Here is a 124,353-nt window from a genome sequence, read left to right as displayed (position 1 = left end):
CTTGACATTCAGGTCAAATGTAATGTTTAGGCAGGGCTTGACATTCAGGTCAAATGTTTTAAGGCAGGGCTTGAATGAAAGAAATACTTCAGGCAAATGTAATGTTTAGGCCTTGAGTCAACATCTGGCAGGCAAGTGAATGATGAGCATCAATTCAACAGCTAGTGATTTTATCTTTCATTTGGGCTGAGCAAGTAGCCTACAGGATTTATACAGACATTGGGAAGTTAAATTCAATGATTTTTCGGGCAGTTAATTGTAATTTTGAAGGACTTACATTTTATATTGAATTGTCATAGCCTATCGAAATAAATCCCCTCAAAACTAGTAAGCAAACCAGTATGCATAACAACTTAGAGAATAATGCGTGTTTTATTACGCCTTCCACGTGGCATTATGCAATGACATAAACATACTTTACATTCTAAAACCTGTCAGAATAAAGCAGACATTATCTGACTAATAGACTGTATGGAGATGCTCCCAACACAAACACACTAATGATGTCTGTGGCATGAAATGTTGAGGATTTATTGTATCATGTTTTAAAACAGTAAAAACCGGGTTCCCCTTGTAACGGAACGATGTGTATGGAAAACCAAGTTGAAGCCAACATTCCACTGGTTGTCTTGCTCATAATCACTGCACGTGGTTTTACCATAAAGATGGCAACAGACCTGCGCGGAAACAAATGAAAGCGGATAGATCTCTCATAAAAAATGATCAGAAATAAATTCAATCAAGGAATAATTAAATTGCAGTGCAACTTCTAAATCGGCTACCTTCAATGACTTATCTAGGACCAAATAGCCTCGAAGAGAGGTCTGATTATCAAGTTAGGCTATTCTATGATGACAATTGCGCAAAGGAACGTTTTATTGCAGGTTTGCATACCCATACTTGCCTTAGCATGTATTGGTATTTATCAGAACCTTGAAGATGTTCCCTGTCGCTGTCGGTCTTCAGTGAGCTGCTCCACACAACAATCTCAAGCTAGGCTTAATGTGTAGTTTATGGCGCGCGTGTGATAAATAATCAACATAACGAACTCACAGCTTCAGGAATTCTTTATTATATAGCCTAGATTTAATATAGCATTTTTACAATATTTATTTTCAGCAACTGGCCCTGAGGGTTTCCAAAACCTCCCCGGGCCAGCGGGCAGAATGTCAGGCCCTGGTTAAGGTGTTAAATGATAGGTCATTGAAGGTGTATGGATGCGGTTGAGGGTAGTATGCTGTGTTACATAGACTTTTCATGTTCATGTGGCCATTATGGAATTGGTGGAGGTGGTTCAGTTTGAGATAGATGGCCTTTGGTAATTATATCCAGACAGCATTCCACCAACAGATGACATGAATTACTTTTCAAAAATAGGTTTTCACATTAGACAAGAGTTTTAGACCAACAGCTTTGCTTACAAGCCACTATAGTCAGTTATGAGGTAGGGCTCCATCCAGTATCACTAGGTCTGTCAGAGACATTATCTAAGTAGAACTGCTTTCAAAATGGAGGACTAAACACGTGCAAGTCTTAGTAATTCTGGCATAATGATGTGCTTTAGCATTGAGATCCTTCAGACGTTTACATAGTGTTGCCAGAGTATAATATATGCCATTAAGCAGACAATTTTATCCAAATTGACTTAGTCATGCATCATGATGTATTTGTGGCTCCAGCAGGACTCAAACCCACGATCCTTGGAGTTGCAAGCACCATGCTCTACCAACTGAGTCACACAGCCAGGGTGTTATCTGATCCATAGTGGTACTACACATGGAGATAGGAGAGATCTAATTATCGATGGTGATGCTTCAGTATGCTACAGAGAAGTTGTAAAGACTGGAATGGAATTAATGGAACACATGGAAACCATGTTTGATTCCATACATTTCAATGAGCCCGTCCTCCTATAGCTCCTCCTACCAGCCTCCTCTGTTTCATACTGAAGCATGGTATGCTACGTAGTGTTAAATACTCCTCACAGCCTGCAACTATCATGGTCATTGTTACTCAGTCTAATCAATGACTATCAATCAGAAGTAGTGATACTTAGAATGTATGTGAGTGGAAATTCATAGATTTTCTAAAATTTATGCTATTAGTCCGTGTGCTCTTGAAGACCCCCCTCAGAGCGGCTTGTGCCTTTGACATGACATGCTGTCAAGATTAGTTTTATATGCTATATTCTGTACCTACACTCACTACAGTTTGCCATCACAATATCACCAAGTGTTTAAAAATGGTTCAGAACAGCATTATTGAAACCAAACAAACCCAGCATCCCTTTCCTCAAATAAATCTATACAAAACATATATGCTTACAAGTGTCTCCATTCTCGAGTTCAGGTTTTCCCCACCCATCTACACACAATACCCCATAATGACAAAGTGACAAGTTTTTCCAAATGTATTGAAAATGAAATACAGATACCTAATTTCTAGAAGTATTCACACTCCTGAGTCAATACATTGTAGAAGCACCTTCGGCGGCAATTACACCCTGATCGTCTTGATATGTATGTCTGTATCAGCTTTGGCTGAGCCACTCAAGGATGTTCACATTGTTGTTCTGAAGCCATTCCAGCATTGCTTTGGATGTTTGCTTGGGGTCATTGTCCTGTTGGAACATAAATCTTCTCCCCAGTCTGTTATTTAGACAGTAGAGACATTATCGTTTATCAACTGTAAACAAGGTTTGAAATGATCGTTTAGTCAAATATCTGTTTTGGCTTCTAGCGGTAAATTTGCAGTCTACAAATTATTTGTAATTATGTTCCGGTCCCCAGACCATCCACTCCAGAACATTTGTCCCTCGGCTGAATCTAGTTGATGATCCCTCTAGTGTCCCGTCTACATGCTCTACCTCTGTAAGGACAGATTTGTAATTATGTTCCGGCCCCCTGACCATCCACTCAGTCTGTGACTGAATCTAGTTGATGATCCCTCTAGTGTCCCGTCTACATGCTCTACCTCTGTAAGGACAGATTTGTAATTATGTTCGGGCCCCCTGACCATCCACTCAGTCTGTGACTGAATCTAGTTGATGATCCCTCTAGTGTGTCCCGTCTACATGCTCTACCTCTGTAAGGACAGATTTGTAATTATGTTCGGGCCCCCTGACCATCCACTCAGTCTGTGACTGAATCTAGTTGATGATCCCTCTAGTGTCCCGTCTACATGCTCTACCTCTGTAAGGACAGATTTGTAATTATGTTCGGGCCCCCTGACCATCCACTCAGTCTGTGACTGAATCTATTATGATCCCTTTGTGTCAACCCGAATCTACATGCTCTACCTCTAAGGACAATCTACAGGGCCTTCAGAAAGTATTCATACCTCTTGCCTTATTACACATTTTGTTGTTACAACCCGAATTCAAAATGTTAAAATATGAACAATCTCACCCTTCACGCCATAATGACAAAGTTAAAACATGTTTGCACATTTACTGACAATGAAATAGAGAAATCTACAATAATGTGTATGAGTATCAACCCGATGCTTTGACACTCCAAACTGACGTCCAGTGCATCCAATCTCTTTTGATCTTGAGATGGACTCCAAGTTGTAGTGACACCTGTGACCAATTCAATGGATTTAGAAAGAAACACACGTCTATATAAAGGTCCCACAGTTGACAGTGCAGAAACTATACCATAAAGTCCCAGGAACTGTCCGTAACTCTCAGAGGAACTGTGATGAGGCATATATCTGGGGAAGAGTAGAAAACAAGTGTTGAAAGTTTCCAAGAGCACAGTGGTCTCCATTATTGGGAAATGGAACTACCCAGACTCTGCCAGAGCTGTCCGCCAACCAAACAGGCAAGAAGGACCTTGGTCAGGGAAGGACCAAGAACCCAATGACCACTCAGAACTACAGAGTTGTCCTTGGCTGAGATGGGATAACCTGCCAGGACTAGTCTCTACAGCACTTCAATCTGGGCTTTATGGGAGAGTAGCAAGAAGGAAGCTACTCCTGAGAAAAAGGCACATGACAGCATACCAGGAGTTTTCAAAAAGGTACATTTTTAAAAACTATTTGGCCTGAATGCAAAGCTCTGTCTGGATAAAATCAGGCACAGCTCATCACCAGTCTAACACCATCCCCATTGTGAAGCATGGTGGTGGCAGCATCATGCTATGGGGATGCTTTTCAGCAGTAGGGGACTGGAAGACTGTTAAGGATGGAGGGAACAATGAATGGCGCCAAATACAGGCAAATCCTTTATCAGAACGCGAAACGACCTTAGACTGGAGCAAAGATTTACGTCCCAACAGGACAATGACCCCAAGCATAAAGCCAAAGCAACACTGGAATGGCTTCAGAACAATGTGAAAGTCTGAGTGATCCAACCAAAGTCCAAACTTGAATACCATTGAAAATCTGTGGGAAGACTTGAAGACTGTTGTTCACCGCTGCTCTCCATCTAACTTAACACAGCTTGAGAAAATCTGCAAGGAAGAATAGGAGAAAATCCCCAAATCTAGTTGTGCAAAGCTGATACAGACCTACCCAAGATGACTCAAAGCTGATACAGACCTACCTCAAAGCTGATACAGACCTACCCAAGACTCAAAGCTGATACAGACCTACCCAAGACGACTCAAAGCTGATACAGACCTAAGACGACTCAAAGCTGATACAGACCTAGACCTCAAAGCTGATACAGACCTGGCGACTCAAAGCTGATACAGACCTACCCAAGGCACTCAAAGCTGATACAGACCTACCCAAGACGACTCAAAGCTGATACAGACCTACCCAAGACGACTCAAAGCTGATACAGACCTACCCAAGGACTCAAAGCTGATACAGACCTACCCAAGGCGACTCAAAGCTGATACAGACCTACCCAAGTCAAAGCTGATATTCAAAGCTGATACAGATCTGAAGACGACTCAAAGCTGATACAGACCTACCCAAGACGACTCAAAGCTGAGACAGACCTAATTCTGCATTTCATGTAATACATTTGCTACCATTTCATACAATTATGGGGTATTATGTCGATGAGTGACAGAAAAAATATTGACTACATTTTGAATTCAGGCTGCAACACAAAATGGTTCTGAAAACTTTCTGAAGGTGAAGGCTCTATATAAGTTGCTCTTCAGGGGTTACTGGTGTCTTCTGGCAGCAGCATAAGGAGTTGTAAATCCTGGCAGAATACCTTTCAGCAGAGGGGCTCTGTGGCCTGCATATTTAACTGGTCTCTACCCTGGAGGGAAAAGTCTCTGGAGTCTGATCATGGTGATGCACCAAGATTGTTCTAATTAGAGTTCTCCTAAGTCATGTGCCCCAACTGGCACCCTATTCCCTACACTGTGCATTACTTTTGACTATGCAAACTAGTGCACTATATAGGGGATAGGGACATTTAACAGAGATTAGGCTGATGATTCATCTTAAAAGCAAGGCCACCAGGTAAACTACCAGCACACCGATCAGTGATCCACCTCTTGGATGAAGCTCTGAGGTAAATAGTTGACAAGATAAAGTTATGGTGCAACATGGGGGATCGACACTGTACAGTGTAATGGATTATTTTCTGTCAATTCCTTTAGCAACAAGTGATCGAAGTTGCATCTGACAGAACACAGACCCACTTGGGAGACAGGCGTGTCATCAATGCATCGCGAGCACAGAAAAGACTAGACTCGTTTATAAGACGTCATTTCCCACAACATTTTATTTAGGATATTACCATAGCTATATGTAACTGTTCACAACAGGTATCAACTACAGAATAATACATTGAATAATTCTGCCATTTCATATTTTCATTTAGCCAGTACATGGTTTGGTCCAGTAACATTCAGTGGATGGTTTTTCCTCTCTCGATGTCCTTGGATCGATAATGTTAAACATATAACACATGCACATGTCATTCAGCTGTTTACATCTGGGTAAGACAACGGTCAGACTGGCTGACATGAATAAAGTCATGTTCTTTTCTTGGAGACACCCATTCCTAATAAGGCTATACTTACAGCTCTGCACCAAGAGGTTCACTCTGCCGTCTCTAAATATAGAGCACCATATTTACATCTCTATTTACAGACATTTTGTTTCAAAAGAAAAAAAAAATACTCAAGATATCTTTCTCTGTTAGTTTTTAGTCCGAGGTGCCTTTAAATCGAAGGCTGTACAGGGTTGAAATATAAAACAAAAATATGTTGATTTACAGATAGCTGCAACATGTAGCTTATTGCCAATGCCCTTAAAATATATCCCCACATCTCCCTACAACCCCATTTCTTTCCTTCTTTACTAAGCCCAGTCCTTTAAAGCTTACAGACAGGAATCTCTCCTGAAAGGTGCATGTGCTCTACTGAACCACTAATCCTGAATGTAAAACCTTCACCCTGCAGTGTCCAGTAAGGTGTGGGTGTGTGTGACACACACTGCGATGTTAGTCCCCAACGAAAGACTCACGGGCCGCCCACTTCAACATAGAATAATTTTAAAAACAGCAGATCATTCAAAAATATAACTTTTTAAAACATATATACATACTCAACATATACCCTTTAAACCAGCCTGCCAGGCCAGTCAGATGACCAGCCTGCCAGACCAGTCAAAGATCAGCCTGCCAGACCAGTCAGAAGACCAGTCTGCCAGGCCAGTCAGAGACCAGTCTGCCAGACCAGTCAGAAGACCAGCCTGCCAGACCAGTCAGAAGACCAGCCTGCCAGACCAGTCAGAAGACCAGCCTGCCAGACCAGTCAGAAGACCAGTCTGCCAGACCAGTCAGAAGACCAGCCTGCCAGACCAGTCAAAGATCAGCCTGCCAGGACAGTCAGAAGACCAGCCTGCCAGACCAGTCAGAAGATCAGCCTGCCAGGCCAGTCAGAAGACCAGTCAGTTACAGTAACAGAAAGTGAAACAGTCTAACAAAGCAAAGACGTGTGTGGGTCCACTGGAATACAGAGACCCAGTGCAGTTTTCAATTCATGAGTACATTTTTCTTTTCAATTCTCATGCTCTTCTATTGATTTTAAAATGCCATTTCTAAGATGTTACGTCAACATGGCAGGAGGTCAACCAAGGCCATGACCAACATGTGAACGGGACCACATCAAATCTGTGTGGGTCTGCTTGCCTGCTACCTTGAGGCCCAGCACAGGAGAAAAGACACTACTCGTCTACCAGTGTCCTTTACATTCAGTTTGACACGTTGTCATGAACTTTGAATCATTTCAGGAGTTTGCCCAATTTGCAAATGAATAGCAGTAGTTATAATTACAGATGAATGACCCTTTCTGTTAGAATAGTGTCTAAAAGATTGCAGCTCCTACCTGTATTCACTATACAATAGTAAGTATAGTAGTATTTGACCCAAATAGGTTAATGTATTGTGCCTGAAGACGAGTGCATTGAGATTGGAATAAAGACGAAGCCTTATTTTCCAGGTTACTGGCTCTCAGTAACACCAAAGTAAACCCCATGTGTTGAAGTAGCACTTGTTAAACAGCGGTTTGGAAACTCATGTTGCCTTCAAAATCAATTCAGTGAGCTGTATAGCCATCTAAAATGCATCTTTAATTCCATACACTTAAAAAAATACGAACATAAAACAGATTGTCTGTGTGCAATATCAAAGTGAAATAACGTTTTAGACAGTAGGTCACTGTAAAATGAGGTTAATCAATGAATCAAATTAAAACATCTCTAGAGGTTACCAAGTTTCTGTCTCAGTTGGTCGTTGCCATGTGACTGCATGGCAGGAGCTTATATCAACATGAAGGTTACAGGTTACTTCCCTTCCTCCAGGACCATGTATGGTGACTGGTATCTCTGTCCTGTCCTCCTCTACCTCCCCCCAGCTGTATGGTAACTGGTATCTCTGTCCTGTCCTCCTCTACCTCCCCAGCTGTATGGTGACTGGTATCTCTGTCCTGTCCTCCTCTACCTCTCCCAGCTGTATGGTGACTGGTATCTCTGTCCTGTCCTCCTCTACCTCTCCCAGCTGTATGGTGACTGGTATCTCTGTCCTGTCCTCCTCTACCTCCCCCAGCTGTATGGTGACTGGTACTGTCCTTTATCCCAGCTCCTCTGTCCTGTCCTCCTACCTCTCCCAGCTGTATGGTGACTGGTATCTCTGTCCTGTCCTCCTCTACCTCTCCCCGCTGTATGGTGACTGGTATCTCTGTCCTGTCCTCCTCTACCTCTCCCAGCTGTATGGTGACTGGTATCTCTGTCCTGTCCTCCTCTACCTCTCCCAGCTGTATGGTGACTGGTATCTCTGTCCTGTCCTCCTACCTCTCCCAGCTGTATGGTGACTGGTATCTCTGTCATGTCCTCCTACCTCTCCCAGCTGTATGGTGACTGGTATCTCTGTCCTGTCCTCCTCTACCTCCCCCAGCTGTATGGTAACTGGTATCTCTGTCCTGTCCTCCTCTACCTCTCCCAGCTGTATGGTGACTGGTATCTCTGTCCTGTCCTCCTACCTCTCCCAGCTGTATGGTGACTGGTATCTCTGTCCTGTCCTCCTCTACCTCTCCCAGCTGTATGGTGACTGGTATCTCTGTCCTGTCCTCCTCTACCTCTCCCAGCTGTATGGTGACTGGTATCTCTGTCATGTCCTCCTCTACCTCTCCCAGCTGTATGGTGACTGGTATCTCTGTCCTGTCCTCCTCTACCTCTCCCAGCTGTATGGTGACTGGTATCTCTGTACTGTTCTCCTCTACCTCTCCCAGCTGTATGGTATCTCTGTCCTGTCCTCCTATCTCTCCCAGCTGTATGGTGACTGGTATCTCTGTCCTGTCCTCCTCTACCTCTCCCAGCTGTATGGTGACTGGTATCTCTGTCCTGTCCTCCTCTACCTCTCCCAGCTGTATGGTGACTGGTATCTCTGTCCTGTCCTCCTCTACCTCTCCCAGCTGTATGGTGACTGGTATCTCTGTCCTGTCCTCCTCTACCTCTCCCAGCTGTATGGTGACTGGTATCTCTGTCCTGTCCTCCTCTACCTCTCCCAGCTGTATGGTGACTGGTATCTCTGTCCTGTCCTCCTACCTCTCCCAGCTGTATGGTGACTGGTATCTCTGTCCTGTCCTGCTCTCCTACCTCTGTATGGTGACTGGTATCTCTGTCCTGTCCTGCTCTCTACCTCTCCCAGCTGTATGGTGACTGGTATCTCTGTCCTGTCCTCCTACCTAGCTGTATGGTGACTGGTATCTCTGTCCTGCCTGTCCTCCTCTACCTCTCCCAGCTGTATGGTGACTGGTATCTCTGTCCTGTCCTCCTCTACCTCTCCCAGCTGTATGGTGACTGGTATCTCTCTCCTGTCCTGCTCTGTCTCCCCGCTGTATGGTTCACTGGTATCTCTGTCCTGTCCTCCTCTACCTCTCCCAGCTGTATGGTGACTGGTATCTCTGTCCTGTCCTCCTCTACCTCCCCCAGCTGTATGGTAACTGGTATCTCTGTCCTGTCCTCCTCTACCTCTCCCAGCTGTATGGTGACTGGTATCTCTGTCCTGTCCTCCTCTACCTCTCCCAGCTGTATGGTGACTGGTATCTCTGTCCTGTCCTCCTCTACCTCTCCCAGCTGTATGGTGACTGGTATCTCTGTCCTGTCCTCCTCTACCTCTCCCAGCTGTATGGTGACTGGTATCTCTGTCCTGTCCTCCTCTACCTCTCCCAGCTGTATGGTGACTGGTATCTCTGTCCTGTCCTCCTCTACCTCTCCCAGCTGTATGGTGACTGGTATCTCTGTCCTGTCCTCCTCTACCTCTCCCAGCTGTATGGTGACTGGTATCTCTGTCCTGTCCTCCTCTACCTGCTGTATGGTGACTGGTATCTCTGTCCTGTCCTCCTCTACCTCTCCCAGCTGTATGGTGACTGGTATCTCTGTCCTGTCCTCCTACCTCTCCCAGCTGTATGGTGACTGGTATCTCTGTCCTGTCCTGTCCTCTCCCAGCTGTATGGTGACTGGTATCTCTGTCCTGTCCTCAGCTGTATGGTGACTGGTATCTCTGTCCTGTCCTGTCCTCCTCTACCTCTCCCAGCTGTATGGTGACTGGTATCTCTGTCCTGTCCTCCTCTACCTCTCCCAGCTGTATGGTGACTGGTATCTCTGTCCTGTCCTGTCCCTCTCCCAGCTGTATGGTGACTGGTATCTCTCTCCTGTCCTGCTCTACCTCTCCCAGCTGTATGGTGACTGGTATCTCTGTCCTGTACTGTCCTCCTCTACCTCTCTCAGCTGTATGGTGACTGGTATCTCTGTCCTGTCCTCCTCTACCTCTCCCAGCTGTATGGTGACTGGTATCTCTGTCCTGTCCTGTCCTCCTCTACCTCTCTCAGCTGTATGGTGACTGGTATCTCTGTCCTGTCCGTCCTCCTCTACCTCTCCCAGCTGTATGGTGACTGGTATCTCTGTCCTGTCCTCCTCTACCTCTCCCAGCTGTATGGTGACTGGTATCTCTGTCCTGTCCTGTCCTCCTCTACCTCTCTCAGCTGTATGGTGACTGGTATCTCTGTCCTGTCCGTCCTCCTCTACCTCTCCCAGCTGTATGGTGACTGGTATCTCTGTACTGCTCTCCTCTACCTCTCCCAGCTGTATGGTGACTGGTATCTCTGTCCTGTTCTCCTCTACCTCTCCCAGCTGTATGGTGACTGGTATCTCTGTCCTGTCCTCCTACCTCTCCCAGCTGTATGGTATCTCTGTCCTGTCCTCCTCTACCTCTCCCAGCTGTATGGTGACTGGTATCTCTGTACTGCTCTCCTCTACCTCTCCCAGCTGTATGGTGACTGGTATCTCTGTCCTGTTCTCCTCTACCTCTCCCAGCTGTATGGTGACTGGTATCTCTGTCCTGTCCTGTCCTCCTCTACCTCTCCCAGCTGTATGGTGACTGGTATCCCTGTCCTGTCCTCCTCTACCTCTCCCAGCTGTATGGTGACTGGTATCTCTGTCTGTCCTCCTCCTCCTGTATGGTGACTGGTATCTCTGTCCTGTCTCCCTCCCAGCTGTATGGTGACTGGTATCTCTGTCCTGTCCTCCTCTACCAGCTGTATGGTGACTGGTATCTCTGTCCTGTCCTCCTCTACCTCTCCCAGCTGTATGGTGACTGGTATCTCTGTCCTGTCATCCTCTACCTCTCCCAGCTGTATGGTGACTGGTATCTCTGTCATGTCCTCCTACCTCTCCCAGCTGTATGGTGACTGGTATCTCTGTCCTGTCCTCCTCTACCTTTCCCAGCTGTATGGTGACTGGTATCTCTGTCCTGTCCTTCTATCTCTCCCAGCTGTATGGTGACTGGTATCTCTGTCCTGTTCTCCTCTACCTCTCCCAGCTGTATGCTGTGACTGGTATCTCTGTCCTGTCCTCCTATCTCTCCCAGCTGTATGGTGACTGGTATCTCTGTCCTGTCCTCCTCTACCTCTCCCAGCTGTATGGTGACTGGTATCTCTGTCCTGTCCTCCTATCTCCCAGCTGTATGGTGATCTCTGTCCTGTCCTCCTCTATCTCTGTCCTGTCCTCCTCCTCTACCTCTCCCAGCTGTATGGTGACTGGTATCTCTGTCCTGCCTCCTCTACCTCTCCCAGCTGTATGGTGACTGGTATCTCTGTCCTGTCTCCTCTACCTCTCCCAGCTGTATGGTGACTGGTATCTCTGTCCTCCTAGCTGTATGGTATCTCTGTCCTGTCCTCCTCTACCTCTCCCAGCTGTATGGTATCTCTGTCCTGTCCTCCTCTACCTCTCCCAGCTGTATGGTGACTGGTATCTCTGTCCTGTCCTCCTCTACCTCTCCCAGCTGTCCTGTCCTGTCCTCCTCTACCTCTCCCCAGCTGTATGGTGACTGGTGTCTCTGTCCCCTCCTCTACCTCTCCCAGCTGTATGGTATCTCTGTCCTGTCCTCCTCTACCTCTGTATGGTGACTCCTGTCCTGTCCTCCTCTACCTCTCCCAGCTGTATGGTATCTCTGTCCTGTCCTCCTCTACCTCTCCCAGCTGTATGGTATCTCTGTCCTGTCCTCCTCTACCTCTCCCAGCTGTATGGTGACTGGTATCTCTGTCCTGTCCTCTGTACCTCTCCCAGCTGTATGGTATCTCTGTCCTGTTCTCCTCTACTCTCCCAGCTGTATGGCTGTATGGTATCTCTGTCCTGTCCTCCTGTCTCTCTCTGTCCTGTCCTCCTCCTCAGCTGTATGGTATCTCTGTCCTGTCCTCCTCTACCTCTCCCAGCTGTATGGTATCTCTGTCCTGTCCTCCTCTATCTCTCCCAGCTGTATGGTATCTCTGTCCTGTCCTCCTCTACCTCTCCCAGCTGTATGGTATCTCTGTCCTGTCCTCCTCTACCTCTCCCAGCTGTATGGTATCTCTGTCCTGTCCTCCTCTATCTCTGTCCTCTCTGTCCCTCCTCTACCTCTCCCAGCTGTATGGTATCTCTGTCCTGTCCTCCTCTATCTCTCCCAGCTGTATGGTATCTCTGTCCTGTCCTCCTCCCTCTCCCAGCTGTATGGTATCTCTGTCCTGTCCTCCTCTACCTCTCCCAGCTGTATGGTGACTGGTATCTGTCCTGTCCTCCTCTACCTCTCCCAGCTGTATGGTATCTCTGTCCTGTCCTCCTCTACCTCTCCCAGCTGTATGGTATCTCTGTCCTGTCCTCCTCTATCTCTCCTAGCATCTAATTTAAGTGCTGACCCTTTAACTATCACATGCTACTACTTACCCACTGTTAAAAGTTTGGTATTTTGTACCCCAAAATATAGTTAATCTAAAATCAAACCAACATCCATATTTATGTTTATATCAACACCCCAACTCACCTTAGAATTGAGTTAAGTTCTGTTACCTCGGCTCATTCCAGGGGAGCTAGTGATGTAGCAGAAACAAAACAAAAGAACCCCTGCAGCATGCAGCTCATAGGACCTAGTGAACAAACAAAAACAATAACAAGTGTCATCTTTTAAGACAACAGCAAGAAGGCAGGTTGTGATGGGGAGGTGTTCTGAGGTCAGACGTATGCTACAGCAGTGACTGTGGTTGGACAGATTGGACTGGCAGAGTGGTGTCAGAGGGTCGCCAGGGAGTATGTGTCATATGACCTGGCAGCAGCTGGCCTGAGAGGTGCACAGGAGCCCTTCTGTAGGGCTGCGCTGGATGTTCACAGAGATGCTCTTTTCACACAGAGGTAGCTGGAGAACATTCTTTTTCAGCTTGTTCAGCTTGTTATTCTCCTTGGTGGCCAGGGCCAGTTCACTAAGTGCTGCTGCTGTTTGGTCTGTGTATGACCTTGGAGTGTTGACAGCGGTGGTGGGCAGAGCGATGGTGTCTAACTCCAGGTCCAAGCTGCCGTTGGAGCCGATGCACATCTTCCAAGAGGACCTCTCCTGTGTCTTGACGCTGCCAGCTGACAGGCTGCTGGACAGACTATTGGACAGGTTCTGAGGGTCTATGATGAACTGGCCCATCCCCCCTGCCAGGCCGGGGCCTCCACTTCTCCCCCTGTGTTGTAACTGGGAGCTGAGACACAGGCTCAGGAGCTTCAGGCTCTCCACCAGCTCTGCTGCCCCGGGCTGCGGGAGGCACAGTGTCTCCGCGTGGACCCTGAGCCTGAAGACGAGTGGTTACTGCTGCCGTTAGAACAACTTGAGGGGGAACCCTGTCCCTACCACCTCCCCCCACTACTACCACTCCTCCATTGTCACTACTCCCCCACCTCCCCTCCAGGAGGACTGCCCCCCCCGGGGGTTTACTCTGCCCTCCACTGCTCCCTCCACCATTTCCCCCTGAGTTTCCAGGCGGGCCTCACTGCTGTCCCTGCGGTTCCAGCTATAGGTGAAGCCTGTGTCTTTGTCCAGACGCCGGCGGTGGCTCGGAGTCGTCGTCGCTGGTCTCTGAGCTGGAGCAGGACGAGCCGCGGCCTTGGCTCTTGCGGCGGTGATAGCGTTTCTGAGTGGTGCCCGGCGACCCGGCCGCTGCAGCAGCGATGTTCATCTTTAGCCGGCTGAGTTTGGGTGGCAGGCCCTCATCCATGTCGAAGTCGCCGTCTGACTCACCCTCCTCCTCAAAGATCTGGTTGAGGACTGGGGCGCTCTTCCTGGAGGTCAGCCGGTTGGTGATAGATGGAGCCTTGCGACGCAGGATCACTTGGGTGGACAGAGGGGACGGGTCCTCTTCCTCCTCTTCATCCTCCTCCACCCTGAACAGGCAGCTGCGCTGCTTGGCTGAGGAGGTGGAGGGTGTAGGGGCCGTGGCCCCAGCTCTAGGGGGTCCAGAAACGGGGGCAGGGGCACCGGAGGCCCCTGCGTTGCTCTCGTCCCTGCGGAGCTCCAGCAGGCCTTTGGTGCGGTGTCCGTTGAGAAGGCTCTCAGCGCTGCGGGCGGGGGACTGGGGACCACCAGCGTGGCACATGGAGGAGGCTGCCAGACTGTCCTCGATGTCCTGATGCATGTCAATCTTCGTCGGCCAGGACTGCCTGGAGGGGCAGAGAGCAGACCAGAGTTACCCAAACTATTCCCCTGGTTAGTATACACTGCAATGACTTTATATAGAGTCAGAGGAGAAAATAAACAAAGATAAAATAAACAGTATGAATTAGAATGAGTTCAGATGATTCATGTGTAATCCAGTCCTGAACTGCTGAACCTGACTGAACAGCTCAGTGAGTCAACATTCTTCTAATGTAGAAGGTCCTTGTTGACATGGCAGAGTGAGAAAACAAACAGAACAGAGCACTGGGGATCTCTCTCGACGGAGCCGGGGCATGTCCCAGCGGCACGCAATCTAACACAATTAATCCCATGGTAGTCCTGCCTGCCGGGTGCATGTGTGACCCTCCACGCTGCTGCATGGAGGTGGAGGCTGGGTCGGGTCACCACAGGGCCCTTAGTGCTGCTCTGCCACCATCCTAGTTAATTCAGCCAGGCTTTCAAAAGGCATAACTACAGTAGAATCTCTCAGACACACACCTGAGCTGTGTGACACTGCTCAGACTCCATTCACTCTCAACCTCAGACGACCCTGACAGACTCTACAGACAATCCCTGAAGCCTACTACCTGATGAAGCTCAGCTTCAGCCCACGATGGCACAGAGAGCGAGAGAGCTTTAGCCCTCTTGTCCAGGTCACTGTTTTGGGCATATATAAACTGACATGCATGATACACAGTAGACTGTTGTTATTCCTAAAAATAATTGAACCACTATCACAATGTTTTTTCTGTTATGATGCCATGTTGCCTGATGCCACAAGCTGACAGTGTTTGTGTTAAAATACAGAACAACCCTCAAAAACTAAGTGGTGAATGGAGGAGCGCAGGCCAGTAGAAACAATAGATGTAGAAACCTGTACTGCTGCACTACACATGACAGTGGATTTGACTCACATTCTGCTCCTGCTCCCAGGGGGCCACGACCCAGCAGCTAAAATTGGGCCTTTTCTCTCCGAGCACCTGTTTGGCAATGGGTTTCTGGCCAAATGGGTTACAGCGAGCAGGCCAGGAGGGAGCAGCTTTAGCCTGCATGTGTTTGATCTCTCCTCTTCCTCCAAAAGGAGTGGCTCACTCTCTCTGCTTCTCTCTCAGAATATCAAAGCCAGACTTCCCCTTTCTAGGTCGCTCCAAAGCATTTACTGCAGTCAGCCTTAACAACACATGTCACCACGTTGAGGGATCACATGACCAGAGGGGGCGGGATGGGAACCAGACCATGAGGAAAGGACAGCATGGGTTCTCCTCCTAATGCCAGGCACGGTCAACCACAACAAGCAGAGCAGCACCCACAGCTACTGAAGCACGAGAGGTCAATTACCGTCAGAGCCTTGGCTGCTTCCTCCTCCTAGTCATTGAGTCGTCGTCATTATGACAATCTGAATGGCCCCAATAAATGGATGAGTGTGTGTAGCAGGCTATTAAACAGGCATTGGTATTGCAGTTAGAGTGGTTGGATCTGGTGGGTTTCATCTGGAGGGGATAGATTTGGTGTTGTGTGTGTGTTGAATGTATGAACAGTTCAATTCGGAAGTTTACATACACCTTAGCCAAATACATTTAAACTCAGTTTCACACAATTCCTGATGTTTAATCTGAGTAAAAATTCCCTGTCTTAGGTCAGTTAGGATCACCACTTTATTTTAAGAATGTGAAATGCCAGAATAATAGTAGAGAGAATGATTTATTTCAGCTTTTATATATTTCCTGTGGGTCAAAAGTTGACAAACTCAATTAGTATTTGGTAGCATTGCCTCTAAATTGTTTAACTTGGGTCAAACGTTTCGGGAACCAAGCTTCCCACAATAAGTTGGGTGAATTTTGGCCCATTCCTCCTGACGGAACTGGTATAACTGAGTCAGGTTTGTAGGCCTTCTTGCTCGCAAACGCTTTTTCAAGTCTACCCACACATTTTCTATAGGATTGAGGTCAGGGCTTTGTGATGGCCACTCCAATACCTTGACTTTGTTGTCCTTAAACCATTTTGCCACGACTTTGGAAGTATGCTTGGGGTCATTGTCCATTTGGAAGACCCATTTTTGAGCAAGCTTTAACTTCCTGACTGATATCTTGAGATGTTGCTTCAATATATCCACATCATTTTCCATTCTACATGATGCCATCTATTTAGTGAAGTGCACCAGTCCCTCCTGCAGCAAAGCACCCCCACAACATGATGCTGCCACTCCCATGCTTCACGGGTGGGATGGTGTTCTTCAGCTTGCCGGCCTCCCCCTTTTTCCTCCAAACATAACAATGGTCATTATGGCCAAGCAGTTCTATTGTTGTTTCATCAGACCAGAGGACATTTCTCCAAAAAGTACGATCTTTGTCCCCATGTGCAGTTGCAGACCGTAGTCTGGCTTTTTTATGGAGGTTTTTGAGCAGTGGCTTCAGGTTACGTCGATATAGGACTCATTTTACTGTGGATATGGATATTTTTGTACCTGTTTCCTCCAGCATCTTCACAAGGTCCTTTGCTGTTGTTCTGGGATTGATTGGCACTTTTCACATTAAAGTACGTTCATCTCTAGGAGACAGAACGCGTCTCCTTCCTGAGCGTTATGACGGCTGCGTGGTCCCATGGTGTTTATACTTGCGTACTATTGTTTGTACAGATGAACATGGTACCTTCAGGCGTTTGGAAATTGCTATCAATAATGAACCAGACCAGTGGAGGTCTACAATTCTTTTCTGGGGTCTTTGATGATGTCTTTTGATTTTCCCATGATGTCAAACAAAGAGGCACTGAGTTTGAAGGTAGGCCTTGAAATACATCCACAGGTACACCTCCAATTGACTCAAATGATGTCAACTAGCCTATCAGTAGCTTCTAAAGCCATGACATCATTTTATAGACTTTTCCAAGCTGTTTAAAGGCACAGTCAACTTTGTGTATGTAAACTTCTGACCTACTGGAATTGTGATACAGTGAATTATAAGTGAAATAATCTGTAAACAATTGGAAAGATTCCTTGCGTCATGCACAAAGTAGATGTCCTAACCGACTTGCCAAAACTATAGCTTGTTAACAAGAAATTTGTGGAATGGTTGAAAAACAAGTTTTAATGACGCCAACCTAAGTGTATGTAAACCTCCGACTTCAACTGTATGTGTTGCATGTGTGTGTGTCACCTGAACTGGGCCTTGATGTTGCTGGGGCTGGAGGAGCGTGTCTGGACCTCCTTCTCCTGTTTCTCTCTCAGGATCCTCTCAGCCAGCAGGAAGTAGGTGGCAGTGATGTGGTTGTACTTGTTGGTCTCCAGGGCTCTAGAACAAACACCATGGACAGAACATGTTAGGACAGGCTGGGAGAGAAGGCCAAGAGAGGGTTACACGCCCACACACGAGAGACAAGTATGGTATGTCAACAGGCAAGTCACCGCAGAGCAAACCCGATCACGTCGGCATTTGACGTATCTAAAATCTAACAAAGCAACACAACAGGTTCTAACCTTTCGTTGCCCTCTTAACCCCTCTGGAGTCAATAACAGTAGGTGGCTGGTTCACGTCCCTCGACAGCCTCTGGGATTCCTCTACGCTGTGCTAATGAACAATCAAGTGAAATCCTCAGCCAAGTGCTGTGGTGTGTGTGTGTGTGTGTGTGTGTGTGTGTGTGTGTGTGTGTGTGTGTGTGTGTGTGTGTGTGTGTGTGTGTGTGTGTGTGTGTGTGTGTGTGTGTGTGTGTGTGTGTGTGTGTGAATGTAACTGTCTGTCAGGTGGGAGGTGGGGGCTTCAGCGGGACAATCTCTTGAATGCCTGGGAAGTGGGGATAAATCCTCTGGTGTTTACTCAAGACTCCTGTATCCCTCTGCTCTCTCCTCATCACCAGTAAAGCCCTTCCTTCAGACAGGGTTAATATCCCTCTGCTCTCTCCTCATCATCAGTAAAGCCCTTCCTTCAGACAGGGTTAATATCCCTCTGCTCTCTCCTCATCATCAGTAAAGCCCTTCCTTCAGACAGGGTTAATATCCCTCTGCTCTCTCCTCATCATCAGTAAAGCCCTTCCTTCAGACAGGGTTAATAAAGAAGGCCTGTGTCATCATCTGTGAAAGACGGCTGGCAGCGGGCCTGCTGCTTTAAAGTGGAGCCAGTATGTGTGTTTCAAATCACATCCATGATTCATGTTCAGGGTAGGAGGCTAAGGGAGGGCTGCTGTTGGGTTCAATGCTACAGTTCAACACTCTGGTGTTTATCTCACTGATCCATGATTCATGTTCAGGGTAGGAGGCTAAGGGAGGGCTGCTGTTGGGTTCACATGCTACAGTTCAACACTCTGGTCTCTTATCTGCTGACTGAGTCCCCTCAGATGATTCATGTTCAGGGTAGGAGGCTAAGGGAGGGCTGCTGTTGGGTTCACATGCTACAGTTCAACACTCTGGTCTCTTATCTGCTGACTGAGTCCCCTCAGATGATTCATGTTCAGGGTAGGAGGCTTAGGGAGTGCTGCTGTTGGGTTCACATGCTACAGTTCAACACTCTGGTCTCTTATCTGCTGACTGAGTCCCCTCAGATGATTCATGTTCAGGGTAGGAGGCTAAGGGAGGGCTGCTGTTGGGTTCACATGCTACAGTTCAACACTCTGGTCTCTTATCTGCTGACTGAGTCCCCTCAGATGATTCATGTTCAGGGTAGGAGGCTAAGGGAGGGCTGCTGTTGGGTTCACATGCTACAGTTCAACACTCTGGTCTCTTATCTGCTGACTGAGTCCCCTCAGATGATTCATGTTCAGGGTAGGAGGCTAAGGGAGGGCTGCTGTTGGGTTCACATGCTACAGTTCAACACTCTGGTCTCTTATCTGCTGACTGAGTCCCCTCAGATGATTCAGGTTCAGGTAGGAGGCTAAGGGAGGGCTGCTGTCAGTGGTCAGCATGCTACAGTTCAACACTTTGGTCTCTTATCTGGACTGAGTCCCCTCAGATGATTCATGTTCAGGGTAGGAGGCTAAATGAAGAGCTGTTGGGTTCACTACAGTTCAACACTCTGGTCTCTTATCTGCTGACTGAGTCCCCTCAGATGATTCATGTTCAGGGTAGGAGGCTAATCTGCAATTGGGAGGGCTGCTGTTGGGTTCACATGCTACAGTTCAACACTCTGGTCTCTTATCTGCTGACTGAGTCCCCTCAGATGATTCATGTTCAGGGTAGGAGGCTAAGGGAGGGCTGCTGTTGGGTTCACATGCTACAGTTCAACACTCTGGTCTCTTATCTGCTGACTGAGTCCCCTCAGATGATTCATGTTCAGGGTAGGAGGCTAGGGAGGGCTGCTGTTGGGTTCATGCTACAGTTCAACACTCTGGTCTCTTATCTGCTGACTTCATTTGTTATTTATGACTGCTGCTGTAGTAAAACATCAGACATGAGTTCATGTTCAGGGTAGGAGGCTAAGGAGGGCTGCTGTTGGGTTCATGCTACAGTTCAACACTCTGGTCTCTTATCTGCTGACTGAGTCCCCTCAGATGATTCATGTTCAGGGTAGGAGGCTACAGGGAGGGCTGCTGTTGGGTTCACATGCTACAGTTCAACACTCTGGTCTCTTATCTGCTGACTGAGTCCCCTCAGATGATTCATGTTCAGGGTAGGAGGCTAAGGGAGGGCTGCTGTTGGGTTCACATGCTACAGTTCAACACCTGGTCTCTTATCTGCTGACTGAGTCCCCTCAGATGATTCATGTTCAGGGTAGGAGGCTTAGGGAGGCTGCTGTTGGGTTCATGCTACAGTTCAACACTCTGGTCTCTTATCTGCTGACTGAGTCCCCTCAGATGATTCATGTTCAGGGTAGGAGGCTAAGGGAGGGCTGCTGTTGGGTTCATGCTACAGTTCAACACTCTGGTCTCTTATCTGCTGACTGAGTCCCCTCAGATGATTCATGTTCAGGGTAGGAGGCTAAAGGAGGGCTGCTGTTGGGTTCACATGCTACAGTTCAACACTCTGGTCTCTTATCTGCTGACTGAGTCCCCTCAGATGATTCATGTTCAGGGTAGGAGGCTAGGAGGGCTGCTGTTGGGTTCATTGTTGCTACAGTTCAACACTCTGGTCTCTTATCTGCTGACTGAGTCCCCTCAGATGATTCATGTTCAGGGTAGGAGGCTAAGGGAGGGCTGCTGTTGGGTTCAAATGCTACAGTTCAACACTCTGGTCTCTTATCTGCTGACTGAGTCCCCTCAGATGATTAATGTTCAGGGTAGGAGGCTAAGGGAGGGCTGCTGTTGGGTTCACATGCTACAGTTCAACACTCTGGTCTCTTATCTGCTGACTGAGTCCCCTCAGATGATTCATGTTCAGGGTAGGAGGCTAAGGGAGGGCTGCTGTTGGGTTCACATGCTACAGTTCAACACTCTGGTCTCTTATCTGCTGACTGAGTCCCCTCAGATGATTCATGTTCAGGGTAGGAGGCTAAGGGAGGGCTGCTGTTGGGTTCAAATGCTACAGTTCAACACTCTGGTCTCTTATCTGCTGACTGAGTCCCCTCAGATGTTCAGGTTCAGTTATATGCGTTAGTAGTACTGATGTCAGTGGTGAGCGTGACACAGAAACAGGTTTGGTGGGTTGCAGAACCCGCAATATGAAAAGGACAAATGAAGAGCAGACTAAGGAACCTCATTCATGCCTCCACAGCAAATGGCACAGTCGGTCAAGGCAAAATGCATTCTGTCAAATACCTCGTCACTTGCAGAAGATTAACGGCCATCTGCAATTGTGTGTGTGTGTAGGTTAGGTCTGTGGCGGTCATTCAATTTTGTCATCTGGTGATTGTCATGCAAATAACTGTTGGTCTCATGGTAACTGACCGTTAACATGTTAACATGTTAAACCGTTAACATGTTTAGCTGAATAAAATAGAAAGGATATCTTCTCCAAACCTTTCCAAGGGTGTGTGCTCATGCTGCTGTTCTGTGTTGAGCGGTCAACAAAGAAACTGGTCCTGCTATATGCTTCATTTAGAGTTATTTATGACACTTTAGCTGTGATATAAAACATCTAAACATAGAGCCTAATGTTGGTACATTTTAAAGACTGCACAATGCGACTAATGATTTGAAAAAAGTTGCATGAAAGGCATGAGTTCTGTTCTGTTTCTTGCACAGGCTGCACACACTTCATCAGTCTCTCATTCACAATTTTACAAGTTCTTGATAATATTCTCACCCATCAGACTATTCTCAATTTAATCTGGTCTTTACATACAGCCTACTAATATTATTTTTGATTTAGAATGGCACACAAAAAACCTAATTGTAATCCGTAGCCTGCACTGGAACAGTGGAATGGAGGTTACATGCAGCGCGTCCATAAGGCTCGGGGAAGCTTTCTCTAAAGTAAATAAAATGGCCAAAACTACATAGCCTAATTAGCCTAACCTCGTCTATACAGAAATAAATCCAATCATTCAAAATAGGCTACAGTCGCACTGCTTTGCTTTATCTTGGCCAGGTCGTAGTTGTAAATGAGAACTTGTTCTCAACTGGCCTACCTGGTTAGATAAAGGTGAAATAAATTTTAAAAATCATGATTTGGCCAAAGAGGATCATTAGCTAAAAAATAATAATTGTGGATTGTTCTAAATCGCATTGCCTACAGTTGGAAGGAAAGGCAGCGTGCACAATTTGGGCAGATTATTGTTGAGTTGTGACTGTCTGAAAAGTAGAGGCCAAGCCAGACATATCACAATATTCAAAATACAATCGTGGGAAAACAGATTGGAAAACAAATTGTTATTGCTGTAAAGAGAAGACGAGGAAAATACTAATTTGTCCTTTAGTTATCAAAATTCTCAACTTAATTGAGCGAACAACAGTAGAGCCTATTTTATTGGCACCAGCAGAGACAGAGCAATATGTCCGGTGAGTGCACATTGTGCAGATTGACTATTTATCATTGTCGGGTCAGTGCCACTTTAAAGTTAGTTATTGGACAACCGTTTCCTGCTCCACTTTAGATGGACGTCATATTCTATTTGTCTCCCCTGATAATGGACAACATCGTTTTAATTGATTGTTCCTCAGTGTCAGCAGAATAGGCTACTCTGTAATTTGTCATTAAAAAAGATTCTGCTAATGTCTCCAGTCATATAAAGTGTAATAAAATTGCATAAAATGTGTTTATAAAAGACCCCATTTTTCCCAGAAGAAACCTATCTGATAGAGCCTAGGTCTACTCTACACTATATGCACTCAGCCTTGCATTTTGTCTTTTTTGCAAACAGTGATGGAGTTATATTATTAGCCTATGACTATCCACTCAACACATTATGAATAATAGGCATCTTACATACGTCTGCAAATGCAATGATGCTTTATTATAAAGGTGCACTTTTATGGTGAAAATGTGCTACTCACACCACTATGTATACCAGGTAGACTACACCGGTTGGAAAGAGGATTAATGTACTACTCACACCACTCCAATGTATACCAGGTAAAATGGAAAGAGGATTAATGTACTACTCACACCACTCCTATGTATACCAGGTAGACTACACCGGTTGGAAAGAGGATTAATGTGCTACTCACACCACTCCTATGTATACCAGGTAGACTACACCGGTTGGAAAGAGGATTAATGTGCTACTCACACCACTCCTATGTATACCAGGTAGACTACACCGGTTGGAAAGAGGATTAATGTGCTACTCACACCACTCCTATGTATACCAGGTAGACTACACCGGTTGGAAAGAGGATTAATGTGCTACTCACACCACTCCTATGTATACCAGGTAGACTACACCGGTTGGAAAGAGGATTAATGTCACACCACTCCTATGTATACCAGGTCACACACAAAGAGGATTAATGTACTACTCCTCCTATGTATACCAGGTAGACTACACCGGACTACACCGGTTGGAAAGAGGATTAATGTACTACTCACTCCTATGTATACACCTACACCTATGTATACCAGGTAGACTACACCGGTTGGAAAGAGGATTAATGTGCTACTCACACCACTCCTATGTATACCAGGTAGACTACACCGGTTGGAAAGAGGATTAATGTACTACTCACACCACTCCTATGTATACCAGGTAGACTACACCGGTTGGAAAGAGGATTAATGTACTTCATTTTAAGAACTGAGTAATAAACCTAGCAGCAGGAGAAAGCTGGGATCTTCTTTTAAATAGTGGTCAGTCAAAACTGTTTTCACACACAAGATTGCGCAACTGAGCTTACAGTCTATGTGCTCTGTAGTCTCTGTGCTCTGTAGGCTCTGTGCTCTGTAGTCTCTATGCTCTGAAGGCTCTGTAGTCTATGTGCTCTGTAGTCTATGCTCTGTAGGCTCTGTGCTCTGTAGGCTCTGTAGTCTATGTAGTCTCTGTGCTCTGTAGTCTATGTGCTCTGTAGTCTCTGTGCTCTGTAGTCTCTGTGCTCTGTAGTCTCTGGTCTCTGTGCTCTGTAGTCTCTGTAGGCTCTATGCTCTGTAGGCTATGTGCTCTGTAGGCTCTGTGCTCTGTAGGCTCTGTAGTCTATGTGCTCTGTCAGCTCTGTAGTCTATGTACTCTGTAGTCTATGTGCTCTGTAGTCTATGTGCTCTGTAGTCTCTGTAGGCTCTATGCTCTGTAGGCTCTGTGCTCTGTAGTCTCTATGCTCTGTAGGCTCTGTGCTCTGTAGGCTCTGTGCTCTGTAGGCTCTGTGCTCTGTAGGCTCTGTGCTCTGTAGGCTCTGTGCTCTGTAGGCTCTGTGCTCTGTAGGCTCTGTAGGCTCTGTGCTCTGTAGGCTATGTGCTCTGTAGTCTGTGCTCTGTAGGCTATGTGCTCACCAACCGTGTTGCAGGGCTCCTATAGACTAGGCTATGTGCTCACCAACCGTGTTGCAGGGCTCCTATGGACTAGGCTATGTGCTCACCAACCGTGTTGCAGGGCTCCTATGGACTAGGCTATGTGCTCACCAACCGTGTTGCAGGGCTCCTATGGACTAGGCTATGTGCTCACCAACCGTGTTGCAGGGCTCCTAGGCCTATAGACTAGGCTTAGAGTTATTTGGCCACGTTAGTTGTGATAAAAGCTTTATCAAAACATATGGGATTTGAAAAAGTTGCAAAAAGGCATGTGCTATTTCTTGCCTTAGACGGCACACACTGGGTATCATTCACAAGTGATAATATTGTCACCCATTAGACTATTCTCAATTGAATCTTGTCTTTACATATATTAAATAATATAAGTAGGAAATTCATTTAGATTTATAATGGACCATTATCATGCACCTGTCTGAAGACAGAGGGAAAATACATGTCATCACATAAATAGCGAATGGAGGATGCTTTTCCCACGGTCCATTTTCATGCCAGCCAGGTAGACTACTCCTGTTGTAAAGAAAAGCAATGTGCTTAATATCAGGGAAATTGAGAATTAAATATAGTAAGCCTATAGAAAGCTGATGGGATCCTCTTAAGAGGCCATTAAATCTAAGTTTGAATAGCCTATAGAAATGTTGCGCAACACGAACTCATGATTTTCCATTGCATTTGCATTGATGTCAGAGTAGATAGAGGGACAATAGAGCCCTGAGTACCAGGCCATTAGGACCTGATGGAGGGACCGTAGAGCCCTGAGTACCAGGCCATTAGGACCTGTTGGAGGGACCTTAGAGCCCTGAGTACCAGGCCATTAGGACCTGATGGAGGGACTGTAGAGCCCTGAGTACCAGGCCATTAGGACCTGATGGAGGGACCGTAGAGCCCTGAGTACCAGGCCATTAGGACCTGATGGAGGCCATTACCAGGCCATTAGGACCTGATGGAGGGACTGTAGAGCCCTGAGGCCATTAGGACCAGGCCAGAGCCTTACCCGGCCACCTGATGGAGGGACTGTAGAGCCCTGAGTACCAGGCCATTAGGACCTGATGGAGGGACTGTAGAGCCCTGAGTACCAGGCCATTAGGACCTGATGGAGGGACTGTAGAGCCCTGAGTACCAGGCCATTAGGCCTGACCTGATGGAGGGACAATAGAGCCCTGAGTACCAGGCCATTAGGACCTGATGGAGGGACTGTAGAGCCCTGAGTACCCGGCCATTAGGACCTGATGGAGGGACAATAGAGCCCTGAGTACCTGATGGCCATTACCAGGGACCTGATGGAGGGACAATAGAGCCCTGAGTACCAGGCCATTAGGACCTGATGGGGGACTGTAGAGCCCTACCAGGCCATTAGGACCTGATGGAGGGACAATAGAGCCCTGAGTATCAGGCCATTAGCAAGTTTGGTAGGCTACTAATGACCATCAACAGCATCAGAGCAGTTTTAGAAAAGCCTAGTTCCTGAGACTCAACGGTCATGTGGAATTTGACTGCAGTCACGACTTGTGACCGTCGGTGTGGCGGTAATACGGTCGCCATAACAGCCCTAGTATAGGTACATGTTTGTATACCTATACATAAAGAAAGAAACGTCCCTTTTCAGGACCCTGTCTTTCAAAGATAATTCGTAAAAATCCAAATAACTTCACAGATCTTCATTGTAAAGGGATTAAACCCTGTTTCCCATGCTTGTTCAATGAACCATTAATGAACATGCACCTGTGGAACGGTCGTTAAGACACTAACAGCTTAAAGACGGTAGGCAATTAAGGTCACAGTTATGAAAACTTAGGACACTAAAGAGGCCTTTCTACGGACTCTGAAAAACACCAAAAGAAAGGTGCCCAGGGTCCCTGCTGATCTGCGTGAACGTGCCTTAGGCATACTGCAAGGAGGCATGAGGACTGCAGATGTGGCCAGGGCAATAAATCGCAATGTCCGTACTGTGAGACACCTAAAACAGCACTACAGAGAGACAGGACGGACAGCTGATTGTCCTCGCAGTGGCAGACCACGTGTCACAACACCTACACAGGAACGGTACATCCGAACATCACACCTGCGGGACAGGTACAGGAAGGCAAAAACAACTGCCGGAGTTACACTAGGAACGCACAATCCCTCCATCAGTGCTCAGACTGTCCACAATAGGCTGAGAGAGGCTGGACTGAGGGCTTGTAGGCTTGTTGTAAGGCAAATCCTCACCAGAAATAGTGTAGCCTATGGGCACAAACCCACCATCGCTGGACCACACAGGACTGGCAAAAAGTGCTCTTCACTGACGAGTCAGGGTTTTGTCTCACCAGGGGTGTTGGTTGGATTCTGGTTTTATCGTCAAAGGAATGAGCATTACACCGAGGCCTGTACTCTGGAGCGGGATCGATTTGGAGGTAGAGGGTCCGTCATGGTCTGTCACAGCATCATCGGACTAAGCTTGTTGTCATTGCCTGCAATCTCAATGCTGTGCGTTACAGGGAAGACATCCTCCTCCCTCATGTGGTAACCCTTCCTGCAGGCTCATCCTGACATGACCCTCCAGCATGACAATGCCACCAGCCATACTGTTCGTTCTGTGCGTGATTTCATGCAAGACAGGAATGTCAGTGTTCTGCCATGGCCAGCGAAGAGCCCGGATCTCAATCCCATTGAGCACGTCTGGGACCTGTTGGATCGGAGGGTGAGGGCTAGGGCCATTTCCCCCCAGAAATGTCCGGGAACTTGCAGGTGCCTTGGTGGAAAAGTGGGGTAACGTCTCACAGCAAGAACTGGCCCCCCCTTTTGTTCAGGGACACATTATTCAATTTATGTTCAGTTTATATCTCAGTTGTTGAATCTTGTTATGCTCAAACAAATATTTACATATATTAAGTTTGCTGACAAAAAAGCAGTTGACAGTGAGGACATTTCTTTTTGCTGAGTTTATGTCTATGTATGTGTGTTGACTTACTCTACTATGGGCTCTCGGTCTGCGATGTCCCCCAGCACCATGCGCTGTATGATCCCGTTGTGCTCGTCCTCAGACAGGCTCTTATGAGACACCAGGGGTGTTGAACTTGGTGGCTGGGGACGGGTCCACCCCTGCAGCCAGGCATGGCTCTCTATCTCCTCCAGAGACGCACGGCCCTTCGGGTCCCGCTGCAGCATCCGGCCTACCAGACTAGAGGGAGGAAAAACTACTCATTGTTTTTGTCATCATTGATTGAAATTGCTCTTATAGGTTTGCTCTGGTAATGTAAGATGTTTTATCATGCCAATAAAGCTCATTGAATTGCACTGAGAGAGAGAGAAACAGAGGCAAAAAGAGAGGCAGAAAAGAGAGGGCACCATGTTAGTCACATTGCAAACGACCACAGCATCCCCTGTGTTGGCACAACTACCATATAACCAACAGTTATGGATGAAGACAGTTCACAAAACATTCAGGACACCTTCCTAAAATTGAGTTTTACCTCCCCCAAAAAGGTATTTAGTCAGCCACCAATTGTGCAAGTTCTCCCACTTAAAAGATGAGAGGCCTGTAATTTTAGGTACACTTAAACTATGACAGACAAAATTAGAAGAAATAAAATAAAATGACTAAATACTTTTTGCCCCACTCTATAAATGTATGCATGACTGTAGGTCGCTTTTGATGAAAGCGTCTGCTAAATGAGATATTGTACAGTGGACAATGACCAAGAAATCAACACAACATCCTGTCTCTGCCCCTTCCTTTCTCTTAGATGCTGGAAAACCAAAACTGTCAGAACGAGACCTAAAACAGCAGTTTAAGCTTCAGCCTACACACACACACAGACTAGCTACAGCCTATACACACAGACTAGCTACAGCCTACAAACACACACACACACAGACTAGCTACAGCCTACACACACAGACTAGCTACAGCCTACACTCACAGACTAGCTACAGCCTACACACACACACAGACTAGCTTCAGCCTACACACACACACAGACTAGCTTCAGCCTACACACACACACAGACTAGCTACAGCCTACACACACAGACTAGCTACAGCCTACACACTCACAGACTAGCTACAGCCTACACACTCACAGACTAGCTACAGCCTACACACACACACTAGCTACAGCCTACACACACACAAACGAGCTACAGCCTACACACACAGACTAGCTACAGCTTACAAACACACACACACACTAGCTACAGCCTACACATAGACACACAAACGAGCTACAGCCTACACACACACAAACGAGCTACAGCCTACACACACAGACTAGCTACAGCCTACACACACACACTAGCTACAGCCTACACACACTAGCTACAGCCTGCCTACACTAGCTACAGCCTGCCTACACAAACACACACTAGCTACAGCCCACACACACAGACACAGACTAGCTACAGCTCACACACACAGACACAGACTAGCTACAGCTCACACACAACACACACACACAGACTAGCTACAGCCTACACTCACAGACTAGCTACAGCCTACACTCACAGACTAGCTACAGCCTACACACACACAAACGAGCTACAGCCTACACACACAGACTAGCTACAGCCTACAAACACACACACACACACACTAGCTACAGCCTACACATAGACACACAAACTAGCTACAGCCTACACATACACACACAAACTAGCTACACACACACACACACACACACACACTAGCTACAGCCTACACACACACACTAGCTACAGCCTACACACACTAGCTAAGCCTGCCTACACTAGCTACAGCCTGCCTACACAAACACACACTAGCTACAGCCCACACACACAGACACAGACTAGCTACAGCTCACACACACAGACACAGACTAGCTACAGCTCACACACACACTAGCTACAGCCCACACACACAGACTAGCTACAGCGCACACACACATAGACACAGACTAGCTACAGCTCACACACACAGACTAGCTACAGCTCACACACACAGACACAGACTAGCTACAGCTCACACACACACAGACTAGCTACAGCCCACACACACACAGACTAGCTACAGGCCACACACACACAGACTAGCTACAGCCTACACTCACAGACTAGCTACAGCCTACACTCACAGACTAGCTACAGCCTACACTCACAGACTAGCTACAGCCTACACTCACAGACTAGCTACAGCCTACACTCACAGACTAGCTACAGCCTACACTCACAGACTAGCTACAGCCTACACTCACAGACTAGCTACAGCCTACACTCACAGACTAGCTACAGCCTACACTCACAGACTAGCTACAGCCTACACACACAGACTAGCTACAGCCTACACTCACAGACTAGCTACAGCCTACACTCACAGACTAGCTACAGCCTACACTCAGACTAGCTACAGCCTACACTCACAGACTAGCTACAGCCTACACTCACAGACTAGCTACAGCCTACACTCACAGACTAGCTACAGCCTACACACACACAAACGAGCTACAGCCTACACACACAGACTAGCTACAGCCTACAAACACACACACACACACTAGCTACAGCCTACACATAGACACACAAACTAGCTACAGCCTACACATACACACACAAACTAGCTACACACACACACACACACACTTCCTGTCCATGGGCCTGTGGACAGTAGAGTAACGCTTGCACTAGCTACAGCCTACACACAGTTTCCTGAAATTTACACACACTAGCTACAGCCTACACACACTAGCTACAGCCTGCCTACACTAGCTACAGCCTGCCTACACAAACACACACTAGCTACAGCCCACACACACAGACACAGACTAGCTACAGCTCACACACACAGACACAGACTAGCTACAGCTCACACACACACACAGACTAGCTACAGCCCACACACACAGACTAGCTACAGCCTACACTAGACACAGACTAGCTACAGCTCACACACACAGACTAGCTACAGCTCACACACACAGACACAGACTAGCTACAGCTCCACACACACAGACTAGCTGGCCCACACACACAGACTAGCTACAGCCTACACTCACAGACTAGCTACAGCCTACACTCACAGACTAGCTACAGCCTACACTCACAGACTAGCTACAGCCTACACTCACAGACTAGCTACAGCCTACACTCACAGACTAGCTACAGCCTACACTCACAGACTAGCTACAGCCTACACTCACAGACTAGCTACAGCCCTCTGTTGTTGCTCTTCCCTCAGACATTTGAATTTATGGTGGATAAGAGTTTGGAGATGTTGTTGAGTCCGAGTGTCACCTTGAAGTTGTACACACAGACTAGCTACAGCCTACACTCACAGACTAGCTACAGCCTACACTCACAGACTAGCTACAGCCTACACTCACAGACTAGCTACAGCCTACACACACACAAACGAGCTACAGCCTACACACACAGACTAGCTACAGCCTACAAACACACACACACACTAGCTACAGCCTACACATAGACACACAAACTAGCTACAGCCTACACATACACACACAAACTAGCTACACACACACACACTAGCTACAGCCTACACACACACACTAGCTACAGCCTACACACACTAGCTACAGCCTGCCTACACTAGCTACAGCCTGCCTACACAAACACACACTAGCTACAGCCCACACACACAGACACAGACTAGCTACAGCCCACACACACAGACACAGACTAGCTACAGCTCACACACACACACACAGACTAGCTACAGCGCGCACACACATAGACACAGACGAGCTACAGCTCACACACACAGACTAGCTACAGCTCACACACACAGACACAGACTAGCTACAGCTCACACACACACAGACTAGCTACAGCTCACACACACACAGACTAGCTACAGCCCACACACACAGACTAGCTACAGCCTACACTCACAGACTAGCTACAGCCTACACTCACAGACTAGCTACAGCCTACACTCACAGACTAGCTACAGCCTACACTCACAGACTAGCTACAGCCTACACTCACAGACTAGCTACAGCCTACACTCACAGACTAGCTACAGCCTACACTCACAGACTAGCTACAGCCTACACTCACAGACTAGCTACAGCCTACACACACAGACTAGCTACAGCCTACACTCACAGACTAGCTACAGCCTACACTCACAGACTAGCTACAGCCTACACTCACAGACTAGCTACAGCCTACACTCACAGACTAGCTACAGCCTACACTCACAGACTAGCTACAGCCTACACTCACAGACTAGCTACAGCCTACACACACACACAAAGAGCTACAGCCTACACACACAGACTAGCTACAGCCTACAAACACACACACACACACTAGCTACAGCCTACACATAGACACACAAACTAGCTACAGCCTACACATACACACACAAACTAGCTACACACACACACACACACTAGCTACAGCCTACACACACACACTAGCTACAGCCTACACACACTAGCTACAGCCTACACACACTAGCTACAGCCTGCCTACACAAACACACACTAGCTACAGCCCACACACACAGACACAGACTAGCTACAGCTCACACACACAGACACAGACTAGCTACAGCTCACACACACACACACAGACTAGCTACAGCCCACACACACAGACTAGCTACAGCGCACACACATAGACACAGACGAGCTACAGCTCTCACACACAGACACAGACTAGCTACAGCTCACACACACAGACACAGACTAGCTACAGCTCACACACACACAGACTAGCTACAGCCCACACACGCAGACTAGCTACAGCCTACACTCACAGACTAGCTACAGCCTACACTCACAGACTAGCTACAGCCTACACTCACAGACTAGCTACAGCCTACACTCACAGACTAGCTACAGCCTACACTCACAGACTAGCTACAGCCTACACTCACAGACTAGCTACAGCCTACACTCACAGACTAGCTACAGCCTACACACACAGACTAGCTACAGCCTACACTCACAGACTAGCTACAGCCTACACTCACAGACTAGCTACAGCCTACACTCACAGACTAGCTACAGCCTACACACACACAGACTAGCTACAGCCTACACACACAGACTAGCTACAGCCTACAAACTCACAGACACACACACAGACTAGCTACAGCCTACACATAGACACAGACTAGCTACAGCCTACACTCACAGACAAAACTAGCTACAGCCACACACACACACACTACACTCACACACACACACACTAGCTACAGCCTACACACACAGACTAGCTACAGCAGCCTACACACACTAGCTACAGCCTGCCTACACAAACTCACAGACATCTAGCTACACTAGCTACAGCCCACACACACAGACTAGCTACAGCCACACACACAGACACAGACTAGCTACAGCTCACACACACAGACTAGCTACAGCCCACACACACAGACTAGCTACAGCCTACACACATCACAGACTAGCTACAGCTCACACACACAGACACAGACTAGCTACAGCTCACACACACACAGACTAGCTACAGCCCACACACACAGACTAGCTACAGCCTACACTCACAGACTAGCTACAGCCTACACTCACAGACTAGCTACAGCCTACACTCACAGACTAGCTACAGCCTACACTCACAGACTAGCTACAGCCTACACTCACAGACTAGCTACAGCCTACACTCACAGACTAGCTACAGCCTACACTCACAGACTAGCTACAGCCTACACACACAGACTAGCTACAGCCTACACTCACAGACTAGCTACAGCCTACACTCACAGACTAGCTACAGCCTACACTCACAGACTAGCTACAGCCTACACTCACAGACTAGCTACAGCCTACACTCACAGACTAGCTACAGCCTACACACACACACACACTAGCTACAGCCTACACATAGACACACAAACTAGCTACAGCCTACACATACACACACAAACTAGCTACACACACACACACACACACACACTAGCTACAGCCTACACACACACACTAGCTACAGCCTACACACACTAGCTACAGCCTGCCTACACTAGCTACAGCCTGCCTACACAAACACACACTAGCTACAGCCCACACACACAGACACAGACTAGCTACAGCCCACACACACAGACACAGACTAGCTACAGCTCACACACACACACACAGACTAGCTACAGCGCGCACACACATAGACACAGACGAGCTACAGCTCACACACACAGACTAGCTACAGCTCACACACACAGACACAGACTAGCTACAGCTCACACAGACACAGACTAGCTACAGCCACACACACACAGACTAGCTACAGCCACACACACACAGACTAGCTACAGCCTACACTCACACAGACTAGCTACAGCCTACACTCACAGACTAGCTACAGCCTACACTCACAGACTAGCTACAGCCTACACTCACAGACTAGCTACAGCCTACACTCACAGACTAGCTACAGCCTACACTCACAGACTAGCTACAGCCTACACTCACAGACTAGCTACAGCCTACACACACAGACTAGCTACAGCCTACACACTCACAGACTAGCTACAGCCTACACTCACAGACTAGCTACAGCCTACACTCACAGACTAGCTACAGCCTACACTCACAGACTAGCTACAGCCTACACTCACAGACTAGCTACAGCCTACACTCACAGACTAGCTACAGCCTACACTCACAGTCTAGCTACAGCCTACACTCACAGACTAGCTACAGCCTACACTCACAGACTAGCTACAGCCTACACACACAACGAGCTACAGCCTACACACACAGACTAGCTACAGCCTACAAACACAAACACACACACACACTAGCTACAGCTACACATAGACACACAAACTAGCTACAGCCTACACATACACACACAAACTAGCTACACACACACACACACTAGCTACAGCCTACACACACAGCTAGCTACAGCCTACACACACTAGCTACAGCCTGCCTACACTAGCTACAGCCTGCACACAAACACAGACTAGCTACAGCCTAGCTACACCTACACACACAGACTAGCTACAGCCTACACACACACAGACACAGACTAGCTACAGCCACACACACACACACAGACTAGCTACAGCCCACACACACAGACTAGCTACAGCCACACACACACAGACTAGCTACAGCTCACACACACAGACTAGCTACAGCCTACACACACAGACACAGACTAGCTACAGCTCACACAGACACAGACTAGCTACAGCTCACACACACACACAGACTAGCTACAGCCCACACACACAGACTAGCTACAGCCTACACTCACAGACTAGCTACAGCCTACACTCACAGACTAGCTACAGCCTACACTCACAGACTAGCTACAGCCTACACTCACAGACTAGCTACAGCCTACACACACAGACTAGCTACAGCCTACACACACACAGACTAGCTACAGCCTACACAACAGACTAGCTACAGCCTACACACACACTAGCTACAGCCTACACACACAGACTAGCTACAGCCTACAAACACACACACACACACACACTAGCTACAGCCTACACACAGACACACAGACTAGCTACAGCCTACACATACACACACAAACTAGCTACACACACAGACTAGCTAGCTACACCTCACAGACTAGCTACAGCCTACACACACAGACTAGCTACAGCCCACACACGCAGACTAGCTACAGCCTACACTCACAGACTAGCTACAGCCTACACTCACAGACTAGCTACAGCCTACACTCACAGACTAGCTACAGCCTACACTCACAGACTAGCTACAGCCTACACTCACAGACTAGCTACAGCCTACACTCACAGACTAGCTACAGCCTACACTCACAGACTAGCTACAGCCTACACTCACAGACTAGCTACAGCCTACACTCACAGACTAGCTACAGCCTACACTCACAGACTAGCTATAGCCTACACTCACAGACTAGCTACAGCCTACACTCACAGACTAGCTACAGCCTACACTCACAGACGAGCTACAGCCTACACTCACAGACTAGCTACAGCCTACACAGAGAGAAGCAGATGTGGGTTAGCTGAGTTTTGTGTGCTGTACTCCTCCTGTGAGCTGTGCCATCTTCTGCATGGTGTCTCAGTCCAGTCGGTGTGCAGTCTGTCTGCCTGGCCAGGGATTTGTCAGCTCTGGGCTCCTGTAGACCCGGAGCTGAGCAGTATGCCTATCTAAAGAGTGGCAGGCCAGGCAGACCCCTGATAAGAAGAATCCAACACGTTTTTTAATAACCGCTGTCCGCTTCCATTTCCCTCTGCCAGCTGTGACACAGACTGCGTGACCAAACCACAGAAATGCATGCGCATGGCAAACGCACGCACACTATCAGTCAAAGGTTCTATAGAATATTTATCTAAACATAAGCTTTACTTCTGTCTGAGCATGTTAAGAGTCTGATACATACCTAAATGTATTATTTCACTCCCCATTCCAGACTCGCCCCTCCTGCCTCTACTAATTCCAGACTCACCCCTCCTGCCTCTACCCATTCCAGACTCACCCCTCCTGCCTCTACCCATTCCAGACTCACCCCTCCTGCCTCTACCCATTCCAGACTCACCCCTCCTGCCTCTACCCATTCCAGCCTCTACCCATTCCAGCCTCACCCCTCCAGCCTCACCCCTCCAGCCTCTACCCCCTCCAGCCTCTACCCATTCCAGACTCACCCCTCCAGCCACACCCCTCCAGCCTCTACCCATTCCAGACTCACCCCTCCAGCCACACCCCTCCAGCCTCTACCCATTTCAGACTCACCCCTCCAGCCCCTACCCATTCCTGCCTCACCCTCCAGCTTCACACCTTCAGCCTCACCCCTCCAGCCTCTACCAATTCCAGGCTCACCTCTCCAGCCTCTACCCATTCCAGCCTCACCCCTCCAGCCTCTAACCATTCCAGACTCACCCCTCCAGCCTCTAACCATTCCAGCCTCTAACCATTCCAGCCTCTAACCATCCTAGCTCACCCCTCCTGTCTCTCTCGATATCTACTCATTCCTTACTCAGTCATCCGGACTCTACCCATTCCAGTCTCACTCAGTCCTCCAGTCTCTACCCATTCCATCCTCACTCAGTCCTCCTGTCTCTACCCATTCCAGACTCACTCTTCTCTCAGGGGAAGAAGACAGGAAACTGCTATGGGGATATTTATAGTAACCTCCTAGTCATGCATGCAGTATCTCCGCTCTCCTGGAGAATGGAGGCTTGGCTACCGTACTCTAACAGCAGGCAGGCATGAAGAGAGAGGAGAAAGGGGGGAAGAGGAGGACCTGTGATAGAGCAACAGCAAGAGAGAAGAGAGCAACAGCAAGAGAGAAGAGAGCAACAGCAAGAGAGAAGAGAGCAACAGCAAGAGAGAAGAGAGCAACAGCAAGAGAGAAGAGAGCAACAGCAAGAGAGAAGAGAGCAACAGCAAGAGAGAAGAGAGCAACAGCAAGAGAGAAGAGAGCAACAGCAAGAGAGAAGAGAGCAACAGCAACAAGAGAGAAGAGAGCAACAGCAAGAGAGAAGAGAGCAACAGCAAGAGAGAAGAGAGCAACAGCAAGAGAGAAGAGAGCAACAGCAAGAGAGAAGAGAGCAACAGCAAGAGAGAAGAAGAAGAGAGAAGAGAGCAACAGCAAGAGAGAAGAGAGCAACAGCAAGAGAGAAGAGAGCAACAGCAAGAGAGAAGAGAGAAAGAAGCAAGAGAGAAGAGAGCAACAGCAAGAGAGAAGAGAGCAACAGCAAGAGAGAAGAGAGCAACAGCAAGAGAGAAGAGAGCAACAGCAAGAGAGAAGAGAGCAACAGCAAGAGAGAAGAGAGCAACAGCAAGAGAGAAGAGAGCAACAGCAAGAGAGAAGAGAGCAACAGCAAGAGAGAAGAGAGAAAGAAGCAAGAGAGAAGAGAGCAACAGCAAGAGAGAAGAGAGCAACAGCAAGAGAGAAGAGAGCAACAGCAAGAGAGAAGAGAGCAACAGCAAGAGAGAAGAGAGCAACAGCAAGAGAGAAGAGAGCAACAGCAAGAGAGAAGAGAGCAACAGCAAGAGAGAAGAGAGCAACAGCAAGAGAGAAGAGAGCAACAGCAAGAGAGAAGAGAGCAACAGCAAGAGAGAAGAGAGCAACAGCAACAGAAGAAGAGAGCAACAGCAAGAGAGAAGAGAGCAACAGCAAGAGAGAAGAGAGCAACAGCAAGAGAGAAGAGAGCAACAGCAAGAGAGAAGAAGAGAGCAACAGCAAGAGAGAAGAGAGCAACAGCAAGAGAGAAGAGAGCAACAGCAAGAGAAGAGAGCAACAGCAAGAGAGCAACAGCAAGAGAGAAGAGAGCAACAGCAAGAGAGAAGAGAGCAACAGCAAGAGAGAAGAGAGCAACAGCAAGAGAGAAGAGAGCAACAGCAAGAGAGAAGAGAGCAACAGCAAGAGAGAAGAGAGCAACAGCAAGAGAGAAGAGAGCAACAGCAAGAGAGAAGAGAGCAACAGCAAGAGAGAAGAGAGCAACAGCAAGAGAGAAGAGAGCAACAGCAAGAGAGAAGAGAGCAACAGCAAGAGAGAAGAAGAGCAACAGCAAGAGAAGAAGAACAGAGCAACAGCAAGAGAGAAGAGAGCAACAGCAAGAGAGAAGAGAGCAACAGCAAGAGAGAAGAGAGCAACAGCAAGAGAAGAGAGCAACAGCAAGCAACAGCAAGAGAGAAGAGAGCAACAGCAAGAGAGAAGAGAGCAACAGCAAGAACAGAGAGAGAGAGCAACAGCAAGAGAGAAGAGAGCAACAGCAAGAGAGAAGAGAGCAACAGCAAGAGAGAAGAGAGCAACAGCAAGAGAGAGAGAGCAACAGCAAGAGAGAAGAGAGCAACAGCAAGAGAGAAGAGAGCAACAGCAAGAGAGAAGATAGCAGCAACAGCAAGAGAGAAGAGAGCAACAGCAAGAGAGAAGAGAGCAACAGCAAGAGAGAAGAGAGAACAGAGCAACAGCAAGAGAGAAGAGAGCAACAGCAAGAGAGAAGAGAGCAACAGCAAGAGAGAAGAGAGCAACAGCAAGAGAGAAGAGAGCAACAGCAAGAGAGAAGAGAGCAACAGCAACAGCAGAGAAGAGAGCAACAGCAAGAGAGAAGAGAGCAACAGCAAGAGAGAAGAGAGCAACAGCAAGAGAGAAGAGAGCAACAGCAAGAGAGAAGAGAGCAACAGCAAGAGAGAAGAGAGCAACAGCAAGAGAGAAGAGAGCAACAGCAAGAGAGAAGAGAGCAACAGCAACAGCAAGAGAGAAGAGAGCAACAGCAAGAGAGAAGAGAGCAACAGCAAGAGAGAAGAGAGCAACAGCAAGAGAGAAGAGAGCAACAGAAGAGAGAGAGCAACAGCAAGAGAGAAGAGAGCAACAGCAAGAGAGAAGAGAGCAACAGCAAGAGAGAAGAGAGCAACAGCAAGAGAGAAGAGAGCAACAGCAAGAGAGAAGAGAGCAACAGCAAGAGAGAAGAGAGCAACAGCAAGAGAAGAGAGCAGCAAGCAACAGCAAGAGAGAAGAGAGCAACAGCAAGAGAGAAGAGAGCAACAGCAAGAGAGAAGAGAGCAACAGCAAGAGAGAAGAGAGCAACAGCAAGAGAGAAGAGAGCAACAGCAAGAGAGAAGAGAGCAACAGCAAGAGAGAAGAGAGCAACAGCAAGAGAGAAGAGAGCAACAGCAAGAGAGAAGAGAGCAACAGCAAGAGAGAAGAGAGCAACAGCAAGAGAGAAGAGAGCAACAGCAAGAGAGAAGAGAGCAACAGCAAGAGAGAAGAGAGCAACAGCAAGAGAGAAGAGAGCAACAGCAAGAGAGAAGAGAGCAACAGCAAGAGAGAAGAGAGCAACAGCAAGAGAGAAGAGAGAAAGAAGCAAGAGAGAAGAGAGCAACAGCAAGAGAGAAGAGAGCAACAGCAAGAGAGAAGAGAGCAACAGCAAGAGAGAAGAGAGCAACAGCAAGAGAGAAGAGAGCAACAGCAAGAGAGAGAGAGAGCAACAGCAAGAGAGAAGAGAGCAACAGCAAGAGAGAAGAGAGCAACAGCAAGAGAGAAGAGAGCAACAGCAAGAGAGAGAGCAGAGCAACAGCAAGAGAGAAGAGAGCAACAGCAAGAGAGAAGAGAGCAACAGCAAGAGAGAAGAGAGCAACAGCAAGAGAGAAGAGAGCAACAGCAAGAGAGAAGAGAGCAACAGCAAGAGAGAAGAGAGCAACAGCAAGAGAGAAGAGAGCAACAGCAAGAGAGAAGAGAGCAACAGCAAGAGAGAAGAGAGCAACAGCAAGAGAGAAGAGAGCAACAGCAAGAGAGAAGAGAGCAACAGCAAGAGAGAAGAGAGCAACAGCAAGAGAGAAGAGAGCAACAGCAAGAGAGAAGAGAGCAACAGCAAGAGAAGCAACAGAAGAGAGAAGAGAGCAACAGCAAGAGAGAAGAGAGCAACAGCAAGAGAGAAGAGAGCAACAGCAAGAGAGAAGAGAGCAACAGCAAGAGAGAAGAGAGCAACAGCAAGAGAGAAGAGAGCAACAGCAAGAGAAGAAACAGAAGAGAGAAGAGAGCAACAGCAAGAGAGAAGAGAGCAACAGCAAGAGAGAAGAGAGCAACAGAAGAGAGAAGAGAGCAACAGCAAGAGAGAAGAGAGCAACAGCAAGAGAGAAGAGCAGCAACAGCAAGAGAGAAGAGAGCAACAGCAAGAGAGAAGAGAGCAACAGCAAGAGAGAAGAGAGCAACAGCAAGAGAGAAGAGAGCAACAGCAAGAGAGAAGAGAGCAACAGCAAGAGAGAAGAGAGCAACAGCAAGAGAGAAGAGAGCAACAGCAAGAGAGAAGAGAGCAACAGCAAGAGAGAAGAGAGCAACAGCAAGAGAGAAGAGAGCAACAGCAAGAGAGAAGAGAGCAACAGCAAGAGAGAAGAGAGCAACAGCAAGAGAGAAGAGAGCAACAGCAAGAGAGAAGAGAGCAACAGCAAGAAGAGAAGAGAGCAACAGCAAGAGAGAAGAGAGCAACAGCAAGAGAGAAGAGAGCAACAGCAAGAGAGAAGAGAGCAACAGCAAGAGAGAAGAGAGCAACAGCAAGAGAGAAGAGAGCAACAGCAAGAGAGAAGAGAGCAACAGCAAGAGAGAAGAGAGCAACAGCAAGAGAGAAGAGAGCAACAGCAAGAGAGAAGAGAGCAACAGCAAGAGAGAAGAGAGCAACAGCAAGAGAGAAGAGAGCAACAGCAAGAGAGAAGAGAGCAACAGCAAGAGAGAAGAACAGCAACAGCAAGAGAGAAGAGAGCAACAGCAAGAGAGAAGAGAGCAACAGCAAGAGAGAGAGCAACAGCAAGAGAGAAGAGAGCAACAGCAAGAGAGAAGAGAGCAACAGCAAGAGAGAAGAGAGCAAGAGAGAAGAGAGCAACAGCAAGAAAGAGAGCAACAGCAAGAGAGAAGAGAGCAACAGCAAGAGAGAAGAGAGCAACAGCAAGAGAGAAGAGAGCAACAGCAAGAGAGAAGAGAGCAAGAGAGCAAGAGAGAAGAGAGCAACAGCAAGAGAGAAGAGAGCAACAGCAAGAGAGAAGAGAGCAACAGCAAGAGAGAAGAGAGCAACAGCAAGAGAGAAGAGAGCAACAGCAAGAAGAAGAGAGCAACAGCAAGAGAGAAGAGAGCAACAGCAAGAGAGAAGAGAGCAACAGCAAGAGAGAAGAGAGCAACAGCAAGAGAGAAGAGGAAGACGCAAGAGAGAAGAGAGCAACAGCAAGAGAGAAGAGAGCAACAGCAAGAGAGAAGAGAGCAACAGCAAGAGAGAAGAGAGCAACAGCAAGAGAGAAGAGAGCAACAGCAAGAGAGAAGAGAGCAACAGCAAGAGAGAAGAGAGCAACAGCAAGAGAGAAGAGAGCAACAGCAAGAGAGAAGAGAGCAACAGCAAGAGAGAAGAGAGCAACAGCAAGAGAGAAGAGAGCAACAGCAAGAGAGAAGAGAGCAACAGCAAGAGAGAAGAGAGCAACAGCAAGAGAGAAGAGAGCAACAGCAAGAGAGAAGAGAGCAAGAGCAAGAAGAAGAGAGCAACAGCAAGAGAGAAGCAACAGCAGCAACAGCAAGAGAGAAGAGAGCAACAGCAAGAGAGAAGAGAGCAACAGCAAGAGAGAAGAGAGCAACAGCAAGAGAGAAGAGAGCAACAGCAAGAGAGAAGAGAGCAACAGCAAGAGAGAAGAGAGCAACAGCAAGAGAGAAGAGAGCAACAGCAAGAGAGAAGAGAGCAACAGCAAGAGAGAAGAGAGCAACAGCAAGAGAGAAGAGAGCAACAGCAAGAGAGAAGAAGAGCAACAGCAAGAGAGAAGAGAGCAACAGCAAGAGAGAAGAGAGCAACAGCAAGAGAGAACAGCAAGAGAGAAGAGAGCAACAGCAAGAGAGAAGAGAGCAACAGCAAGAGAGAAGAGAGCAACAGCAAGAGAGAAGAGAGCAACAGCAAGAGAGAAGAGAGCAACAGCAAGAGAGAAGAGAGCAACAGCAAGAGAGAAGAGAGCAAGAGAGAAGAGAGCAACAGCAAGAGAGAAGAGAGCAACAGCAAGAGAGAAGAGAGCAACAGCAAGAGAGAAGAGAGCAACAGCAAGAGAGAAGAGAGCAACAGCAAGAGAGAAGAGAGCAACAGCAAGAGAGAAGAGAGCAACAGCAAGAGAGAAGAGAGCAACAGCAAGAGAGAAGAGAGCAACAGCAAGAGAGAAGAGAGCAACAGCAAGAGAGAAGAGAGCAACAGCAAGAGAGAAGAGAGCAACAGCAAGAGAGAAGAGAGCAACAGCAAGAGAGAAGAGAGCAACAGCAAGAGAGAAGAGAGCAACAGCAAGAGAGAAGAGAGCAACAGCAAGAGAGAAGAGAGCAACAGCAAGAGAGAAGAGAGCAACAGCAAGAGAGAAGAGAGCAACAGCAAGAGAGAAGAGAGCAACAGCAAGAGAGAAGAGAGCAACAGCAAGAGAGAAGAGAGCAACAGCAAGAGAGAAGAGAGCAACAGCAAGAGAGAAGAGAGCAACAGCAAGAGAGAAGAGAGCAACAGCAAGAGAGAAGAGAGCAACAGCAAGAGAGAAGAGAGCAACAGCAAGAGAGAAGAGAGCAACAGCAAGAGAGAAGAGAGCAACAGCAAGAGAGAAGAGAGCAACAGCAAGAGAGAAGAGAGAAAGAAGCAAGAGAGAAGAGAGCAACAGCAAGAGAGAAGAGAGCAACAGCAAGAGAGAAGAGAGCAACAGCAAGAGAGAAGAGAGCAACAGCAAGAGAGAAGAGAGAAAAAAGCAAGAGAGAAGAGAGCAACAGCAAGAGAGAAGAGAGCAACAGCAAGAGAGAAGAGAGCAACAGCAAGAGAGAAGAGAGCAACAGCAAGAGAGAAGAGAGCAACAGCAAGAGAGAAGAGAGCAACAGCAAGAGAGAAGAGAGCAACAGCAAGAGAGAAGAGAGCAACAGCAAGAGAGAAGAGAGCAACAGCAAGAGAGAAGAGAGCAACAGCAAGAGAGAAGAGAGCAACAGCAAGAGAGAAGAGAGCAACAGCAAGAGAGAAGAGAGCAACAGCAAGAGAGAAGAGAGCAACAGCAAGAGAGAAGAGAGAAACAGCAAGAGAGAAGAGAGCAACAGCAAGAGAGAAGAGAGCAACAGCAAGAGAGAAGAGAGCAACAGCAAGAGAGAAGAGAGCAACAGCAAGAGAGAAGAGAGCAACAGCAAGAGAGAAGAGAGCAACAGCAAGAGAGAAGAGAGCAACAGCAAGAGAGAAGAGAGCAACAGCAAGAGAGAAGAGAGAAAGAAGCAAGAGAGAAGAGAGCAACAGCAAGAGAGAAGAGAGCAACAGCAAGAGAGAAGAGAGCAACAGCAAGAGAGAAGAGAGCAACAGCAACAGAGAGAAAGAGAGCAACAGCAAGAGAAAAGAAAGAAACAGCAAGAGAGAAGAGAGCAAAAGCAAGAGAGAAGAGAGCAACAGCAAGAGAGAAGAGAGCAACAGCAAGAGAGAAGAGAGCAACAGCAAGAGAGAAGAGAGCAACAGCAAGAGAGAAGAGAGCAACAGCAAGAGAGAAGAGAGCAACAGCAAGAGAGAAGAGAGCAACAGCAAGAGAGAAAGAGAGCAACAGCAAGAGAGAAGAGAGCAACAGCAAGAGAGAAGAGAGAACAGCAAGAGAGAAGAGAGCAACAGCAAGAGAGAAGAGAGCAACAGCAAGAGAGAAGAGAGCAACAGCAAGAGAGAAGAGAGCAACAGCAAGAGAGAAGAGAGCAACAGCAAGAGAGAGAGCAACAGCAAGAGAGAAGAGAGCAACAGCAAGAGAGAAGAGAGCAACAGCAAGAGAGAAGAGAGCAACAGCAAGAGAGAAGAGAGCAACAGCAAGAGAGAAGAGAGCAACAGCAAGAGAAGAGAGAAGAGAGCAACAGCAAGAGAGAAGAGAGCAACAGCAAGAGAGAAGAGAGCAACAGCAAGAGAGAAGAGAGCAACAGCAAGAGAGAAGAGAGCAACAGCAAGAGAGAAAGAGAGAACAGAGAGCAAGAGAGAGAGAGAGAGCAACAGCAAGAGAGAAGAGAGCAACAGCAAGAGAGAAGAGAGCAACAGCAAGAGAGAAGAGAGAAACAGAAGAGAGAAGAGCAAGAGAGAAGAGAGCAACAGCAAGAGAGAAGAGAGCAACAGCAAGAGAGAAGAGAGCAACAGCAAGAGAAGAGAGAGAGAAGAGAGCAACAGCAAGAGAGAAGAGAGCAACAGCAAGAGAGAAGAGAGCAACAGCAAGAGAGAAGAGAGCAACAGCAAGAGAGAAGAGAGCAACAGCAAGAGAGAAGAGAGCAACAGCAAGAGAGAAGAGAGCAACAGCAAGAGAGAAGAGAGCAACAGCAAGAGAGAAGAGAGCAACAGCAAGAGAGAAGAGAGAACAGCAAGAGAGAAGAGAGCAACAGCAAGAGAAAGAGAGCAACAGCAAGAGAGAAGAGAGCAACAGCAAGAGAGAAGAGAGCAACAGCAAGAGAGAAGAGAGCAACAGCAAGAGAAGAGAGCAACAGCAAGAGAGAAGAGAGAAAGAAGCAAGAGAGAAGAGAGCAACAGCAAGAGAGAAGAGAGCAACAGCAAGAGAGAAGAGAGCAACAGCAAGAGAGAAGAGAGCAACAGCAAGAGAGAAGAGAGCAACAGCAAGAGAGAAGAGAGCAACAGCAAGAGAGAAGAGAGCAACAGCAAGAGAGAAGAGAGAAAGAAGCAAAGAAAAGAAAGCGGGAAGTGAGAGACCGAGAGAAAGAGAGAGAAGGGAGTAATGTGCTGGTATGTCATTTTATTAATTGCACATTCCTCTGCATATGAAGACATTTTATAGCATATATAATGTGACATCACGCGCAACAAAGGCTAGGCCTAGTCTATTGAATAAAATGATAATGTTGCCATAGAAAAGAGATGAAGCACGTTACTCCATATTTCTAGAAAATGGTCATGATTTCAGCTCCCCGAGACACAACGTCAACTACTTCGGAGTAGGCCTGCAGAAGTAGGAAGGTACAACAGATATCAACGTGATAGGAGTTGACGAGGACAGCAATCAAAGACTGAATGAAATGGATTCCAGACAAACAGACAATGCACATGATCAATGAACAAAACAACTGAAAAGTACAGTGTTTCATCCTCTGTGATTGGCTCAATATGAAGAGCATTTCCACGTCATGCTGAGAAACTCAGCGTTTTAAAATCTAACCCCCCCCCCCAAAAAAGCATATTTATTAAAACCAGGAATGACAAAATCAAACAACTCAAGGGGATAAAATGCAAAAGACTTCCTGAATTATTAATTGTGGCAAGTAAACACATTTTGGCAAAGCATGGGTGAAAGAATGGAACAGAGACAAGAAATATGCTAATGAGGAAGAAGAAAAAAACAGGAATCTAGCAGCTTGGCAGTACAGCCCTATCCCAGGTGGACCTGCTTATCTAGGACGAAAAACACAACACTGCCCAGGACCCATCCGAAACTGAAAGCCTCTTACTGATCTCTTTCCATCAGGAGACGGGAGAGAGAGAGGAGACGGGAGTGAGAGAGAGGGGAGAGAAACGGGAGTGAGAGAGGGGAGAGGAGAGGAGCAAGAGAGGGAGGGGAGTGAGAGGGAGAGAAGGGAGGGGAAGAGCAAGAGAGAGGGGAGAGGAGAGGAGACGGGAGAGAGAGAGGAGACGGAGAGAGAGGAGAGGAGACGGGAGGAGAGAGAGGGGAGAACAGAGAGAGAGGGAGAGGAGACAGAGAGAGAGAGGGAGTGGAGACGGGAGAGAGAGAGGGGAGAGGGGAGAGGAGAGAGAGAGAGGGAGACGGGAGGAGAGAGAGGGGAGAGAGACGGGAGTGAGAGAGAGAAGAGAGGAGACGGGAGTGAGAGAGAGGGGGAGAGGAGACGGGAGTGAGAGAGAGGGAGAGGGAGACGGGAGTGAGAGAGAGAGGGAGGAGACGGGAGAGAGAGAGGATAGAGACGGGAGTGAGAGAGAGAGGAGAAGAGAGAGAGGGAGTGGAGAGGGAGAGGGGAGAGGAGGAGAGAGAGGGGAGAGGAGACGGGAGGAGAGAGAGAGGGGAGAGGAGACGGGAGTGAGAGAGGGGAGAGGAGACGGGAGTGAGAGGAGAGGGGAGAGGAGACGGGAGTGAGAGAGAGGGGAGAGGAGACGGGAGAGGAGAGAGGAGAGGAGACGGGAGTGAGAGGGAGGGAGGAGGAGACGGGAGTGAGAGAGAGGGGAGTGGAGACGGGAGTGAGAGGGAGGGGAGAGGAGACGGGGAGTGAGAGAGAGGAGAGGAGACGGGAGTGAGAGAGAGGGAAAGACGGGAGAGAGAGAGGGGAGAGGAGACGGGAGTGAGAGAGAGGGGAGAGGAGACGGTAGTGAGAGAGAGGGGAGAGGAGAGGAGACGGGAGTGAGAGAGAGGAGACAGACTCAAGGGGAGAGAGAGAGGGGAGAGGAGACGGGAGTGAGAGAGGGGAGAGACGGGAGAGAAGAGGGGAGTGGAGAGGGAGTGGAGAGAGAGGGGAGAGGAGACGGGAGTGAGAGAGAGGGGAGAGGAGACGGGAGTGAGAGAGAGGGGAGTGGAGACGGGAGTGAGAGAGAGGGGAGAGGAGACGGGAGTGAGAGAGAGAGAGGGACGGGAGTGGAGAGAGAGGAGAGGAGACCAGGAGAGAGAGGAGAGGAGACGGGAGTGAGAGAGAGGGAGAGGAGACGGGAGTGAGAGAGAGGGAGAGGAGACGGGAGTGAGAGAGAGGGAGAGGAGAGGGAGTGAGAGAGAGGGGGAGGAGACGGGAGGAGAGAGAGGGGAGGGAGACGGGAGGAGAGAGAGGGGAGAGGAGACGGGAGTGAGAGAGAGGGGAGGGAGACGGGAGTGAGAGAGAGGGGAGAGGAGAGGAGACGGGAGTGAGAGAGAGGGGAGAGGAGACGGGAGTGAGAGAGAGGGGAGAGGAGAGGAGACGGGAGTGAGAGAGAGGGGAGAGGAGACGGGAGTGAGAGAGAGGGGAGAGGAGACGGGAGTGAGAGAGAGGGGAGAGGAGACGGGAGGGAGAGAGAGGGGAGAGGAGACGGGAGTGAGAGAGAGGGGAGAGGAGAGGAGACGGGAGTGAGAGAGAGGGGAGAGGAGAGGAGACGGGAGAGAGAGAGGGGAGAGGAGACGGGAGTGAGAGAGAGGGGAGAGGAGACGGGAGTGAGAGAGAGGGGAGAGGAGACGGGAGTGAGAGAGAGGGGAGAGGAGACGGGAGTGAGAGAGAGGGGAGAGGAGACGGGAGTGAGAGAGAGGGGAGAGGAGACGGGAGTGAGAGAGAGGGGAGAGGAGACGGGAGTGAGAGAGGGGGAGAGGAGACGGGAGTGAGAGAGAGGGGAGAGGAGACGGGAGTGAGAGAGAGGGAGAGAGGAGACGGGAGAGAGAGAGGGGAGAGGAGACGGGGAGTGAGAGAGAGGGGAGAGGAGAGACGAGGAGTGAGAGAGAGGGAGAGGAGAGAGGGGGAGTGAGAGAGAGAGGAGAGGAGACGGGAGTGAGAGAGAGAGGGAGAGGAGACGGGAGTGAGAGAGAGGGGAGAGGAGACGGGAGTGAGAGAGGGGAGAGGAGACGGGAGTGAGAGAGAGGGGAGAGGAGACGGGAGTGAGAGAGAGGGGAGTGGAGACGGGAGTGAGAGAGAGGAGAGGAGACGGGAGTGAGAGAGGGGAGAGCAAGAGAGAGAGGAGAGAAAGCAAGAGAGGAGAGAGAGCAAGAGAGGAGAGAGAGCAAGAGAGGAGAGAGAGAGGAGAGAGAGAGGAGTGAGAGAGGAGTGAGAGAGAGGAGAGAGGAGTGAGAGAGAGAGAGATAGGGGACTGACTGGCTGAGCCTAAATGGGCTAAAGGCTGTTTTGGTGGTTTCAGTCTCTCTTCCTGGACAACACCTGCTCCCCCTCTGTGACTGAGTCAGGCAGGGTCAACGTTGTGTAGTCTGCTGTGCTGAGCCCTGAAGCAACCAGCCTCCCCAGTCCAATCTCTTCACTCTCCTCTCATCCTCCATAGGGGCGGCAACTCACAGAAAGTTCACTTGCCAACGGCTAATTCGCATAATGCTAACAGCCTGACTCACCTCACAGTACAGGTCTGTTCATTAAAATCAGCCAACACTGACTAACTTATTTTTTTGACCTCGTTATCACAATCCTGACCCCAGAAAGTTAGACCTAGATTATTATTTTATTTTACCAGACAAGTCAGTTAAGAACAAATTCTTATTTACAATAACAGCCTAGGAACAGTGGGTTAACTGCCTTGTTCAGGAGCAGAACGACAGATTTTTACCTTGTCAGCTCGGGGATTCGATCTTGCAACCTATCGGTTACTAGTCCAACACTCTAACCACTAGGCTACCTAAATCGGCTTTAGTCCATTAAAATGAGGTGTGGCTTGTAGTTGTTTTCTGTAGAGACCAAAGATAAATGCAATACAGGCCTATTCATCATCATAATAAACTCTCTGGTATGTAGAATGAGGACAACACACTGTACTGGTAACACGTGTATACAACTCATTGTGGATTTATTCATTCCTTGTGGTATTATCTTTCTAGAATGTTTTTAAATGTTCTCTCTGCATATTTGGAAAGGGCCCGTAAGTTCAGCATTTCACTGTTAGTCTATACCTGTTGTTTACGAGGCATGTGACAAAATGAGATTTGACACACAGAACGGCTAATGTCAACATGCACATTTGGTATGTGTGACTGTGCATAGTGAGAGCTGTATGAATGGCCCTGGTTAGATAGATGTCTGCTCTGACATGAGATTACATTCCTTGGTAAAAAAGTCAAAGACACTGAATATCAAAACACATGAGTCAAATTGTAACAAGTTGTAACAAACAACGGTTTGTTTAGATAAACATGTAGATGTAATAGACGATACATTAGGGCTGGTAACCGCCAGGGACCTCTTGATACAATATAATTATGATACTTACGGGCCGATACGATATGTATTGCGATTCTCATAATTCTATTGTGTTACGATCCGATTCTAAACATATTGCTCACTATGTCTGTTGCAGAGAGATGAGAGAGGCTGAGAAAATATGTTTTGATCAGACATGGAAATAAAAGTATTGAAAACTTGTTGGCTCACTGTTTAAAAAGGAGAACAAGCTATAGGTTGAAAAATACCTAAGTTTTGACGCAAGTACAGCCGACTAGCACTAGCTAACGCCACCGAGCAACAAAAAAAAGTCTAAGTATCGATATAATATCTTCCAAAATAGCCCCTTTTCTGCAATTCCGAATAAAACCCAACTTTGGGAAATGATCACCAGACCATGTTTTACTCCATTAGGAGGACTAAGGTTGTAGACCATTGCTGAGTCTTTTAACCATACCACGTGGTTAAACTATTAAACCATCGATACCGACAGAATAAGAACAAGTCTTTGATATTAATTACTAGTCTGCAGCTAGGAATTCGGTATCATTGAACGCGAAGAACGACAACCGCCGAAACATTAATTCTACAACAACATGAATGAATGTCACTCTGAACTATCCACTATAACCGCGAGCGAGGGAGAGAGACGGACAATTCTACAAAATAAACAACGTTTGACCAGCGATCAAGACGACACACTGAGCGTAAATATATGTATTGATGAGTGAGCGTTCATGTGCAAAGGATTGGCATTTCAATTGTTAGAATTATCAACTGTACGTTGTCTTCTCAGTCGAACCCCACTTCCCTTTTGTCTAACAAGCCACGATGCCGGTTCAGCCCACTAGGGCACATTAATAATAATAATAATAATAATAATATAATATAATAATAATAATAATAATAATAAATGCCATTTAGCTGATTTTATCCAAAGCGACTCAGTCTGTGTGCATACATTCTACGTATGGGTGGTTTGGAATCGAACCCACTACCCTGGCGTTACCGCCATTCTACCAACTGAGCCACAGAAGGACCACATTCTCCTATCATTTCTCGTAACCACATTTACCTTATTTGTTTGTTTATGTATTTCTGTGAATTACTTAGTTAGTAATAAATAAATGATTTAAGACGATTGATGTTTGGATGACTCAGTGAAGACTGGGTTCGTGCAGATAACCAACAATTAAGGACGTTTGGAATGAGACTAACGTAAGGTAAAGTAAATCATTCATAAATCAGAAGACTATGGATCAGATATGAAAATATCTGAAAGGTTATATTGGGAAATTATAACCTTGAAATCTGAATATTTTTCCTTGGTGCCCTGACTTCCTAGTTAATTACAGTTACATGATTAATCAGTTGATCGTGTAATACTAATTACAGAGAATCTTTGATAAAAACAATAAGTCTTCAATTTAATGATAGTAAAGACACGACAATGGGCAGCACAACTTTATAGACAACATGTTCCATATTCAACTCTAATGATAGGTAACACAACATGTTCCATATTCAACTCTAATGATAGGTAACACAACATGTTCCATATTCAACTCTAATGATAGGTAACACAACATGTTCCATATTCAACTCTAATGATAGGTAACACAACATGTTCCATATTCAACTCTAATGATAGGTAACACAACATGTTCCATATTCAACCTTAATGATAGGTAACACAACATGTTCCATATTCAACTCTAATGATAGGTAACACAACATGTTCCATATTCAACTCTAATGATAGGTAACACAACATGTTCCATATTCAACTCTAATGATAGGTAACACAACATGTTCCATATTCAACTCTAATGATAGGTAACACAACATGTTCCATATTCAATTCTAATGATAGGTAACACAACATGTTCCATATTCAACTCTAATGATAGGTAACACAACATGTTCCATATTCAACTCTAATGATAGGTAACACAACATGTTCCATATTCAACTCTAATGATAGGTAACACAACATGTTCCATATTCAACTCTAATGATAGGTAACACAACATGTTCCATATTCAACTCTAATGATAGGTAACACAACATGTTCCATATTCAACTCTAATGATAGGTAACACAACATGTTCCATATTCAACTCTAATGATAGGTAACACAACATGTTCCATATTCAACTCTAATGATAGGTAACACAACATGTTCCATATTCAACTCTAATGATAGGTAACACAACATGTTCCATATTCAATTCTAATGATAGGTAACACAACATGTTCCATATTCAACTCTAATGATAGGTAACACAACATGTTCCATATTCAACTCTAATGATAGGTAACACAACATGTTCCATATTCAACTCTAATGATAGGTAACACAACATGTTCCATATTCAACTCTAATGATAGGTAACACAACATGTTCCATATTCAACTCTAATGATAGGTAACACAACATGTTCCATATTCAACTCTAATGATAGGTAACACAACATGTTCCATATTCAACTCTAATGATAGGTAACACAACATGTTCCATATTCAACTCTAATGATAGGTAACACAACATGTTCCATATTCAATTCTAATGATAGGTAACACAACATGTTCCATATTCAACTCTAATGATAGGTAACACAACATGTTCCATATTCAACTCTAATGATAGGTAACACAACATGTTCCATATTCAACTCTAATGATAGGTAACACAACATGTTCCATATTCAACTCTAATGATAGGTAACACAACATGTTCCATATTCAACTCTAATGATAGGTAACACAACATGTTCCATATTCAATTCTAATGATAGGTAACACAACATGTTCCATATTCAACTCTAATGATAGGTAACACAACATGTTCCATATTCAACTCTAATGATAGGTAACACAACATGTTCCATATTCAACTCTAATGATAGGTAACACAACATGTTCCATATTCAACTCTAATGATAGGTAACACAACATGTTCCATATTCAATTCTAATGATAGGTAACACAACATGTTCCATATTCAACTCTAATGATAGGTAACACAACATGTTCCATATTCAACTCTAATGATAGGTAACACAACATGTTCCATATTCAACTCTAATGATAGGTAACACAACATGTTCCATATTCAACTCTAATGATAGGTAACACAACATGTTCCATATTCAACTCTAATGATAGGTAACACAACATGTTCCATATTCAACTCTAATGATAGGTAACACAACATGTTCCATATTCAATTCTAATGATAGGTAACACAACATGTTCCATATTCAACTCTAATGATAGGTAACACAACATGTTCCATATTCAACTCTAATGATAGGTAACACAACATGTTCCATATTCAACTCTAATGATAGGTAACACAACATGTTCCATATTCAACTCTAATGATAGGTAACACAACATGTTCCATATTCAACTCTAATGATAGGTAACACAACATGTTCCATATTCAACTCTAATGATAGGTAACACAACATGTTCCATATTCAACTCTAATGATAGGTAACACAACATGTTCCATATTCAACTCTAATGATAGGTAACACAACATGTTCCATATTCAACTCTAATGATAGGTAACACAACATGTTCCATATTCAACTCTAATGATAGGTAACACAACATGTTCCATATTCAACTCTAATGATAGGTAACACAACATGTTCCATATTCAACTCTAATGATAGGTAACACAACATGTTCCATATTCAACTCTAATGATAGGTAACACAACATGTTCCATATTCAACTCTAATGATAGGTAACACAACATGTTCCATATTCAACTCTAATGATAGGTAACACAACATGTTCCATATTCAACTCTAATGATAGGTAACACAACATGTTCCATATTCAACTCTAATGATAGGTAACACAACATGTTCCATATTCAACTCTAATGATAGGTAACACAACATGTTCCATATTCAACTCTAATGATAGGTAACACAACATGTTCCATATTCAACTCTAATGATAGGTAACACAACATGTTCCATATTCAACTCTAATGATAGGTAACACAACATGTTCCATATTCAACTCTAATGATAGGTAACACAACATGTTCCATATTCAACTCTAATGATAGGTAACACAACATGTTCCATATTCAACTCTAATGATAGGTAACACAACATGTTCCATATTCAACTCTAATGATAGGTAACACAACATGTTCCATATTCAACTCTAATGATAGGTAACACAACATGTTCCATATTCAACTCTAATGATAGGTAATATTCAACATGTTCCATATTCAACTCTAATGATAGGTAACACAACATGTTCCATATTCAACTCTAATGATAGGTAACACAACATGTTCCATATTCAACTCTAATGATAGGTAACACAACATGTTCCATATTCAACTCTAATGATAGGTAACACAACATGTTCCATATTCAACTCTAATGATAGGTAACACAACATGTTCCATATTCAACTCTAATGATAGGTAACACAACATGTTCCATATTCAACTCTAATGATAGGTAACACAACATGTTCCATATTCAACTCTGCTAATGATAGGTAACACAACATGTTCCATATTCAACTCTAATGATAGGTAACACAACATGTTCCATATTCAACTCTAATGATAGGTAACACAACATGTTCCATATTCAACTCTAATGATAGGTAACACAACATGTTCCATATTCAACTCTAATGATAGGTAACACAACATGTTCCATATTCAACTCTAATGATGGTAACACAAAACATGTTCCATATTCAACTCTAATGATAGGTAACACAACATGTTCCATATTCAACTCTAATGATAGGTAACACAACATGTTCCATATTCAACTCTAATGATAGGTAACACAACATGTTCCATATTCAACTCTAATGATAGGTAACACAACATGTTCCATATTCAACTCTAATGATAGGTAACACAACATGTTCCATATTCAACTCTAATGATAGGTAACACAACATGTTCCATATTCAACTCTAATGATAGGTAACACAACATGTTCCATATTCAACTCTAATGATAGGTAACACAACATGTTCCATATTCAACTCTAATGATAGGTAACACAACATGTTCCATATTCAATTCTAATGATAGGTAACACAACGTGTTCCATATCCAATTCCATTTGGGGCTTGTGAGCAGTTATTTCCCCTCTCTCTGTTCATTTCATTTGACTGTGAAGATTGAATCAAGGCAGACATCTGAACAATCAAGGAAGGAGGACAGTCATATAAACATTGAGTCTAGCAGAGCCGGGAGGAAAGGAACTGGATGTTCAAGGAGCCAAAATATCATCATCAGTCACGACTTGACAAAACACACACTGTCTGTTCTGCTGGGAAACACAGAAACCAGGCCTGGTCTTTACAGACTGTCTGTTCTGCTGGGAAACACAGAAACCAGGCCTGGTCTTTACAGACTGTCTGTTCTGCTGGGAAACACAGAAACCAGGCCTGGTCTTTACAGACTGTCTGTTCTGCTGGGAAACACAGAAACCAGGCCTGGTCTTTACAGACTGTCTGTTCTGCTGGGAAACACAGAAACCAGGCCTGGTCTTTACAGACTGTCTGTTCTGCTGGGAAACACAGAAACCAGGCCTGGTCTTTACACACTTCACTGTCTGTTCTGCTGGGAAACACAGAAACCAGGCCTGGTCTTTACAGACTGTCTGTTCTGCTGGGAAACACAGAAACCAGGCCTGGTCTTTACAGACTGTCTGTTCTGCTGGGAAACACAGAAACCAGGCCTGGTCTTTACAGACTGTCTGTTCTGCTGGGAAACACAGAAACCAGGCCTGGTCTTTACAGACTGTCTGTTCTGCTGGGAAACACAGAAACCAGGCCTGGTCTTTACAGACTGTCTGTTCTGCTGGGAAACACAGAAACCAGGCCTGGTCTTTACAGACTGTCTGTTCTGCTGGGAAACACAAAAACCAGGCCTGGTCTTTACAGACTGTCTGTTCTGCTGGGAAACACAGAAACCAGGCCTGGTCTTTACAGACTGTCTGTTCTGCTGGGAAACACAGAAACCAGGCCTGGTCTTTACAGACTGTCTGTTCTGCTGGGAAACACAGAAACCAGGCCTGGTCTTTACAGACTGTCTGTTCTGCTGGGAAACATATAACCAGGCCTGGTCTTTACAGACTGTCTGTTCTGCTGGGAAACACAGAAACCAGGCCTGGTCTTTACAGACTGTCTGTTCTGCTGGGAAACACAGAAACCAGGCCTGGTCTTTACAGACTGTCTGTTCTGCTGGGAAACACAGAAACCAGGCCTGGTCTTTACAGACTGTCTGTTCTGCTGGGAAACACAGAAACCAGGCCTGGTCTTTACAGACTGTCTGTTCTGCTGGGGAACATAGAACCAGGCCTGGTCTTTACAGACTGTCTGTTCTGCTGGGAAACATAGAAACCAGGCCTGGTCTTTACAGACTGTATGTTCTGCTGGGAAACACAGAAACCAGGCCTGGTCTTTACAGACTGTCTGTTCTGCTGGGGAACATAGAACCAGGCCTGGTCTTTACAGACTGTATGTTCTGCTGGGAAACACAGAAACCAGGCCTGGTCTTTACAGACTGCGGTCTAGTTCAAATGGAGCAGATGGACTGTCCCCTACACTGTTATGTGTATATGACAAATAAACTGCTGTCATGCGCTGCTAGAAAGAGACAGCAAATTCAGAGAGTAAATCTAGGGCTGTCAGGCCTATATTCTATGTGGCTGTGCAACCCTCATTTCGCCCACAGTATAAATCACAGTAGATCATTTGTTCAAATGAAAAAGATAGCAGCAGCACATTTCCTGAGTCTAAAAATACGGAGATGGAAAGATAAACAATGAGAGTAGCTAGTAGAGACATGACCTTTTACTGGAGTCAAACACTGGCTCCGTTTATTACCCCCCTCCCTGAACTCAACTAGAACTCAATATAGAGCGATAAGCATGAACCCCGGGGTCAATCCAAAGCTATGGGAATAGCAGCAGACATATTTATCTGTCAGGACCATCCTGATTCAGGAAGCTCAGAGAAGTGCCTGAATGATTGGATGTGCACAGATCTGACTGGCAACCTTCCAGACCACAGAGTGTTGACTGGCGTCCAGACAGACATTCAGGCTTAACACAAAGGAGAGATGTGGTAGTCAGAGGTCTGGCTCCTATTCAGATGTTTACAGCTCATCTGTTACATAACCAAGGCTGAAAGACAGAGGTCAGCATCTGTTCTGGAGAACACTTGTTAATTAGGATGTGTGTAAATGTCTGCGTGTGTGTATGCGGGACTCACTCTTTGCAGGCGTTGGAGACGTGGGTGGGTACAGTGTATTTACAGTCCATAATCATGGTGAGGGTCTCGCTGTCGTTGGCCTCCTGGAAGGGGGGCTGTCCACACACCAGCATGAACAGGATCACACCAAGACTCCAGATATCTAACAGGAGGAAAAGAAGAGAGAGAGAGATGGTGAATGGATCATTCTGCTACACTATAACCTGGCTGGGTACTGTAGAACCATCTGTAGGTTCAGAGCATTGTGTTCTGTCAGCCCTGGGTTTCTGCTGACCTGGGCTAAACACAGTCTGGATTCCCCCTGCTGCAACTACCTTGGTGATTTAAAATCAAATTGTAGTGTGTGTGTGGTGAGGAATTAACCACGCAGACCCCAAACACCCCAGCTCAACCTTCACATCACACCACTGTGGTTACCCAATCCAATTTTCATACCGCCCCAACAGATCCACAGATGATGCAAATCTATTGCACTCCACACTACCGTTCCCCACCTGGACAAAAGGAACATCTATGTGAGAATGCTGTTCATTGACAACAGCACAGCTTCAACACCATAGTGCCCTCAAAGTTAATTAATAAGCTAAGGACCCTGGGACTAAACACCTCCCTCTGCAACTGGATCCCGGACTTCCTGACTGGCCGCCCCCAGGTGGTAAGGGTAGGTAACAACACATCCGCCATGCTGATCCTCAACACGGGGGCCCCTCAGTGGTGCGTGCTCAGCCCCCTCCTGTACTCCCTGTTCACTCATGACTGTGTGGCTGCGCACGACTCCAACACCATCATTCCATTTTCCGATGACAACAGTAAATGTATCGCCTGATCACCGACAACGATGACACAGCCTATAGGAAGGAGGTCAGAGACCTGGCCGTGTGGTGCCAGGACAACAACCTCTCCCTCAACTTGATTAATACAAAAGGAGATGATTGTGAACTACAGGAAGAAGAGGAAAGAGCATGTCCCCATTCTCATCGACGGGGCTGCAGTGGAGCGGGTTGAGAGCTTCAAGTTCGTTGGTGTCCACATCACCAACAAAATAACATGGTCCAAGCACACCAAGACAGTCGTGAAGCGACTGCCCCTACTCTGTTGTTATCTATGCATAGTCACTTTAATAACTCTACCTAAATGTACATACTACCTCAAATAACCGGTGCCCACACACACATTGACTGTACTAGTACTCCTGTATATAGTCTCACTATTGTTATTTCACTGCTCTTTAATTACTTGTATCTCTTATTCTTTTTTTCTTTTTTTTATCTGCATTGTTGGTTAGGGGCTCGTTAGTAAGTATTTCACTGTAAGGTCTACACCTATGGTTTTAGACGCATATGACTAACAAAATTAGATTTGATCACTAGCTAAATAAACCTGAACTAGAGTTCCAGATGTGTCATCAGCTCTGCTAGGCAGCAGTAAACGTAGAGATGTATCGTCAGCTCTGCTAGGCAGCAGTAAACGTAGAGATGTATCGTCAGCTCTGCTAGGCAGCAGTAAACGTAGAGATGTATCGTCAGCTCTGCTAGGCAGCAGTAAACGTAGAGATGTATCGTCAGCTCTGCTAGGCAGCAGTAAACGTAGAGATGTATCGTCAGCTCTGCTAGGCAGCAGTAAACGTAGAGATGTATCGTCAGCTCTGCTAGGCAGCAGTAAACGTAGAGATGTATCGTCAGCTCTGCAAGGCAGCAGTAAACGTAGAGATGTATCATCAGCTCTGCTAGGCAGCAGTAAACGTAGAGATGTATCGTCAGCTCTGCTAGGCAGCAGTAAACGTAGAGATGTATCGTCCGCTCTGCTAGGCAGCAGTAAACGTAGAGATGTATCGTCAGCTCTGTTAGGCAGCAGTAAACGTAGAGATGTATCGTCAGCTCTGCTAGGCAGCAGTAAACGTAGAGATGTATCGTCAGCTCTGCTAGGCAGCAGTAAACGTAGAGATGTATCGTCAGCTCTGTTAGGCAGCAGTAAACGTAGAGATGGCTTTCCAACTGACACTAGTCCCTATATAGTGCACTACTTTTGACCAGAGCCCTAGTCCCTATATAGTGTACTACTTTTGACCAGGGCCCTAGTCCCTATATAGTGTACTACTTTTGACCAGAGCCCTAGTCCCTATATAGTGTACTACTTTTGACCAGGGCCCTAGTCCCTATATAGTGCACTACTTTTGACTAGGGCCCTAGTCCCTATATAGTGTACTACTTTTGACCAGGGCCCATAGGGACTTCTGAAATCCGCCTGTCATACTGAAGTCAGTTATTTAAGTGCAGCTGTGATTCAGCCCGACTCAGAATAAGGAATTCATTATTACATAAACACATACTATCTTTAATGCCCTGCTTGTCTCAGAATTAGTCAGTCAGATACTTGCAAAAAGCACTTAAAACACAGATGACAATTACAGTGAGGATTTTAAATAATTCTCATTAAGCCTAGATGCCCTCAAAACGGAACTAAGTCGCAGCTTATAGCCTAACACTCATTGCACAAACAGTGCCAGTTAAAGATACAAAAGAAAAATAACTGTAGCGAGCCCACAAAACACCTTCAAATCCTCCTGGGGTCCAACAACCTGTTCGTCGGAGGATTTGAAAGTGTCATGTAATGGAACTGTTAACTAGGTCACAGGATGTAGGAATGTTGCAGAGGTCCATGTGTCACTGAGGAGGGTTGACTGCCCAACAATAAAAGGTGTCAGAGGCCGCTTGTAGTTGTGTATCTGCTGGGTCTTCTGTGATGTGCTGTATCATTCACATCTCCTGTTGATGTCTGATGCCAGCAGCTCCAAGGTGGAAGGTGAAACTAGTCCACAGGGCTCCTCCTTATTTCTGTTAAAGCTGCGGTCATATTATTACTGCTGCCTCTAGAGGGGCATCCAGGAGCTCCTATTCCACCTCAGCAAGATGCAGCGGGATGGAGGGAAGGAGGGACGGAGGAGACCGACGTATGTACGGACGGTCGGAGACGAGGGATACAGTCTGCAGCGGGATGGAGGGAAGGACGGACGGAGGAGACCGACGTATGTACGATCAGTCTGAGACGAGGGATACAGTCTGCAGTGGGATGGAGGGAAGGAGGGACGGAGGAGACCGACGTATGTACGATCAGTCTGAGACGAGGGATACAGTCTGCAGTGGGATGGAGGGAAGGACGGACGGAGGAGACCGACGTATGTACGATCAGTCTGAGACGAGGGATACAGTCTGCAGTGGGATGGAGGGAAGGAGGGACAGAGGAGACCGACGTATGTACGATCAGTCTGAGACGAGGGATACAGTCTGCAGTGGGATGGAGGGAAGGACGGACGGAGGAGACCGACGTATGTACGATCAGTCTGAGACGAGGGATACAGTCTGCAGTGGGATGGAGGGAAGGACGGACGGAGGAGACCGACGTATGTACGATCAGTCTGAGACGAGGGATACAGTCTGCAGTGGGATGGAGGGAAGGACGGACGGAGGAGACCGACGTATGTACGATCAGTCTGAGACGAGGGATACAGTCTGCAGTGGGATGGAGGGAAGGAGGGACGGAGGAGACCGACGTATGTACGGACGGTCGGAGACGAGTGATACAGTCTGCAGTGGGATGGAGGGAAGGACGGACGAAGGAGACCGACGTATGTACGGACGGTTGGAGACGAGGGATACAGTCTGCAGTGGGATGGAGGGAAGGACGGACGAAGGAGACCGACGTATGTACGGACGGTTGGAGACGAGGGATACAGTCTGCAGTAGCCATGATGCACATCACACCTCCATCCCCACCACTTGCAGCTCTGCCACGAGCCGAGCTGATGAAATATTACCATGGCGTTTTAAGGGGAAGGTTCCCACGATGTCAATGAGTACTCAGTGTTTCAATGGCATCCCGTGTAAACAAATCCTAAATCAAACACTGCTTTGGGGTTCTCACAACGAGGAGGATTTTCTACATGGCAGCTCGTGTGCTTTATTAGACAGCGGTAACCTAATGTAGCAGGCGTAAAATAAACACCTGATCCCCTACATTACTAGTACCGACAAATACAATATATATATATATATATATATATTTTTTTAACTGCTGAGAGTTTATCTTCTGCACTGTTCAACCAATCTAGTAAAATGTGAAGGAGTTAAGATGGACGGAAGTCGCTGGCTGTCTTTTCTATTTCCCCTGAACAGCAGAACATCTAGTTGTTGTGGACTGGGCGGAGCCTAGACGGTGGTGTTGTTGGCTCCCCCTCCTCTAATAGGCTGGTGTACTACGCTCTCTCCTTCTCTTCTCTGTGAATCAGCGCAGGCTCTCTGTATGTCACCACCAAGACTCACTAGTGGGCCAGTTTAAAGACCCCGTCACAGCAAACCAGGCTGCTAGGTTGAGTGCAGTAAAATGTTTTTGCTCAAACTTTTTTACCAAGGATATTGTTTTTCAGATTAAAAATCAGACAATAGCCTATATGCTAACCTAGCTTCAGCATATCTGTCATTCTGCATGCAACCCACTAGCCTGTGGTTACATTTACTGTATAGTGAGAGAGAAAAAACAACCCTGAACCTTCTGGGGGCCTTGATGCCTCTGTCATGTTTATTTCTCAGTGTGTGTGTGTGTGTGTGTATGTATGTATATATATTAGTCGTGAGATGCGAGAACAGTAGCAACAGTGATGAGCTCCAATGGGATTTGCAGGAAAGCCATGCATTGCAATCAGGAGGCCCATTGCTTCATTACAGCAAATCGAACACAACGTTCTAAAGCCGTGCTTTGCTTCACATCACACATGCAGTCAACTGTATTTTCCCCATCATCAAAAAGAGAATATTTCCATGCTGTGACCCAGATCAGACATCCTGAGCCCAGACTGAGCCCAGAAATAACTCCCTGAAACTCTCCCATCTCTGACCGTGGAGGAACGCCAGATTCAATCCAACCTGCCGTGCCACTGTTTATACTGCCTGTCAACAAACTAGCTGGGTCCCGCAGGAAGGCGCACACATTATTTTACCAAAAACTGTGGGTATCAGTACCTGTAGGAAGAGTACCTGGTATTTCCTTCTGTGAATGTATTTTGACCAAGGGGGAAAAGGCTAGTTCTGTTTAGGCTACACACTATTGCATAAATACTGCAATGCGGGTTCAACTGAACGGAGTCAGGTAGAAGGTTGTGTATTAACTTCCCGAAGTTCAGCATTTACTATCTGTCTGCTATACATGCACACAAGGTGTCAACTGGAAGAACACTTTAGTTTCAGTATTACCCCTTCAAGACCAGTGACCCTGATAGAAATGGACCTGTTGGTGACAAATCCAGAGCTGTTGCTGGCCCACGTCTCTTACGGAGACACTTGAAGTCAACCACAGCCTGCTAGCCTGTCCCTGCCACAATACCTCTCCTTGTCGTCTCCAGCGTGTTTCCATATCAGGCTTCGGTCTCAAAAATAGCCATTCTAACACAGCCCTGTCTAAGGGGACTGTTGACATTAAACTCTAAAGAACAGGCCTAGTTGAATGTAGGCGGTCTGAAGAGGCAGTGGGATTTTCAGTATTTGTATCTGGGCCTAGCCTAAGTATTGTCAATCAATAACCTTGAGAATTGTGCAAATATCCCCAATCAGACAGACAATCATTCAGTGTTGACAAGTGGCTCATGTTTATAGTGCCAGCAAGGTATGTGGACCTGTCCTTTAACACTGAAATAGGATACAGTGCTGCCGTATTGTGAAGCTCCTTATCAATGCTTATTCAAGTAGAGCAGTGGTCCAACTCCGGTCCTCCAGTACCCCCACAGAACACATTGTAGCCCTGGACAAACTCACCTGATTCAACTCATTGAGGGCCTGATGATTCGTTGAATCAGGTGTGCTTGTCTGGGGCTACAGTAACAAATGTGTACTATTGGGGGTACTGGAGGACCGGGGTTGGGAATAACCCTAAAATATTTTCCGGTCCTGAGCAAATTTCAGGTCTTCTGAGCGCAAACTTGAACATTGTGAAAATTCTGTGCAACTTCCAGCACGGTTAACTGTGACACTGAGGCTGTCTCCACTTTAAGTTACAGTTCTAACAGTGGTCAAGTAGGCTGCTGTGGTTATGTGATCATAATGTAGGCCTTTCAGAGTGGCCTACCATCAGAAACCATGGAGAAAGTGTATCCCATAACATTTTTACATGGAAATAGCTGTTCTATCATTCAGCCTACAGTAGCAGCCAATGTGTGGTGTTCAATGTAGACCTACATTCCATGAGGCTTTTGAAAAAAACATGACGGGCTTGATATTAACCTGTTTATCCTTCAGACAAAGGAGGTGACTGAAAATGTAGTTTGTTGCAAGAAACCAGTTTACAAAATAAAATGCATTATTATTCCCATACCATTATTACAGAGAATCAGACAAATGATGCCACCCTCTGCCTATTGGTTACTTAGCTTATTCAAGCATGTCTCAAAATACAACTATGCCCCCGAGTGTCACAGCAGTCTAAGGCACTGCATCTCAGTGCTAGATGTGTCACTACATACCCTGGTTCGATTCCAGCTGTATCACAACTGGCCGTGATTGAGAGTCCCATAGGGTGGCACACAATTGGCACAGCGTCGTCCGGGTTCGGCCGTCATTGTAAATAAGAAATTTGTTCTTAACTGACTTGCCAAGTTAAATAAAATAGACAAAATAAAAGAATAACTCTTTAAATCCGACTTGTTTTTAAAGATGTCTAGAAATGTACACGTTCTGTGCTCTTGTAGGAAGCAAATCACTCCCCTACTGCTGACTACAAATTCTCTCGAACTGGGCTAATAACTCACTAACTAGCAAAATATATGAACAAAATGTGCACACGTGGCTATATGCAGCTCTTGCTTTGATCTCAAAACAAGCACATCTACTCACGACAACAGTCGTAAAAACAGATCCATATATGGAAATGGTCTATTTGCATATAGGCCTACTGCAGATGTGATTATGTCACACCGGTCTGTGTAGAGTACAAGCGGAGTTGTGCCCAACAGAATCCTACCGACAACTAAATCTCTTGAATACTTTGTTTTGTTGCATTGAAAGTGGCTAATATTGGCTGATTCAAATCACAATTGTCACAGTCAAGGGAAACGTTGATTGCCACAGTCAAGTGAAACGTTGATTGCCACAGTCAAGGGAAACGTTGATTGCCACAGTCAAGGGAAACGTTGATTGCCACAGTCAAGGGAAACGTTGATTGCCACAGTCAAGGGAAACGTTGATTGCCACAGTCAAGGGAAACGTTGATTGCCACAGTCAAGGGAAACGTTGATTGCCACAGTCAAGGGAAACGTTGATTGCCACAGTCAAGGGAAACGTTGATTGCCACAGTCAAGGGAAACGTTGATTGCCACAGTCAAGGGAAACGTTGATTGCCACAGTCAAGGGAAACGTTGATTGCCACAGTAAAGGGAAACGTTGATTGCCACAGTAAAGGGAAACGTTGATTGCCACAGTAAAGGGAAACGTTGATTGCCACAGTCAAGGGAAACGTTGATTGCCACAGTCAAAACGTTGATTGCCACAGTCAAGGGAAACGTTGATTGCCACAGTAAAGGGAAACGTTGATTGCCACAGTAAAGGATTGCCACAGTAAAGGGAAACGTTGATTGCCACAGTAAAGGGAAACGTTGATTGCCACAGTCAAGGGAAACGTTGATTGCCACAGTAAAGGGAAACGTTGATTGCCACAGTAAAGGGAAACGTTGATTGCCACAGTAAAGGGAAACGTTGATTGCCACAGTAAAGGGAAACATTGATTGCCACAGTAAAGGGAAAGTTGCTTGACAAAAGTTGCTTGACAAATCACATAAGTTGCATGGACTCACTGTGTGCAATAATAGTATTCAACATGATTTGACTACCTCATCTCTGTACCCCACACACATAATTATCTGTAAGGTCCCCTCAGTTGAGTAGTGCATTTCAAAACACAGATTCAACCAAAGACCAGTTTTTTCCCCCAGTTCCTCACAAAGGGCACTTATTGGTAGATGGGTAAAAAGGCAGGCATTGAATATCCATTTGAGCATGGTGAAGTTATTAATTACACTGTAGATGGTGAATCAATACACCCAGTCACTACAAAGACACAGGCGTCCTTCCTAACAGAGAAGCCAGCAGAGGCAGGAAACCCCTTAGGGTTTTCACAATGAGGCCAGTGGTGATTTTAAAACATTAACAGATAGCTGTGAATGTTAGAACACTGAGGATGGATCAACAACATTGTATTTACTCCATAATACTAACCTAAATGATCTAAATGATTGAGTGAAAAGGAGGAAGTCTGTACAGAATAAAAAGCATCCAGTTTGCAAAAAGGCACTAAACAAGTTATAATGCAAAACATTTGCCAAAAGGAATTTACTTTTTGTTTTGAATACAACATATTGTTTGGGGCAAATCCAACAACACATTCCTGATTATTACTCTCTATATATTTCAAACATGGTGGTGGCTGCATCATGTTATGAGTATGATTGTCATTGGCAAGGACTAGGGATTTTTCAGGAATAAAACCCTGCAGAATGAAACTAACCACAGGCAAAATCCTAGAGGAAAACCTGGTTCAGACTGCTTTCCACCAGACAGTGGGAGATGAATTCACCTTCCAGCAGCAGAATAACGTAAAACACAAGGACACATTTACACTGCTGTTTCTTACCAAGACAGTGAATGTTAATGCATGGCCCAATTACAGTTGACATAAATCTGCTTTAAAATCTATGTCAAGACTTGAAAATACCTGTCTAGTAATGATCAACAACCAACTTGACAGAGCTTGAAGAATTGAAGTCTAAATATTGTACAATCCAGGTATGCAGAGCTCTAAGAGAGACTTAACCCAAAAGATTCACAGCTGTAATACCTGCCTGCCAAAAGGTCTTTAAGATGTATTGACTCAGGGGGGTGAATACTTAACTAATCAAGCTATATTAGTTTAGTGTTTAATTTTTCATATGTTAGAATGTCTTCCACTTTCACATTAGAGTATTTATGTTGATTGTTTACACAAAAAAAAAGACAAATCCATTTTAATTCCACTTTGTAACAATAAAATGTGAAGAAATCCAAAGGGGATGAATACTTAAATGTACTGTACATCTTCCTGGCTCCATTTCAACGTGATGATTGACAAGCACTCAAAAGGATTTATCACAACAAGGCACAGAAACAGCAGCAGGCAGTGATTATGGAGAGGATTTCTGTGCCAATGTTAATAGGGGCATTGGGGTGTGTAGTTTGCCTCCTGCGAGTGACATGAAGAGTAACAGATGTTGAGAGGAGCGAGGCAAAAAAACTGAGTAACCTGATTAATGCAGACAGCCACGTATCTCTCTCTCACACACACACACACACACACACACACTTATGCATCAGTAGAGCTCAATCTCTGTTAAACATGTAGATAATGAGTATGATGAGAGCGCAGCGACCCCAGGAGATGTGGAGATCACTTGTCTTGATGAGAGAGCAGAGACCCCAGGAGATGTGGAGATCTCACCACTTGTCTTTATGAGAGAGAGCAGTAACCCCAGGAGATGTGGAGATCTCACCACTTGTCTTGATGAGAGAGAGCAGTAACCCCAGGAGATGTGGAGATCACTTGTCTTTATGAGAGAGAGCAGAGACCTCGGGAGATGTGGAGATCTCACCACGTTGTTCCTGGTGTATAACGTGGTGGTTGGTGTTTAAGTGCATCCAACTGAGTTGGCATAAAGACGACAAACTTGGCAAGTCATCACTGGCAGTGAGTAGAAGAATTAGGCTTGGACGGTGAGAGCCTTGGGAGTCACTCACTGTTGTGCAGCATGCGCCAGGTGATTTAATTACATTATGGAGTTCCACCACTAAAGTGTTTGCCAGATAGATATCTTACAGCTATTAAGTTAACGGTCTAAAATGTGCTAAATGCTCTGCAGTTGTGCATTTGGTTTGCTAATTTATTAGCTAGTTAGCTTCTTCCCCCCCCCAAAAAAAATCAAGCATTCGCTTGGTAACAGCAGAGAATCCCCTCCTGGATCAAGAGCCTTGCTGTCTAATGTTTGTTTTGTGCAGCAAACTGAGAAGCATTTTTTTGTTACTTGTATAGTTTATGTCAGAAACTACAAAAATGTTCGCAATGCGCTGGTTAGCATTTAGTTTGTATTCTATATGGGATTTTACGTGTACTTGTTAGCATTGCTAACCTTCAGATTAGTATCAGTGGGATTTGAAAACAGCGCCCCTTGTGTTCAGTGACAGTATTACTGAATAGGATACCAAATATCAGAGTATGAAGGTATGACAATCTGGATACTGCCCAAGTGTAAAAAGCACACAGAAGACATGAACAGCCACTATTAAGCAGCCATGATGGAACTTCTCTCCCCACCTCATCCCCTGTCAAGCAAGTCCAACCAACCAGGCCCATCACCAGAGTAGGAGCTACAGCTCGTGGACAGTGAGGTCAGTGAATCAAGCCTAGGGGCAATACTGACCAGTTACTGAGATTTACCGCCCAAAATAACTCCCTTTCCCGGGATAAATAACAGGTGTATATAAGAGAAGTGTATATGAACAGCATGGTGTGAAATGGAACTGTTAAATGATATGCGGTGACTAAATGTGTCTTCTCTGCAGCCTCCGCATGATGACTCATCAACACTCCGGATGGGGACAGACAGCCCATCTCAGTATGGAGGGCAGTTCAATGCATGTAGACCTCATCATGGTAACTTGTTTTGTCACAGGAAGGCCTACATTTGCTGCAGGATTGTCTATGCTACAGCAATGGAAAGACTGAATGAGCGTCTAATTTACCCATCCAACTTTCAGGGGTCAACTTAGTTTTTTTTTGTAAAGATTATACTTTTTTTAATTGCAGCTGCAGAGTTTTAAAAACAGCCTATCACTCGAATATTGTTGCTTTAAAATCAGTGCACGCGCTAGCACTCTCGCTCTCCCCGTACAAATTGCATCCAAAATAGATAATCCTGTTCTAGATTGTCTAGATGTCCTGGCTTACCCATTTCAGGTAATAAATTCAATGCAGTATTAGGCTTATATTTAGCTAATTAATGATGGGTTATGCATAATAAGCTTCTAATTTATAGCCTTTGTCTGTTGCTCGCACAATACTCACGTACCTGGGCTCCCCTGGCCTCTCGCCTTAAAAACACTTTTTCCCCATGCAGGAAAAACCAGACTAGAATAGCTTGCTGGACATATTTTTTTTTTTAGCATTTCTTATACCAATAGGCAATTGAAGGAAGAGGAATACAAGCTTGTTTGCTGAATGTTAAAACACAGCATCAAATAGAACTCATGGGTAGTTTGAAAGAAGAGCGAACGCGCGATAGCAGTTATTTATTCAGACCCATAACCACTCAATCTTCATGAAGAGATATGAAAGCCTTCTGCATCTAATACTAGTCATGTGTTATACAAAGGATGTCATTAGAATGATGAAGATAAGAACAAAGCATATTAAATTGAACTGTTGAAACCAAGGAAGGAATGAAGCAACTCTAGAAAAAGAGACAGGCTAATAACAGGTATTATGTGTCAGCCTACAAATTATACAAATAGGCTCGATTATATTTCTAAATTAAAATCGAATTCACTAGCCTATACTTGTAACTTTGTAGGCCACATTGTGCTGCACCAGAACCGCATGTTCCTTTCTGTGTTATCATGGTTTGAACGATGTGCGTAATTCCAGTTCATAAAATACTGTACTCTATTGTAACTGTTCACACTAAAAAAGGATTGGCCTACTGGAGCTAGGTTCATTTATTATTTAACAGATCATATAGCTAGCTACATCTATAGGCTTTTATGTTTTTCTGTTGTGTGTAATGTGCAGTATAGATATCCAATACATATATGATATAGGCTAACGGTACAATCTGGGATTTTTTGGGCTAGGGCTCATGAAAAAGTCTTCAATGTAGGGCTCAAAATGTATTTCATGTAGGGCTCATCAGGCTCCGGTAGCATCAGGATTTCATTTTCAAACAAAGCTCTCAAATGCAGACATAGGCCTATGTATATTTTTTATTTCACCTTTATTTAACCAGGTTGGCAAGTTGAGAACAAGTTATCATTTACAATTGCGACCTGGCTAAGATAAAGCAAAGCAGTTATAGACACAACAGAGTTACACAGAGTAAAACAAACATACAGTCAATAATAAAGTAAAAAAATAATTATATATACACAATGTGAGCAAATGAGGTGAGAAGGCAAAAAAAAAAAAATTATATATGCTTCATAATGCTATTGAATGACACTTCTGGTTTGGGCAGGAAATACCAGGTTAAATCAGGAGAATAAATTATTTATTCTCGGGATGGAACGCTTGTAAAACACTGACCCCAGACTGACAGAGCCAAGGAAGACCTCACCACGTCAGGGCACGTCAGTCGGTTTGACCTGAGGTCTGAGCCATTAGAACACACGCATCCCAAAACGGCACCCCATTCCCTATTAAGTGCACTATACAGGAAATATGGTGCCACACCATGGGAATCCGACTGTAAATAAAGTCTTCACAGGAGGAGACAGAGCACGGACCTCTAACCCCATAGTTCGTATATTAGCCTGAGGCGGCCAACCCTAAAGCCGGGCGCACACTGCACAATTTTCTTCCTGATTTAGCTGTCCCAGACAAGTTGAGATCGGAGACAAAATCTGCACGTTGTTGCCTACTCGGTGGTGCGCAGACGTCACTGACCCTCGTTTAAATGCGAGCTATCGATCCAGTCTTTGAGCAGTCCCAGACGTCCCGATATTTTCAAACACGTTGGTTTTTATCTGTACAGATTCTGCAATGCTCTTGTAGTGAGATGTGCAACAACTAGTTTTTAGAACAAATCAGCAATAGTCAAATGAGAGCTTGCCAGAGAAAAAGCCAATGAAGACATATCGCATCACCCAGAATGTATAGACACAAGCAGGAGCGATGAATACTACTAAAATGTGTTTGTATTGGCCAAGAACCAAAGCATCAAATCATGACAGCTCTGAAGTTCACAAGCAATGTTATTCGATTCAAAATGTATTGGCTAGATATTTGAAGTCTGTATGGCAAGTGTGAATGTCTGACTAAAAACATTTAGGAGGATGCTTTGAGCCACAGTTTGTTCTAGCTACGTTAACACATGGTTTTCGCGAGACAGTATGGTATCGAGAATCCTCACAACCTTCATGTCCTTCTCTCATCCAGGGATGAACTGTATTCCCATCTTGGTACACAAGGGGAGCTAAAAAAACAAAAAAAAATCGCATTGGTCATCTATTATAAGAATGCTGACAAATCTAGCATAAACTAACAGCAAATTTCAATAGAGGCTGATAGCTAAATATGCTAATGAGCAGAAAAGAAAAATAAACTAAATGACAAAACAGGAAATCCAGCTCAGAAAGTTATGCAAGTATAAGCAGTGAATTTGGGCTTACAGCTGATTCAGCCAAACAAGGTCCTGAGGTGCAGTTGAGCGCATCAGGAGTTATATTGTGGTAGATTAGTGAACTAACATACTGCTGCAGAAGGGCAGCTACCCAGGAGTTTAGCTTGGTATCCAAGCCTCTCTGGACAGGTTCACAAGAGGCCTTTTCAAACTGCATTGTTCTTAGCACCAGGCTGTTATGACAAGACTGGTCCTGGGCTAGCTTAGCCTGTGTTCACACAAGCCTTTCTTAACCCTGGGCTAAACTTTAGCCCTGGGCTAAGGATTCACACTTGTATTCCAAGCACTGTACCAAAACTTGTATCTTGCCACTGTGCAGAGAATTCTGTGCATGAACGACAAACTTTTCTGATCCAGGCAAAAATCACAACAATATTATCAGCATCATGGATATAGCCAATTGTAATGCAAATAAAAAGCTCTGAAAACAGACAAATTTAGCATTTGCTGCCCTTCCAGCTGTAGTGTTTGCAGCTTTAGAGAAGATGTTAGCCAGTCTGCTGCATAGCAACCATTTTTGTTAGGCATAGCAACTAAACGTTTTTGCCCTGTTGAAAGCATTTGTTGGTTTTTGTCCTCAAATGGAAGGATGAAATTGTATGAATTTACTTATCAAAATAATATTCAGAACAGATTACAGGCATATCTATTAAGTGACAGTGCAGCTTTGTGATTGGACAGTGAGGATTCTAGGCGTTGTTCTTGACCCCGTTTCATACTGGCTATTTTGGCACCGTGTTTCTGGGACGAACCCTGAAAAGTCAGTGCTAACCCTGCTCCAGAGCAGAGCCAGCTAGTCCTAGGATAAGATTGGTGCTAGCCCACTTTAGAATGTGCAAGTGTGATCTCAGCCCCAGGCTAAAATCTCCCTGAGCCCAGGGAAGCGGTTAGCCCTGGGCTAAGGTGCAGTGTGAACAGAGGTACAACAGGGAGATATGGCTGTGGACAAAAATGAAGTGAAAGTAGTGGGAGAACTAATTTCCTTGCTTTGACCAAGTTATGGTAGGAATCTTTGGTTAAAATAGATATTCAGTTGAGTGATTTACAGGACAGTAGAACACACTGCCTGCTGCTATACCAGAATTAGGCCTACTGCTTTTGGTATGTCCTGAGAAATCTATTGCTTTGCCAGTTGCACACAGGGATCGTAAAGCAAACCGGAGAACGCCATCGTGTTCATGAGAGTCATCTTTCCATAGTGGTCCCTGATAACACTTGTAGGTGAAGTCATGGTGACGTTGGCTAGCTAAGCGCATGTGCAGAAACATGTTATTGGGTCTACAGGCCATCTCACACCAAACTACGCACATGCACCCGTCAAATCATAAGACAATCCTTTGCTATGAAGTTAATGAATATTAATCTCAGAGATCAAATATGATATTTCAACAAAATAATGTTGCAGGAATGCTAATCTTATGTTTCTAACTACAGAGATGATCTCAGAACAATCTGAGCTGTTGACATGGCTTGCTGAAATGACATGGAACGACCCTGATATTATGGTCACTGCTATTCAAATCAAATCAAATTTTATTTGTCACATACACATGGTTAGCAGATGTTAAATGCGAGTGTAGCGAAATGCTTGTGCTTCTAGTTCCGACAATGCAGTGATAACCAACAAGTAATCTAACTAACAATTCCAAAACTACTGTCTTATACACAGTGTAAGGGGATAAGGAACATGTACATAAGGATATATGAATGAGTGATGGTACAGTAGATGGTATCGAGTACAGTATATACATATGAGATGAGTGTGTAGACAAAGTAAACAAAGTGGCATAGTTAAAGTGGCTAGTGATACATGTGTTACATAAGGATGCAGTCGATGATGTAGAGTACAGTATATACATATGCATATGAGATGAATAATGTAGGGTAAGTAACATTATATAAGGTAGCATTGTTTAAAGTGGCTAGTGATATATTTACATAATTCCCATCAATTCCCATTATTAAAATGGCTGGAGTTGGGTCAGTGTCAATGACAGTGTGTTGGCAGCAGCCACTCACACTGTTAGTGGTGGCTGTTTAACAGTCTGATGGCCTTGAGATAGCAAGGAGCAACGCTGTTCCTGATGGAGATAAAGCCTGGTTTAGGAACAACGCATGCTACACTACATGACCAAAAGTATGCGGACACCTGCTCGTCGAACATCGCATTCCAAAACCGGGGGCATTAACATGGAGTTGGTCCCCCCTTTGATTCTATAACAGCCTCCACTCTTCTGGGAAGGCATTCCACTAGATGTTGGAACATTGCTGCGGGGACTTGCTTCCATTCAGCCCCAAGAGCATTAGTGAGTTCAGGGAACTGATGTTCGGCGATTAAGCCTGGCTCGCAGTTGGCGTTCCAATTCATCCTAAAGGTGTTCAATGGGGTTGAGGTCATGGCTCTGTGCAGGCCAGTCAAGTTCTTCCACACCGATCTCAACAAACCATTTCTGTCTGAAACTCACTTTGTACACGGGGGCACTGTCATGCTGAAACAGGAAAGAGTCTTCACCAAACCATTGCCACAAAGTTGGAAGCACAGAATCGTCTAGAATTCCCTTCACTGGAAGCAAGGGGGCCTATGCATTGGGGCAGGTAGCGTTCTCCTGGCATACGCCAAACCCAGATTCGTCAGTCGGACTGCCAGATGGTGAAGCGTGATTAGTCACTCTAGAGAACACGTTTCCACTGCTTCAGAGTCCAACGGCGGTGAGCTTTAGACCACTCCAGCCGATGCTTGGCATTGCGCATGGTGATATTAGGCTTGTGTACGGCTGTTCGGCTATGAAAACCCACTTCATGAAACTCCCCAACTAACATTTCTTGTCCTGACGATGCTTCCAGAGGCAGTTTGGAACTTGGTACGGAGTGTTGCAACCGAGGACAGATTTTTTACGCCCAACACTCAGCGGTCCCGTTCTGTAAGCTTGTGCGGCCTACCAATTCACGACTGAGACGCTGTTATGCATAGATATTTCCACTTCACAATAACATCTATTACAGTTGACCAGGGCAGCTCTATACATTTGACGAACTAACTTGTTGGAAAGGCAGCATCCTATGACGATGCCATGTTGAAAGTCACTGAGCTCTTCAGTAAGGCCCTTTTACTGTGAATGTTTGTCTATGGAGATTGCATGGTTGTGTGCTCGGTTTTATACACCTGTCACTAACAGGTGTTGCTGAAATAGCGGTATCCACAAATTTGAAGCGGTGTCCACTTACTTTTGTATATATTGTGTACTTCAGTCAATGGTCCCCATTAGCCTACATTTTACAGGACTTGTTTAAAAAAGTTCATGCATCACAAGTTACTTGAAGTAGGCAATGAATTAGTTTGGACATTTTTGTTTGTCATATGACAAGGAGTGGCAAGGAGTGGAATGATAGCAAACAGGTCTGGTATGTAGGCTGATAAGACATTCCTCTGTGTCTGTAGTATTAACGTGAGACAGTTTACAAAAAAAAACTAAAACATTTATTGGTTTCCCACTACAAAACGCCAAAGTAATAGCATACTCAGTGTAGGCTATAACATTCTGAATGCCCCCAACGTAAGGCTCATTTCACATTGCCCATGACACATCACACAGTGCTAAACACAGATTCAACAGAAGATTCATCTGGAGGTCAAATGTGGGATTCACCACTGATGGAAAAAAAATAAAATCCATGGAAGCAGACGGACAGGTGGCGATTGGAAAGGGTTGCTGCCGTGCCTCGTTCTTCAACGCGTGCCTCGTTCTTCAACGCGTGCCTCGTTCTTCAACGCGTGCCTCGTTCTTCAACGCGTGCCTCGTTCTTCAACGCGTGCCTCGTTCTTCAACATGTGCATCCCAAATGGAACCCTATTCTCTTGAATAGTGCACTACTTATGACCAGAATCCTATGGGTCATGGTCAAAAGTAGTGCACTAAATAGGGAGTAGGGTGCCATTTGGGATGCACACAAAGTCAATCCCCGTCATTTCACTCAGGTCAGTGAAAATAATAATTACTGTTAATCATCTGTATCCCTCCAACCCTCACTCTTCCCCTCCCTCCCTGTGCAGTCACAGTGTGGAACTGGTTCACTCAGTCAGCTGGGTATTCTTCTGGTCACACCAGGACAGCCTTCTTCCTCAGTTAATAACACAGAGTGAGAGAGGGTCATTTTCAACACTATACACTGAAATGTTTCATTAGTGATAATCATTAATGTATGAAAATATGGAAGAGCTGGGAATCATGATGTAAGGTCAGTTGTGATTAGTGATGGGGAAATGGATCCAGTTACATATCGAAATATTAAAAAAGGACAATACTATATCATCAATACTTTGACTTACAACTATCCATTTGTAAAATAAAAATATATAAATTATAAATCCATCTTTTTAAAGTGAGCCAAAATCTTTTCAGCACTTTCATTTCCATGACTTTTCTAATGCTCTCGGCTTAGACAAATAGTGAGCAATATGTCTGGAATATCAAATCATAAATATATATTAAAAGCAGTATCGAATCGCAATACATATAGAACCGTGAGAGTCGCAATAAATATCATATCGCCACCGAAGTATCTTGACAGTACCGTTATGTCCCTGGCAATTCCCAGGCCTAGTCCTGATTGAATCAAAGTAGTAATACATTGCATTTTAATACGTAGCCAATAAGATGAAGTGGTGCAGGACTTAATTTAATGAGGCTATTCATTGAGTAGCTATGTGGTTGGTACAGTAGACACAGGGCCCAAAGTAGAAAAGCTGAACTTTTGGAAAAACAACTATTAATAGCGGAAGTGTCACATCCACAGCGGCAGGCAATGTGAACCTGAGCTGTCAAGTGGAGCTGCCTGCTGAAAGGATCACGGGGAGAGAGAAGCTGGGAACATCCACAGCAGCAGGCAATGTGAACCTGAGCTGTCAAGTGGAGCTGCCTGCTGAAAGGATCACAGGGAGAGAGAAGCTGGGAACATCCACAGCAGCAGGCAATGTGAACCTGAGCTGTCAAGTGGAGCTGCCTGCTGAAAGGATCACAGGGAGAGAGAAGCTGGGAACATCCACAGCAGCAGGCAATGTGAACCTGAGCTGTCATGTGGAGCTGCCTGCTGAAAGGATCACAGGGAGAGAGAAGCTGGGAACATCCACAGCAGCAGGCAATGTGAACCTGAGCTGTCAAGTGGAGCTGCCTGCTGAAAGGATCACGGGGAGAGAGAAGCTGGGAACATCCACAGCAGCAGGCAATGTGAACCTGAGCTGTCAAGTGGAGCTGCCTGCTGAAAGGATCACGGGGAGAGAGAAGCTGGGAACATCCACAGCAGCAGGCAATGTGAACCTGAGCTGTCAAGTGGAGCTGCCTGCTGAAAGGATCACGGGGAGAGAGAAGCTGGGAACATCCACAGCAGCAGGCAATGTGAACCTGAGCGGTCAAGTGGAGCTGCCTGCTGAAAGGATCACGGGGAGAGAGAAACTGGTGTTGGTGACCTTGTACCCCTCACTCATGGTTAGACAATGTTCCTCAAATAACCTGTTGCATAAAAATGTTGAAAGAAAATAAAAATTAAAGACATTTACTGTGACTATCAGCTGAGAGTATTTATATTCAACCTCTCTTTGAAAGGCAACACACTGCAAATATTGTCTCCTGAAAAATGTGCTAAATGTTGTGAGAATGCTTATTATGCAATGAATGTGCAGAGCCCAGTTACAGTGAAGTGGAGGAACAGGCTTGTTTCATTTTATGGCTGAAGAGGGACAAATCGTGTGAGTGATAATCAGAATGTTTATGGTCCCTCCCTGACGCACACTCAGCATGTTTTCAGCCTGTTCTAATCCCATTAATGCAGGTTCCACTAATGCTGTGAGGAACTTTCAGGTCTGGTGTATTCTAGCAGCTCTGCTCAGGATGATCTGGAAAGCCCATCAGTATAGAACGAGACGAAGGTGTGTCAATAGGTTCTTGACATTGAGCTTCCCAGTTACCACTGCGTCAAGTCATACAAGTGACTTACCCTTCCCTTCATACAAGCTATTTTCAGGTCTGTGGGTCTGTACCCTCTTAGCTTTGGCCCCTTGGATCTAAGTAGAGCCTTGATTTATGTCAGTGTCTCAGGTTCAATGGTATTTCTCACCTCCTAAAACCTTAACAGTAACCTTTCTCTCTGAGACCCTGAGCAGCAACCCATCTCTCCATTCTGCCTGTCTGTGTGGCCAAGTTGGCAGGTTGTACTGTACACACGTCATGGCTTGATGGATATAGACCTAGAACTGACCAGCCACCAGACCAGCCATCTATAAAACTATTGGTCAGAGAGCAGCCAGAACTCAGAAAGAACAGAGCTCTTTGATCGCTCTCTCTTTTTTTTGTGTGTGTGTGTGTAGTGTCACTGTTCATCGCCGGCCGGTGTGAATGTTCCCAGACTGACCTAATCCTCCTCGTCACCTCCAGCACCCTGTTCTGTCAGACTGACCTAATCCTCCTCGTCACCTCCAGCACCCTGTTCTGTCAGACTGACCTAATCCTCCTTGACACCTCCAGCACCCTGTTCTGTCAGACTGACCTAATCCTCCTTGACACCTCCAGCACCCTGTTCTGTCAGACTGACCTAATCCTCCTTGACAACTCCAGCACCCTGTTCTGTCAGACTGACCTAATCCTCCTTGACACCTCCAGCACCCTGTTCTGTCAGACTGACCTAATCCTCCTTGACACCACCAGCACCCTGTTCTGTCAGACTGACCTAATCCTCCTTGACACCTCCAGCACCCTGTTCTGTCAGACTGACCTAATCCTCCTTGACACCACCAGCACCCTGTTCTGTCAGACTGACCTAATCCTCCTTGACACCTCCAGCACCCTGTTCTGTCAGACTGACCTAATCCTCCTTGACACCACCAGCACCCTGTTCTGTCAGACTGACCTAATCCTCCTTGACACCTCCAGCACCCTGTTCTGTCAGACTGACCTAATCCTCCTTGACACCTCCAGCACCCTGTTCTGTCAGACTGACCTAATCCTCCTTGACACCACCAGCACCCTGTTCTGTCAGACTGACCTAATCCTCCTTGACACCTCCAGCACCATGTTCTGTCAGACTGACCTAATCCTCATTGACACCTCCAGCACCATGTTCTGTCAGACTGACCTAATCCTCATTGACACCTCCAGCACCATGTTCTGTCAGACTGACCTAATCCTCCTTGACACCACCAGCACCCTGTTCTGTCAGACTGACCTAATCCTCCTTGACACCACCAGCACCCTGTTCTGTCAGACTGACCTAATCCTCCTTGACACCTCCAGCACCCTGTTCTGTCAGACTGACCTAATCCTCCTTGACACCTCCAGCACCATGTTCTGTCAGACTGACCTAATCCTCCTTGACACCTCCAGCACCCTGTTCTGTCAGACTGACCTAATCCTCCTTGTCACCTCCAGCACCATGTTCTGTCAGACTGACCTAATCCTCCTTGACACCTCCAGCACCCTGTTCTGTCAGACTGACCTAATCCTCCTTGACACCTCCAGCACCCTGTTCTGTCAGACTGACCTAATCCTCCTTGACACCTCCAGCACCCTGTTCTGTCAGACTGACCTAATCCTCCTTGACACCTCCAGCACCCTGTTCTGTCAGACTGACCTAATCCTCCTTGACAGCCCCAGCACCCTGTTCTGTCACATTTACATTTACATTTAAGTCATTTAGCAGACGCTCTTATCCAGAGCGACTTACAAATTGGTGCATTCACCTTATGACATCCACTAGACTGACCTAATCCTCCTTGACACCTCCAGCACCCTGTTCTCTCGTTACATAGGAACAAACATGGCAGCGTGACAACAAACAGCCACAGGGCTGGCAGTAGACTGTAGTGTGTCTCTCTCTCATTGGGCACATTCCAAGAAAAGTGATCATCATAACATACCCACATGCCCAACAGTTTCCTCTCTTTTTGTACAATGACTCTTGCTCATTCCCATTCCTGGCCTCATGCTACCTCTGGTGTTCTCTGAGCAGTTACAGAAACATCTGCTGCACACTGGCTGCGTCTCAAACAGCAACCTGTTCCCTATGTTGTGCATAGAGCCCTATGGGATTCTGATCAAAAGTAGTGCACAATATAGGGAATAGGATGGCATTTAGGATGCTCACTCTGCCTGGCCCTCCGTCACCAATCATAGGCGATGGAGGGCGAGGGGGTGAGAAGAGATTTTTTTTGTTTTTTGCCAGGCTCTCTCCCAGGAGTTGACTAATTGTCCCCAGACAAGAGTCACCAAAACGTAACAGTACGCAAGCCAAGAGCCCTGACTGAGACAGCGGAGCAGAGCCCTGAGACAGCGGAGCAGAGCCCAGAGACAGCGGAGCAGAGCCCAGAGACAGCGGAGCAGAGCCCAGAGACAGCGGAGCAGAGCCCAGAGACAGCGGAGCAGAGCCCAGAGACAGCGGAGCAGAGCCCAGAGACAGCGGAGCAGAGCCCAGAGACAGCGGAGCAGAGCCCAGAGCCAGCGGAGCAGAGCCCAGAGCCAGCGGAGCAGAGCCCAGAGCCAGCGGAGCAGAGCCCAGAGCCAGCGGAGCAGAGCCCAGAGCCAGCGGAGCAGAGCCCAGAGCCAGCGGAGCAGAGCCCAGAGCCAGCAGAGCCCAGAGCCAGCAGAGCCCAGAGCCAGCAGAGCCCAGAGCCAGCAGAGCCCAGAGCCAGCAGAGCCCAGAGCCAGCAGAGCCCAGAGCCAGCAGAGCCCAGAGCCAGCAGAGCCCAGAGCCAGCAGAGCCCAGAGCCAGCAGAGCCCAGAGCCAGCAGAGCCCAGAGCCAGCAGAGCCCAGAGCCAGCAGAGCCCAGAGCCAGCAGAGCCCAGAGCCAGCAGAGCCCAGAGCCAGCAGAGCCCTGAGCCAGCAGAGCCCTGAGACAGCAGAGCCCTGAGACAGCAGAGCCCTGAGACAGCAGAGCCCTGAGACAGCAGAGCCCTGAGACAGCAGAGCCCTGAGACAGCAGAGCCCTGAGACAGCAGAGCCCAGAGCCAGCAGAGCCCAGAGCCAGCAGAGCCCAGAGCCAGCAGAGCCCAGAGCCAGCAGAGCCCAGAGCCAGCAGAGCCCTGAGACAGCAGAGCCCTGAGACAGCAGAGCCCTGAGACAGCAGAGCCCTGAGACAGCAGAGCCCTGAGACAGCAGAGCCCTGAGACAGCAGAGCCCTGAGACAGCAGAGCCCTGAGACAGCAGAGCCCTGAGACAGCAGAGCCCTGAGACAGCAGAGCCCTGAGACAGCAGAGCCCTGAGACAGCAGAGCAGAGACAGCAGAGTAGAGCCCTGAGACCGCAGAGCAGAGACAGCAGAGCAGAGCCCTGAGACAGCAGAACAGAGCCCTGAGACAGCAGAACAGAGCCCTGAGACAGCAGAACAGAGCCCTGAGACAGCAGAACAGAGCCCTGAGACAGCAGAACAGAGCCCTGAGACAGCAGAACAGAGCCCTGAGACAGCAGAACAGAGCCCTGAGACAGCAGAACAGAGCCCTGAGACAGCAGAACAGAGCCCTGGGTCAGCAGAACAGAGCCCTGGGTCAGCAGAACAGAGCCCTGGGTCAGCAGAACAGAGCCCTGGGTCAGCAGAACAGAGCCCTGGGTCAGCAGAACAGAGCCCTGGGTCAGCAGAACAGAGCCCTGGGTCAGCAGAACAGAGCCCTGGGTCAGCAGAACAGAGCCCTGGGTCAGCAGAACAGAGCCCTGGGTCATAGGTAAGCTCTACTCTCTCACACTTACACTCGGAGTGCTCATCCATCCCACCAGTCCAGGGCCAGGCAACACTGCTGCTGGCTCAATGTTTGTTCAGTGAGGGTGAATTGATGGATTAGAGGCAGTGAGATGGCCTGTGACACAGCTCTGGACAGAGAGGCTGCAGGATGGAATATTGATTTGGCAGGGCTATGCTGGAAACCATATAAATTGTGTGCGAGGCTTCCACTGGCTATCATGTAGAAATGTATTTTAAATCAACCCCACAATGTCAATAGTAAAATATTTAATCAGGGCTTCAGCACTAGATGTTCAGTACAAACAAAGGATGGATTAACTGTTCTGCCTAGAGCTGGCGATTGTAACCGGTCTGCAATTAACAGCAGTCAGCCTTCTCTCTTCTCCTCTCTAGAGACCTTCATCTGATGCACAACCATGACAATTACAACACAACACAGGCTGCACACAGCCCCAGACCTATTACTGTAAGATGCTCTGTCATTCTTTGCAAATAAACAGTGTGTGTATGTGAGAGAGAGTGACCACAGTTTCCTCAGGTTACAGTTACACCCTACAAGTGTGACAGGCATAGTCAAATAGGGGAAGCAATAATGGCTAACACAAATGCTTATCGAAAGACATTATCATGCCTAGGGCCTATATTTAGAGATGTGCATGTTTATAACATTGGAGTATTGCAGACTCTCCTTTCAAATGTCTGGGACAGTGAAATGTTAAAGAAATAGGTTGTATCATAGAATAGAAGTAATCAACTTACAAATGATCTGATATGTAAATGCCTGGTTTGGCACACAGGAGGTTATAGGAGAAGTCAGTGCTGCTGCTGCATGCACTACAGTCAGTCAGTCCACACAGGAAATCAATGAGCCAGTTAATTAAGTGCAATGAAACACTCTAGGCACCAACACCAGGAGAACTGGCCTTGTGTATCATAGCAACACATAGCAGTAACTTGCTTCCCTAGCTACAACATAACCTTGCACTTCTGAAATTGTAAGTTCAAAACCAGACTAAACCGTCATACATACATATAAGTAATGCTTTCTAGGCTACAGTAAGGCAATGTTAAAGGTCAGCATACAACTCCATTTTTTTTTAGACTCTGCGACCCTTAGCCCTCAAGTCCATGCAACAATCTCACAGAATCACCATGGCCCCATTACACAGGGTTGTGAGCTTGCTGATATGAGGCCATTACCTTGAAGGGTTTTCAACACATGCCTATTAGACTAAGTGCCAAAGATTACAGCCAGCCCAGGTCAATACAATCAAACTATGACTCTAAGAGATAGGCTATCTGGGGCAACAGATAGCCTAGTGGTTAGAGCGTTGGGCCAGTAACCGAAAGGTTGCTAGACCGAATCCCTAAGTTGACATGGTAAAATTCTGTCATTGTACTCCTGAACAAGGCAGTTAACCCAATGTTCTTAGGCCATCATTGTAAATAAGAATTTGTTCTTAACTGACTTGACTAGTTAAATAAAGGTTAAATCGGAAAAAATATACGGCAGACAGCGTCAAATGTCATCCATCTAATGTATCCAGCCTACTATCCAGGCCTACAAGCTTAGATGTCTTACCTACGGCCGGAGCATCGTACTCATCTCCCAGCAGGATCTCTGGGGCAGAGTAGGCCAGCGAGCCACAGCTAGTGGTGAGCTTCTTCCCTGGCTGAAACTTGTTGCTGAAGCCAAAGTCAGTGAGCTTCACCACTCCCTGCTTCTCAAAGAACACCACATTCTCCGGCTTGAGGTCACGGTGCACCACATGCAGCCGGTGGCAGTAGGAGATGGCATGGACGATCTGGGCAAAGTACTTCTTGGCCAGCTCCTCGCTGAGGCCCTCCTCGTGCTTCATGATGTAATCGAACATGTCTCCTCCGTCGCCCAGCTCCAGGATCAGGTAGAGCTTGGTCTGCGTGTCGATGACTTCGTAGAGCCGGACAATGTTGGGGTGCTGTACCAGCTTCATACAACGCACTTCCTGGAACAGGTGACCCGTGGCAACTGTGTCCAACTTGGTCTTGTCGATGACCTTGACCGCCACCTTCTCCCCCGTGAAGACGTGGCGCGCCAGTTTGACCACGGCGAAGTGGCCCCGGCCCAGCGTCTTGTCCAGGTCATAGAGCCCTGCAATCTTGCCATCATACCCTCGCTTGAAGCCTGCCATGGCTGGGGATGGGTTTTAAGCAGTTTCGTGGGTCCACTTTACTTCAACACGTTGGATGTTAATTTCGTGCCCATGATGTCCACTTCCTATGAGTAAAAATGAGAGAAAATTACATCAGAATATCAACAGAACAAAACTTAAGTGACTTGAAGGAAATGAGGCCTACCGCCTGACTCAAACCTTCATTGCGGAACATCTCACAGATTTGTACTGGGGTGTGATCATTACTTCAAACAGTTGACAAACATTCTGTTTTGCAACAGAAATGACCATTTCTATTGGGAAGGTTCAGCAAACAGTTAGGGCCCTACCTGTCCAGTAGATCTGTCCAGTAGAAACGCTAGTTTTCATTGCAAAACAGAACGTTTTGTGACTGTTTGGAGTAATGATTACACCCCTGAGTTTCTGTTGTTCAACAAAAACAAAGCCAAGGGTCTAGCAGTGAAGCTCGAAGAAAAACATCAAATTAACTTACAAAAAGGTTGATTTAATATATGTAACGTTTAGCCTTACAGACCCACTGAGTTTCAAAGATGCAAGGAATTTGGACTGACAGGAGAATTGTGTTGAGCTTATTTGCAGGTGCAACTGGTAGGATTTAGTTAATGTAGCCATTAAACCCTCGTGGGTTATTATAGTCAAAGACGTTCCATCATTCATAATCAATGGACGCTACAGTATTTCCTTCTTGAAAATGTAGCCATAACATACGCCACACATTACTAAATACCTAGCTAGCTACAATGAAGCTATGAATTGAAGCCAATACTGTACTACTAATGCATATGCATACAGGGAACATGACTACTAGTTACATATAGGAAAGAATTGTTATGTAATATTATTTTAACTACCACACAATTGCTAAATGGGATCAGGTCAGGTGATTTGGTTGTCATGACAAGATACAGTACAGTAGCTAGCTCACTAACTTAGCTAGCTAGTTAGCCAATTTCAAGTGGCTAAAAGTTAGTTAACTATTATACTTGGCTAGCTAATGTTTAAGTTAGTCCATGAAAGCAGTTGGCTAGTTAGCTAACGCGTAAGCTTCCATCACATGAGACAGAGAAACAGCTTGATAGGCCTGTGTTAGCTACGTTACCGTACTAGTGCATCGTTCATTCACCGAGTAACGCGTTAGCTATCTAACAACAGTAGCTAGCAAACGTTAGTTACTTAACTAGCTAGGTATTACTGGGTAACAACACATTTTGACGTTGGATAAACTCATCTTGCGGCGCCGATTTAATTGTAATTTCCTCAAATAATTGTATGAACGAATGTTGGTTAACGTGAGTTTAGCTAACGTAACGTCAAATATACTGATAACTAACTAACCCTAGCTACAAGCTAGCAAGCTAACAACGGCTGGTCGGACTTACCTCTCTCTACAGTAAACATCAAGCCGAAATCTTCAGCTAGCTAGTACACTGGATGATAAATAATGTCCTTCGTTCTACCCCCGATAAAGTTTATTATTAGCTAATTGTATCTTCCTCTGTTGCGATTACCAATGACACTTACACGGTGCCTATGCCCAAACCTCATCAGTGAAACAAGGCATTGCAGCGTTCCTGGGATTGAATTACATCTCTCGTCGAAATCATTCTCCTCCCAGAAACGGTTGCGGCGGCGGCGCCGTAAATGTGTTGGGCGCATAGAGATAGATGGAAGACTAATGTTTGTATCTGTGCCATTGTAGGGTATGTGACAGCATGGGCAGCACCATTGAGACTCTCTCCATTTTAAAGTAGTCAGTTTCCTCTTCACGATTGACTGATCCCTCCTGGTGACCCTGTTGGAATCACGTCCATGAAGTTAGAAGTCCCACCCAGTAGACTACATTAAAGTGGTGGAAGCCCTCAATGGCGCTGCCCATGCTAAGAAAGCATTTTGGCCACTACTAGACCTCTATCATTCTCTATGGTTGGGCATCAGCCGCATTAATTTCCGACGTCAAAGAAACGTAGCAAACTGGAAAGAATCCCACAATGGTCCATACCAATGAAGAGGTCCGCAATAATAAGTGTATTTCACCATGGAAATATGTGAAATAATACACATTACTAGTTAAACACAGCAATACTGAGCACAGTAACGCAATAATGGACCTCAAATTTCATGAAAATAACCAGTAAAAAAAGCACAACAGCCAACATCATCATGAGGCTGTATGTATGGCTTGGATATTCTGCCCTTGTTATAGCTAGCTATAGTCCAAAACAAGCATGCATACAAACATACACATCTAATACACATCGTATGACCATTGTCTTGTACATTTCTTGATCAGTGACATTTCTGCAAAAGAAATCTGACAATACCGCAAATAACGGTAGATTTCCATGACTGTTAAATATGAGACTGTGCTGCCCTCTAGTGGCTGACATTTTTTTTTACTGTAATGTATTATTTTTGGTAGGCTACGCAAAAGCCAGTTAGGCTTTGCTTAGAAGAGTATATTGACACTTTTTTCTCATTACTATATATAAAAAATCCACAGCTTGTGTTTTATAGACTAATGGTGTTTTAGATAATCTGCTCTCTACACAAAGTGGATGATTTGTTTCAAGTATGTGTTGCATTTACCTTATGGGAACTCAGAAGGGTAGTGTTGAACTTACAATAAATACACCAGGCCAGAATATTAAGATAGCAGTAGGTGGATAGTTTATTAGGTACTTTACCAGGAAAAGGGGGGAGTTCTTGTAAATTGTACCTCTGTCTCTCTCAGCTAGGCTATTCGGGCACACACTACTACATGGATTGAATTTGAGTCACAAATGGCTCTCTGGTTAAAATAATTGCACTAAATAGGGAACGGAGTCGCTTCATTACCATACTCTCTGGACAGCTCTACCCGATAGCATAATACATCCGTACCTTCTGCACATGTGATACTTTACACACACATGTTTGTACATATATTCGGTAGCTCCATTGCTGCTTAGTCAAATTAATTATCTATATACTGCAAAAATGCAACTTTTCATCCGTTCTTGATTTGTAAACGTGCATTTGTTGTTTTCCGCATGTGTTCGAATCAATGTGCGAGTTTGATTGAATTATTGCGTCTATATTTTGGGCGGTAACTACAGCATGAAACTTAAGGCTTTCCTTAGTTGAGAATAACTTCTTTTTTTATGGTGTGCAGGTGCATCTTTGGTGTGGACAGTCAAGAGGGAGAGGCTAACCATTTTTTTTGCTAGAATCTTCCCCATCTGCCAGTGCTGTTCTTTAAAGTGAGTAAGACTAACGTTAGTGTGGTCAACTTGATTAAAAGCTAGTTAGTAGGTTTATCTAGTTTGAGGTTTTGCTACCATCTCACATGGCAGCAAATTAGCAAAAGTTTACCGACCAAGACAGCATGTCAAACGAATGAACAGTTAGTTAGTAGCTAGTAACGTTGTTTGAAACTTATGTTACAAGGTAGTTTCCTATTTTAACAGTAGGTCATTCTTCGATTGTCACTATAACTACCAACTAAAGTTATGCTTTTGTTCCATTGCAATATCGGTCTCCCTATTGAGTGTCTCCACAGGAATGTATCAGCAAACAGACGTAATGACTTCACCAACAGAGAAAATCGTGCTGAAAAGCACCTCAACGACTTCCCTCAACGATCGGTGAGACAACCATTAGCCAGTGGTGATGAGTTTGCAGAGGCCACCTCCTGTACTCCATATCTTGCTCATTGCAAACCCTGTTATGACTAAGTGTATTGTCTCTTATCAGTCTTTCTTCCCCCTTGATACAACATCCAGAGTCCAAGGCCAAACTGGTCTGCTTGCTAGACTACTAGCTACAGCTGGATAATTGGGGGACTTCACCCATGTACACATGCGCATTTTATATGGAGGGCCTGATTGGTGTTAGTTTTGCCCCAGCTAACACACCTGACTTCAATATTCACCTAATCGTGGTCTTCAGTTTAGAATTACATTTGATTTAATCGGTGTTTGCTAGGGATGGAGAAAGTGTGACACCAATCAGGCCCTGGACTGGAGTTGCCCACCCCTGGTATAGGCAGTAAGGGCAGGGGAACGCAACTACATGGATACAGTAGTATGCTAAGCAGTATGTTCTTAATTAACACAGGAGTCTGCTGATGGGAGGACGGTTCATAACAATGACTGGAACGGAGCGAATGGCATCAAATGCCTTGAAACTAGGTGTTTGCTATATTTTAGTAACATTTCACTAATGTCACTCCAGTCATTACCATAAGCCCGCTCTCCCCAATTACACCGCCGCCAGCCTCCTGTGGTTCTTAAACCCTCCCATCTCCTATCCTATATCACCCTATTCGACTGAGGGCCAAGTGTCTGCAGGTTCACTCCCATGTACTTGATCAAGTAAAGTCACTGATCATTTAGGAACTCTCCTCACCTGGTTGTCTAGGTCTTAATTGGACATTTCAAAGGTAAGGTACAAGCCAGCTGACACTGGGCCCTCCATGGAATGAGTTGAACACCCCTGTCCTCCTTTATCCCTCAACCCCTGCTCCTCCAAGCTTCACCACCATGCTGAACAACAAGCAGCTGGAGCCAGTGGCTGTACCAGTCAACATGCAGCAGCAGCAAGTGGCCAGTGTCCGCAACAGGAGACTGGCTCTGCAGATGGAGAACAGGACCTCTGTGCAGGCTGCCCTGCAGCCCAAGGTGAGGGAACTAACCATCCACTTTTCAACCTCTCTAGGTTAGTTAGATTAAGTGTCACTAGTCCAGGGCTGCATTCAGTTCAGTGCAACATTCCATGACAGTTTGTACTGAAGGGCATGTTTCCCCAAAATGGTGTGCACCACTTTGGTGGGTGTGGCATGATCAATATGGGTGTGGCCATTTTGAAATCACTAAACGTGTGCAGCACACACCATACCATCTGACCATACAATTGGATTTGATTGTATCAGTCACATGCGCTGAATACAACCGGTGTAGACCTTACAGTGAAATGCTTACTTACGAACTCCTAACCAACAATGCAGTTTAATTATTTAAAAATAGAATCAGAAATAAAAGTAACAAGTAATTTAAAGAGCAGCAATAAAATAACAGACTATATACAGGGGGTGTACCGGTTAATTGAGGTAATATGTACATGTCTGTAGAGTTATCTCCCTCTGCGCCATCATAATCACACTGTTCTTCAACTTGTCGTTTCCATTGAATTAAAAGCTGAACGCACCCCAGATCAGTACTACCCCAGTATCACTATTTATTTTCCTTTTTCATCAGAGAAATTAAGAAGTGGACTAGATTAGAAGCATTGAAAAGTTCATTTGAATTTTGAAACCAATGGTGCCACCTCCTGGGCATGTCATGTCTTGACTTTCAGTTCATCTATTGAATTGAAATGGAATACACCCAAACTCTGTTGGTACGTTCCAATGTCCCACAGAGCCTGAAGCAGGGCGATGTTCTGGCAAGGCTAGGTCGGCCCGTGGGGACCCTGATGCGGGGGGCCACCAGAAGCCAAGGATTTGCTGTAAGGGGACTGCGAGGAATGCATCGAGGAGGTTTCGGAGTGTGTGGAAACAGAAGGGGCTTTTTCAGAGGTGGCTATGCTTTCAGAGGTGGGTGTACTGTTTTTCAACTGTAGCACAGTTGGAGCCAGTTTGAGCCAGTTTAACTTTGTATCCCATCCTCATTCAGGTGTGAATCCGATGCGTGCCCGGGAAGGGGTGACTAAGCATATGTTTCGTCAGGACTTGAGGTTGCAAGGTGGCCAGCTGAACGATGCTGGAGTGCTGGTTCGCTGCGGCGCCAGGAATGAACTGGGCCTGAGAGGAAGAGGTGAGAGTACTCTCTTAACTTTGTGTACTCTGCCCTCCCTTCTTCCACTGCCCTCGCTCATATCTTGTCATCCCTACCAGGCAGAGGAGCGGGTCTGGGCCTGCGGGGCCGGGGATGGTTCCGAGGCATGGGCAAACCTGAAAAAATCCCCACCAAAGAGGAGCTGGACAACCAACTAGACAACTACATGTCAATGACCAAGAGCCACCTAGACGCAGAGCTGGATTCCTACATGGCCATGGCAGACTCCGACTACATGGAGTAGAACCCTGCTGGAAGATGGGTAGGCAGCATCAACAAATGCACTGAGGCTGTCCAGGGGTGATTCATTAGTAGAACTACCCCTCACTGGAAACAGATGGATGTGACAACCAGGGTCTCTGGCTTAGTCAGAACTATTGTTAGAAGCACTATTTGTGAACAAATATGTGGTGGTACACACAAGCCCAGAAGCCTGTGTTATGTGGCTGAATGTGAGCTCTCTAGAGTCATACTTGAACTGTTATGTTCTTTTCATCATTTATAAGCTTAGCTCAGTGCTGAGCAGGGTGGGCTAAAACCTTGCTTAAGAAAGAAGTATGAAGGTCTGCAGGACTTGTCTAAGAAAATAATTACTTGTTCAGTAAAATCACAAACCAACCAATTCTCTTTGCTCAGGTACATTGTGGGTTTGTCTAAGACACTTCACACAATAGATGTCATGTGTTTGCTACAATGTTATGTTACTTTCAAAACGGAGTTTATTTTTTTATTTTGTGTCATTTATTTGTGACATACTGTATTGTATGTACCTCAGCTAGACAGGTTTGGCTGCATTGTGAATTTATATAGAAATGTTGATTTTAGTTTAGCTGAGAGAAATTACTACAAATGGTGGCAAGAGGACTAGTTAGTTATCCAACCAGTTCCTGTCAGAGAATGTTTTTTTGAGAATGAATGGCCCAACTGTTACAAATATTCTTTAGCGTTTTGATATGCTCAACATTGTTTTAATAAAAATATTTAAAGCTGTTGCTACCAATGATATAAACATTATCATGACATGGCGGCAGTTCATTATTGACCTTCAGTATACATGTAATTGTCACTCGCAGCATAGACATGAGCCAGAAAGTTACCAACGCACGTAAATGCCTTGTCACCGCTAGGGCTGGGGAGAGCACTTCAAACATGTTACTCAAGTCAGGTGACATGGGAGGAACTTCGAGAATTCAAGATGGCTACAATTCTGCCAAGACAAAACATTTTATAATGGAATAACTAACATTTAAAGATGCTTAAAGGGACACTTGAGTATTCCGTAGTGGGTTAGCTGCTGTAAATATACTTCTGGAACTCAACCGATAACTAACCTTAGCTAATATGTAGCTAGCTAGAAGCCAAACGTTACAGAAGCTAGGTTATTTAGCTATCTCATTAGAAGTTACTGACAGTCTAGAGTTCGTGCCCCCCTTACCAGCACAATGAGCGTTCTCGAGTTCTCGATCTTAACACTGCTCCTGGTAGTACCTGCGTCAATTAGGTGAGTGTGCTGTGTCACTGACTGAGCTCTCGTCAAACCTCTGACTCTTGTGAATGTATAAACCAAACCATTCATTTTCTTCTAGTGTCCATGGTGCTATTTCAGGAGAGGAATACTCTACTACAGGTAGACCCTAGCTAGTTAAATAACACTTAAATACAGATCGGGTAGCTGTAGACCCTAAAATTGATGTTTCTAGCTATTGTAATCTCTTTATTTTGTAGCGATAAGCACAACATCCCTTCATTGCTGGCAAGAGGATGAGTTTTCGATTTTGACAGAGTGTGCAAGGTGCAACCCCTTTCAGATGGTGAGGGTTAAAATAATTCCTATTTTCTTGAACACCGTAATACTGATCTTAATTATGGCATCCCCTCACGTGTCTGTCTCTAGAAATCATGGGCACCTTGCGCCCGAACTGGATTCATAGAAAAGATCAACTGTTCAAAAACCAGCAAAGTTGAATACAAGAGGTAGCCTACCTCCTTTTTTTGTATATTTTTATTATAGTATTTTCCTAAATTGATGCAGCCGCCAATTCAGGTCCGACTACAATTTCTCTTTTCTCAGCTGCCGTTCCTCTTGGGTTGATGAGCGCCTATTCTGGAGGTTTGAGGGGATCATGATGTGCCTGACGGTAGTCTTGTTCCTGGTGGTTATAGCTCGTCAGAGAACCCTGGACCACCTGGCTTCTGAAAAGGTCCGCAGGCAGATCCTGTCCATATAGAGACTGGGTGCTGTTGTCTGGCGCTTGACCAATCAAATGTTTGAAGGACTTGAATGGCAGAACTTGCACATTGGTATCACTATTTCCATTTTGATCCCATGTTTTGTTGTGGCCTTATTTGTGAAATGTCTATGTGTAAGTATGACCCATACACTGCACAATAGTTATTGGTTTGAACTAATCTTACAATATGTTCCAAGTCATTACTGCAGTATAGTTAATAATATTGCGGCACAGCATGTCTTTATGTTGTCATAGTTGATATCTTTTCTGTGTCTGTGATTAGAGTTTAGTCCTGCCTAACTATTCCATGTGTCAGTTTTGGGGATTTGAACATGTCAACTTGGTCTCACTTCCTGACATTGTCTCACATTGTCTGCTTGTCACCATAATAACTGAGTTGGTCCAGCCAGAGAGACGAATACTACAAATATCTAGGCCTATGTGTTATTTTTGATTATGTACCCTATTTTCCTTCAAAGATTGATTTCTGAAAAATGGGTTTTACCAGCTACATTTAATGATTACATTTTTTGGTCTGTGATCAATGTGCTTACGGTGTATTTACCAATGATTGGTCAATCACGTTTGTGTGAAATTCAGGTCTGTCTAAACTATACATATCTATGTATTTATAGTGTCGTTTGACAGGCGTTTCCTTTTGGTTACACACTAGCTTAATAAAGAGCAGTGACACTATCAAGAGCAGTGTGCTGGTTTCTTAATTTTTCTGATCTTATTAATCTGTTACCAGGCACCTGCAACAAAGATAGCTCAGATGTGTGAGTGCCTTTTCAATTTTGGTTACACACTATTTGCAAAACCATGTTTCCTCTGATTTCTTACAGTATTTATGTATTTTACAGCACTGTTAACACTATTCCTAATTATTACATTACTGTAAGTGTGTAGCAAATTGTACAGTTTATTGCACTTTCTATTTATGACACCCTAACAGTTTATTTTTATTGATGTGCACAATGTAGCTTTTTGTTAGTAAATATAGTTCTGCTTTTTTTCTGCTTAAGTTGTGAAAGGAATTGGAGAGTTTTATTAATCAATGTTTTTATTTAAAAAAGAGCCTATTTTTTTCATATTTACAGAGCTTACCTTCATATCTGTGCTGAATGCACAACAACCAGAATGGTAGAATGAGAGGCAAATTAAAGAACTCATGGATGGAACAGGTCAGAAGAAGGATATATATTAGAAGTTAGCGAAGCGAAAGTTCAAAATCCTACTATATTTCAGACAGAAATAAATGAACTAATACCATAACAAAAATAAATCACAAACACTTGAGGAAGAAGAGGTTGCACTTTGATCCTCTTGGACAGTCACATAGTTGGCCGTACCGTGGTCCCTTCTTCACTGTGCAGTAGTCACCGACAATACACTGGAAAGAAAATAGAACAAAAATGTTATGGTAGAATTTTACAAATGAGATATTCACAAGGAAGGAAAAGTTGACAGTACTTTTAAGTACCTTGACCACTAGATGTCGCCATAAGACAGTACTTTTCCCATCACAATCCTTGTTGGCAGCCTACAAGATGGTCTGTCTTTTGCAGGCTTTTGCAACCGCACAAATCTTTCTATGAACTGCATAACAAACAAAGCTCAAAGTTCCGTCTGTTTGTTACATTTCTGTTTTATTCCTCATTTTATAGTTTTTTCTACAGAATAGTATTCATTCAGTGGGAAAACTCCATCTATTCGTGGGGTTAAATGTACCCATTAGTTACTCAAAAGGCTGTGTATAATCTCAATCAGTTCTGAATAGAATCCTTTGAGACTTTGTTTCTTTAGTAGCTTTCAGTCGTCTTCAAAAAAGGACACAGCATAAGCTTTTGGAGTGTTTATTTATTTCCCCAGAACATGCTCTAGCAAGAATGTAGTCTTGACCCGCAATCCAAAAGGTGCCACCCACAACCCACCAGTGGGTCTGACCCACACATTTGGGAAATCGATCACCTATTCAACTATTCACCTGTAGTGTCTGAAATAGCTTGCTTACACTAGGAAGGTGGCTTTGTCTTCTTTCCCACACAGCCATTCTTCTGTTTTGGAGTTTCTCCAGGACGTTATGAAGGACACCCAGCTGCAACACACACAGAGAAAAATCCTTCTGTATTCAAATGGCCCTACATCAAATCTGTTGCCTCACAATAGACCATGTTTAGTGGTTAATTGCAATGACTCACTATGAATATACAGTACATTTGGCCTATATGATCAAATAGTGTCAATAGCATTCTTTAATTGTATCGTAACCTCAATTAATACTTATTACTATAGCAGGTTACTCACCAGTTCCCTAGAGTCCTCTATAACTTCAGCCTTTGGTAGCCTTTCGTCTGTCCATCCTGCAACCACATGGGCTGATTGAGATAGGATGTACAAAAAGGAAATGAACACCAGCAAGATAGCTGCTGATTTTGCCATGTCTGTTTGTAATTGTTGTGTTTTCCACCTAGGGCTAGGCAGAACGGAAAATCTACTGTTCGGTCAAGAGAGAGGCAGATAACCGATGTACTGCGCTTGTAGTGGAAGGTGCTGTCCAAGGTGCTGAACAGAAACCCCTGGGTTGATTTAGTCATCTGGGTTTAGCTCCTTTATCAGACACCCATCTAATAAAGAAGTCACACACACGTCCCTTTATGTCATTAATCCCATATAGAAGACTAGTAGGCTACAGAAACATACCACGAGGAAGATGCGAGGACAACATGTTTGTTTTCATTCTGTGTCTTAGTTGTTTGAGTTAATTGGATTGCATGGATTTCCCAAAGGTAGACTCCTAATGATGAATAAGCATACATGTGAGCTGAAAGGCATGTTTTTAAACGTGTTGACAGAGACCTTTTGGCTCTTTGTGGTCCAACCCCGCTGTGACCGTGGGAAAGTGGCACAATTTTGTGAATGAGATGCCTTGCATTCGTCCCACTAAATATAGTATATCACCTTATTATTGCTGCAGGCCAGGGGCAGATTGGGACCAAAAATCGGCCCTGGAATTTCTAACACACTGGCCCATTCTTTTCCTTGAGTCCCCCACATCGGCCCATTCTCTTCCTTGAGTCCCCCACATCGGCCCATTCTCTTCCTTGAGTCCCCCACACCGGCCCATTCTCTTCCTTGAGTCCCCCACATCGGCCCATTCTCTTCCTTGAGTCCCCCACATCGGCCCATTCTCTTCCTTGAGTCCCCCACATCGGCCCATTCTCTTCCTTGAGTCCCCCACACCGGCCCATTCTCTTCCTTGAGTCCCCCACATCGGCCCATTCTTTTCCTTGAGTCCCCCACATCGGCCCATTCTCTTCCTTGAGTCCCCCACATCGGCCCATTCTCTTCCTTGAGTCCCCCACATCGGCCCATTCTCTTCCTTGAGTCCCCCACATCGGCCCCTATTATTAGCCAGATAACGATAACTTTGCGCAAAAAACAACAACATGTTAGACAGATCCACTGGGCTAAAAATGGACCAGCCCATCTGGCATTTGCCCGAAATGCTAGATGGCCAGTCCGCCTATGCTGTAGTCCTGTTACATAATATGACAAAAAGACACCCCAGTTAATCTCTTGACTCCCTTGATGTAATCTTTTCCTTATTTAGATGGATTAAATACCTCGGTAACGTCAGAGGGCGAGGATCACGTACATGTATCATCCGAGGAGTTCCATGTCATGACGTCATAGAATTCCAGGTAAAATCTCTATAGGGTAGAGAGAGAGAGAGAGAGAGAGAGAGGACATTCATCCAGACCACAGCACCACCAGCCACACCCCCACCCAGGAGCACCGCCAGGGATTTTGGGCCCCATGAAAAGATATCACATTGGGCTCCACCACCACAGGCCATGCCAACCCTGCACAATTGCTGTAACCACACACCTCCAAAACCCAATCGATCTACTCAAAGCTTTAAATAACTCTACCTTTGCAGGCTTGCAACTCTCTTGTAGTCCAATATTTACTGTCTGATATTTCCTGACAGCGAGCTGTGAAAATATAACACTGTGCAGACATGCAGGCAACATTCTGCATACAGTGGAATTCACTATCTGATGCAAGACTGATACCCTCTATAAGAAATGTGCTAAAGGCCATCTTTTACAGTCTAAATGTCATTTTAATGGTACAATTCTTGAATGGAAAATTCTCTTAACATGAATGAATAACTTAAAATAAATATAACTTAAATATACATCAACCTTTTCAATTAAAATAAATTAACATTATCATCCATAGAATGATATAACAGACAAAATGATAAAATCAGCAGCAGATTTTTAAACTAAGTTACATACCAAATAGAAAATAAGCAGCTGGAAAAGTGGAAATGGAAAACAAAATGGAAATCGAAATGAAAAGGCCCGATGGTGGCGCCAGAGGAAAGGTCATGAGGTCACCAAATCAATAGGTTTTTTCCACTTGGGGTCTTGATTGTGCACAACAAATTTGATGGAAATCCAGCCATTACTTTGAGATATATCTTGTTCTCAGCCTGTGAGCATCATTTGTATTGTAATCCAATATCTATAGCAATGCCTTACTCACCAAGAGCCCAGCGCCAAGCCTTCTTGCTAGCAAAGTCCCTGATCAAGTCTTTGAAGTCCAGTTTCTAGCTAACTGACTTTAAATGGACAGTATGGCAAGACTGCAAAGCCTGTCCTGGGACATAGTGAACCTCAAATAGTTTTAAAAAATCAGTTTTAGCTTACTGAAAGCTCTCTCACCACCAGCAACAGTCACAGGCAGTGTGCAAAATATACGTAAAGCAATGCACACGACTACAAAAATGCTTTGCAGCTGCATCTGACAAATTGCATTCAGGAGACCAAGAGGGGACAAGTTAGGGGGGGTAAGTGTCAGCATATACAGTGTTCAGGAGACCAAGAGGGAACAAGTTAGGGGGGTAAGTGTCAGCATATACAGTGTTCAGGTGTCAGGAGACCAAGAGGGGACAAGTTAGGGGGGTAAGTGTCAGCATATACAGTGTTCAGGAGACCAAGAGGGGACAAGTTAGGAGGGGTAAGTGTCAGCATATACAGTGTTCAGGTGTCAGGAGACCAAGAGGGAACAAGTTAGGGGGGGTAAGTGTCAGCATATACAGTGTTCAGGTGTCAGGAGACCAAGAGGGGACAAGTTAGGGGGGGTAAGTGTCAGCATATACAGTGTTCAGGAGACCAAGAGGGGACAAGTTAGGAGGGGAGAGTGTCAGCATATACAGTGTTCAGGAGACCAAGAGGGGACAAGTTAGGAGGGGAAAGTGTCAGCATATACAGTGTTCAGGAGACCAAGAGGGGACAAGTTAGGAGGGGAGAGTGTCAGCATATACAGTGTTTAGGTGTCAGGAGACCAAGAGGGGACAAGTTAGGGGGGGTAAGTGTCAGCATATACAGTGTTCAGGTGTCAGGAGACCAAGAGGGAACAAGTTAGGAGGGGTAAGTGTCAGCATATACAGTGTTCAGGTGTCAGGAGACCAAGAGGGAACAAGTTAGGGGGGGTAAGTGTCAGCATATACAGTGTTCAGGAGACCAAGAGGGGACAGGTTAGGAGGGGTAATTGTCAGCATATACAGTGTTCAGGTGTCAGGAGACCAAGAGGGGACAAGTTAGGGGGGGTAAGTGTCAGCATATACAGTGTTCAGGTGTCAGGAGACCAAGAGGGAACAAGTTAGGAGGGGTAAGTGTCAGCATATACAGTGTTCAGGAGACCAAGAGGGAACAAGTTAGGGGGGGTAATTGTCAGCATATACAGTGTTCAGGTGTCAGGAGACCAAGAGGGAACAAGTTAGGGGGGGTAAGTGTCAGCATATACAGTGTTCAGGAGACCAAGAGGGGACAAGTTAGGGGGGGTAATTGTCAGCATATACAGTGTTCAGGAGACCAAGAGGGGACAAGTTAGGGGGGGTAATTGTCAGCATATACAGTGTTCAGGAGACCAAGAGGGAACAAGTTAGGGGGGGTAAGTGTCAGCATATACAGTGTTCAGGAGACCAAGAGGGGACAAGTTAGGAGGGGTAATTGTCAGCATATACAGTGTTCATCTGTCTTACTTCATGTTGAAACTCAGGGGTAAGATTTACATTTACATTTAAGTCATTTAGCAGACGCTCTTATCCAGAGCGACTTACAAATTGGTGCATTCACCTTATGACATCCAGTGGAACAGCCACTTTACAATAGTGCATCTAAATCTTTTAAGGGGGGTGAGAAGGATTACTTTATCCTATCCTAGGTATTCCTTAAAGAGGTGGGGTTTCAGGAGTCTCCGGAAGGTGGTGATTGACTCCGCTGTCCTGGCGTCGTGAGGGAGTTTGTTCCACCATTGGGGGCCAGAGCAGCGAACAGTTTTGACTGGGCTGAGCGGGGAACTGTACTTCCTCAGTGGTAGGGAGGCGAGCAGGCCAGAGGTGGATGAATGCAGTGCCCTTGTTTGGGTGTAGGGCCTGATCAGAGCCTGGAGGTACTGAGGTGCCGTTCCCCTCACAGCTCCGTAGGCAAGCACCATGGTCTTGTAGCGGATGCGAGCTTCAACTGGAAGCCAGTGGAGAGAGCGGAGGAGCGGGGTGACGTGAGAGAACTTGGGAAGGTTGAACACCAGACGGGCTGCAGCGTTCTGGATGAGTTGTAGGGGTTTAATGGCACAGGCAGGGAGCCCAGCCAACAGCGAGTTGCAGTAATCCAGACGGGAGATGACAAGTGCCTGGATTAGGACCTGCGCCGCTTCCTGTGTGAGGCAGGGTCAAGTTACTCTGCGGATGTTGTAGAGCATGAACCTACAGGAACGGGCCACCGCCTTGATGTTAGTTGAGAACGACAGGGTGTTGTCCAGGATCACGCCAAGGTTCTTAGCGCTCTGGGAGGAGGACACAGTGGAGTTGTCAACCGTGATGGCGAGATCATGGAACGGGCAGTCCTTCCCCAAGGGAGGAAGAGCAGCTCCGTCTTGCCGAGGTTCAGCTTGAGGTGGTGATCCGTCATCCACACTGATATGTCTGCCAGACATGCAGAGATGCGATTCACCACCTGGTCATCAGAAGGAGGAAAGGAGAAGATTAATTGTGTGTCGTCTGCATAGCAATGATAGGAGAGACCATGTGAGGTTATGACAGAGCCAAGTGACTTGGTGTATAGCGAGAATAGGAGAGGGCCTAGAACAGAGCCCTGGGGGACACCAGTGGTGAGAGCGCGTGGTGAGGAGACAGATTCTCGCCACGCCACCTGGTAGGAGCGACCTGTCAGGTAGGACGCAATCCAAGCGTGGGCCGCGCCGGAGATGCCCAACTCGGAGAGGGTGGAGAGGAGGATCTGATGGTTCACAGTATCGAAGGCAGCCGATAGGTCTAGAAGGATGAGAGCAGAGGAGAGAGAGTTAGCTTTAGCGGTGCGGAGCGCCTCCGTGATACAGAGAAGAGCAGTCTCAGTTGAATGACTAGTCTTGAAACCTGACTGATTTGGATCAAGAAGGTCATTCTAGATCTCTGGAAATACTTCATGATCAGTGGATGGCACACAGAAAATACTTTATCCTCACTAATCTGACCAAGTTTCAGAACAACTGAAAATTATATAACCATTTTTGCAGTGGTGTGGAACCTAGTGTCCAAGTCACATATGATGTTGTCCATAGCAGTAAAAACACTGTTCCCGAAACACTGTTGCTACACTGTCCTGAGCTGTCTCCTCTTGAGAGGTCTCACCATGGAATCTCTTCCTTTTCCTCTGGCGGCTGTGTTCCTTGCTAAATTGAGGTGCAACATCCATTTGTGTAGCAGTCAGTGTTTCCACAGACAGGAGAGACTCCCATCCATCTCTCAGAGCCTGCACCTCTTCCTTTAAGGCTGATATTGGCTGCCTCTGGGTCAAGTGAGATTTTTACTGCCTGGAGAATCACATTCCTGTCCTCAATGCATTGCAGTACTTTCAGCCAGAGGAGGACAATAGCGTTGAATGACAGGAAGTAGTTCTTTCCGACCACTAGCTTCTGATCTGGCCTCACTGTTGAGACTGCATGTCATGAGTATGTTACAAGGGTCTTGATGACACACAGTAGGTGTTTCACTACAGGTTTAACAGCATCGATCCTTGCACTCCAGCGGGTATTGGAGAGGTGATACAAAGAGCAACCTGTTTTCTCTTTGTAGATGGCCCATCGCTCTGGGCTGCCGCTAACAGGTGTGTAAAGGCGATTGATGCAGCCAAAAAATGTTGATACTTCTGGGCTTGACTCTGCAGCCTGCCCAACTACAACATTTATGGTGTGGGAGGCACAAGGTGAAAATGTAGCAAGAGGATTTGTCTTTAATATTTGGGCTTGGACTCCCTTGACTTTCCCTGACATGTTTGTCCCGTTGTCATATCCCTGCCCTCTGCCATCTCCAATGTCTATCCCTTGTTCATGAAGCACACTATCATCTCACTTCCTGTCTTTTTGTGAAAGTCCTTGAATTCAAGAAACCGTTCAGTGATGTCCCAGTCTTCTGTTTCTTTGTTATAATTCACATATCTTATGAGCACAACATTCTGCTCAGTGTGGGAAGTGTCTGGTGTAGCATCACACATGACTGAATAATAAATAGCATCCTCCCTTTCCTTTAGAATTATTTTCAAAACTCCTCTGCCACATAATTCAATGAACTCATTTTGAATGTCAGAGCTCAGATAACGTGTCAGCCTGGTTCCTTTTTTTGTCCCTGATTTTTTGTAAGTGCTGATTCATCGGTGGAGAGACGAGCTCTAGTGTGCCTAGGAAAGGACCATTGTGGATGTCATCTGGGACTTTGGTTTTACCCCTGAAAAGGAAGTTCCTTGATGCCAACTGCAGTGTTACATCTAGGATTCTCTGCAAGAGAGCTCTATTTTTCTCAGGTTCTGTTTGTATCTGCTTCTGCAACTGACAGTCAATGCCACTAACTGCCATTACAGGTTGTTGCAAATTCTTCCACTTCAAGTAGCAGTCTCTGTGTGCCTTATTTCTCTCATGGCTTGGAAATATATCATACATACGACACCACTTCACATCGGACATTTTATATCCGTGTTGCACTAGCGGTTCTGGGTGGGCGGGGGCCAGTGCCCCTGTGACAACAATTTTGGACCCCCTTGTGGCCCCCCTAAATGTGGAGTATGACATCATTTTGACATAACTCATTTTTGCTATCGTTCTTTTTTTACATCCGTTATTAGACAGTGGCAACGGGGAACACTAATTTAACCCACACATTTTCTAGAGGGACGGCTTTGGGCGGAACACAACAGTATCGTACCAGATGCAGTTTTTTCTATTCAGAAGTTGTAAGAAATTCTGCACTAATATTATAGTTCAAGCTTGAGGTCGACCGATTAGGATTTTTCAACGCCGATACTGAAACCGATTATTGGAGGACCAAAAAAATCCGATACTGATCAATCAGCAGATTTTTTAAATGTATTTGTGATAATGACAATTGCAACAATACTGAATGAACACTTATTTTAACTTAATATAATACGTCAATAAAAATCTATTTAGCCTCAAATAAATAATAAAACATGTTCAATTTGGTTTAAATAATGCAAAAACAAGGTGTTGGAGAAGTGAAAGTGCAATATGTGCCATGTAAAAAAGCAAACGTTTCAGTTCCTTACTCAGAACATGAGAACATATGAAAAGTTGGTGGTTCCTTTTAACATGAGACTTCAATATTCCCAGGTAAGAAGTTTTAGGTTGTAGTTAATTTAGTATTTATAGGACTATTTCTCTCTATACCATTTGTATTTCATTAACCTTTGACTATTGGATGTTCTTATAGGCACTTTAGTATTGCCAGTGTAACAGTATAGCTTCCATCCCTCTCCTCGCCCCTACCTGGGCTCGAACCTGGAACACATCGACAACAGCCACCCTCGAAGCAGCGTTACCCATCGCTCCACAAAAGCCGCGGCCCTTGCAGAGCAAGGGGAATAACTACTCCAAGTCTCAGAGCGAGTGACGTTTGAAACGCTATTAGCGCGCACCCCGCTAACTAGCTAGCCATTTCACATCGGTTACACCAGCCATTAGGCTGATAGGTTTGAAGTCATAAACAGCGCTATGCTTGCGAAGAGCTGCTGGCAAAACGCACCAAAGTGCTGTTTGAATGAATGCTTACGAGCCTGCTGCTACCTTTATCAAATATCAAATCATAGACTTAATTATAACATAATAACACACCGAAATACGAGCCTTTGGTCATTAATAAAGTCGAAATACTGTAAATGGAAGGAACATTAAATCCCTTCTAGACAACTTCCTGGACAAAATGTTTCATTGTAAAACTGAAGGTGTAAACTTGGCAGTAGAAAACCTAAATAGTATATTTGACCTCTCAGCTTCCCTATCAAATCTAATAGGGAAGCTGAAAATGGTTTGATGAAGAATGCAAAAACATAATAAATAAATTGAGAAACCTATCAAACCCAAAAAATAGAGACCCAGAAAAGCTGAGCCTTCACTGTGGTGAATCACTAAAACAATACGGAAATACACTAATGAAAAAGAAGGGAAAGCATGTCAGAAATCAGCTCAAAGTCATTGAAGAATCCATAGAACACCACTTCGGGAAAAACTGGAAAACACTAAACAAACAACAACACAAAGAGTTATCTATCCAAAATGGAGATGGACAAAACACTTCTCCAATCTTTTTGGCCCTATAACAAAGAACAAACAGCAAAACATATACCTGATCAAATACACATCTTAGAATCAACTATTAAAGACTACCAGAACCCACTGGATTCTCCAATTACCTTGAATGAGCTACAGGACAAAATACAAACCCTCCAACCCAAAAAGGTACGTGGTGTTGATGGTATCCTCAATGAAATGATAAAATATACAGACCACAAATTCCAATTGGCTATATTTAAACTCTTTAACATTATCCTTAGCTCTTGCATCTTCCCCAATATCTGGAACCAAGGACTGATCACCCAAATCCACAAAAGTGGAGATAAATTTGACCTCAATAACAACCGTGGGATATGCATCAACAGCAACCTTGGGAAAATCCTCTGCATTATCATTAATAGCAGACTCGTACATTTCCTCAGTGAAAACAATGTACTGAGGAAATGTCAAATGGGCTTTTTACCAAATTACCATACAACAGACCACACATTCACCCTGCGCTCCCTAATTGAAACAAACAAACCAAAACAAAGGCAAAGTCTTCTCATGCTTTGTTGATTTCAAAAAAGCCTTTGACTCAATCTGGCATGAGGGTCTGCTATACAAATTGATGGAAAGTGTTGTTGGGAGAAAAACATACAATGTTATAAAATCCATGTACACAAACAACAAGTTTGCGGTTAAAATGGGCAAAAAACACATTTCTTTCCAGAGGGCCGTGGGGTGAGACATGCAGCTTCATTAAGCCCCACCCTCTTCAACACACATTTCTTTCCAGAGGGCTGTGGGGTGAGACATGCAGCTTCATTAAGCCCCACCCTCTTCCACAGAGGGCTTCATGCAGCTTCAAAGCCCCACCCTCCCTCTCAACACACATTTCTTTCCAGAGGGCCGTGGGGTGAGACATGCAGCTTCATTAAGCCCCACCCTCTTCACCCTTTCAGAGGGCAGACATGCATTTCTTTCAACAGAGAGGGCCGTGGGGTGAGACATGCAGCTTCATTAAGCCCCACCCTCTTCAACACACATTTCTTTCCAGAGGGCCGTGGGGTGAGACATGCAGCTTCATTAAGCCCCACCCTCTTCAACACACATTTCTTTCCAGAGGGCCGTGGGGTGAGACATGCAGCTTCATTAAGCCCCACCCTCTTCAACACACATTTCTTTCCAGAGGGCCGTGGGGTGAGACATGCAGCTTCATTAAGCCCCACCCTCTTCAACACACATTTCTTTCCAGAGGGCCGTGGGGTGAGACATGCAGCTTCATTAAGCCCCACCCTCTTCAACACACATTTCTTTCCAGAGGGCCGTGGGGTGAGACATGCAGCTTCATTAAGCCCCACCCTCTTCAACACATTTCTTTCCAGAGGGCCGTGGGGTGAGACATGCAGCCTGTGGGGTGAGACATGCAGCTTCATTAAGCCCCACCCTCCTCAACACACATTTCTTTCCAGAGGGCTGTGGGGTGAGACATGCAGCTTCATTAAGCCCCACCCTCTTCAACACACATTTCTTTCCAGAGGGCCGTGCAGCTTCATTAAGCCCCACCCTCTTCACCCTCTTCAACACACATTTCTTTCCAGAGGGCCGTGGGGTGAGACATGCAGCCCCACCCTCTTCATTTCTTTCCAGAGCCCAGCACCCCACCCTCTTCAACACACATTTCTTTCCAGAGGGCCGTTTCTTTCCAGAGGGCCGTGGGGTGAGACATGCAGCTTCATTAAGCCCCACCCTCTTCAACACACATTTCTTTCCAGAGGGCCGTGGGGTGAGACATGCAGCTTCATTAAGCCCCACCCTCTTCAACACACATTTCTTTCCAGAGGGCCGTGGGGTGAGACATGCAGCTTCATTAAGCCCCACCCTCTTCAACACACATTTCTTTCCAGAGGGCCGTGGGGTGAGACATGCAGCTTCATTAAGCCCCACCCTCTTCAACACACATTTCTTTCCAGAGGGCCGTGGGGTGAGACATGCAGCTTCATTAAGCCCCACCCTCTTCAACACACATTTCTTTCCAGAGGGCCGTGGGGTGAGACATGCAGCTTCATTAAGCCCCACCCTCTTCAACACACATTTCTTTCCAGAGGGCTGTGGGGTGAGACATGCAGCTTCATTAAGCCCCACCCTCTTCAACACACATTTCTTTCCAGAGGGCTGTGGGGTGAGACATGCAGCTTCATTAAGCCCCACCCTCTTCAACACACATTTCTTTCCAGAGGGCCGTGGGGTGAGACATGCAGCTTCATTAAGCCCCACCCTCTTCAACACACATTTCTTTCCAGAGGGCTGTGGGGTGAGACATGCAGCTTCATTAAGCCCCACCCTCTTCAACATATATTTCAACAAATTGGCGTGGGTACTAGAATAGTCTGCAGCACCTGGCCTCACCCTACTAGAATCTGAAGTCAAATGTCTACTGTTTGCTGATGATCTGGTGCTTCTGTCTCCAACCAAGGAGGGCCTACAGCAGCACCTAGATCTTCTGAACAGATTCTACCAGACCTGGACCCTGACAGTAAATCTCAGTAAGACCCATCCCTCTACCCCTGTACAGGCCCAGTCCCATCCCTCTACCCCTCTGTAAATGGCTCTAAAGCCTCATTGCACCTCATTGGGGATTTCTCTGTTTTATTGTTAGCATATAATTCTCTTTTAAATGCTTTTCTAGGGCAGGGAAGGGAATTAGAACCCTATAAGTAATACATGGGTTGCCTCATTTCACATCTGCATGTCATTAAACCATAGACTATTAACCATTGACCATAAAGAAGAGAAAACATGTACTATGGTTGTAGAAAGCATTATATTTTCATAACAGAATATCAAACAGAAACAAAACATACTTGTAAAAGATGTGTTAAAAGATAAACAGCATGTATAATATACATATTAGTTTGTATGAAGTCCAAACAAGATGGAATACGTGGGGTATATTGGCTTTGTGCTATTATTACTCTAAGGGACACATCACAGCCAGAAGAGGACTGGCCACCCCACATAGCCTGGTTCCTCTCTAGGTTTCTTCCTAGGTTTTGGCCTTTCTAGGGAGTTTTTCCTACTGTGCTTCTACACCTGCATTGCTTGCTGTTTGGGGTTTGAGGCTGGGTTTCTGTATTTTGAGAACACTTTGAGATACCAGCTGATGTAAGAAGGGCTTTATAAATACATTTGATTTAGATTTTGATTTGATCTTACAACTTGAGACGTGCATACAATGCAAATATTATTATGGGAGATGTTTATGAATTCAAGTTGTGGGCTTCTTTCATAAGTTAGGATTCAGGAGTCACTGAGTTTTTCCAACTATAGTATAGAAGGTCAGTGGTGGAGAATCTCATGCTGTGTCCATTTGATCCTTAAAAAGGTCCAATTCCAGAATATTGGGTAGCTTTCTCCTCAGTCCAATTCCAGAATATTAGGTAACTTTCTGCTCAGTTCAGGGTCCTGTATATCTGTAAGAATTGAGAAACACATATTAGTGGAGAAAATAAAGAAGAGGTTTATGACCCTGTCTCCAAATCATTAAAAAAGCCTTTTCACAGGATATTGTCATCAATTAACTTTGTTTATTTTCAAGACCCTTCAATTCTAGACGGGGTGAAAAATGATGGTTACTTAGGTGCCCTTTGGCGTTCATCCCATTTGGGGCCTTCACATGAATGTCTAGAGAGAGATATCTTTATGGCTATGAGCCTATGAATGATGGGAGTCGCAAATAAAGTGGTCAGGGTACTTAACCTTTGACCTCAAGGTCCTGTGTTAACTTCCTAGTCCTAGTGTGTACCACTGTGTGCTATCAATGCATGGCACTTTTCCACATTCATTATGTCCTGCAACCTGTATATTATTGAGGAGAAATAGGAGAAGGGAGAAAGAAAGACAAAGACATGTTAAAGAAAGTTTTGGTCAATAAGTAGATGTACCTGTGTATGTTCTGCAGTGCTCGGTTTCATTCACAGTAATCGATGGAGTTGGTGAGCAGCCAATCCGAGGAGTAGCACTGGGCATGGGGAGCCAATCGCTAAAGCCTGAATAGGGGTCGGTAAAAGGTCATTAGAACATGATAAGCTGCAGAATGGAAGTGTTATAAGAACATTCTGTACCTTATTCTCAAGATCCTTCTCCTCCACATTCTTCTTCTCTCCTAGAATGACATACAAACTATAGTCCTCATGGCCGGTGGTGTTACCTTAAAAGATGACGGACATCAACGATGTTGGTGAGGAGAACCACAAAGTGAGACCACACTAACACTTGAACTGACATATCTGGTTAAGTGGCTTACTGAAATAGGTGTAATCGAAGGTGGCGGTGTAGTCATAGTCTGGTGTTTGTGTAGAATAGTCATCATATTCCTCCTCATAGTCCTCTTTGTTTGCTGTGGAAAAAGGGAAGAGAAAGAAATGCTATGACCAAAAACCTGGTCAGCCCTGAAACTAAAAGCCATCTATATCATACCTCATATCCCATCATGTCTTTCACTGAACTACACTCCAAGTCATTGTGCTCCTCAACATCTCCTATTACAAACCTATCAGATACACCCAACATGAGGACTACGCAGTGTGTTATATGCAAGAAAACAAAAGCCATTGTTCCATTAAATGTGGATTCTGGGTTTGGAGAGCCCCACCTCATTTGTTTGGTATGCCTCAGGGGAGAAATAAACCTTATCTTCCCTGCCTAGGACCAACAGAGACATCTCCTATGAGTTATGGAGGAGAGACACACAGAGACATCTCCTATGAGTTATGGAGGAGAGACACACAGAGACATCTCCTATGAGTTATGGAGGAGAGACACACAGAGACATCTCCTATGAGTTATGGAGGAGAGACACACAGAGACATCTCCTATGAGTTATGGAGGAGAGACACACAGAGACATCTCCTATGAGTTATGGAGGAGAGACACACAGAGACATTCCTATGAGTTATGGAGGAGAGACACACAGAGACATCTCCTATGAGTTATGGAGGAGAGACACACAGAGACATTTCCTATGAGTTATGGAGGAGAGACACACAGAGACTTCTCCTATGAGTTATGGAGGAGAGACACACAGAGACATCTCCTATGAGTTATGGAGGAGAGACACACAGAGACATTTCCTATGAGTTATGGAGGAGAGACACACAGAGACATTTCCTATGAGTTATGGAGGAGAGACACACAGAGACATTTCCTATGAGTTATGGAGGAGAGACACACAGAGACTTCTCCTATGAGTTATGGAGGAGAGACACACAGAGACATCTCCTATGAGTTATGGAGGAGAGACACACAGAGACTTCTCCTATGAGTTATGGAGGAGAGACACACAGAGACATCTCCTATGAGTTATGGAGCAGAGACACACAGAGACATCTCCTATGAGTTATGGAGGAGAGACACACAGAGACTTCTCCTATGAGTTATGAAGTAGAGACAGACATAGACTTCTCCTATGAGTTATGGAGCAGAGACACACAGAGACTTCTCCTATGAGTTATGGAGCAGAGACACACAGAGACTTCTCCTATGAGGTATGGAGCAGAGACACACAGAGACATCTCCTATGAGTTATGGAGCAGAGACACACAGAGACTTCTCCTATGAGTTATGGGGTAGAGATTAACATATACCTTTCATATGAGTTATGGAGCAGAGACACACAGAGACTTCTCCTATGAGTTATGGAGCAGAGACACACAGAGACTTCTCCTATGAGGTATGGAGCAGAGACACACAGAGACATCTCCTATGAGTTATGGAGCAGAGACACACAGAGACTTCTCCTATGAGTTATGGAGCAGAGACACACAGAGACTTCTCATATGAGTTATGGAGCAGAGACACACAGAGACTTCTCCTATGAGGTATGGAGCAGAGACACACAGAGACATCTCCTATGAGTTATGGAGCAGAGACACACAGAGACTTCTCCTATGAGTTATGGAGCAGAGACACACAGAGACTTCTCATATGAGTTATGGAGCAGAGACACACAGAGACTTCTCCTATGAGGTATGGAGCAGAGACACACAGAGACTTCTCCTATGAGTTATGGAGCAAAGACAAACAGAGGAGAACAATGGAACCGTATGGAGGCAGGAGGGAGGTCTGGCCCCCAGGGGGATACATCATGGAGCTGGTCTGGCCCCCAGGGGGATACATCATGGAGCTGGTCTGGCCCCCAGGGGGATACATCATGGAGCTGGTCTGGCCCCCAGGGGGATACATCATGGAGCTGGTCTGGCCCCCAGGGGGATACATCATGGAGCTGGTCTGGCCCCCAGGGGGATACATCATGGAGCTGGTCTGGCCCCCAGAGGGATACATCATGGAGCTGGTCTGGCCCCCAGAGGGATACATCATGGAGCTGGTCTGGCCCCCAGGGATACATCATGGAGCTGGTCTGGCCCCCAGGGGGATACATCATGGAGCTGGTCTGGCCCCCAGGGGGATACATCATGGAGCTGGTCTGGCCCCCAGGGGGATACATCATGGAGCTGGTCTGGCCCCCAGGGGGATACATCATGGAGCTGGTCTGGCCCCCAGGGGGATACATCATGGAGCTGGTCTGGCCCCCAGGGGGATACATCATGGAGCTGGTCTGGCCCCCAGGGGGATACATCATGGAGCTGGCAGCAGGAAAATACACAATCTGGAACTCCATCCATCAGACTCTATACCAGTAGAGGACAGCCAAGAGTAAACTGCAGAGCAGTGAACTACAGTGGGGCACGATGCAGAGCGGACTGGTGTGAAACAATGAGCATCAGGTTTCCCTGGTGGAATCTCATCAGCTAGCGAAACGAACCGTCGCATGTCTTGTGAAATGCTTGGTTGAGCAAGGCCACATGTGAATGACCGTATTAACTTTTGGATACGTTCTAGAGACAGCGTTTTCCTGTCATTTGATTTAGGGCCACATATTTAGCTTGTGATATATCAAACCATTTCTCAATAATTGCAGAGGAATAAAATGCTCATGGAGAGTTGGTTGACAAACATGCTGAAGAAATGAGAAGTTGACCATACTTTAGGGCTTTACCACCATCTCATTCAACCACATGGCCTGTATGATAGACTAACCTTCATGAAAAAAGCTTGAATGAACGTAAAAGAGGAAATGTCTGCCCTTCAGAGCTAAATATCCAGTGGTGGGTCAAGTGGGGATAGTCCTGATGGGGAATTGAAGGGGAGAAAGGTGGATATGGCTGCTGCTACTGTTACCAATGCCAGACATACACAATAAGGACGTAGCAAAGAGGGGGGTTTAGCTGAATGTTGGGGATGGGAACTCTCACAAAGTCATATGTGAGGGGGAATTCCTGACCTCTCTCTCTCTTGATCACAGGTCTCAATCACAATGGTAGGAAGGAACCTTAGTGGGATAAAGTAATAATCTTACAATGATTGGACTTTCCAAGTGAGTAACATAAAGGAAACCAGCTCTTTCCAGACATCTGACAGCCTCTACACAAAAACAAAATGGACGTTCCAGTGATCTAATAATAATGAGCTTCTAATCCAGTCACCATGTCTCAGGGGAAAGTCCAATAGATTCCTCCAGTGTCCTGCAAGTATGGATCCATTCCATTGATTCCGCTCCAGCCATTACCAAGAGCCCATCTTCCCCAATTAAGTTGCCACCAACCTCCTTTGATACATTTACTATTAAACCGTTTTTGCATAATAATAATAACTCAATGCTTTGTCTCTGTGGGTAAGTTGGTTTTGACTCATCCCAGGAACCTGATCATCATATATATAGAGATTATTTTTCTCCCCAATTTCATGGTATCCAATTGGTAGTTACAGTCTTGTCTCATCGCTGCAACTCCCGTACGGACTCGGGAGAGGTAAAGGTCGAGAGCCATGTGTCCTCTGAAACACAACCAAGCCACATTGCTTCTTGACACAATGCCCACTTAACCTGGAAGCCAGCCGCACCAACATCTCGGAGGAAACACCGTACACCGTGTCACCGGCCAAACCCTCCCCTAACCCGGACGACACTGGGCCAATTGTGCGCCGCCCCATGGGTCTCCCGGTAACAGCTGGCTGCCTGGACTCGAACCCAGAATCTCTAGTGGCACAGCCTTAGACTGCTGCACCACTCAGGAGGCCCTGATGATCAATTTTGTTTTGATAGGAGGAGCCTGTATACTCTTGTCTCGACAACAAGCTGAAACAGCTCATGTTGAAACTCACGCTCTGTCTGATAACACTTCGGCAGCCGTACCATACTGGCACTGGAGAGTGTTTACATTTACACTCTCTGTGATGAGTCAACTACAGGTTCTTCAACAACCTCCCAGAACCATAGAAGAGCCCTTTGGCAAAGAAGTCAGACTGCAACAAGCCAAGTCTTGCATCAGTTTCTGTACTCAGACTATGGGAAGGATGATTTAGGGAAACACAACTACTCTCCAGCTGTAAATCAGGTGACTTCTTTCAATCCACTGATATGATAGGGAGAAGTGGGTTTTTTCTTCTGCTCAGAATGGATGGGGCTCAAATGGGCTGCTAATGTTCTCCAGAATCCCCCTAGAGGTCTTCATCATTACTATTATTTTCACTATCACTGTAATAAATAGCCTTTGTACTCTCTTATTTGGCTACATATGAGGACGACCTTCAAGAGCTTTATTCACTACTCCCATAGGTAGAGCTTTATTCACTACTCCCATAGGTAGAGCTTTATTCACTACTCTCATAGGTAGAGCTTTATTCACTACTCCCATAGGTAGAGCTTTATTCACTACTCCCATAGGTAGAGCTTTATTCACTACTCCCATAGGTAGAGCTTTATTCACTAGTCCCATAGGTAGAGCTTTATTCACTAGTCCCATAGGTAGAGCTTTATTCACTACTCCCATAGGTAGAGCTTTATTCACTACTCCCATAGGTAGAGCTTTATTCACTACTCCCATAGGTAGATTCAGCTTTATTCACTATAGGTAGAGCTTTATTCACTACTCCCATAGGAGAGCTTTATTCACTACTCCCATAGGTAGAGCTTTATTCACTACTCCCATAGGTAGAGCTTTATTCACTCCCACTTTATTCACTACCCCATAGGTAGAGCTTTATTCACTACTCCCATAGGTAGAGCTTTATTCACTACTCCCATAGGTAGATTCACTACTTTATTCACTACTCCCATAGGTAGAGCTTTATTCACTACTCCCATAGGTAGAGCTTTATTCACTACTCCCATAGGTAGAGCTTTATTCACTACTCCCATAGGTAGAGCTTTATTCACTACTCCCATAGGTAGAGCTTTATTCACTACTCCCATAGGTAGAGCTTTATTCACTACTCCCATAGGTAGAGCTTTTCATTCACTATTCACTCCCCATAGGTAGAGCTTTATTCACTACTCCCATAGGTAGGCTTTATTCACTACTCCCATAGGTAGAGCTTTATTCACTACTCCCATAGGTAGTTTATTCACTACTCCCATAGGTAGAGCTTTATTCACTACTCCCATAGGTAGAGCTTTATTCACTACTCCCATAGGTAGAGCTTTATTCACTACTCCCATAGGTAGAGCTTTATTCACTACTCCCATAGGTAGAGCTTTATTCACTACTCCCATAGGTAGAGCTTTATTCACTACTCCCATAGGTAGAGCTTTATTCACTACTCCCATAGGTAGAGCTTTATTCACTACTCCCATAGGTAGATTCACTACTTTATTCACTACTCCCATAGGTAGAGCTTTATTCACTACTCCCATAGGTAGAGCTTTATTCACTACTCCCATAGGTAGAGCTTTATTCACTACTCCCATAGGTAGAGCTTTATTCACTCAGGTAGAGCTTTATTCACTACTCCCATAGGTAGAGCTTTATTCACTACTCCCATAGGTAGAGCTTTATTCACTACTCCCATAGGTAGAGCTTTATTCACTACTCCCATAGGTAGAGCTTTATTCACTACTCCCATAGGTAGAGCTTTATTCACTACTCCCATAGGTAGAGCTTTATTCACTACTCCCATAGGTAGAGCTTTATTCACTACTCCCATAGGTAGAGCTTTATTCACTACTCCCATAGGTAGAGCTTTATTCACTACTCCCATAGGTAGAGCTTTATTCACTACTCCCATAGGTAGAGCTTTATTCACTACTCTCAGAGGTAGAGCTTTATTCACTACTCCCATAGGTAGAGCTTTATTCACTACTCCCATAGGTAAAGCTTTATTCACTACTCCCATATGTAGAGCTTTATTCACTACTCCCATAGGTAGAGCTTTATTCACTACTTCCCATAGAGGTATGAGCTTTATTCACTACTCCCATAGGTAGAGCTTTATTCACTACTCCCATAGGTGTTTTTCACTATCCCATATGTAAAACTTTATTCACTACTCCCATATTGTAGAGCTTTATTCACTTCACTCCCATAGGTAGAGCTTTATTCACTACTCCCATAGGTAGAGGCTTTAAAACTCCCATAGGTAGAGCTTCACTACTCCCATAGGTAAACTTTATTCACTATTCCCATAGGTAGAGCTTTATTCACTACCCCTCCCATAGGTAGAGCTTTATTCACTCTCCCATAGGTAAAGCTTTATTCACTCTCCCATAGGTAGAGCTTTATTCACTACTCCCATAGGTAGAGCTTTCATTCACTAGGATCACTACCATAGGTAGAGCTTTATTCACTGGTCCCATTATGCTGTTCATCCCATAGGTGACTCCCATAGGTAGAACTTTATTCACTACTCTCAGAGGTATTCAGCTTTATTCACTACTCCCATAGGTAGAGCTTTATTCAGACTGTAAAACTCCCATAGGTAAAGCTTTATTCACTACTCCCATAGGTAGAGCTTTATTCACTACTCCCATAGGTAGAGCTTTATTCACTACTCCCATGGTAGGCTTTATTCACTACTCCCATAGGTAGAGCTTTATTCACTACTCCCATAGGTAGAGCTTTATTCACTACTCCCATAGGTAGAGCTTTATTCACTACTCCCATAGGTAGAGCTTTATTCACTACTCCCATAGGTAGAGCTTTATTCACTACTCCCATAGGTAGAGCTTTATTCACTACTCTCAGAGGTAGAGCTTTATTCACTACTCCCATAGGTAGAGCTTTATTCACTACTCCCATAGGTAGAGCTTTATTCACTACTACCATTTTTCTTTGTAGCTAAGGGTTAACTTGTGTTTGATCATGTTGACATTGCATCATTACTTAATTCTAGATATGTGTTGTACATCAGCTTCCTTAAATATGATGCTTTGTCCAAGGATAATTGTGTGTTTTATCCCAATTGAAAACCTTTTTTGTTATTCAGTCTTCTGGCATATTGACAAGATGGTTCCACAACCTAATAATTTCACCCCTCGGTCCTATTTCACAGGGCTCCCATCCCATGTCTCCTTGAATAGCAAGGCTTTGGGAAAACTTATATACTCCCAGAAAACATCTTATGGCTCTATTCTGAATGGAGTGTGGTGGACCATTGAATGACCCCTGCCCATGTACAGTATCTCTCTCTCTCTCTCTGAGGACTTGCATCTCCTCAGGTTCACTTTGTTTATGGTCCTTTATGCTCCATGAGCCGGTGTCTCAGATAGGATACAGAACGGCGAGACTAGCAGGTGGACATCCTCTTGATATATCATATTGCAGTAGAGATATAGTAGAGTGGCCTGTCTACCATGCTTTTTAATATCAAGCAATAAAACTACACTTCCTGGGTTATTTACAGACTGTAAAACATGCATCACTGCTAAAAGCTATGTTAAGCTATAGCTAGCAAATGTAATAATTCCTCTGCGCTGTCATCTGGTCTGTTTCTTACAGCAGTAGGAATCACCCAACAGAACAGTTAACGACCAGCATGAAGCGAAACTCTCACAGCGCTAGACGCGTTCTTGTCGCAAACTCCACAAACCAATGAAGACAAATGTTTGCATCTGACAGACTCCCAGAGACAACAGCCAAAACAAGACAAACAACAAGAAATAATAAGACAAAGCAACCAGAAGGTGGTTTGGTGAGGAGGTCTTTCCCAGCTTTGTAAGTCTAAACTCTCTGGCTGGATTAAAAAGTTTTCATCCACAGAACAACCAGCCGGGTCGAGTCCATAGGGGATCCACAGAACAACCAGCCGGGTCGAGTCCATAGGGGATCCACAGAACAACCAGCCGGGTCGAGTCCATAGGGGATCCACAGAACAACCAGCCGGGTCGAGTCCATAGGGGATCCACAGAACAACCAGCCGGGTCGAGTCCATAGGGGATCCACAGAACAACCAGCCGGGTCGAGTCCATAGGGGATCCACAGAACAACCAGCCGGGTCGAGTCCATAGGGGATCCACAGAACAACCAGCCGGGTCGAGTCCATAGGGGATCCACAGAACAACCAGCCGGGTTATTTCGAAACTGTCCATGTAGGGGATCCACAGAACAACCAGCCGGGTCGAGTCCATAGGGGATCCCACAGAACAACCAGCCGGGTCGAGTCCATAGGGGATCCACAGAACAACCAGCCGGGTCGAGTCCATAGGGGATCCACAGAGCTCCTTCTCCACTGGTGCCTGAGAAAGTCATCACTGCCCACAGTAGGGTTACAACAACACTGTACGTGGCTATGTAAAACTGCTCCTCAGTGCACTAGATATTGTTTCTAGGAATTCCCGGGGCACAATGTTCCCATCCTAACATTGACCCTGTCTGACAGTTCAGTCATCCTCACTTTGGGCACCGGCTTCAGATGACAACAAAAATCCCTTTTGGTGTCCTGTTTAAACACCCCTGCATGGGGTAATTGGTGCCCTCTTTGATCCACCATTGAGAGATTACCCTGAGGTCCGCCAGTGCTCTAGCCAGTACAAAGTTCAAAGATCAGTGAATACTCACCCCGGCACAAGGGTAGCAGCAGCGCCCCGGTCACCCAGAGAGAGAGCAGTCGTCTGTGCATCCTGGAAGGGAGATGGAGGCAGAGTGGGAAGGGAGAGCCGAACGCAGACAATGTGGTGTGTGAGTAGGGGTGTGTGTTAGTAGGGTGTGTGTTAGTAGGGGTGCGTGTGTATCTGAGTAGGGGTGTGTGTGAGTGTGTCTGAGTAGGGGTGTGTGTAAGTGTGTGTGAATAGGGATGCGTGTGTGTGTGAGTGTGTGTGTGAGTGTGAGTTGGAGCACGCTATTGTGGCAGGGAGGGCAGGCTAAAAGAAAGCCCAGAGGGAAGTATTCCCTTCATATAGGATACTTTCTCCCAGTATCTTGTTCTACTTATTTTAGAGGTAAGAGGGAACTAACAAAGAAACTCAACTCCAGCCGACAGATCCTGAAATGTTGGCTGTTGTATAGTCTACATTTTGATCTTGACAGGCAACGGTTGATTTGTGTCGTTTGTGCTCTTCTCATCTTTATCAGGGGCCCTCATTGTCTGAAAGGAATGACAGGATTTTCCCAACATGTCAACTTGACTCGCATATCATTAGACAAATTATTACAATTACTCTATTACTAAACTGAAAACTAGATAGTTGATTATCTTGTTTCTTGATTTGTTATACTGTATGGTCACTGTTACAGGCACAGTCAGAAGAGGAACCTATGTTGCGTCCTCAGTTCCTGCCTGTCTAGGGAGTTTTCCCTAGTCACTGTGCCTCTACATCTGCATTGCTTCCTCTTTGTGGTTGTAGGCTGGGTTTCTGTACAGCACTTCGTGACAACTGCTGATGTAAAAAGGGCTTGATAAATACATTTGATTGGTTGTTTGCAGAACAAAGAGGCAAGGGCGACTTAAGAATTTTGTCTTACATTTTTGTCTAGAATGTATTATCGCCTCTGTGTGTGTGTGTGTGTGTGTGTGTGTGTGTGTGCAGCCTTGTTTTGACGATCCCTTCTGTGCTGACGAATGGTCAGAGGAGGAGAGGGAGAGAAAGAGTGATGAGAGGAGGAGAAGGAGAGAAAGAGAAAGAGTGATGAGAGGAGGAGGAGAGAAAGGTCAAGAAAAAAGCCAGGGGTCAGATAACACTCCCCCTACCCTACTCCCTATCCCTCCCCCGCTCTACTCCCCCTACCCTACTCCCTATCCCTCCCCCGCTCTACTCCCCCTACCCTACTCCCTATCCCTCCCCAGCTCTACTCCCCCTACCCTACTCCCTATCCATCCCCCGCTCTACTCCCCCTACCCTACTCCCTATCCCTCCCCAGCTCTACTCCCCCTACCCTACTCCCTATCCATCCCCCGCTCTACTCCCCCTACCCTACTCCCTATCCCTCCCCCGCTCTACTCCCTATCCCTCCCCCGCTCTACTCCCCCTACCCTACTCCCTATCCCTCCCCAGCTCTACTCCCCCTACCCTACTCCCTATCCATCCCCCGCTCTACTCCCCCTACCCTACTCCCTATCCCTCCCCCCCGCTCTACTCCCTATCCCTCCCCCGCTCTACTCCCCCTACCCTACTCCCTATCCCTCCCCCGCTCTACTCCCCCTACCCTACTCCCTATCCCTCCCCCGCTCTACTCCCCCTACCCTACTCCCTATCCCTCCCCCGCTCTACTCCCTCTTCCCAGGGTTCTGAATAAACAAGGGCAGATATATGGGACAGTACTGTATCCCCAGCTCTTCTAACTTGCCTCTCTACATCCTAACTAGTCCCAGCTGTGTGCTGGGGGTGTGAGAGCTGGACCGTGGGTGTTGGGAGATGGTCAGGGAGGATGTGCTGGACACACACACACACACACACACAAACACACGCACTCACATGTGCACACACACACACACACACACACACCCTCACAAACACACACACACACACCACACCTCACACACACACACACACGCACACACACACACACACACATATTCAGAATATCCCTCATTCCAGGAGAGTCAATGTTCCCAGAAGGTTTCTTATGTTTTCTTCCTTCTACCTCCCAGCTACAAACAGTCCATTATTTCACCTTTACCAGTGGAAACCTGCTACTCATTATGCTGCCTGTCAATCATAACCATAGACTGTAAACCATGGGTGGCCAACGTGCCCATGTTCCTGTATTTACCATCTTAACAGATTCAATCTGCTGGTATTATTCAATCAGGTGTTCATGTGTACCCAAGGGAAAACAGGACAAGGCTTCAAATGTGTACACTAATCCCTACCTGCAGTACACTAAAGCCTGCCTGGACATGTTCATATACCTACTGCCGACCAGTATTGAGGGACAAAAGAGATGTCTTGGAGGAGTAAACAAAACTTCATCCTTTTTTTTTAAAAAGGGACCTAATTCCCTTCTGTCAATCATAGGTCGTAATAAGATATGCAGTCACTGACATACCAACCTTCCTGGTGTTTTTCAGTACAGACAGGCTGGAAGTCCTTCCTGGTGTTTTTCACTACAGACAGGCTGGAAGTCCTTCCTGGTGTTTTTCACTACAGACAGGCTGGAAGTCCTTCCTGGTGTTTTTCACTACAGACAGGCTGGAAGTCCTTCCTGGTGTTTTTCACTACAGACAGGCTGGAAGTCCTTCCTGGTGTTTTTCACTACAGACAGGCTGGAAGTCCTTCCTGGTGTTTTTCACTACAGACAGGCTGGAAGTCCTTCCTGGTGTTTTTCACTACAGACAGGCTGGAAGTCCTTCCTGGTGTTTTTCACTACAGACAGGCTGGAAGTCCTTCCTGGTGTTTTTCACTACAGACAGGCTGGAAGTCCTTCCTGGTGTTTTTCAGTACAGACAGGCTGGAAGTCCTTCCTGGTGTTTTTCAGTACAGACAGGCTGGAAGTCCTTCCTGGTGTTTTTCAGTACAGACAGGCTGGAAGTCCTTCCTGGTGTTTTTCAGTACAGACAGGCTGGAAGTCCTTCCTGGTGTTTTTCACTACAGACAGGCTGGAAGTCCTTCCTGGTGTTTTTCACTACAGACAGGCTGGAAGTCCTTCCTGGTGTTTTTCACTACAGACAGGCTGGAAGTCCTTCCTGGTGTTTTTCAGTACAGACAGGCTGGAAGTCCTTCCTGGTGTTTTTCAGTACAGACAGGCTGGAAGTCCTTCCTGGTGTTTTTCAGTACAGACAGGCTGGAAGTCCTTCCTGGTGTTTTTCAGTACAGACAGGCTGGAAGTCCTTCCTGGTGTTTTTACAGACAGGCTGGAAGTCAGACAGGCTGGAAGTCCTTCCTGGTGTTTTTCACTACAGACAGGCTGGAAGTCCTTCCTGGTGTTTTTCAGTACAGACAGGCTGGAAGTCCTTCCTGGTGTTTTTCACTACAGACAGGCTGGAAGTCCTTCCTGGTGTTTTTCAGTACAGACAGGCTGGAAGTCATTCCTGGTGTTTTTCACTACAGACAGGCTGGAAGTCCTTCCTGGTGTTTTTCACTACAGACAGGCTGGAAGTCCTTCCTGGTGTTTTCAGACAGGCTACAGACAGGCTGGAAGTCCTTCCTGGTGTTTTTCACTACAGACAGGCTGGAAGTCCTTCCTGGTGTTTTTCAGTACAGACAGGCTGGAAGTCCTTCCTGGTGTTTTTCACTACAGACAGGCTGGAAGTCCTTCCTGGTGTTTTTCACTGGAAGTCCTTCCTGGTGTTTTTCAGACAGGCTGGAAGTCCTTCCTGGTGTTTTTCACTACAGACAGGCTGGAAGTCCTTCCTGGTGTTTTTCAGACAGGCTACAGACAGGCTGGAAGTCCTTCCTGGTGTTTTTCACTACAGACAGGCTGGAAGTCCTTCCTGGTGTTTTTCAGTACAGACAGGCTGGAAGTCCTTCCTGGTGTTTTTCAGTACAGACAGGCTGGAAGTCCTTCCTGGTGTTTTTCACTACAGACAGGCTGGAAGTCCTTCCTGGTGTTTTTCACTACAGACAGGCTGGAAGTCCTTCCTGGTGTTTTTCACTACAGACAGGCTGGAAGTCCTTCCTGGTGTTTTTCACTACAGACAGGCTGGAAGTCCTTCCTGGTGTTTTTCAGTACAGACAGGCTGGAAGTCCTTCCTGGTGTTTTTCAGTACAGACAGGCTGGAAGTCCTTCCTGGTGTTTTTCACTACAGACAGGCTGGAAGTCCTTCCTGGTGTTTTTCACTACAGACAGGCTGGAAGTCCTTCCTGGTGTTTTTCACTACAGACAGGCTGGAAGTCCTTCCTGGTGTTTTTCACTACAGACAGGCTGGAAGTCCTTCCTGGTGTTTTTCACTACAGACAGGCTGGAAGTCCTTCCTGGTGTTTTTCACTACAGACAGGCTGGAAGTCCTTCCTGGTGTTTTTCAAGACAGGCTGGAAGTCCTTCCTGGTGTTTTTCAGTACAGACAGGCTGGAAGTCCTTCCTGGTGTTTTTCACTACAGACAGGCTGGAAGTCCTTCCTGGTGTTTTTCAGTACAGACAGGCTGGAAGTCCTTCCTGGTGTTTTTCAGTACAGACAGGCTGGAAGTCCTTCCTGGTGTTTTTCACTACAGACAGGCTGGAAGTCCTTCCTGGTGTTTTTCAGTACAGACAGGCTGGAAGTCCTTCCTGGTGTTTTTCACTACAGACAGGCTGGAAGTCCTTCCTGGTGTTTTTCACTACAGACAGGCTGGAAGTCCTTCCTGGTGTTTTTCAGTACAGACAGGCTGGAAGTCCTTCCTGGTGTTTTTCACTACAGACAGGCTGGAAGTCCTTCCTGGTGTTTTTCACTACAGACAGGCTGGAAGTCCTTCCTGGTGTTTTTCAGTACAGACAGGCTGGAAGTCCTTCCTGGTGTTTTTCACTACAGACAGGCTGGAAGTCCTTCCTGGTGTTTTTCCAGACAGGCTGGAAGTCCTTCCTGGTGTTTTTCAATGCAGACAGGCTGAAGTCATGGTGTCTTTCATGGGCTGGAAGTCCCCTCCTGGTGTTTTTCTCCAGGCTGTCCTCACTGTCCCCATCTGCAGTTGGTGTTTTTCACTACAGACAGGCTGGAAGTCCTTCCTGGTGTTTTTCAAATGGCTAAGTCTCCTGGTGTTTTTCATCAGACTACCTCTCCACATGGAGGTGGTGGTATGGTTTATATCTCTACAGGGAGGTGGTGGTATGGTTTTTCTCTACAGGGAGGTGGTGGTATGGTTTATTCTCTACAGGGAGGTGGTGGTCCTGGTTTTTTCACTCCAGACAGGGAGGTGGTGGTCCTTGGTTTTTATCACTACAGGAAGGTGGTGGTTCCTGGTGTTTTTCTCCACAGGGAGGGTGGTGGTATCCTGGTTTATATCTCTACAGGGAGGTGGTGGTCCTGGTTTATATCTCTACAGGAGGTGGTGGTATGGTTTATCTCTCTACAGGGAGGTGGTGGTATGGTTTATATCTCTACGGGAGGTGGTGGTCCTGGTTTATATCTCTACAGGGAGGTGGTGGTATGGTTTATATCTCTACGGGAGGTGGTGGTATGGTTTATCTCTCTTCATGGAGGTGGTGGTATGGTTTATCTCTCTGTTTTTCATGGAGGTGGTGGTATGGTTTATATCTCTTCATGGAGGTGGAAGCTATGGGTTATCTCTCTACAGGGAGATGGAAGTTCCTGGTGTTTTATCTCAGACAGGCTGGAAGTCCATGTATGGTTTATATCTCTACAGGGAGGTGGTGGTATGGTTTATATCTCTTCATGGAGGTGGTGGTATGGTTTATATCTCCACTGGGAGGTGGTGGTATGGTTTATCTCTCTACAGGGAGGTGGTGGTATGGTTTATATCTCTACATGGAGGTGGTGGTATGGTTTATATCTCCACTGGGAGGTGGTGGTATGGTTTATATCTCCACTGGGAGGTGGTGGTATGGTTTATATCTCCACTGGGAGGTGGTGGTATGGTTTATATCTCTACAGGGAGGTGGTGGTATGGTTTATATCTCTACAGGGAGGTGGTGGTATGGTTTATATCTCTACAGGGAGGTGGTGGTATGGTTTATATCTCCACTGGGAGGTGGTGGTATGGTTTATATCTCCACTGGGAGGTGGTGGTATGGTTTATATCTCTACAGGGAGGTGGTATGGTTTATATCTCTACAGGGAGGTGGTGGTATGGTTTATATCTCTACAGGGAGGTGGTGGTATGGTTTATATCTCTACAGGGAGGTGGTGGTATGGTTTATATCTCTACAGGGAGGTGGTGGTATGGTTTATATCTCCACTGGGAGGTGGTGGTATGGTTTATATCTCTACAGGGAGGTGGTATGGTTTATATCTCTACAGGGAGGTGGTGGTATGGTTTATATCTCTACGGAGAGGTGGTGGTATGGTTTATATCTCTACAGGGAGGTGGTGGTATGGTTTATCTCTCTTCATGGAGGTGGTGGTATGGTTTATATCTCTACAGGGAGGTGGTGGTATGGTTTATATCTCTACAGGAAGGTGGTGGTATGGTTTATCTCTCTTCATGGAGGTGGTGGTATGGTTTATATCTCTACAGGGAGGTGGTGGTATGGTTTATATCTCTATAGGGAGGTGGTGGTATGGTTTATCTCTCCACAGGGAGGTGGTGGTATGGTTTATCTCTCCACAGGGAGGTGGTGGTATGGTTTATATCTCTACAGGGAGGTGGTGGTATGGTTTATATCTCTACAGGGAGGTGGTGGTATGGTTTATCTCTCTTCATGGAGGTGGTGGTATGGTTTATCTGTCTACAGGGAGGTGGTGGTATGGTTTATCTCTCTACAGGGAGGTGGTGGTATGGTTTATATCTTTACGGGGAGGTGGTGGTATGGTTTATATCTCTACAGGGAGGTGGTGGTATGGTTTATATCTCTACAGGAAGGTGGTGGTATGGTTTATATCTCTTCATGGAGGTGGTGGTATGGTTTATCTCTCTTCATGGAGGTGGTGGTATGGTTTATATCTCTTCATGGAGGTGGAGCTATGGGTTATCTCTCTACAGGGAGGTGGTATGGTTTATCTCTCTACAGGGAGGTGGTGGTATGGTTTATATCTCTACAGGGAGGTGGTGGTATGGTGTATGTCTCCACTGGGAGGTGGTGGTATGGTTTATATCTCCACTGGGAGGTGGTGGTATGGTTTATATCTCTACAGGGAGGTGGTGGTATGGTTTATATCTCTACAGGGAGGTGGTGGTATGGTTTATATCTCTACAGGGAGGTGGTGGTATGGTTTATATCTCCACAGGGAGGTGGTGGTATGGTTTATATCTCTACAGGGAGGTGGTGGTATGGTTTATATCTCCACTGGGAGGTGGTGGTATGGTTTATATCTCTACAGGGAGGTGGTGGTATGGTTTATCTCTCTACAGGGAGGTGGTGGTATGGTTTATATCTCTACAGGGAGGTGGTGGTATGGTTTATATCTCTTCATGGAGGTGGTGGTATTGTTTATCTCTCTTCATGGAGGTGGTGGTATGGTTTATCTCTCCACTGGGAGGTGGTGGTATGGTTTATCTCTCTACAGGGAGGTGGTGGTATGGTTTATATCTCTTCATGGAGGTGGTGATATTGTTTATCTCTCTTCATGGAGGTGGTGGTATGGTTTATCTCTCCACTGGGAGGTGGTGGTATGGTTTATCTCTCTACAGGGAGGTGGTGGTATGGTTTATATCTCTTCATGGAGGTGGTGGTATGGTTTATCTCTCTACAGGGAGGTGGTGGTATGGTTTATCTCTTTACAGGAAGGTTGTGTTAGGGTTTATCACTTGATATGAAATTATATCTTAATTCCTCTCTCTGCCCTCTGCAGCACAGGATGATGAATAAAACATTTTTTGTACCAATCTATATTTTTATAACTGGTAAATCCAAGGCCCCAGGGAGACTAAATCCTTCTCATGCAGTTAGACCATGAACAGATAAGACCACCGGCCGACAGCAGTACTAACCAAACAGTGGGGACCCTCATCATGGGAGAAAGACCATGCAGAGTGGCGTGGTATGACATGAGGGGCTGGTAACCTGAATCCTCACTGTGTCAGACTAATTGCTGCTAATAGCTAAACAGCAGGCTTAAACCACCAGCATGACCTGCAGCTCTATGACACCTGGGCTGGCCATGCTACAGTTCTACGAGCCCGGCTGAAATTCCATCCTAAAGTAAATCCCCACTGACAGCGAAAACAATAAGCCACCGAGACGTCATCTCTGCTTATGGAAAATGACCATGATAAAGTGGCCTCAGCCAAGACGCTGCCAGATCTGATGTTTTCACCACCGTGGTGAAGAAACCACAACAGCCACTCTTCAACCTCTGGAGGCTGAAGAAATGTGTTCTGTCCCGAGGGCCTTCACAGTGTTCTTGTCACGAATCCCGCTTCCTGAGTCTGTGTTTGCCTGTGTTTCTGTCCTGGAGTGTGTTTCCGGTGTCCTGGAACGCACCCTGTCTGGTTGCCGGGCGAATTAGCTTGTCGGGAGATCGATGTTCACTCGCACCTGTATCCCATCAGTAATCTGCACACCTGTCCTGATCATCACCTCTCCCCTTCAAAAGCTTGGACCTGACATCCATTCTCTGCTGGATCGTTAGCCATGAACAGTATGTTGTGCCATAGTATCAGCCTCAAGTTGGATAGAATTTGTTTTGTTGTTTTTTTACGTATTGCTTGCCTTAAACTTACCTCCGTTTGTTCTGTCTTCAGTTACTCACCCGGATCATTTACTCCATTCCCGCCTGGTCGTCGGAGGATTCCGCTACCCCATTGGATCCACCTATTTACTCCCATCAACTCACCACCTCTGCTCGCTACGCCACCTGGATATATCTACCCATTCACATTCACTTGTAAATAAATACTCACCTTCTTCCTACTCTCCTTGTCCTGGTCTGCTTCTGGGTTCGATTTTGAAAGACCGTGACAGTTCTACAGGAGCACCATAGACATTATGCTGCCGGGCTGCATCACAGCCTGGTACGGCAACTCCCTCGCCGCTGACCGCAAAGCTCTACAGAGGGTGGTACGCTCAGACCGACGCACCATTGGGGGCTCACTGCCTGCCCTCCAGGACACCTACAACACCACGTGTCGCAGGAAGGCCAAAAAGATCCTCTAGGACCTTAGCCACCCTTCTCTCTGCTTCCATCACTCAGACGTGGGCAGTATAGGAGCATCATGGATAAAAACTGTCAGACTGGCCAGTAGCTTCTACCCCCAGACCATCAGGCCACTGAATAGCCACCACTTGGCAGCTCCCTGTGACTACTAAATGTATCTAATGTAATCTGTGTAGCTGCTGAGGGAAAAGCCTCATGGGTGCTATGTCTATCTGTACCGTTGACACGGCAGCCATCGTGGAAGGTATAAAGAGTAGTTGAGGAGAATTCGGTGTCCCGGGGATATCAAGGCTGGGTTGCAAAACTGGTGCCAACCGTTTCCAGTAAGAAGTGATGACACCAGAGTTACAGTCTCAACTTGTCTGCGTTTTTCTGCATGTTGTTGTTGTGTTTTTAACACAAGGCACATTGATAACAAAGAGAAAACAGTACAAAATGTATCCGTTTGATGCCCTGGTTTATGGTTCTTATTATTCACAACATTCATTCCAACCTCAAAATGTGTAGGTCACCATTTATTGTCATGAATCTAACCCTAACTTCTAACCCTAACCTTAACCACACTTCTAACCCTAACCTTAACCACACTTCTAACCCTAATGACTAACCCTAAACTTAACCACACTTCTAACCTTAACCACACTTCTAACCCTAATGAATAACCCTAACCTTAACCACACTTCTAACCCTAATGACTAACCCTAACCTTAACCACACTTCTAACCCTAATGACTAACCCTAACCTTAACCACACTTCTAACCCTAATGACTAACCCTAACCTTAACCACACTTCTAACCCTAACCTTAACCACACTTCTAACCCTAATGACTAACCCTAACCTTAACCACACTTCTAACCCTAATGACTAACCCTAACCTTAACCACACTTCTAACCCTAATGACTAACCCTAACCTTAACCACACTTCTAACCCTAATGACTAACCCTAACCTTAACCACACTTCTAACCCTAATGACTAACCCTAACCACACTTCTAACCCTAATGACTAACCCTAACCTTAACCACACTTCTAACCCTAATGACTAACCCTAACCTTAACCACACTTCTAACCCTAATGACTAACCCTAACCTTAACCACACTTCTAACCCTAATGACTAACCCTAACCTTAACCACACTTCTAACCCTAATGACTAACCCTAATCTTAACCACACATCTAACCCTAATGACTAACCCTAATGTCTAACCCTAACCTTAACCACACTTCTAACCCTAATGACTAACCCTAACCTTAACCACACTTCTAACCCTAACCACACTTCTAACCCTAATGACTAACCCTAACCTTAACCACACTTCTAACCCTAATGACTAACCCTAACCTTAACCACAATTCTAACCCTAATGACTAACCCTAACCTTAACCACACTTCTAACCCTAATGACTAACCCTAAACTTAACCACACTTCTAACCTTAACCACACTTCTAACCCTAATGAATAACCCTAACCTTAACCACACTTCTAACCCTAATGACTAACCCTAACCTTAACCACACTTCTAACCCTAACCTTAACCACACTTCTAACCCTAATGACTAACCCTAACCTTAACCACACTTCTAACCCTAATGACTAACCCTAACCTTAACCACACTTCTAACCCTAAACTTAACCACACTTCTAACCTTAACCACACTTCTAACCCTAATGACTAACCCTAACCTTAACCACACTTCTAACCCTAATGACTAACCCTAACCTTAACCACACTTCTAACCTAATGACTAACCCTAACCTTAACCTTTCCCTAATGACTAACCCTAACCTTAACCACACTTCTAACCCTAATGACTAACCCTAACCTTAACCACACTTCTAACCCTAATGACTAACCCTAACCTTAACCACACTTCTAACCCTAATGACTAACCCTAACCTTAACCACACTTCTAACCCTAATGACTAACCCTAACCTTAACCACACTTCTAACCCTAATGACTAACCCTAACCTTAACCACACTTCTAACCCTAATGACTAACCCTAACCTTAACCACACTTCTAACCCTAATGACTAACCCTAACCTTAACCACACTTCTAACCCTAATGACTAACCCTAACCTTAACCACACTTCTAACCCTAATGACTAACCCTAACCTTAACCACACTTCTAACCCTAATGACTAACCCTAACCTTAACCACACTTCTAACCCTAATGACTAACCCTAACCTTAACCACACTTCTAACCCTAATGACTAACCCTAACCTTAACCACACTTCTAACCCTAATGACTAACCCTAACCTTAACCACACTTCTAACCCTAATGACTAACCCTAATCTTAACCACACATCTAACCCTAATGACTAACCCTAATGTCTAACCCTAACCTTAACCACACTTCTAACCCTAATGACTAACCCTAACCTTAACCACACTTCTAACCTTAACCACACTTCTAACCCTAATGACTAACCCTAACCTTAACCACACTTCTAACCCTAATGACTAACCCTAACCTTAACCACAATTCTAACCCTAATGACTAACCCTAACCTTAACCACACTTCTAACCCTAATGACTAACCCTAAACTTAACCACACTTCTAACCTTAACCACACTTCTAACCCTAATGAATAACCCTAACCTTAACCAC

At 45.7% G+C, this 124,353-nt stretch overlaps 4 protein-coding genes, 4 long non-coding RNA genes and 1 pseudogene across 44 annotated transcripts; 4 read left to right on the top strand and 5 right to left on the bottom strand.

The window, feature by feature from the left end:
- Nucleotides 1–10,113: 10,113 nt before the first annotated feature.
- On the bottom strand, nucleotides 10,114–12,830 carry LOC127921791 (uncharacterized). The gene is made up of 9 exons (XR_008109567.1): nucleotides 12,534–12,830; nucleotides 12,177–12,340; nucleotides 11,902–11,983; nucleotides 11,826–11,866; nucleotides 11,658–11,746; nucleotides 11,381–11,426; nucleotides 11,007–11,284; nucleotides 10,195–10,395; nucleotides 10,114–10,141 (listed from the first exon to the last, which is right to left on the bottom strand). It is a non-coding gene; the product is annotated as an uncharacterized LOC127921791 (long non-coding RNA).
- A 10-nt stretch (nucleotides 12,831–12,840) lies between these two features.
- LOC118378740 (SNF-related serine/threonine-protein kinase-like) lies at nucleotides 12,841–82,910 on the bottom strand (annotated as a pseudogene).
- Nucleotides 67,770–77,615, bottom strand: LOC127921792 (uncharacterized). 31 transcript variants are annotated; one of them, XR_008109593.1, is made up of 6 exons: nucleotides 76,425–77,615; nucleotides 76,093–76,154; nucleotides 75,823–76,047; nucleotides 75,688–75,777; nucleotides 74,508–75,642; nucleotides 67,770–74,255 (listed from the first exon to the last, which is right to left on the bottom strand). It is a non-coding gene; the product is annotated as an uncharacterized LOC127921792 (long non-coding RNA). The 31 variants fall into 31 exon arrangements; XR_008109596.1 differs by having other exon boundaries at nucleotides 75,823–75,957; XR_008109583.1 differs by having other exon boundaries at nucleotides 75,823–76,272; nucleotides 76,498–76,559; nucleotides 76,605–77,615.
- A 1,252-nt stretch (nucleotides 82,911–84,162) lies between the features above and the next one.
- On the top strand, nucleotides 84,163–87,942 carry LOC118378737 (chromatin target of PRMT1 protein-like). 3 transcript variants are annotated; one of them, XM_052505391.1, is made up of 6 exons: nucleotides 84,163–84,325; nucleotides 84,625–84,709; nucleotides 85,597–85,744; nucleotides 86,484–86,658; nucleotides 86,738–86,878; nucleotides 86,959–87,942. In XM_052505391.1, exons 2-6 carry the CDS (start codon nucleotides 84,627–84,629, stop codon nucleotides 87,141–87,143), a joined length of 732 nt encoding a protein of 243 aa, XP_052361351.1. In that variant the 5' UTR covers nucleotides 84,163–84,325; nucleotides 84,625–84,626; the 3' UTR covers nucleotides 87,144–87,942. The 3 variants fall into 3 exon arrangements, with proteins under 3 accessions (XP_052361351.1, XP_052361352.1, XP_052361353.1); XM_052505392.1 differs by having other exon boundaries at nucleotides 84,195–84,325; nucleotides 84,614–84,709; XM_052505393.1 differs by lacking the exons at nucleotides 84,163–84,325; nucleotides 84,625–84,709 and adding an exon at nucleotides 85,067–85,506.
- Nucleotides 87,943–88,050: 108 nt separating this feature from the next.
- On the top strand, nucleotides 88,051–89,830 carry LOC118378736 (protein JTB-like). Its single transcript, XM_052505394.1, has 5 exons — nucleotides 88,051–88,400; nucleotides 88,486–88,526; nucleotides 88,625–88,710; nucleotides 88,794–88,873; nucleotides 88,971–89,830. Exons 1-5 carry the CDS (start codon nucleotides 88,342–88,344, stop codon nucleotides 89,125–89,127), a joined length of 423 nt encoding a protein of 140 aa, XP_052361354.1. The 5' UTR covers nucleotides 88,051–88,341; the 3' UTR covers nucleotides 89,128–89,830.
- A 238-nt stretch (nucleotides 89,831–90,068) lies between these two features.
- On the bottom strand, nucleotides 90,069–92,369 carry LOC118378739 (uncharacterized). The gene is made up of 3 exons (XR_004824492.2): nucleotides 91,438–92,369; nucleotides 91,145–91,228; nucleotides 90,069–90,523 (listed from the first exon to the last, which is right to left on the bottom strand). It is a non-coding gene; the product is annotated as an uncharacterized LOC118378739 (long non-coding RNA).
- A 10,204-nt stretch (nucleotides 92,370–102,573) lies between these two features.
- Nucleotides 102,574–112,918, bottom strand: LOC118381951 (prisilkin-39-like). 4 transcript variants are annotated; one of them, XM_052505389.1, is made up of 6 exons: nucleotides 112,659–112,918; nucleotides 105,870–106,084; nucleotides 104,075–104,167; nucleotides 103,893–103,933; nucleotides 103,713–103,817; nucleotides 102,574–103,241 (listed from the first exon to the last, which is right to left on the bottom strand). In XM_052505389.1, exons 2-5 carry the CDS (start codon nucleotides 106,078–106,080, stop codon nucleotides 103,743–103,745), a joined length of 420 nt encoding a protein of 139 aa, XP_052361349.1. In that variant the 5' UTR covers nucleotides 106,081–106,084; nucleotides 112,659–112,918; the 3' UTR covers nucleotides 102,574–103,241; nucleotides 103,713–103,742. The 4 variants fall into 4 exon arrangements, with proteins under 4 accessions (XP_052361349.1, XP_052361347.1, XP_052361348.1 ...); XM_052505387.1 differs by having other exon boundaries at nucleotides 103,893–103,978; nucleotides 112,659–112,880; XM_052505388.1 differs by having other exon boundaries at nucleotides 103,893–103,978; nucleotides 105,870–106,051; nucleotides 112,659–112,875.
- Nucleotides 105,029–105,863, top strand: LOC127921793 (uncharacterized). 2 transcript variants are annotated; one of them, XR_008109600.1, is made up of 3 exons: nucleotides 105,029–105,314; nucleotides 105,426–105,499; nucleotides 105,611–105,863. It is a non-coding gene; the product is annotated as an uncharacterized LOC127921793 (long non-coding RNA). The 2 variants fall into 2 exon arrangements; XR_008109599.1 differs by having other exon boundaries at nucleotides 105,389–105,499.
- LOC127921790 (uncharacterized) lies at nucleotides 106,757–112,165 on the top strand. Its single transcript, XM_052505385.1, has 6 exons — nucleotides 106,757–106,769; nucleotides 108,407–108,712; nucleotides 108,973–109,107; nucleotides 109,300–109,461; nucleotides 109,974–110,027; nucleotides 110,687–112,165. Exons 1-6 carry the CDS (start codon nucleotides 106,757–106,759, stop codon nucleotides 110,941–110,943), a joined length of 927 nt encoding a protein of 308 aa, XP_052361345.1. The 3' UTR covers nucleotides 110,944–112,165.
- Nucleotides 112,919–124,353: the final 11,435 nt, after the last annotated feature.

The sequence above is a fragment of the Oncorhynchus keta genome, unplaced genomic scaffold, assembly GCF_023373465.1.
Source record: "Oncorhynchus keta strain PuntledgeMale-10-30-2019 unplaced genomic scaffold, Oket_V2 Un_contig_23564_pilon_pilon, whole genome shotgun sequence".
Taxonomy (NCBI): Eukaryota; Metazoa; Chordata; class Actinopteri; order Salmoniformes; family Salmonidae; genus Oncorhynchus; species Oncorhynchus keta.
This window is presented reverse-complemented; position numbering and strand designations above follow the sequence as displayed.

Bases quoted from the DNA above. Each gene is read 5' to 3' on its own strand.
- LOC118378737 (XM_052505391.1), top strand. From the start codon at position 84,627: ATGTATCAGCAAACAGACGTAATGACTTCACCAACAGAGAAAATCGTG. The intron at 85,745-86,483 runs GTGAGGGAACTA...AATGTCCCACAG, and splicing joins AGGCTGCCCTGCAGCCCAAG to AGCCTGAAGCAGGGCGATGT. The intron at 86,659-86,737 runs GTGGGTGTACTG...ATCCTCATTCAG, and splicing joins AGGTGGCTATGCTTTCAGAG to GTGTGAATCCGATGCGTGCC.
- LOC127921790 (XM_052505385.1), top strand. The intron at 109,108-109,299 runs GTAGAGCTTTTC...CTACTCCCATAG, and splicing joins TTTATTCACTACTCCCATAG to GTAGAGCTTTATTCACTACT. The intron at 110,028-110,686 runs GTAGAGCTTTAT...CTACTCCCATAG, and splicing joins TTTATTCACTACTCCCATAG to GTAGAGCTTTATTCACTACT.
- LOC118381951 (XM_052505387.1), bottom strand. From the start codon at position 106,080: ATGATGTATCCCCCTGGGGGCCAGACCAGCTCCATGATGTATCCCCCT. The intron at 103,979-104,074 runs GTAAGCCACTTA...TCATCTTTTAAG, and splicing joins CTTCGATTACACCTATTTCA to GTAACACCACCGGCCATGAG. The intron at 103,818-103,892 runs GTACAGAATGTT...ACCCCTATTCAG, and splicing joins AGAAGGATCTTGAGAATAAG to GCTTTAGCGATTGGCTCCCC.
- LOC118378736 (XM_052505394.1), top strand. From the start codon at position 88,342: ATGAGCGTTCTCGAGTTCTCGATCTTAACACTGCTCCTGGTAGTACCT. The intron at 88,401-88,485 runs GTGAGTGTGCTG...ATTTTCTTCTAG, and splicing joins GTAGTACCTGCGTCAATTAG to TGTCCATGGTGCTATTTCAG. The intron at 88,527-88,624 runs GTAGACCCTAGC...TTTATTTTGTAG, and splicing joins AGAGGAATACTCTACTACAG to CGATAAGCACAACATCCCTT.